Below are 144,179 nucleotides of genomic sequence, written 5' to 3'. Positions count from 1 at the left end.
ATTGCTTCTTTCTTCATGATATTTCTTGTCTCCCTCTCTTTGTATCTCTCTGCCACAACCTTTAATCCAGGACTTTATCATATCACACTGATCTTCTACAATGACCACAATGACTACAATGACCATCCAAGTGTTTTCTCTGTCTCTTTTCTTACAATTCTAGCCCTTCTCCTGGCTTCCTTCAAGATTCAGCTCATATCTGACCACCTATAAGAGGATTTCCTTGGTTCCCTCCCACTTCTACTAATGCTTTCCCTGTGAAATTATCATATATATGTATGTATGTGTGTGTGTGTATATATATATGTATATACATATATATATATATATATTCTCCCAGTTGCACTATATATACAATGAATTCTTCCCCAGAATAATGTTTTTAAATGTGTAAAATAAAACAAATATAATTACAAAGAAAGCCAATTTTGTTAAAATATATTATCGATTTTTTTAAGTTCATGGGTCCAAGATTAAGAATTCTTACCATAGGGTTCCCCTCACAAACCAAAAACAAAAATAAAGATATGATACATTAGAGAGAGGGAAGAGAGAAAGAGAGGAGAAAAGAGGAAGAGAAAGAACAGCAAAAGTGAGACAGAGAAAGAAGAAGGAAGACAGAAAGAGAGAGAGAGGTGGGGGGGGGAAGGAGGGAAGGAAGAATGATGGTGGGAAGGAAAGAGAGAGAGATGAAAGACAGAGAAAAGAAGTTCATCTCCTTTAGAGCAGGAGCCTTGTTTTTGCCTTTCTTTGTATCCTCTGTGTTTAGATTAATGCCTCATATAACACAGCTGATTAATAAATGTTTGTTGATGATAGTATTACACCCCACCCTCAGAGACAAAGAGAAGGAGAGAAATTACAATTGTAGTTCCATTGATTTGGGATATTCCTGAATGAGGATTCTCTTTCTATCAGTACAGATCACTGATTAACCTATAGTCTTGGAAATGTTAAATGATTTAGCCAGAATCACACAACCAGTATGCATCAAAGGATGTGAACCCAAATCATACTGATTCTGATACCAGTTGTCTGTCCTTGTTGTTTCTCACCATCAGATGAACATCCCTAAAACATTCTTTAATAATTTCATTCCTCTTGCCCCCAAACCATCAATAATTCACTATTCATTAAAGTATCTGGCTCCAGTAGTCAAAGTAGCTGATGATCCAGCCTCACCTAATTTTTCCATGATGGATCTAATCAATATGGAATAGCTCCCATCAACTGTACAAATCACTCAACCTTCATGCTTTCTTATTGCGTATGACTTATCCTCCCATAGATCTTTCCTATGTTCAAAGCATGAGGGAATTGGATTTGGGCAGATCTCAGAGTCCATTGAGTATAACTTGAAAAATTCATTAACTTGCAACCAGCATAGTGAAGAATTTATTCACACAATAGCTTAGTCTCATCCTCAGAAAACAGACACATAATTCACTACTATATTTTCCCATCTTGATGGAAAAATAGTAACAAATTGATTTAGAAAGACAAAAAGTCAAGACTCTCAAGTGAAACTAGCAGTACCAGATTTCAGGCTTTACTACAAAGCAGGAATCATAAAAATATTTTGCCACTAGTTAAAAATGAACTAATGAGTTAAATATACAGTATACAGAAGGAAATGAACCAGTAGACTAGTGTTTGAAAAACCCAAAGACTCTAGCTACTGGAGGAAAAACTTGCTATCTGACAAAAACTGCTAGGAAAACTGGAAAGCATTCTGGCAGAAATTGGGTTTAGACCAATACCTCATACCATATACCAAGAGAAGCTCCAAGTGGATAAGTAACAGATATTAAAAGTCATTTCACAAACAAATAAGAGGAGCAGTTGGTAAAACAATACCTACTGACTAAAGAACAGTCTATGTAATAAGATGAGATGTTCATCATAAAAGCCTGGCCAGCTTTTAGTCATGACAAACTATTGATTATAATACTGTTTGCCAAATCTTAAAAGCCCCCACTATTGAATTTAACTTTCAAGTCACATTAAATAAATATATTTAATCATAATGAATCACATAAATTAATAGAAAAATAACTTGGGAGCAAACTTAGGGCATGAGAGGCTAAAAAGGAAGGAACAGAATGGTCGGTTTTGATTTCTTCTGTAAAGGGAGTTCAAACTACCCATCTTCTATGGTCCTTTCCAGCTCTAGATTTATGATCCCGATAATCTATGATGATGGATTTGGGCAACAAAATTAGCATTCTTGTAAGTTTAAAGCGTAGCCCATAACCTTTTCCATCAAAGGCAATATTGGTTTTCGGAGGACACAATTTTCCCAGAAATATATCCAAATCCATGTAACAATAAGTGTTCTAACAGGACTCTGGCTACTTTTAAAGGCAATGAGCTTTTCAAAATCCACCTGAATTTTTACCTCTCTACTAAAAGACTTTGTTCATGGCATATCAAGGGGTGACAATGTCCAGGCATTGGAACGGCCAAGGACACAGTGTGCAAATTTATTAGATAGACCAGTTCTTGTTTATTTCATAATTATACACTTGACATTTGGAAACTCCTGCCTGTTACTAATTGCTTAATTAAGGTAATCCAAAGTTCATAAAAATCATAGATTTAACTGCAACCTAAGAGAACACAGTGTATTTCTCTTTATCTGAAATTCAGTTACATCCCATCTCTCCTCCTATGAGTACATGCTCTGACTCCAGTTATTGGGAATGATAAGAGAAGCTCATTTAAATTATTGAAATCTAAGCACTTGATGACCTCTGGGATTTTGTTTTTCCATCTGTGTGTCCACAAGAAGAAGATGTGAAGCAGATAAATCAATAATGGCAGGGAACTGGAAATTGACTTTACATTCTCCAAATCATTAAATAAAAGTTTCATTAATAGAGACTTCCATAAATAGACTGTTAGGTAGGTGACCTTCATGAAAATTACTGTTAAGACAAAGGCCTTTTCATTCATCTTGAATGATCTTTGACAAATGAATGACTCTCTCCTGCATGTCTTCATTATTAAGCTTCCCTTGAACCTCCATGACTTTATCTGAGCTCTAGATATCATCTTTTAACATAAGGCAACCAAATACCTTTGGTGAATTAGTGCAGTAGCTTACACAAATAAAAACAGCCAATCCTAGGCACAAATTAGAAAACCCTGTTGTTGTTGTTGTTGTTGTTTATCAACACCCTATGTAGTTCACCAAAAAGGAGCTACTTTTAAATAAGAAAGCACGCAGAGAATGGCCAAAGTATACCAAAATATGGTGTGACAAGAGCATTAACTATGGGTCCAAATCCCTCCTCTGATTATTGTGATTTGCCCAAAATTATACAGGTAGTTTGTATTTTTCACTGCGCTAAGTGAGGTGAACACAAATTAAAAAATGAAGATGAAACCCACCCCCCCAAGAACCCTACTCTCTAACAGGAGAGACTATTTATAAGGCAATGATGGGGGAGAGAATTTTGGTTTGAAAAGATGCAGGGATGGTGAATAAGACAGTAGAAGAGTAGATTCATACATCCTTTTGAGCAGTAATGTCAGTTTTTGCTTTGATTATTATTCCAGAAGTTGAAATTCAAGGAAGGAGCTTGGAGAGAGGAATGAAGAAAAAGGAGACTGAAGATATGGCAGCAGGAGATAATGAGGGGATAAAGTCAAATGTTGCTACAGTCTACCTACCTACCTACCTATAGTCCCATGGGGACTATAAATCATAATTAATAATTATGATTGTGATGTTATATTATAATTATAATAATTATGGGGGCACTCACTAATCAAGACAGCAGGATTCAAGGTTAGACATTCTGAAAATGAAAGAATTAAGTCTTTCAAGGTTTGATATGCAATAGATGCCAGATAAAGTTAAAGGAACTAAGGACCATGGCAATTTTGAGGAAGAAGAGGTTACTTCTGAATGGGAAGAATAAAAGACTGAGGATGTGATCTTTTGAAATAAAGGCAGAATTTTCATATATAGGGAGGCTTTCTGGACAAGAGAGAACAAAAACAAAAGCTTGGAAGACACAATGCATGAAAGCTGTTTGAGAGATAGTAAGGAGAATCAGTCATACCACAATTAATTACATGTAGTAAATAAGAGATACTATATAGAATACTAAGCTAAGTCATGATGTTAAAAAGATTTTTAAATGCTGCAATCTCTACCTTTAAAGAGCTTGTATCCTAGCAGATGATTGATATATGCATATATAATCTGAGGTAGAGTGTGATGAGGCAGAGGAGGAATGCAGACCAAGTGACTTGAGGAAATTAGGGAAGAACATGAATTCTTGTTGGCAAAGAAGGAGGTAGGTGGAGAAAAGGAACAAGGAGTTAGAGGGAAGAAGGGAGGGCTTGTACAAATACATAGTAGTAAGTGAAAAAAATCTTCAGTTTGAGAATATACTGTGTGACATATTGAATAAGTAAAGAGTAATGATGGGAAATAATATTGGAAGTCAAAATGGGGAAGACCCTAAACAGCAAGGAGTTTGGCTTTTGTCCTGGTCACCAAAGAGATTCTCCCTGGAGCAAAGGGTTTGTTTTGTGAAGCAATGGAAAATAAACATGGAAGATAGATAAGCTCCTAGAGTTTATATTATATAATGTAAGCTCCTTTGGGATAGGGTCCAGGCTTTATTTTGATTTAACATAATATATAATCTAACACAATATATTATGTTGATGTTATACATTATAACATATTATCAATTGTTTTATATATATATAATTGTTCATTAATTGTTAATACAGTGTGAATACATTATTACTACTATAGAGTAGGCAATAATTATAATAGCAACGATGATGATGATGATAGTATTTATATAGCACTTACTATGTGCCAGGCATTATACTGTTTTATAAATAGTATCTCATTTTTCCCTCACAACAATTCTGGGAGGGAGATGTAGTTATTATCCCATTTTATAGTTGAGGAAACTGAGGCAAAAAGAGATTAAGTAACTTGCTCAGAGTCACACAGAACTAAATGTCTATAGGGGGATTTGAACTCAGGTGTCCCTGGCTCCACTCAGCACTCCATTCAATGTAGTTTTTAGCTACTTAATAAAGTTTGAATGCCACTCATCAATTGGAGAATGGCTAAATGAAATATTCTACATGAATGTGATGGAACATTATTGTATTGAAAGAAATTACGAATAAACAATTCAGAGAATTTTTGGAAGACTTCTGTGAACTAATACAAAATAAAGTTAGCAAAAGCAATATTCATGACTACAATAATGTAAAAGGAAAGAATAAAAAAAGTAATTGAATGATGTGTAATTATAATAACCAAGCTTTTCTCCAAAGAAATGAGAAAATGTAGATCCCTCTCTCCCTTGCAGGAGTTAAGGAATACAGATAGGGAAATTTGTACATACTGGCACATAGGAGTTCAATAAATGCTAATTGACTGATTGCTTGATTGAATGCTGTTAAACTTGGTTGATGTGTTCATTAATTTGGCTAAAATGATTTTTTCTCTTCTTATTCTTTGTAGAAAAGAAAGAAGAACACATTATGAGATACTGCAGAGTATCCCAAAAATCCTCATGCATTTCTAAACTTTAATTATACTAAAACTTTTGAGACACACCCTCCTCCCATATATTAAAGGCATTTTACAAACATGAAAAGCAATATGTAAATACTGCTATTAATGTTTGCAAAATGTCATTAATATATCTGTTATTAATGTTATTATACAAATGAAAAGCAAAAACAAAAGACAACTAATTATATTTTAATGTAAAACGTGGAATGTTGTTTTATGTGCAATGAGGAAATCATCTGATGGTGCCGACCTCCATGAATCAGAGAAGTTTATCTTCATTGCTTCACTTTCTTATCATGAATTTCCATGACTAGAACTTCAGGTACAGTGTTTAGATCACAACAGTCTCTTCTTTGAAATCTTTTTTGTGAGTATGACTCAGGGAGATATAGGACATCTTATCAGAAACATCTGCAAAGTACAAAGAGACTAAGAAATTATAGTTTTGAAATAACAGAGGATAGTGATAAATTTCTACCATCTTCCATAAATCCTTCTTCATGTCAACATAGACCAATAAACTTAAAATATGCCCCCAAGAACTCCCACGTTCATTCAAGGTGGCAACAGTGGATGGGTCATATAGGACTAATGAAATCAATTTTCCCCCTTCAGCTTTTATTGGTTGGGAGAGGTTACCTTCTACCCACAAAGGCCAAACACTATTAAAAATGTATAGGAAATAAAAGCCTTGCATAAAGTACATGAGGATGTGGCAGAAAACAAACTCTTGTATTTGTATTGTAGTAAGGAATAGCAAACATATACTTTTAGTTTTGAAACCCAAGTTCTATTTATCTTAAAATACAGTTTTGCTATTATAAATGGCCTGTAAGTTTGTTATTCCACTCTGGAGAAGTAGGAGTCTGTTAACTGTTTGCTAAGAGGATGGCAAAAGTTGAATTGGGAAATTAAGAGGGATTTTTGGTAACATTCAAAATGGTAAGTACTTTTTGAGCATCATTTTATTATGGCTTGTAGAGGTGGCTCAGTGGACAAAGTGCTAGGCTTGAAATCAGAAAAACCTGAATTCATATTCAGCCTCAGATACTTACTAGCTGTGTGACCTTTGGCAAATCATTTATCCCTGGTCACTATAATTCACTGAAGAAGGAAATGGCACACCACTCCAGGATATTTGCCAAGAAAATTCCATAGATAGTATGGTCTACAGTGGCACAACTGAATAAACACTATTCTAAAAAGTAATTATTTTAATGAGAATTGACATCAGTAGTAGTAGTAGTGTAGCAGTAATAGTAGTAGTAATAGTGGTGGTGGTGATGCTGGAAGTAGTAGTCATAGCAGCTAGTAACAATTATAGCAGTACTAGTAGCAGTAGCGGTAAGAGTAACTTATTACTAGAGTTACTATTAGTAACAATAATAGCAGTAGCATTAGAAGCAGTAATAATAGTAACAGCAATAGTAGCAGTAATAGTAACAATAACAATAGTAGCAGCAGTAGTAGTAATGGAAGTAATAGTAATAACAGTGGCAATAGTGGTAGTGGTAGTAGTAGTAGTAACAGTTGTAGAAATAGTAATGATAGAAGCAGTAGTAGGAGCAACAGCAATAAGATTAATAGTGGTAGTAGTAAAGTAGGAACAATAGTCTTGTTACTGGTAACAGTAATAGTACTATTAGTTGTAGTAGCTGCAGTAGCAATAATGATGTAACATTCCAGTAGATTTATAAGCAATTTGGGGAAAGGAATTGTTTTCTGATCTCTAGCTCCTAGCCTAATGCTGGGCCTAGAGAAGACACTAAATAAATGTCTGTTATGAAATAAATGTATATAGTTCTTTATAATTTACATAACACTTCCCTAACAACAACCTTCTGATCTAGATTGTGCCAGTATCTCTGCTTTATAAATAAGTATAAAAATATATATTTTATACTACTGTTATGTATACTTTAAATATATTTTAATACACATTTTAAAGTATTTATAGATACTTTTATGTATAGAAGTATTTAAATATACTTATATATGTGTGTGTGTATGTGTGTATAAATAAAAATTCACAAATGTAAGTGACATACCCAAGTGTTTTGATTTCACATCTATAATATCTCATAACTAAAAAGAAGTAGTCTTTGATATACTAACAAACAGAAGACGATAAAAATTCAACTAGCATAGTAAGGGAAAGAAAATGCTTTGTATAGCTTAATTAGCTAAAAAATTAACTAGAAATATCTCCTCCACCATTCTTGTTGAAAACATTTCTGCAATAAATTGATAAATTTTCTAATGTTATTTAGAGGAGAACACATAAAAAAGTCTTAGTGTTTCTTTGATCATTTAAGATATTGTAGTACCCCAGATTATCAGTGAAGACATGAAATTTCTTGGAACCATTTCTTTAGACTACAAAAAGTATAACACATCAGACTGAAACATATACTAAATGGTATATATTATATTTATATATATATATATATATATATATATATACCTATTTCTAATAGCAAAATCTCTGTTTACAAAATAGGTGACTAAACAAACATGTTGTATTTGTTGAATGTAATGTTACAGAAATTGTTAGTGTTAAAAAATTGCAAAAATGAAGAATTCAAGAGAAAGGTGGAAGGATTTGGATGAACTAATTCAGACTGAAAAAAGCAAAAGGCAGAAAAGCATTTAACAGATGGCTCACATGAAAGTAAATGTAAATGAAGACTTGCCAAAAAAGGTGATAAAATTCAGGTTCCATTACCCACAGGCTCCCTTCCTTTCTGCTAATAAATAATAAAATATAAAACTAGAAAGTAAGAAGCACTGTCAAGCTCAGTGGATAGTTTTACTTGTGGGGCAGTACTAAGATGTGGGAAAGGAGGTAAGGATTACATGTTTTGGGGGAACTGACTAGTCTGTCAAAAACAAAAAGTATCAATATTTTAAAAGAATAAATTGCCATCAAAAGTTATCAAACTGTGCATATACTTTGATGCAGCAATGTTACTACTGGGGTTATATCCCAAAGAGATCTTAAAAAGAGGAAAGAGACCTGTATGTGCAAAAGTGTTTGTGGTAGCCCTTTTTGTAGTGGTGAGAAACTAGAAAATGAATGGATGCCCATCAATTAGAGAATGGAAGAATAAATTGTGGTATATGAATGTTATGGAATGTTATTGTTCCATAAGAAACGACCAGCAGGATAATACAGAGAGGCTTGGAGGGACTTACATGAGTTGATGCTGAGTGAAATGAGCAGAAGCAGGAGATCATTATACACTTAAACAACAATACTGTATGAGGATGTATTCTGATGGAAGTGGCTATCTTTGACAAAGAGAAGATCCAATTCAGTTCCAATTGATCAATGATGGACAGAATCAGCTACACCCAGAGAAGGAACACTGGGAAATGACTGTAGACTACTTGCATTTTTGTTTTTCTTTCCAGGTTATTTTTACCTTCAGAATCCAATTTTTCTTGTGCAACAAGAGAACTGTACGGATCTGTACACGTATTGTATCTAAGATATACTTTAACATGTTTAACATGTATAAAACTGCCTGCCATCTAGGGGAGGGGATGAAGGGAGGGAAGGGAAAAGTTGGAACAGAAGTGAGTACAAGGGACAATGTTGTAAAGATTACCTATGTATGTTCTATCAATAAAAAGCTATAATTTAAAAAAAAAAAAAGCTTTAATTAAAAAAGAATAAATTGCCATCAAAAAAAGCACAAATGGAAGGATTCTGGGAAGATGGTGAAGTAGGTCAGTAAATTTCAAGCTCTCCAGATTTCTCCCACAAATAGAATAAATTTGTACCTCAGGACAAACATATATTGGGAAAAAGTCAAGAAAGCTTGAGGCAAAACAGGAATCCTTCTGCTATAACTCAAGATGACCCAAAGAAAGATCTCAGGCTGGAGATCAACTAGTGTAAGTGCAAACACCTCCAGGCTAGGTCCACAGAAACTGCCAGTGGGGACTGGCTGGATTTGACAGGAATCTCAGGAATTACAGAAACTCTCAAGTGCTTTGGGCACTTGCAGAAAGGGAATGCTCTTGGTTTGGATTTCAAGTCAGAGGAGAGAGCTGACATGAAGCTGGAATTAACATTCCCCCACCCCACAATTAGAGGTGTTTACATTAATACTTATTATTTCTTAAAAAGTGAACTGACAAAGAAGAAAGAACTCAGGATAGAAACTTACTATAAGAACAGGGAAGGCCAGGGTTCATCTTCAGAGGATGCTGAAGCAAAAGAAGCCTTTTCTACCCCAAAGAGTAGCATTAAATGACTGCCAATCCAGAGAGAATTTATAGAACTCAAAGAATTTAAAAATAGAGAGATACTGAGGAAGAAAAAACAAAAATAAAATTAAATAAAATTAAAAACCATCCAAGAAAAACAATAGATTATGAAAAGAAAATTAACCAAATTAGAAAAGGAAATACAGAAGCTTAAAGATGAAAATTGCTCTTTGAAAAATAAAATTGGGGGAGGGGAAACCAGTGATGTTATTAGAGACAATTAACAAAATAATAAATAAATAACAAAACTAATACAAAGAATGAAAAAATAGAACAGAATTTGAATCATCTTATAAGAAAAATAACAGATGTAGAGAGCAGATCAAGAGAATATATAAGAACATTGGATTGCCTGAAAGCTGAAACCAAAAGAAAAAGAACCTTGACATAACAATGAAAGAAAATTGTCCTGGGGTGATATAACATGAGTGGAAAATAGAAATAGAAAAAATCCACCAATCACCACTTCAAAGAGATCCTTTGTGGAAAACTCAGAGGAATATTATTGCCAAATTTCAAAATCTCCAGATGAATGAGAAAACCTTGCAGTAAAAAAGAAAAAAAAATTCAAATATGTTGCCACTACAATTAAAATTTACAGGGCTTAATCAGTAGCCACAATAAAAGACCACAGGTACTGGAAATATACCAGCAAGCAAAAGAATTAGGTCTGTGGCCAAAAATGTCATAAACAGGAAATTTACCCTTGATATTGAATGAAAAAATGGACATTTAATGAACTTACAGATTTTTTATTGTTGTTTATTTCTTTATTTTAAAGTTTAAAGTTAGAAACTGTATTCAGGCACATGTCAAGCATGACAACAAAACTTTAAAGATTCTGTACTGTAAAGTAATATGCTTGTATTTCAGAAAACCTAGCAGGTTTCCTGATTTCTTAGCAGAATAACTTTTTTTCAAGTAAATCTGTATTTTAGTCTTTTGTGGGTTTTTTTAAATACACCAAAATTCCCCCCAATATGTCTTCTTTTATCTCTAAAAGATCCATCCCCCAAAACTAAATATTTCTTTAAAAAAAAATTAAAGAGAGAGAGAGAGAAAAATCAGCAAAATTGAAAAATATATCCAAAATGTCTGAGAATATGTACAATTTCTGTTACCACATCAGTGAAAAGAAATGGGGTGGTGATCTTTTTAGGATTGTTTTAATGCCACAATGTATTATGGGAAGAGTACTTTTTTCTACCCGTTCAATTAAATTTGGTAACTTTCATGAAACCTTTCAAGCTTTCCAATTGTTCCAAGGTTCATAGTTGGTACAATAGGTGGTTCACAGATGGTATACAGCACACAGGTTTCAAAACCAGGGGAATTGCAGTCAAATTTTACTTCTGGTGTTTACCAATCACTTGACATTGGATGAGTCCCTTAGCATCACCTTAACAGACTCTTTCCTAGGATTCAGAATGCAAAGGAACTTAGAAGTCACCCAGGCTAACAAATATATCCCATTTCAGAGATGAGAAAACTGAGACCCAAAGATAAAGTGACTTACCTAGCATCATAAAAATAGAGCTGGGACTCAAATTCAAGTCATTTAACTCTAAACTCACAATTGTTTCCATGCCGTTTCTAATTCTCTCCATCCTTTTTGATCCTCTTAGTGTAGTGCAGTGGAAAAGCAGGGAGATCTTTAGTCAGAGGATGTGGCTCTGCCACATACAAACCTTGGGTAAGTAAATTTGCCTCTGTGTGCCTCAGTTTCCTTTTCTGAAAAATGGGAGAATTTGACTAGATCCCAGCTTCTTAAACTATGGTTTACAACCCAAAGGTTTTGGGAGTTTTACAAGTGAATGTAGAGGGTCACAAAATTATGATTTATTATCAATAAATGCTTGATTTATATCCCAATTTTTTTATCTTTATACCCAGGATCATATAAAAACTTCTCAAATGAAAAGTGATGATGAGTGGGAAAAGTTTAAGAAGCCCTGGACAAAATGACCTCTGCATTCTCCCCTCCCTGCCCCACTCTGTCAGTGATCCTAAATTATTCCTCTGGTTTCAATTTCCTTCTCTGTAAAATGAAGGGATTATACCAGATGACCTCTTGAGTTTCTTCTGGTTCCAAATCTATGATCCTAAATTTAACCTGTCTAGGTTTCTATTTTCTCTTCTGTAAAACAGGAGAGACTTGGAAAAGATCTCTAAAGTGTCTTTCAGCTCTAAATCTACAATTTCAAATTATTGAACCTCCCTGGGCCTCAGTTTCCATATCTGTAAAAATGAGACTTAGAAAAGATCTCTGAGGTACCTGCCTTTCAGCTCTAATTCTATGATTCTGTCACTAGAACTAGGTGATAAATTTCCAAATCTCATGTTCTACATTTGACAGAACCCAAACAGGGTAGAAGGATGAGTTTGTCTCCTTCCCCTAGCAGAAGCAAAGTCTCAGTAAAGTATAAAATGGATGATGTGGGATTGTTTGCTTGTGTGAATACTGCTCAGGAGACATGGAAATTAAAACGAGCTGCCAAATAGGAAAGCTCAAAAAAGCCTCAAAAAAGAAATAACCTCGTATCGTTCAGGGGCAAGCATGGCTCCTGGCAGCGGGGCCCTCTGTTGGAGACGATATTGAGAGAGAAAATTACACTGACCTTAGAGGCATAGGTCAAACCTTCCGGCACTGCAGGGAAACAGAGGTAGAGTCCCCCTCACTCAACCCCCCCAGCAGAGGTGCCAAAGGTCTCTCAATACCTGGGAAATTACACAGGTGGAATTTTATCTCTGACATTTCATTCCCCCACCCCCAGAAAAACAGGACCCTCCAGTTAAACAATGACAAGCTGAAAGGAAACATGTCCATGGATGACATCCTTTGAACAGCTAAGTCTCTGGGGCAGGCATCACAAATGGCATTTCATAAAGCTCCGGTGCCCGTATATGTTTGGGCTTTATTGGAGGAGTAGGAAGGAGAGGACTGAAAGTTTAAAAAGAAGAAAATCGGGAGGGAGAGGGCCATTATTTTGGCTCTCCTCCTTCCCAAGGGCCATCCATATCCCCTCCATATGTGTCTGAAAATGACAGTTTTACAGCTTGGCTGGAGTCATCCATTTGGTTTGTTGGCCTTTCAGTATAATATTTTAACTGACTGTGGAGGTTGAGACGTTTTATGTGCCGAGGGTGGAGAGAGTAAGCCAGCCGGGCAGCTCTATTGTCAGAGAAACCCAGGGAAAGGTGGGAGGTCTGAAATTAGCCAGGCCAGCTGTATTCTGCCACTGAGGCTCAAAGGTACCAGTCTGGGTCCTGCCGGCTGGCCTATTCTTCCCAACCGAGGAGGTAGGGAAGTGGAATAATCCTATGACTGCAAAGAAATCGAGTGGTTTGCACATTATTCTGTTATCGAGATTGCTGCCAACAGGAGCAGTTTCTATCTGAAAGGAAGGAATAGATTTTTAACTATTTTGACTGCCAACAGAATATGAGATAAGGAAGAAATCTGTAATTCCACTGACATAGAAAACCTTCAGAGAAGGAAACTTCTTTTTATCAACATACCTTCTCTACAAATCAAAAGTCTTAAAATGCCTGGAAGCACTGGAAAGGTATATTGACTGGCCCAGAGTCACACAGACAGTACACAAAACTTGAGCTCAGATCTTCCTGAACCTAAGATCTACTCTCTAACCATTCTTTCATGGTGGTTTTCTTTAAAATGTGACTCTGTTTCATCACAACATAGGGAACTATGAATGTGGAATATTGCAGATTCTATCAGACACAAGTGATGTGTTTATCATTCTTAAATAATCAATGTAAAATGGGTTTTTATTTTCTTTAAATCTTTCATAAAATCATAGGCTTAGATTTGGAAGGAAGACATCTTATAAAAGAGATCTTGATTCATCTAAGGTCACACAGAGAGAGGAATATTCAGAAATGATGGTGCTATCAAAAGCAAAAGACTTAAATAAAAAGAAATTATTTGTGATAGTGGGAGGGGACTGTGGAAAAAATTTCCTCTTCCTATGAAAATGAGCATTCTTCAATTGAATGAGTATCCTTGAGGAATTGAGAAATTTTGAAACTTGACTAAAGTAGTAATGAACTGGCAATGATTAAGCATCTACTATGTGCCAGTCATTGAGCTAAGGGCTGGAGAGTCAAAGAAAGTTATATATAATAATCCCTGTTCTGGAAGAACTGAGAATGAAAAGAGGGAGGGTGTTATAAACTAGGCTGCTGTTATTCAGTTGTTTCAGTTTTGTGACCCCACTTGGAGTTTTCTTGGCAAAGATACTGGAATGGCTTGCCATTTTCTTCTCCAGCTCATTTAACAAATGAGGAAATTGAGGCAAATAGGGCTAAGTTACTTAGGATCACAACATTAGGAATCATCTGAGGCTGGATTTGAACACAGATAAAAATGGGTTTTCCTGACTCTAGACATGGAGCTGTATCTATTTCGCCACCAGAGACAGGAAAACATGAATTCAAATCCAGTCCCATCAGCTTACTAGCAATGTGACTCTAGGTAAGTTGCTTAGCTACTCTCCGCCTTAGTTTCCTCAAATGTAAAATGGAAATTATTCTAATAGTACCTCCCTTGCAGGATTCTTGTAAAGATCAAATGAGGTATTATTTATAAAAGAAGTTGGCACAGGTTTGTTAACTGGCTCATAGCAAATACTTGATAAATGCTTGTTCTCTTCCTCCTCCTCAGAAGCAATATGACCTGATAGATGAAGCAGCTGCCTTGGATATGGATACAGATGGATTCACAACTGACATTTATTAGCTATGTGACCCAAAGCAAATCATACAGAGTCTAGTCCAATCCTTGGAAAACTGAGACTGAGAAAGATGGAATCTTGTCTAGCATCACGAAATTATTAAGTGCTACAGCCAGAATTTGAACCCAAGTCCTTTGATACAGTACACAGAGCATCAGACCTGGAATTGCTTCAGTTTCCTCATCTGTCAAATAAGCCAGAGAAGAAAATGGCAAACTGCTCCAGTATATTTACCAAGAAAGCCCCAAATTGTATAGTGAACAATCAGACATAACTGAAATGACTGAACAACAACCTCTAAATTCAGCATTCTTTCTTCTGCCTCAGTTTCCTCATTTATTAAAAGAGGATAATTAAACCCATAATATGGAGGTTGCTGTGAGGCTCACTTGAGATAATGTCTGCAAAGCACTTTGCAAATCCAGAGCCCTCAGAAAGTCAGCTTTTATTATAGAAGCAACAGTGCCAGAAAGAAGTTCTTTGCATTTTGATCCTGATAACAAACTCGATTTTGTGCAATTCCAGATAACACTGAATGGCCCAGACACTGAACAGCCCATCCGTGACTATTTCAGAAGTGTGATTACCCTGTCCTTTTTGTGATTGCTCCCAGTCACCTGATACAGAGGATCATACATGCTGAGTTTCCCCAGTGGTACTCAGGAACCCAAAACAGGATGATGAATTTGTTTAAGTCTCTTGAGCAATTTTCCAGGGACGCAAATGAAATGCCTCGGCATTTAGTTCACATCTTTTTTAAAAAAGAGAAGGAAAAAAACCTTTTTGTGGAGTACAATGGATCTCATGAGATCTGAAGCATGAATCCTCCATTTGTCTGCTCGCATATTTTTATGACTTTGCTCGATGGAGAATATCTTAACATATTCCAACCCATGCCCTTAACTAAAAAGGAGTCTTCAGCCAAACAAGGCCTCTTTATGAGACAGCCCTTGAGGTCCTAGATAGTTAAATGAGCTGCCTTACTAATGCTCTTGTATGCTGGACATCACATCGTCTTAATTTGAAAGAATGGCACCTATGAAATGGACTGTGGTCCCAACCTCTATCTCAGACTAATATTTTAAAATCTTTATTGCCACATCTGAGAAGTATTTAATGCTTAACTGTAATTTAGACTTTCATTGAATAATTGAAAGGGAAAGGAATATATATATATAGATACAGATAGATATAGATATAGATATAGATATATACATACGCATACATATATATATAACTGCAACTTTAGAAATGATGGAAAGAAACCTAGTAAAGATTTATTAATAATAGTAACATTAATAGCTAGCATTCATATAACACTTGCAGGTTTGCAAAGCATTTTACAAATGTCATTTTAAAGTATCATTTAATTCTCACAACAACCATGTGAGGTAGGAACTATTATTTTCCCCATTTCAGAGATAAAGAAATTGAGACTGACCATCAATTGGGGAATGGCTGAATAAGTTATGGTTTGGATATAACAAACCATTATTGTTCTGTAAGAAATGATGAGAAGCCTGGTTTCAGAAAAGTCTGGAAAGATTTATAAGAATTGATGCTAAGTAAAGTTAGCAGAACCAAGAGAACATTGTACACAGAAACAAGATTATGTGACGATCGACTATGATGGATTTGGCTCTTTTCAACAATGAAGTGATTCCAGGCAATTCCAATAGACTTGTGAGGGAAAGAGCCATCTACATCCAATGAGAGAACTATGGAGACTGAATATGGATCAAAGCATAGTATTTTCACCTTTTTGTTGTTGTTTGTTTGCTTGTTTTTTTTTCTTTATGGTGTTTTTTTCCCTTTTAATGTGGTTTTTCTTGCACAGTAAGATGAATATGAAAAGATGTTTAAAAGAATTGCACATGTAACTTATATTGGATTACTTGCTGTCTAGGGGAGGGGGGAAGGGAGGAAAATCTGGAACACAAGATTTTGCATAAATGAATGTTAAAAGCTATCTTTGCATGTATTTAGAAAAATACTATTTTAAAAAAGAAACTGAGGCTGAGCATATTATCCCCTATTCCTTTTCCTTGTATCCCTCCTAGGAGACGTATTTAAATTCCGTTAGGATAGAAGTTAGGCAAGGCAATTTTCAGTTGTATTTCAAGAACTTTACAAGTCAAGATGTCCCAGAATGGAATGAACTTCTTTTGGAGCAAAGAGAAATTTTCCAGAAATTGCCAATAAGATACTGTATGGCCACATCTCCCTGCTGTTACTCACTCATGGGACTCCATCTCCCATCTCTCTGTGTCTTTGTTTTCCCCCTCTCTAATTTGGAATCACTACCTTTTTTTCTTCAAGACTCAGTTAAATGTTGAATTCTACAGGATGTCTTTTCTGATCCCTTACAACTAGTGAACCCCTTGCACACACCACCTTCCATTAAAAAATTTTTATATTATTTTACATGTCACATTTCTGTTCACTTATCATCTCTGCCTACTGATCTCCCTAATTTATTTTTAGTCCCAACTAAAATCCCAACATCTACAGGAAGGCTTCACCAGACCCTCTTCATTCCAGTGCCTTCTCTCTGCTAATTATTTAATATTTTTCTATATTCTATTTTCTATGTTTGTACATATATTCATTTGCTTGTTATCTTCCCTAATACAATGTGAAGTCTTTGAGAACATGGACTGTGTGTTTCTACCTTTTTTTCATGTGCCTAGTACAAAGTCTGGTATACAGTAGGCATTTAATAATGTAATTAAAATGGCTTCATGATTCATTCAAGGGATGTAGTAGATGCAACAAGAAATTAACTTAAAAGGAAGGTATCAAGTTCCTGCTGTCTGTCAGACACATGGCATATAAAGACCAAAACAAAACAAGTTTCGCCCTCAAGGAGCTTACTTTTTCAGAAGACAATAGGTACACAGAGAAGCAAAAAATAAAATGAATACAGGGCATCCCAAAAGTTTTAGTGTGATTTTTATGCTATTTAAAGCTTAAAATTGTTCTTAAAGCTCACTGGAGGTTTAAAGTGGCTGACCACTTGTTGAGTATGTTGAGTATAGCAGATTCCTTCTAGAGATAAGTTTAACTAGATGACAACTCAGGTTCTTTCCAAGTCTAAAATTTTTGATTCTCTGACCAAAAAGAAAAATGCATAACTTAAAAAACCGGGATTTAACAAATACCAAATGCTTTACCAGCTTTTCTCTTGGCTCTCATTGATGAAGGATTCAATTACAGTTAGCATCAATACTTTTGGGGGGAGGAAATACAATCCCAAGGAGGCTGGTATTTTTACCAGCCTTTGAGAGGTTTAATCAAACTCTCAAGTTCCCCAAGTTTGACTTAAAAAAAAAAAAGTCCTACCTAATCTTTTCAGGCCTTGGGTTCATGGACTGGTACTCATTTACATGGCTAATTTAAGAGAAATTGACTCTGAATCCCTTGTTACATTCAAGGCATCTCTGTATTAATTAGTCCGTTAACTCAGTTGGTTAGAACACAGTGCTAATGAGACTGAAGATATGAATTCAATCCCCATACCATATGGGCCTGTTCTGCAGCCAGGCTGTACCTACCTCAGCCAGGCAACTGATAAGGCACAAGGTCATGAAAGGAAAGGTACTAGGGAGTATAGATGGAGCATTTCCCCAACTCCACTATAGAGGATGAGGCTGTGGGGAGGGAGAAATGCCTATTAAGAGCAATTCAGGATTGTAATTCTCAGTAAGTAAAATCTGAAAAAGCTAGTTCCCCAATTTTTCTCCTTCCTAACATCACCCCAAATCTAAAAGTGGAAAGAACCTTTGACCAACTTGAAGAACCACTTCTCTTTGTGTAACAGCACTATAGGTTTACATGTCTCATCAGATCATAGATTTTTAAAGGGAACATAAAGCCATCAAATCTAATCTTTTATTTTTATAGATGAAGAAAACTGAGGGACAAAGGATTTTTAAGTGACTTGACTAAAATCACAAAAGGATTTGAACTCAGGTCTGCCTGACACTAAACCCAGTTCCCTATTGCCTCCCTCTGGGTCATGTTTATTTAGATGAAATTCCCATGCCATCCATTATGGGCAGTTAGGTGGTACAGTAGAGAGAGCACTGAGTCTGAAGATAAATCACAATTTTGTAACCAACTTATTCAGTTATATAGGATCATGAACCATAGTTTAAGAATATATATACATATATGGCAGATTTTGAACTCAGCACCTCTGCCTCCAGAGTCAGTATTCTTCCCACTGTATCGTGCTAAAGCCACAATGTATTGAATAAAAAGCCAGTTTTTCAGAGTTAGAAAGACTTGGGCTCCAGTCTTTGCATTGGCTATGTAACCCTCTACTTTTCTAGTCATGTAACCCTGGACAAGTCACTTAATCCTGTCTGTCTCAGTTTCCTCATTTGTCAAATGAGCTAGAGAAGGAAATGGCAAGCCCACTCCTGTATCTTTGCCAAGAAAACCCCAAACGGGATCACAAAGAGTCAGACACGACTCAACAACAACATCCATTTTCTTCCTTCTCATCATTAAGTTTTCAAAACTGGAGTTTTTAGGGCTCGGCTTTAATGTCTACCCAACAGATAAATTCCCACAACCCACAGTTAAGCCACAAAAATGTGGCAGGTCTCTTCTACCATTATTACATCTGACAGGCCCCTGAAAAGCATTTAATATTCATTTCAGTCTTCCTTTCAGACAGTCTTAAAAATCAATTTCAAAATTTTTCTTCTTGATCCTGTCATTTAGTCCTGAAATAGCCCCCAACTGATTACTTTGGAGAATTAGCTTCTCTCTCTTTTTCCTGCAGTTTGTCAGTTTCACTCACAAGGCTAGCTTTGTGTCGGATTCAACTTGCCATTCATTTGGAGGCTGTTGTTTTCTTGGCCTCAAAAATTAAAAAAAAAAAAAAAAGGATTTTTTTTTCAGCTACTTGTCATAGAACAACTTTCTATTTGGTTTAAAAAATACAAAAGCGATAGTTAAAATCCAGCAGGGGGTAAGTGACAAATCAGCTCTAAGAGGGGAAAGGGAGGATTTAAAATTACAGTGACTAAGAAAACTGCATGGGGGCCCTTTTAAAGCCTCTGCTTTCTTAATAGGAAATTAGGAGTGTTAAATGCTGTCTTATTTATTAATAAAAAGTGAAAGTTAAAATGGTGAAGTTGGAGTGACAAGCAACTGAAAACTGCTTTCATGCTAATAAGAAGGGAACTGTCTGAAAAGAGAGGAAAAAAAGTAGCAGCATCTTTTTAAAAAAAAATGCTTTGTGTTTGTTGCCATTTCTGGAATGCAGAGATGTATTTCTTTGAATTGCTACTGTTTCTATTCTCACTCTTTTCTCTTTTTTTTCAGATAATCTATACATTTTTTTCTCCCTAGTCATATTGCTAAAGTATCAGAAATCATAAGAAGGGGAAAGGAAAACTTACAGAAACTAAACATAAAATGAGTGGGAAAAACACATATTTACATGTTCCTTTATTTCTCAGTCTTTGGGGGCTAAAGGATATGTACCACATAACAAAGTATCACAGTCAACAAGCATTTGTTAAGTGCTTACTAAAGCATCAGGCACCTATTCTAGATATGAAAGATACAAAGAATCAGGAAAATAATTCCAGCTCTTAAAGATCTCCCATTCTAATTGAAAGGAAATGGAAATCCCAGAATTTATTTGAGAGAAAGAGGGGACTGAGCCCCAGTATTTCATTTGTGTAGGACTTTGGATGAGAAAATCCTAACCATGAAGACTGGCAATTTCTGAAACTTATAGAATCACAGAGATAAATACTAGATAAAGACATAGAGATAAAACTAGAAGAGACCTGAGAGGCCATCTTGTACAACTCCTTCACTTTATAGATAAGGAAAATGTCTCCCCAAGTCATAGAAAAATAATCTAGAGCAAGGCTTCTTAAACTTTTGCCTTTTTGACTAAGAAATTCTTTTAATTTTTTTTCCCTTTTGCAAGGCAATTGGAGTTAAGTGACTTACTTAGAGTCACACAATTAGTAAGTATTAAGTGTTTGAGGTTGGATTTGAACTTAGTTCTTCACATCGTGCTAAATAAAAGTCACAGTGTTGATAAAAATCAACTTTTTTAGAGTTAGAAAAACTTGGGTTCCAGTCTTCTCATTGGCTATGTAACCTTCTGCCTGCATAAATGAACCTTGGGAGTTTGAAACTATATCAACCAACCCTGATTAAGCATATCAATCCCTCAAAAGTCCTTTTCCCCCAGTTTTAGGGGATCAGGGAAGGAGAAGTGGGGAAGTGAGGGGAAGACAAAGTCTTAAAGTTGTCTTGCATATCATCAAAAATGATCCATCTGGTCAAACAGATTTTCAAAGGGCTCAGTAGAAAGCAGAAGCGATAAAAAGGAAATGTTTTCTTCTTGCCAGATGCATGACCTTTGGGTGGGATGTGTGCATGGCACCAGTGACACCAAGTGGTCATTTTAACCCAGCACAGACAAGTGTTTCCTAGTTCCCACTCACTCTCCATCAAGATGTGTCCAAATTCTAGCAACCAAAAAAAATAAAACTTTGGACTGAAAATTTCCTTAGGACCAAGGATTATTTTACCAAAAAAAAAAAAAAAATCAAATTAAAAAAAAAAAAACACCAAAAGGAGAAAAAACAATAATTTGTTTTTTTGTGTGTATAGGGAGATACAAACAGGAGAAGTGATTTTATTACTACCTCATTAGATTAACAAATATATTTTTTTTCAAAATCAACTATACAAATGAGGAGCCAGTTGATTAGGAAAACATGGAAAAAGTAGTATGAAATAATGAATGCTTAAATGAGCAGAGCCAAGAGAACATTATATACAACAACAGTATTATTGTTCAAAGAGTAACTGTGAATGCTAAGCTATTCTGAGCTATATGAATATTCAGATCAACTACAAAGGACCTACAAAGGAAGATACTTTCTACCTCTACAGAAGTATGATCTCATGGTTTCATATCTATATGTGTGTACATATATATGTACATATATGTCTATGTCCTTGTGTATTTATGTGTATGCATGTGTTTCTACATATATAGCCCTGTAATACACATTTCCATATATCAGTTTTTTCTCTGGAGATAGATAGCATGAGGACATACACACACATATAAACTCTATGTCAAATGTTGGCTTCTAGGGGAAGGGAGAGGAAAAGGCAACAGCTTGGAAGTCAAATCTAATAAAAGTAAATATATTTTTTTAAGTAAGTTAACTATACATAACAGAGACTCACAGTTTTATGTACCACCTTTTTATAGTGATGTTTTTATGGAAGACTGTTAAATATATATTGTATTAAAAGGACCACTAAAAAATATAGATATATTCATCTTGATGTCAATACAATGAATAATTAACCTGGTCATACCCAAAGGACTTAGGGAAAGTGATTCTACTATTTGGAGAAATAAACCAAGTATAGAATTGCAGTGCAATTTCAAAAGCTATAGATTTAAAGCAAATAATAAATTTTAAAAATTTAAAACCCTGAAGCCCAATTACTCATAGGATCAAAGTTGGGAGGAGTTTCTGAGATTGTCTAGTATGAGGCCTTCACTATAACTCTGAGGAAATAACCTCCCCAAAGTGCCACAGGCAATAAGTAGAAGAGTTAGTATTTGAACACAAGTCTAGTGACTTCAGAGACAATATAGAATTCAAAAACTTCTGGTTACTGCTTAGAATTCAGTCTTGGCCTTTATTGGTGAGATTCCCATCTAAATGGACATGCACAACTAGGGGAAAGGAAGGACCAGAAAAGGAGATCAAGAAATGATCTGAGATCTCAATCAAATCTGCCCCTTTTATGGTCAATTTCAGAGGATGAAATTTTAATATTTGATTTATAAAAAGTCATATAGTAAGAATCAAGGAGACTTGAACCCTGAACAGTTCTATCTAGAAAAAGTGAGGCAGGCTCTCAATTTTGCATCATTGTTATAAGAAAATTCAGATCAATAAAACCAATAATAAATCAAGGAACAATAAAAAGAAAACTAATTTGGGGACAAAGGACCTATGTTAATGCTTTCATCTTTGCTGCATACTTGCAGAATGGTCTTTAGCATGGTTTTTCTCCTCTCTGTGCCTTAGTTTCCCCAGATTGAAAAAGACTGGTTTGGATTTAAAATCTATAATCCTATAAAGATTATTTACTTTGCAAATGCATTCAAGTAGCCAACTCTTTTTAAGCTCCCTTATGTAGTAAAGCATTTAAAGAAGGATTTCATTTACAAAAATTCTATTTATGTAGTTCTTTAGAAATGCAAAATTGCAAAATTCAACTACTACTATAAATGCTCATACTTCCTACTTTTGCACAAAAATCATTAGGTCCACAAGCAATTTTAAGCAATATTCACTATGGGTCTGCAAACTATAGGTCCATGAGCTTGACTTTGATTCCTGGGAAAATTAAAGTGCATCATTAAAGAGATGGTTGGCAAACATCTCAAAAAGGAAGCAGTGATTACAAAGAACCAGTAAGGCTTCTTCAGCCTTTCCTCTTCTGACAGGATTACTAAACTAACATGAAAAGATTGCTGCAGATATAGTTTGCCAAGATTTTAACAATGCTTCTGATAAAATATCTCAGATTATTCTTATAAAGAAGATGGAGAGATGTGCATTAAGTGATAATACGATCAGATGGATTTATAAATGGATATATGGAAAGACTCAAAGAGGGTTTTTAATGATCCACATCAAGATGGTTAGAGGTCTCCAAGGGTATGCTTGGCCCTGTGCTTTTAATCATTCTTATTAGTGATCTGCATAAAGACATAGATGATATATTCATCAACTCTGCAGATAACACAAAATTGTGAGGGACAGAATAATACATAACATGACAGAATTAAGTTCTAACAGGCTGATTCTACCAAAATTAAATTCAATAGAGATAAAGGTAAAGTCTTGCATTGAAGTATAAGAAATCAAGGGTAGCTAGGTTGCACAAAGCTGAGCACCTCAGAATCAATATTTTCAAATTATGGTACTGGAATAGAGTTTTGAAAATCCTTGAACAGCAAGGAGATCAAGTTAGCCAATATTTAAAGAAATTAATTCAGGCTATTCACTGGAAGGTTAAATAATGAAGTTTAAATACTCTGGCCATATAATGAGAAGATGGGACTCATTGGAAAAGTACCTGATGCCAGGAAAGATTGAAGACAAAAGGGAAATGGAATGGCAGAGGATGAAATGGTTAGATAGCGGCATGAAAATAATGAATATAAATTTGGACAGACTTCAAGGGATAGTGGAGGGCAGAAAGACCTGGTACATTAGTCATGGGATCATGAGGAGTAGGGCATGACTGGAGGAATGAGCAATAGCAAACTAAGAAATCAACTTCACAAGTTTAAAGTTGAAATACATGGATAGAGAGCAGTTGTCCTGGCTCTAAGGTTTTTGTTTTGTTTTGTTTTGATTTTTGTTTGGCTGGGTTTTTTGTTTATTTGTTTTGCTTTTTTGTTGTTTTTTTTTTTTTTTGTTTGTTTGTTTGTTTGTTTTTTAGTGAACCAAAGCTAAACAAAGATCAGAAGTGTGCTGTAGAAGCAAAAGAAGCTATTGCAATCTTGGGATGCAATAAGAGAAGCAAAGCTTTTAGGAATGGAGAGGTGATTGTCCCACAGTATTCTGCTCAGCTCTGCAGTCATCTGGAGTCTGGTGTTCAGTTGTGGGTACCATAGTTTAAGGAGGATAATGATCTGCTGGAGTATGTCTAGAGAAGAGCAATCAAAATGATAAAAAACTTTAACTTCAGGACATAAGAAGATCCTTTGAAGGAACTGGGGATGTTTAACCTAAAGAAGACAAACTTCAAGTATTTAATGGTCTTGTTTGTACTTCATTTTCTAAGAGGACCATGACATCAGAGAGGTGAGACCATGATATGCAAGTGAATTGGATTTAAGTGAGGGAAGGCCGTGCAAGGTGCCTCACTTTACCTTCCAGAGCCATCTGGATCCAGTGATCAGATATAGGTCAGGATGACTAGAGATGGCCCTGGATGAAATGGGAAACCTTCGTCTTGGTAAGCTAAAGTCTTCCACAGTTTTCAGTTTGACACCCATTCATTGATTAAGGATAGGTAGCAATTGAAGCAAAGAATCTCCTCTTTCACCTATCCAAAAAAAAAAAAATCTAAATAAATAAATGAATGAATCTGGGAGGGGAAGTACCTCAGAGTTTCTGGCCAAAGCAGAAATGACTGCTGTTTACAATCTGAGTCAATCAGGCCCCAAACAATGGAAGCATAATTAAACATGTTCTGTTTGATCCCACAGAGTAGAACCAGGAACAATGGACAGAAGTTATAAAGAAACCAGCTGAAACTCATAAAAACTTCCTATTAGTTGTCTATTAGATAATGGACCATCTCAAGAGATATTGGATACTCAAGAGATACTCAAGATATTCTCCTCTCTGGAAATCTGCAATCTTACACACAATGGCCACTTTCTGGATATATTATAGTAGGGATTCCTTTAGTGTCTGGGTTGGCTGATGCAGTCCCTTCCATCTCTCAAAATCTGGAATTCTGTCATCTTGTAAGATTCTTTTAAATCCAAGTAATAATCACAGGATATTACAATTGGAGGAGGATGGAACTTTCAGGTCATTTACTTCAACCTGCCCATCCAGCAAAGAATTCATTTCAATTATATTTGGCAGATCACAGGTGACCAACTACATCTACTTGCATACTTCTAGTCTATAGGAAAATCACTATCTATAAAGTAATGCTGTCTACTTTGGAATGTATCTCATCGTAAACTGGTAATATAAGAAATAAAGATGAACTTATGTAGCTTCAGTACTGACAGAACTCACGTGAATATCTCAAATAAAGAAGAAAGATCCCAACTACATATGCATACATGAATGTATTGCAGAGCCAGGAATTGGGGAGTTCGAGTGGTGGGGTGTGACAGAAGTATATTATTTTACTAACTTTGGCCAGCTGAAGTCCATGGCTAGCAATTCACATATGTATGTTCTGCATTATTTTGAATTCATTTGTGTCCTTCCCTCCATGCTATTTACCTACAAATCATCACTATTTCCTAAAATAACCCAAAACCAAAGCTCTGGATTTATAAAAGGCCAGGTTTGATCTTGTTGACTTCTCACAAAAATGTCTTTATATGTTCACACTCAAAGTTTCCCTGCATTTAGCTCATGGCTTATGTTGCATATCCATGAACAAAGTCTACCCAATAATCTTTTATGCTATATGTGTAACTTGAGCTTTAACTACTACTCCAACAACGAACAACAACAAAAAAAAAAAAAAAAAAAAAAAATTAAGCACTTAACTGAGTGCAACACACACAGTCTTTGGTGCCAGGGACACAAAGATAAACAATACTACAACTTTTAACCATAATGGACCTACATTCTAGCATGGGCAAGGTATGGCATAGACTAATAGGCATGGAATTCTCCCTTTCTTCAACTGCAACTATTTATCTCCCTGATTCCATTAAGTCTCAACTAAAATTTCACCTGCCACAGAAAACCATCCCCAACCCTTTGTGATTCCAATGCTTTTCATTGTTTAACTGCTAACTTTTTATCTAGTACATAGATTATTTTGTATATCTTTGTTTGCTGGTTGTCTTCCCCATTAAATTGAAAGTTCCCTGAGGGCAGAAATCATCTTTTTGCCTGTTTTTTAGTTCCCAGAACCTAGCAATTTATTATTGTTGCTGCTGCTGCTGCAGCAGCAGCTTCTTTGATTCTTCCTACCCCATTTGTGGTTTTCTAGCAAAGACACTGGAGTGGTTTGCCATTTCCTTCTTTAGCTCATTTTACAGATGAGGAAGTAAGACAAATAGGATTAAGACATGTCCAGGATCACACAGCCAGTAAGTTTCTGAGGCCAGATTTGAACTCATGAAGAGAATCACAAACCCTCTGGTCCATCTAACTGTCCTGCTTAGTGTACAGAAGACATTTAACAAACATTAATTAATTCATTATAAGGACAAAGAAGAAATCCAAACAAAATGAAGAAGAACATGGGAGAAGATGTGGAGATATGACATATGGAAAGGCCACATGAATAAAGTAGAACCTGAGATGGACCTTGAAAGAAAAGAAAAATCTAAAAAGGCAGTATGATATAACAGGCAGAATGATAGCAAATAGGGAGAGCTGAATTTGAATCCTGCCTCAGGCACTAGCTTTGGGAGTCTGGGTAAGTCACTTTTCTGGGCCTCTATTTCCTCATCTGTAAAATGAGATTGGATTTGAGCTCCAAGGCCATTTCCAACTCTAACCATAAGGCAGGGGGATGATCTACTCAAAAGCAGACAGGCAGAATAGAGAAATTAGGGCTTTAGTTTTACATAAAGTACATAAGGGCAGCCAAATCCTGATGGCAAGCTAAGGAGCTTGTGATGTTACCTCACAGCCACTAATGAATCACTAGAGTGTTTCTGAGCAGAGACATAATGTGGGTCAGACCTGTTCATTAGGAGGAACACTTTGGCACCTGTGTAAAGGATGATTTATGGGAGAAAAGACAATCAATCCATCAAAAATTATATGAAGTACCTACTGTGTGCCAATCACCCTGGGAGTCTCAGAGGATTCAAACATGAGCCCACTGATTTCAAATCCAGGATTCTCAAAGACACACACATAAATCAAGCTAGTCACATTTGAGATTGCATTTTGGACATCAACTACAGGAAGATCTTGGCCAATTTCATCGTATTTAACATCAGAGAAAATGTTAAAGCTTTTACCATCAGCCAGGTGAGAAGTGATAAAGGTCTGAACCTTATAAGTGGCCATGTGTTTGGAAAGGACAGACAAAAAAAGGGAAACAGCAACAAAGGGCCTACCATTGTGATAGACAATCCTAACGGGGTCATGGGGAGGAGAGGCAAGACCAAGACTGCCCAAAAGGATTTTACAGTCTCTTCAGGGAGACAGGATGAACACAATCAAGGCATAAATCATTAAACTAACATTTAAGCTTCCAGCATTGAAACATAAAGCAGAGGGATAATTTGTAGATTTGCTAATTATCATTCCCCGCTACAGACATTAGTCCAGATTGGCTAATGTGAGGCTTAACCAGACTTCAGGGATACTTCCAAAGGGCCCCTCTTGATTCTGCTGCACATTTTGCAGCTCCTGCTATTTAAACATCCTTCCTCAGGCAACACAGCCTATGTTTTGGTATCAGAAGCACATCCCTGGCACCTTCAAAGAACAAAACAGGAAAAGTTGGACACTTCCAATACCAATCTCAAATTATTTCCAAAAATTTTCAAACAAGATGCCAATATGGAAATAAGCTTCCAGTACATACAAAGCACACTCCCTCTCTTCTCTCTGTATATAGACATATATGCATATACTTACTTGAAACAGTTTTAAATAATTTACAATCCCTTTCACACATTCCCATCACAGTTTCTTTTAAGCTTAATGTTAACTAGTAAAGAATCGGCTTAAGAAAATAGCAGAAAGTTAACAGCAAACAAAAGCTTGAAAGGAAATACATAAAAGAAATCCACAAATGCCCTGCACAGTTCCTTATTTTTTTCTCTCTTTTTCATCCTTCTCCCATTCAACTGCACACTTTAAAACAGCCTCTAAAGCTGAGACAAAGCAGGCAGAATAGATAGCCTAATGTCAGTTTTTAAAAGAAAATAACCCATTCTTCTTGGAGCAAATTCACGTCAACATCTCCCTCCTTTGGAGATGAATAAAGACATTTTAAAATAAAAAGTCACCATAAATTTTGATGCTACTAAAATAAATCCTCCCAAATGTTTTGTACAGCTTCCACAGCAAAAGCTTCTAAAACAATTATCCCAACATAATACTCTATTTTACAATAACAGTCTGAATGCTAATGCTACAGTGGTATTTCGGGTAATATAATTACACAAACGATATTTGGTGTAATTGAACAAGCTCAAACTTCAGACTTTTCAGGGAACCTGGTTCCTTGAATGTAATTTCTCTGCCAAATACAATGTTGAGGATATAGCAAATATGCTATTTAATGAGTTTAGGAAAATCAAAGGGCACAGTTTGAACCCAGCTGGTACTAATGCTTAAACCTGGAGTGTGTTTGCTTTAGAAGGGGATCCAAAATTTCTGACATAGCTCCTTGGTTGTACCCAGCCAAGATGAAAATGTAGACAGTTTGTTTAAAAAAAAAAAAAAGTGCAGTTTCAATGAAATTTGAACTGTTTATAGATTTAGAACCAGAAGGACCCGGAGGTCATATATTTTATCTAGAGATTTGTAACTGGATAGATACATGATAGACAGACAGACGGATAGATAGATGAGATAGATACATAGAAGAGACAGCTATAAATAGAAGAGATAGATGAATAGACATGTAGATAGAGGGATAGAGAGACAGACATAAATAGATGGACAGTTAGAAGAGAGACAGACCGATAGAACTAGACAGAGACAGATAGATAGACAGATGGATAGATAGATAAGCAGGCAGACAGACAGATAAATATACAGATAAGACTGATTGACAAGACTGATAAACAGGTTGATAAACATACAGTTCAATAGAGTGACAAGGTGATAAATAAGTTGATAAAGATAGATGATAGAGAGATAGACTGAGAGATTGATAAATACATTGATAGAGATAGAAAGGAAGAAGATAGTCTGTGAGTGATTGATAGATACATTGATAGAAATACAGACTGATTGACAGAGTGATAGAGAAATAGAAAGAGAAGTGAATTGTAATCTAATCAGATTCCTTTGTAATCCTTCACATTTTATTTGATGCATTTGAAAACACAATTCTGAAAAGAGGTCCATTGATTGCCAGATTGCCAAAGGAGTCCCTAAAAGATTCAGAAACCTTGACGATCCAGTTTTTTTTCCTTTTACAAAGGAGGAAATTAATGCCTTAGAGAAGTTGTGCTTTGCCCAAAATCATATAGGTACTAAATGGCAGTCACCACTTGAACTCAAGTCCCCTCAAATTCCAAAGCTTTGTCATTTTACCACCTGTCTCTTATCTGAAAGACCATTTTCCATCAGCTTCCTGTACTCCACACAGTGCCTGGCATGTAATAGGTGTTTATAAATTCTTCCTAATTGAATGATTGGTTCATTATAATATTTAGAGTATAGGGTTTGGGGGTTTGTTTGGTTTTGTTTTGGTTTTTTTCCTCCAAGACCTCAACTAACAAAACGCTGCTGTTTTCCTGAAAACAAACCGTTGGCAAGGCTGAATGGAATTTTGAAAATCTGGGATGGCTGTGCCCTCTGGAGGTGACATGGGGGAATTGACAAAGCCTGCCATTCCCCAGGAACAATGACTTTTGAAAAGAATTGAAGGTGCACTTGGAAATGCAAAGAAGGCTTAGAAAGGTTTCATTCCTGATACATTCTTTGTGAGAAACTGGTTTTCAATGAATACTAATTCAGCATTTCAATTTGGAAGTGTTCAAATGGACGCAAAACATTTTGGTAGTAGGGATTAAAAGCTTCTGTTCAATATCTGGTCTGCAATGATTAGGGATCACTGCAGAATATTACAAAAACCGAATGAACTGAGGTTCTAAGTCAAATATCCTCCATGCTCCTTAGAGAGAATGTGTGTGAGTGGATGTTCTGCCCTCTTTCAAACGTACTTTCCAAAACTCTGGATAATGTTGTACTCTCTAGGCTAGAAAAATATATTCCTACCCCCCTTTCAGAATCCCCACTTTTCTTTTTCTTTTCTTTTTTTTTATTCCGCAAAGCTCCTTTAAAAATGAAACTCACTTTGCCCCTTTAGAAAACTTGCCATCTTTAGAAAAAAGATGAGGTATAGTGCCTCACACAAAAGTAAGGAAAGAAATGGAATTCTGGGATCTGAGACCTCAGGCAAATCAATTTCAGGACCATAGCTTTGGGGCTGGAAGTAACCTCAAAAGCCAGTTCTCTCATTTTATAGATAAGGAAACTGAGTCTCAGAGAGGGTAAAAGACTTCCCCTAGTTCATACAGCTTAGTGACTATCTAAGATAGGAATTGAATAGTAATCTTCCTAACACTAAGTTTACTGTTCTACTGGGTTGCCTAGATGAACCTGTAAAGTTCAGTTTCTCCTTTTCAGAGAATCCCACCCCAAAGAGAAACAGCTAGATGGTGCAGTGGACAGAGTGTGAGGCCCAGAGTCAGGAAGACTCATTTTTCTGACTTCAAATCTGCCTCAGCCACTCATTAGTTGTGTGACTAAGTAAGGCAAGTCACTTAACCCTGTTGTGCTGTTTCTCCATCTGTAAAAGAATCTGGAGAAGGAAATGGCCAAACACTACAGTATCTTTGCCAAGAAAACCCCAAATAGGATCACAAAAGGCTAGACATGACTTAAAACAAGTGAACAACAAACCCAAAGTGCAAGCTGGACTAGATTTCCCTCTTATGGTTATTTCCAATTCTAAATCTAGAGTTTTAAATATTGAATTGAAATATTGGGGCAAGAAGAATTATTCATATTCTCTACTTGTTGAGAGCCTCAAAAATGGGGGTTAATAAAGATGGAGGTGGGTTCTTTGTATTTCCAACAAGTCCCAGAAGTTCTTTGAAAACTGGAACTGTCCATGACAAATACAGAAATGTGTTTAGAAGAATCACACATTTGTAACCTATATCAGATTGCTTGCTGTCCTGGAGAGGGAAATGGGGGGAGAAAGGAAGAAAAATTTGGAACAGGTTTTGCAAAGGTTATATTGAAAACTATCTTTGCATGTATTTGGAAACGTAAAATATTATTTTTTAAAAGAGGAAGGAAGGAGAGATGGAGCAAGGGAGGGAGGGAAGGAGCAGAGGGAAGGAAAGGAAGGGGGAAGAGAAGGCGAGAGGGAGGGAAAAAGAGAGAGAGGGAAGGAAAAAAAGAGGGAGGAAGGGAAGGGAGGGAAGGAGGGGGGAGAGGGAGAAAGAGGGAGAGACAGACAGACAGACAGAGGAAAGAAAACAGGAACTGTATCCAGTTTTGTCCATAGTAGGTGCTTAAGTTTAACAAATAAGGAATTTAAACCTAGAAGAGATCATTGGAAGGGACCATTAGAAGCCATCTTTCCAAGCTTCTTATTTTACAGACCAGGAACCTGAAAAGTTAAGTGACTTGCCTAAAGTCACACCAGTAGCTTAATAAATTCTTCCTAAATTCACAAATTTGGAGAGCAAAAGAAATGTCAACAGGGATCATTTTGAGCTGGGAAATGTTTCCTTAAGATATCCTTCCACTTTAACAAGAACAAAAGACTCTGCTTCTAAAGAGAAATTCAAGACTTCTTTGCGGTTTCTAATTATTTCCTTAGGTAGAGGTGAACTGTGGCAGTGTCTTTTTTGAAAAGGAGTAGGGATGGGGAGGGAAAGCCAAAAGAAATGAGTAAGTCTGGTCTACAAGGGGAGGCTGTGTAATTAGTATCAGTTGGTGTGTTTGGAGAAATAAGCCCAAATATCAGTGGGATATAATTCTCTTAAGCAAATAGGCTCCCTGCTGCCTGGAGAATGAGCTCACCTTGGTTTTTACAGTGCTCAGGCCTAGAATTTAGTGCTGTCACATTTATTATTTTGAATGAAAGAAAACTCAGGACACATTTCCCCATCCTAGAGGGAGAGATGTTAACTATCTCAGACCCTCTGTCCATCTGAAGAACAACTTGTCAGTTATCTGAGGGAGGGAGGGAAGGAGGGAGGGAGGAAGGAAGGAAGAGAGAAAGAGAGGGAGGGAGGGAGGAAGGAAGGAAGAAAGAGAGGGAGAGAAGGAGGGAGGGAGGAAGAGAAAGGGAGAAAGGGAGGGAGAAAGAAGAAGGGATAGGAGAAAGGGAGGGAAGGAGGAAGGGAAGGAGGGAGGAAGGGAAGGAGGAGGAAGGAAGGAGGAGGTAGAGAAGGAGGAAAGAAGAAAAGGAGGGAGGGAAGAAGGAAGAAAGGGAAGGAAGGAGGAAGAGAGGGGAGGGAGGGAGGAAGGGAAAGAAGAAGGGAGGAAGGAAAAGAGAAAGAGAAGGAGGGAGGAAGGAAAAGAGAGAGGAGGAGAGAGAGGGAGGGAAGAAGGAAGGACGGAAGGAAGGAAGGAAGGAAGGAAGGAAGGAAGGGAGGAGGGAGGAAGGAAGGAAGGAAGGAGGGAGGGAGGGAAGGAAGGAAGAAAAAAGGAAGGAAGAAAAGGAAGGGAGGAAAGGAGGAAGGGAGGAAGGGAGGGAGGAAGAGGGAGGAAGGAAGGGAGGAAGGAAGGGAGGAAGGAAGGGAGGAAGGAAGGAAGGAAGGAAGGAAGGGAGGGAGGGAGGGAGGAAGGAAGGGAGAGAAAGAGGGATGGAGGGAGGAAGGAAGAAAGGAAGGGGAAAAGGGAGAAAGAGAGAGAGAAAGAGAGAGAAAGAAAGATCTTAACATTCTGGTGAATTCTTAATTGGTCAGCTTCGTAGCTGTGACTAGGTTTCAACTTAAGAGACTGATTCAATTTCTGGAAAAGTGCTCCTGCTTCTCGTGGGGTTTTCCCCTCCTCTCCCCTGCCCGGAGCTTCATGTCTGCCCCCAGTTCCTCTGGAGGTTCTGCCAAGAGCTAGGAGATTCAAGAAATATAACGGGAAAAAAGAGTTTAGCTTTGCCTTCTATGCAGCCTCGGGGGTTGCGGGGGAGGGCAGCGAGAGAATCTCGACCTAACTTTTAAGAGCTGCCACTTTGGAAGGAGCAAAGAAAGATTCTTTTAAAAATACGTTTTAAATATCCTTTGCTCGGAGACGCCTGGCTCTCCCGCCCCATCCCTGACACTTTTCCCCCCACAATCCCCTCGGTGTCCCAGATGCAAAGGCAGGGTCTGCGTGCGGGACTCGCCGCCAGTGCCCCTAGCCCGGGACTCCCGGCAGCCCCCGCAGCACAGAGCAAAGCCCCCAAGCTGTCCCGGAGCATGTCCAGGTCAGCCAGGTGCCCCAAAGACGAACCTTCCCGGGAACTTGGTCAGCTGCATTTTGGGGAATGAGGCTCCTAACTCGCTGACAGAGCTCCCCACCCCGCGCACGTCCCAAATCCAGGGAGGGCTGCCCATCTACCCCCACCCCCATCCCCTCCCGCCGCCGGTCCCGCCAGTGCCATGCTCACCCTGACAGGAGAGGGGACACTCGCGCCGCCTCGGCCGCTGTCACCGCCGAGGGACAGTTGTCTCTCCAGAAGCCCGGAGCCGGAGCGGACGCCCCAGCTCTGCCGGATGGAGAGCGGGCCAGGGGGCGCGGCGCAGCGCAGGCAGAAAGAAGGCTCCAGAGGCCGGCTCCGCGAGGCGAGCCAGTGCCGCCTGTCTGCCCGGCTCGGAGCACGCCCTGCCCGGCCCCAAGGTGGCCAAGCGTCGAGCTGCCGAGCTCCTGTGCCCTGGAGGCTGCTCGGGCGCTGGCAAAGTTTGCGGAGTCAACCTGGGCCGAAACCGTGGTCCCCAGCCGGGTCTCGAGCACCTGCCGGCACTTGGGATCTGAGTGCTGGAGAGGGCGGGGGTAGGGGCCAGGTGTGCGTGATCGCAGCCAGGGCCCTGAGCAGTGCAGAGCTGGGGGATCACAGGACCAGGAATCGCACCCCAGCACACAGGCAAGCGTGGGGAAGTCAGCTAACCTCCCTAAACCTCAGTTTGCTCTTCTGTAAAATGAGGAGCTTGCATCAGGTGGTCTCTGGTGCCCCGTGCAGCCGCGGACCATGATCCTTGTTGATCTAGAGAGTAGAGGGCACTGCTCTGCCCCGGCAGTAGACAGGGACTCCAGAATACTCTGTTTTTCTGAAAACAGGATATTCAGCATTTTGAGCAGAGAGGAAAGGGGCATTAGGAAGGAGAAAAGTAGGCTAAATAACTCAGCTTTTGGCAGGAGTAACTGAAGAAGGGTTAAGGTTAGGTGCTGCAGTGGATAAGCACTAAATTGACTGAGTCAGAAAGACCCGCCTCATACACTTTCTAGTTGTAAGGCCCTGGGCAAGTCACTTATCCTGTTTGCCTCAGTTTCCTCATCTGGAAAAAATCAGCTAAAAAAGAAAATGGCAAACTACTCCAGTTATCTTCACCAAGAAAACCCTAAATGGGATCAGGAAGAGTCAGACCAGACTGAAAAACTGAAGGAATGTTCAAATTGAATTTGAAGAAGACCAGTTCTGGCTTTGGCCAGTCATTTTACTTTCTCTGGGTATCAGTTTCCTCCTCAGTCAAAGTAAGGACATTTGACTAGATGACATTTATGGTCCTCTCCATACTAAATCTATTGTCCTATGAAGGTGATCTGTCTCAGCCTCAGTTTCTTCAGGTGTAAATCAGATGGCATGAAAATATGTGCATCACTAGCTTTACTAGTATTATGAAAAAGGGAGATTTTGAAAGCACTATAAAAATAATAATTATCATCATCATTACTAGTTTTCTGGAAAATATATCACAACAAAACACTAAATTTTAAAGGGAACCTAAAAGTTAAGAATACTCACCAGTATTCTTACATACTAAAAAAAAAAAAAAAAAAAAAAGTATAGAAAAGTAATATTCTACAATATCTTTGTGGAAAGTGATCTGTTGGAGAGGTCTTGAAAGATTTACATGAACTGATGCTAAGTGAAAGGAGCAGAACCAGGAGAACATTGTACACTGCAACAAGAAGATGATACGATGATCAATTCTGATGGACGTGGCTCTTCTCAATGATAAGATGATTTAGGCCAGTTTCAATGATTTTATGATGGAGAGAGCCATTTATACCCAGGGAGAGGACTGTGGGAACTGAATGTGAATCACAACATAGTATTTTCACTCTTTTTGTTGTTGTTTGCTTGCATTTTTTTTCTTCCTCATTTTTTTCCTTTTTGATCTGATTTTTCTTGTGCAACATGATATTTGTGGAAATGTGTATAGAAGAATTGCACATGTTTCACATATATTAGATCATTTGCTGTCTAGAAGAAGGCTTGGAGGGAAGGGAAGGAAAAAAATATAAAACACAAAATTTTGTAAGGGTGAATGTTAAAAATTATCCATGTATATATTTTGAAAATAAATAAAAAATAAATAAAAAAAGAAAGTGATATGTTGACATAATAATACTAATATTATTTTACAATCATTACAAAGTACTTTATCTCCACTTATAAGACTTGATCTTGGCAACAAAATCTCAAGGAAGAGACAGCCAGCCCAAAGGGAGCCATGTGAAGCTACCAAGGATTGGGTTCAAATCCAGCTTCTAATAGGCACTCTACTTTCACAATTTAATCAGTGAAGAAATTGGACCTCAGATTGAACCTATTCTCAAATGATATTATCCTTGTTTTCTTTGCCAAGATGAAGAATTTTGGGCTGGAAGAATAAAATAGAAATGGGGAACAAGAAATTGAAATTCCAGACACTTGAAAAGATAAGAAAATACCCAACTGCCCTCCCAAAATTCAATTTCCTTTCTTGTTCTGGAAGAAGCTTGTTCTAGGATAATGAAATATCTTGTGAGTTTCAACTATATTGGATGAGTGATTTTTGAAAAATATGAAAGATGCCATAGGATTGGAGGTGGAGAAAGGTTGTCCCAATTTTTGTTCCTCCTTCTCCCCAAAAGGTAATAAATAAGAAGATACTTCAAATTATAAAAGAATAAACTTGGCCTTTTTCTGGTAAAATTCTAGAATGTGTTATTAAGGGGATGGTTTATGAACTCTGAGAGAAAAAGTGTTTTTTTTTTAATTTTTACCAAACATATGCAATCAAAATTAGAATAGAAGTGATTAACTGGGAAGAAATAGTTTCAGTTTCTCTGATAAAAATCTAATATACAATGTATTTAAGGAAGTTATTCAAATTTACCAAATTAAGAGTCTTATAGATAGTCAAAGGATACAATAGGTAGTTTTCTAAGGAAGAAGTTCCACTTATCAACAGGTATATAAAAAAAAAATGCACCATTCACTAATAAGGAAATGCAAATTAAAGCAATCTTGAGTAGTGAGATACCCATCAAAGTGGCATAGATGACTTCCCCAAAGATATAAATGATGATTATTGGAGAGATTGAGGAAAAAATAGGCACACCAATGCATTGTTGGTGGAACTAAATTGGCACAGTCATTCTGAAAAGCAATTTGAGACTTGCCCCCAGATTACAAATTATATACTTGTCATTTGATACAGTGATGTCACACCTAAGCAAATACCCCAATGAGAAAAAAAGAGAAAAAGGAATCCAAAGTAAGTAAAGAAAAGGAGCTAGTTAAAATAAGTTGCCTTTAATTGGAAAAAGAAATCAATAGAAGGGGAATTCAGGTGAAGACTTCTATCACCTAATACAGAGTAAAGTCAACAGAAATAAAAAAAAAAAAAACCTTCAAATAACTTAAGAACTGTGTTCAATGCGATGATCCAACTGGATTCCAGAAAATCGGTGACAAAATATGCTACTTACCCACCTACTGACAGAGATAAGAGAATCAATTTGTAGAATGAGACTTACATTTTCAGATACCTCTTATGTGAAGAATTTGTTTTTCTTGACTATACATATTTATTCCAAGGTTTATGGTAGGGATTTTTCTGTTAATAGAAGAGAAAGGTAGGAGCAATCAAAAAGAAAAAGAAAAAAAAAGTGACAGAGAAGCTTTTTTTTTAAGTGCACATAAAGAAACCAAAGGTTACAAAGAGCCCTATACTAACAGAAGAGTTTTGAAAGTGACATGTTGAATTGATTATATTTTTTTAAAAAAGTTTCCCTGGTTTAGATAAATGTTCTTGTCTTCAAAACATTTTAATTCTGACTTGGAAAAAAAAAGCCATAGCTGGAGTTCTTAATAAGATTGTAGATAATGAAGTTGCAATGACAAAAATAATGCATTAGATGAAAGAATGAGGATCATAGATAGCTGAAAAGGATACCAGAGATAGTGGGATACAATTACCTCCCAAATGGAGGCCTTCTGTTCCCTCCCACATGGGACTGATTGACTACATAACCAGAAGAGGCAGTCTCTTGAAAAAACAGGCCAGCTTGAACTGAGGTTTCTTTCTTTCTCCTGGGCACTCCTTACTAATGTGTCCAGAGGATAAAAATCACAATCCATGCACAGCGCAGGTGCCACAAAATTAGGATTTGAACCCAGGTCCTCTGTCTCCAGAGCTAATGTTCTCTCCTGTCTACTATAATGCAAAAGAAAAAACCCACCCATCAGTTTATCTATCACTTTATTTCTATATCCATAAACACATACAGATCTCTTCAAAGGTGAAATTTACTTAAAACTGCCTCCATTAGGGCCAATGACAAAACCATTACTACCATCCTATATAATTGTTATTGACATTTTTCTACAGATATTCCACAGATCCATCTAACATACCAATTGGATGTCTTCCCTTTGTTTTGTTTTATTTTATAATATCTCCGAGGTAACAATTTACCACTTGGGTTGTCTATTGTTCCTTAATCTTGCTGTATGACTTGGCCTTTTATTTCCAGTCATATATTTCTTGACCATGTCTTTAATACACATCATGTTGTTACAATCTAGTTTTGCATATCGTGTAGTTTTCCATTTTAAATTGTAACTCTTCTGAGATGTAAGATTATGGTTTGCAATGATATTATATCATGGGAATAACATTAACTGGTACATAGTAGAAATCAGAGGACTTAGAGCTGCAAGTGATTTTTATCACTTAGCAAAATTTGTAAATTAGGAAACTAAAAGTTATTGAGATTAAATGATTTATCCAAGGCTACACAGACAAAAGAAGGAAACTGGATTCAAAACCTGATTCTCTTGACTCTGCAATCAAGAAGTCTTTGCACAGTGCCATCAGTTTGAGATCATTAAAGGCACTATACATTTTCCCAAATATAATCTAATACAGTCTCTTTTTTGTTATTCAATTGAAGCCATTGTTAATTTTCCATCTAAGCATCAGTCCAACTTATGTGTAAGTAAATTTATTCAGCGGAATGTCCAATCAACTAACAACATGATATAGTCTAAAAAAAATTTTTTTTCATCCACTTTGTTTTTGCATGTCAATAAAGAGTTCAGTAGATTGAAAAACCTGGAAAGATTTACATTGGCACTGAGTGAAATGAGAACACTATCACTATACACAGCAACAGCAACATCATATGATCAATTATAATAGACTTCTTAGCAATAGAGTGATCCAAAACAATTCCAAAAAATTTGTGATGGAAAATGCTATCCACAGAAAGAACTATGGAGTCTGAATGCAAATTGAATCATACTACTTTAAATTTTTTATTCTTTTTTTGTGGTTTTTCCCTTTTGTTCTGATTCTTCTTTCATGAGTAATATGGAAATATGTTTAACATAATTGTACATATATAGCCTATACTGGATTTTCTGTCTTGGGGAGAAGGGACAGAAGGAAAGGAGGGAGAAAAATTTGGAACTTAAAATCTTACAAATATAAATGTTGAAAACTATATTCAAATGTAATTGGGAAAAAAGTTAAAATCTGAAAATAAATATATAAATAAATAAATAGACAGATAAAGGTAAACATGAAAAAGAGCACTATAGATTTAGTTTTCTCATGCTTATAGATTCAAAAATGTTTTGTTGTGTTCCAAGGCTGGATGCTATTAGTATGTCAGCAACATGAAATTTATTTGGAAAAAAATAAAAAGTTTTGCACATGTAAACAAAAAAAAAAAATAAAACAAAACTAGAGAAATACAGGTGGATAAATGACAAATACAGTTTATCTCAAAAAGACCTAGGAAATTTAGTGGATCTCTAGTTTAAAATTAATCAGCAATCTGATGTGTCTGTCAAAATATTAAAATGAAGGTAATCTTAAACTGCATTAATAGAGATATATGGTACATTAAAGAATAGCTTTGCTATTTTCGCCCACCATAAATTTATGATATATAGCCTTATGTGTACCTGTGACTTTGGGGATCAGGGAATTCCTCCATCTCTCATTTCTCTGTCTTCCTACTTCCTGCCCTACCTGGCTTGACTGACCTCCAACTCAAAGAATCTCTTTTCTCCAAAAGAATCATCTTCTACACAAAGACTTTCCTGGTCTCCCCATCCTCTTATTTCTCCATCTGGATGTCCTACCCAGCACCTCAAACTCAACATAGTCCAAACTGGGCTTATCATCTCTCCCTCAAAAATCTCCTTTTAAAGGAGTCACTTTTTCTGTGAGAAGTACCATTGTCTTCCCAGGGTTCCATGTTTTAATTCAGGCTACTCTTTCTCTCCTCTTAATAAATTAAGAATCACCATAGTCCTGAAGATTGTCTTTCCAGAAGGTCTCTGGAATTCTTCCCTTCTTCTCTGTTTTTTTATGCCATCACACCCTGATATGATTCCTTATTATTATCCCACTGGATTATTACAAGATTATTACAAGAGTCTTCTGAGAGGTGTTTTCCTTGCCTCATCTCCTAGGATGCAATAGCATGATGTAGTAGAAAGAATAGTCACTGAATTTGGAATCAGAAGATTCCAACTCTACCTCAGTGATCTTGAGTATGGTATGGTATGGTTCTTGAGCCTTCCATATTTTTTATGTAAAATAAGAAAGTTGGACTAGATAGGTTTTGAAGTCCCTTTCTTCTCTATATCTTAAGACCCAATCAATTCCTAAGATAGTGCCAGCTAATCTTTCTGATATGATAGATCATGTCTATTCTCTGTAATAGTTCCCTGTAGCTACTGAAGGAAATTCAAGCTCCTTAAGCCTGGTAATTAAGGTCTCCCATAATAGAGTACCGCTCTACTCTCTCAGCATTAACCTTTCCAAGTACTTCAACCTAAATGTACAAAGTCACCTGACCCAAAATATCCATCTTCATCTTGACGTTCCACTTACATCCTGGGGACAGCCAAGAATTATAGATGCAAATCTAGAAGGAACTTTAGGCCATTTCCCCCATTTTTTATATAGGGAAGCTGAGGCACAATGGTGGTTAATTCATCCAAGATTATACATTTGGTAACAAAAGTGGACTCAAACCCAGATTTCAAAGACAATGCTCTTTCTACTGTACCAAAGTACCTCAATAAGCTTCTTGGAGGAAGTGATATATAACTTCTTCATTAAAACATGATTGATAATGGAATAATTTCATGGCATGGGAGGTTGGACTGAATGATCCCTAAATTTCCTTCTAATTTTGAAAATCAGTGATTTTCCTCACCTCTTCTTTTTTAGTTTCCCTAGCTTCCTTTAAATTTCAGCAAACATCTGACCTTCCTAAAATTCTACCACAAGGAGGCTTCCCATTTTTATTTCTAATTTTAATTTGAATCCCCTTTTCTTTGGTGACCATCTCTCCTGCATTTATCTGATATGTTGTTTCCATATTGTCTTCCCCATTAGAATGCTTTTTGCTGCCTTCTGTAACCTCAATATTCAGTAAATGTTTAATTAATGCTTTTTGACTAAACCTGGAATTCAAGCCCTTCTACCTTCTTGTATCTTGACAGTGGTGGCCTTATCATTTCTGGGTACTTTAAGTTTATGTTGTGAGTGCTTTTATGACTCATTTTCTCCACTTCTCATGGTCTGTGTCTATGTAGTGGGATTAAATGTAGGAGAAAGGGATAATATTTCTCTACATCTAGAATATAAGCTTCTGGAGGGCAGAAATTATTTCTTTTTGGTTTTTGGCTTCCCAACACCTGGCATAAAATAAATACTCTGTAAATGCTTGTTGAATTGACTTATATTATTCTTATATTCACCTGGACCAGTTTCCCCAACCGTAATTTTCCTTTTCTTTTGAAAGCAGTTCAAACATCAATTAGACATCTACTACTTGCATCTAAAGCACAGTGCATTTATTGGATTAAGTGAAAAAAATTTCATCTAGATCCACTTCCTCTTATGGAGTTTAATTAAATAATTAAGAAAAGTTAATTATTCTAAGTCATATTTATGCTCAGGATTGTACATGTAAATGTTTAACAACCAACTCTCTAGAAGAAAAATGTACCTTTAATACACTTTTAAGTTTAATTTGCATTATTAATTTTTTCTCTGCATTTTAAATAATTATAAAAATAATAAATCAATCCTCAATTTGTAGCATTATTGATATCTGAGGTGTAAATATTTATGCTGATAATTTAACAATCAGCTCTAGTCAGAAGTTTTTTTCCTGAGGTATAAATGCTTTTATTCTGATAATTTAACAATCAGCTCTAGTCAGGAGTTATTCCAGCACAGCATTGTATCTTATTTCCAAGTATATTCAGCCAAGAATGGCCCCCTGGGCTGACTTAGTCTGCAGATGATTCAAGGCTTAATCAAGTAAAGTTTTAACAGAAGTGAGTTTGGAGGAACAGCTGTTTTAATCAAAGAAAATGTCACTGTTCTAGATGTCATGAGAGAATAATTGTCCATTAAGTAACCTCTCTAATGTCAGCAATGTGGCACAGAAACATTTTATAGGTTGGAGGGGAGGAGGGGAGACTTACCTACTTAGGCGTAACTGTCCTAATAAAGTGCCAACAACCCTCACCTCAATGGACATTCGCACACGGCCATAATAATTACTTACAGGTGCGTTTCCTGACCACTGTTTTCCCAACAAGCCTATAAATTGACTCGATCCTATATTTTCTGGGCAGTTCAGTGACAGATCCCAATTACCTCACTGTTACCATGGTAACCAATGGACCACCTAGGGAAGGGGGAGGAGGGAAGCATAAAGATGAAAATCAGAGAGAGAAGCACTCCAAATGGTCATTAATGGGTGAGCCTTGGAGTGCAATGAAATACTAATTGACACCTTTGGGAGTAGGTCTAGCTGTATCCCATCCCATAGGAATGGGGATAGGAATAAGGATGGGGATGGAAATATAGGGATGGGAATGGAGGGAGGAGGAGGGGTAGGGCGCCATGTGAACCATCCCAGTCTTCTAGGACAAGTGACAGCTAAAACTTTATAAGCACTTTCTCCTAAGCCTTGCAATGTGTAGCTCTCTCTTATTTGGTTTTTCTGTTATTTTTCATTTTCTCTGCTTCTTTTCCCACCCACCCCCACCCCCCACTTTCTGAACACATTAGTTACTATGGAAACATTGGTGTGAATGTCAGAAGAGACTGCCCAGAAGGAAGAGCTGTCTAAAGTCAATTTATAGAATGGCTTGACACTCGTTTCATGTTTGGGGAATTTGGAGACTTTGAAATATTCATGACCACTATGTGGGTGGGTGGGTGTTATCTGTGGCTTCAAAATATTTTTGATATAAGCAAAGGAATCATGCCAAAGATTCTTTTTTTAGAAGAAAAGGGGGAAAATAAACAGTGGCCTTGTTGGGGATTTGGAATCCAATTGATTATCAGTCAACCTCATGGATAATGCTCACCTTCTAAGTTTTTCATGTGAATTTGAATGGCTATTGAGTGAATTTGAATCTTTCAAGTAGCAATAAATAAACATTTTGAAGAAAATGATACTTAACATTTTTAAAAATAAATTTTATTGCTATTTTGATCTGTATGATTAGATACCTATCGCTTCTAACCCAAAGAGCTGTGCTTTATATTTAAGAATCTAAAAAGCTAAGCCTAAAACATTTCTGCAAAACTAAAATGTCTAAAATGTCTAACATTATTTACAGTATTCCATAGTCATCATCCCCCACATCCCTGCAGATATGAGGTCCCTTTGCCTTTTGCTTCTTTGGGGCTAAGCTTAGTCATTGTATCTTTGCAATCTTCAAGGTTGTTTTCTATTATTCTTTTCCTTTCCTTTGCTATAATCAGTGTTTCTCTTATTTTAACTGATTTTTTCTTCATTTGATTTAAAGATTCAGTGGATTGTGAACTAGATTCGGAGTCAAAAAGACTTCTCTTCCTACATTCAAATTTGGCCTCAGACACTATGTGACTTTGTGCAAGTCATTTAAGCCTCAATTTGCTCATCTGAAAAGTGAGCTAGAGAAGGAAATAGCAAAACACTCCAGTATCTCTGCCAAGAAAATTCCAAATGGAATCACAAAGAGCCAGACACAACTGAAAAATGACTGAAAAAAACTTATTTCAATTTGTATAAATCTTCATGTTTTTTATGTCATCTGAAAATCCACTAAAAATGATAACAAAGGATACTTTTAAGCTCCTTATGGGAAGTCACAACTAACCAATAAGCATTTATTAAATATTTACTATGTGCTGCACACTGTGCTAAATCCTGGGCTTACAAACAAAGGCAAAAACAGGCACCAGAGGCAACAACAAATGTTTGCTGAAGTCATGGATTATAGGACATGGAGAAATTCAAATGTGATTACTATAAAAATTCAAATCTTTCTTTGATGAATTTGTAGCAAGCATGAAAGCTAGCCCCCCTGTATGTGTTGTGAGAGACCAAGAATCTGTGCCCTAGAGAGTCAGTCTTGTGATGAACTCCCGGCGCCCATGGTTAGGGAAGCAGATTGTTAGACAATTGACAATTGATAGCTGGGCCTATGTTAGTAGCATGTTCCCATGATGGCAGGGACTTCTACAGTCTAGAGTCTCCACAACACAATGAGATGTACAGAAGACATACAGAAGAAAAAGAAATCCAAATTGAATTTATTGGATGACGGACTTGGAACCATCAATTTTAAGCAAATAAAGGAACCAGGAGACTTTTAAATGTTCCTTTTTAAAAAGCCTAGTTTGTAAACACCATGAAAAGAAAAGAATGGATGGTTTGATCAAGGGACAACATTCATCTTGAATCTGAGAATAGCTTCAGTTAAAGTAATATCCAGGATTGTAAGAAAAGACTAGGATCAGGACCTATAGTTATCTACACCAAGTATGAGACCAAAGACAGCCTAGGGCAACGTGCTTCACTCAGGTTGACCAGAGCTTGCTGCAGCCCTGTGGAGTTGCAGCTTTCCAATTCTGTTTAATGAGGCAAATCAGGTAGAGTATGGGAGAATGGAAAGACAGACCCTTAGAGGTCACCTAAAATAACCCCCTGCTGGACTCAGGAGTCTGTTCAACAATGTACAAACAATCATAACTCAAATTTATATAGCACTTTAAAGTTTACAGAGCAATTTCCTCCAAAATAATTTCTGTAATTTCATCCATTGGTCTTATATTTCCTCTCTAAATCCAAGCCAAACAAATCTAATTTCTCTTGTACACTGGACAGCACCTTCAAGTGACTAAAAACGGTTAACATGAGTGGATACAGTGGATAGGGTGCCCAATGTGAATTCAGAAAGACCTGAGTTGAAATCCAGATACTTATTAGCTGTGTGATCCTGCACAATTCACTTCACCCTGTGTGCCTCAATTTTCTCATCTGTAAAATGAAAGGAGTTAGAGCAGAAGGTCTTTGGGATTCCTTCTGATCTTTATGACTTTATGACAAAATCAGAACTAGATGATCCCAAAGGTCAGATCCTTTTCATCCCTAACACACCACGTGACTTCTCTTTTGTAGAATAAATGTTATTTTAACAGTCTCACATTATTGGGTTTGGAGTTCGCACATGCACCATTTTGCCATTAAATCCTGTTTGCTCCATGCTGTTAAATGACCATAGCATTGTTTCCTTACAGTGCTCAATTGTTGTTCCACGGTATCTAATCTAACTCCCTTATTTTAAAAATGGGGAAACTGAGTCCCAGGGATGAGGAAAATGACCTGAGCAGGATAACATAAACAGTAAATAGCAAAGCTGAGACTCAAGTACAGGTCCTGGATGCCAAATCCAGCCCTCTTTTCTCTGTAACAAGCTGTATAGTAATATAAAAGCTAGATGACTCTTTTGTGCCTTTTAATACTTGGTAAATCAGCTTAAGATCTGAAAAGAAGAATACAGAGGACCAAAGTCACTGAACTATCAACATCTCCAATATGCCTTTCTTTGATTGCTTAGACCCTATTTTTTTTTTTTGGCATTTGCTGGGAGATTCTGGCTCTTAGCAGTGAACAGGTTGATCTAGGATAAAGGAAAGAGCAGATGTAAGAACACAGCAGATGCACTGATCCAAAAGGCAGCAGGAAATGAACAAGCCAGAGAGCACATTGACTGGGAAATATTCAAAAGGAGATTGAAGTACTACAGACGATCTTTCCCTATTGCCACCAGGTGCTCCTGAAATCTGAGCAATAAAGCAGATTATTGAGAAGTGGGGGAGAGGGAGGAAGGGGAAAAAGGAAAGGAAGGAAGAAGGAAGAAAAGAAGGAAGGTGGGAGGGAGGGAGGAAAGAAAGAGGAAGGGGGGAAAGGAGGAGAAGGGTGGGAGGGAGGAAAGGAAGAGAAGGGAGGAAAGAAAGGAGGGAGGGAGAAGAAGGAAGGAAGGAAGGAAGGAAGGAAGGAAGGAAGGAAGGAAGGAAGGAAGGAAGGAAGGAAGGAAGGAAGGAAGGAAGGAAGGAAGGAAGGAAGGAAGGAAGGAAGGAAAGGGGCAGCTAACTGGAGCAGTGGATAGTACACCAGCTCTGAAGTCTGAAGGATGTGAGTTCAAATCTGGCCTCAGATCTTTAACACTTCCTAGCTGTGATCCTAGGCAAGTCATTTAACCCCATTGTCAATAAAAATAAATAAATAAATGAAACTTTTGAAAAAAGTAAACTACTATGTTGAAGAATGGAAGGGATGAAATTGGCTAGACTGGATGGGGACTCCAAGGTTAGCTGGGTTAGCTGGAGCTGGCTGGCAAGGTCTGACAGAATTTAAGGCAATTAAACCTAAATAAACAGAGCAGCAACTAGTAATTGAAGGGCACTCACAGGTGATGTACTTTAACCATGAAGTAGCAGCAAGCTGAGAGAAGGGAGGGAGCAGACTAGACCCCTATGGAGCATGAGCTGGGCTGGCACAGGTCAGGCAGGTGGTGAAGGGTAGTGTCCTTGTGACCTATAGAGATTTCCTCGGTTCTGGTGCCTGATGTGTGTTAGCTCTGGATGATCAGTATGACCCAGAGCCTAGGTGACAGGATGAGGCAGGACTGGACTTGGAAGTCAGGAAGGGCAAGTCAGTCAATCTTTTTTTTTTTTTTTTTTTGGCTGAGGCAATTGGGGTTAAGTGACTTGCCCAGAGTCACACAGCCAGGAAGTCTTAAGTGTCTGAGGCTAGATTTGAACTCAGGTCCTCCTGGTTTCAGGGCTGGTGTGCTATCCACTGCGCCACCTAGCTGCCCCAAGTTAGTTAATCTTTAAAATGAGAGACATTGGACTTGAAGGCCTTCAAGGTCACTTCCAACACCCATCTAGTCTCAGCTTTCTAGGGCAGGATAGGGCACAAGGACAAAAATTCTCTTTACATCTTCCCCATTCAGTCTCAGGCTTAAAACACTTACCTCTCAAATCTTGTCTTCTCCAGGGTGAACATCCTCATTTCTTCCAACTCATCCTCATACTACATGACCTTTCATTATTCTGAATCCCTTCCTCTGAACAATCTTCTAGCTTATCCTTAACTAAAACACAGAGCCCAGCACTGAGTATAGGGCTCAAGATCAGAGGTTCTTAACCTGGCAACCCCACATACAGCTTTCATAGGGTCTAGATGAGAAAAAAATGGGTTTCCTTGGAATTGTTTGTATTTTATCTTATGGACTTAAAAATAAGATTATGAGAAGGGCTCAGTTAGTTCCACCAGATGAGCCAAAGGGAGTCATGACATGTGAGGTACAGGGGGGACTTATGATCGGCTTCATCCTAGAAACTATGTTCTCCGCCTTCCTAAGATCACTTTAGATTTTTTGGATTCCACATCACATTTTTAAAAATTATCTAGCATCCTTGAGATATTCCATTAGAAGCTTTCTTCTTTTCCATGAAATTAATGTGCAAATGGTTACTCTTTGTATAGGGCAGTAAGGTGGTACAGTGCCAGGCCTGAAATCAGAAAGAACTGAATTCAAATCCAGCCTCAAGACACTGACAAACTGCCTCAGTTTCCTCATCTATAAAATAAGCTGGAGAAGGAAATATCAAACCACTCTAGTATCTTAGCCAAGAATATCCCAAAAGGAATCATGAAGAGTCAGAAATGACTGAACTACAACTCTGTATATCTTTGTCACTGTGCTTGTTCCAAACCCATTGTGTCATGGTCTAATTCACAATATAGATGATCTCTGATGCTCCTCCAGCTCTAGTTTCATCTGCATAAGGAGCTTTTTGATGAAGGAACTACCTTTACCAAATCCATAGTCTTAGATTTGCAGAGATTCTTAACCTAGGATCCAAGAACATTTTAACTCAATAACAATATTTCAATATAATTTGCTTTCTTTGTAATCTTATCAATTTTTCTTATGCAGTTAAAAGCATTATTCTGAGAAGGGGTCAGAGGATTTCAATAGACTACCTATGGGATCCAAAACACAAAAAAGATCAAGAATCCTTTAGAGAGAACTTGGAATATTGGTCTTAGCAGCAAGAGGTTATTTTGCCCACATCAGACAACTAGCATATGTCCGAGGCGGGATTCAAATTCAAATTGGCCTGATACCCAAGTCTCAAGTTGTTCCAGGCTACTTTATAAAATAACAAATATAGAGTATTTTACATATATATAATATGTGTGTGTGTGTGCATATATAGGAGAGCAATATAAGTCACATGGAAGTTAATGAGAGAGCATGATCTTTTGAGACTGGGAGACAACTTCATGGAAGAAGTGACATTTGAGCCGTTTTTTGAAGGATGGATAGATTTCAGCAAGTGAAGATCAAGTTGAAAGAAGGCAAAGGTGTTTAAATTTTATGAGGAGACTACATGGCTTACTGAATGGAGAGCCAGCATCAAAACCGGGATGATCTAAATTCAAGTTTTAGCAGTGATACTGGCTATGTTTATGGTTGCAGGGGCAAATCCCATATCATTTTAGTGCACCACCCCAACCCTAGCATCAGTATGAGCAAAAGCTAGAGGCTGGACAAATGCAGATGAGATAGAGCTAAAAGGGACCTCAGAGTCCAGTCTCTTTACTGGCATAGAGAATTGAAATGACTTCACACAAAGCTAGTAAATGGAAAAGTCAGAATCAGAAGCCAGAACCTCTACAGCCAAATTCAGGGCCTTCTCTATTATACTACCCTGCCTCCCAAAAGAACAAAAATTAGCAAAAAAAAAAAAAAAAAAAAAAAAAAATCATTGTTCAATATTTCAGGGGTATGTGATTTCCTCCCCTTCTGGCCCTGCTCCTTTCTCTTAACAATCATGTTTCCCCCATCAGCCTCTCCCTTCTTCAGGTCTTTTCAGTGTATTGTCTTCCCCACAGTGGGTAGCTATATAGCTAGGATATGGGGTGGGTAGAGCGCTGGACCAGCGGTAAGGAAGACTCATCTAAGTGAATTCGATATGGCTTCAGACACTTACTAGCTGGGTGACCCTGGGCAAGAAACTTAACTCTGTTTGCCTTTACTTTCTCAACTGTAAAATAACCTGCAGAAGGAAATGGCAAAACACTGTATCTCTGTCAAGAAAACTCCAATGGGGATACAGAATCAAACATCTCTCTCTTCTCCATTAGAATGTATGCTCTTTGAAGGCAGGAACTATTCCTTTTTCCTCATATGTGTATCCCTTGCCAATCTGCACCAGTGCCTGATCCAGAGTAAACACTTTCCTTCCTTTTTTCCTCCAACCAGATTGGCAATTCCTCCATGGCACAGAGCCTTTAATTCTCTGTCATTCTTGTCCATATTCTTCTACAAATACTTATGGAAGATTCAACCAATGAGTTTCTTCTTCTTGGGATTTTACATTTTGGGGGTAATAATACAGACCCATGGCTGCCTGTTATTTTTATCCCTCAAACAATGACATTTCCCAATATATTTTTAACTTGCAATTTAAAACAATTTTAACAATTTTAAAACTTATAATTATAATACAATATATATAAATACAAAAATACAATAAACAATTAACTTACAATTTAAAACAATTTAAACAATTTTAAAACTTACAATTTAAAACAATTACAATCTCACATTTTAAGATAAGATAATTGAACCTGAGGCTTCTGACTCCAGGACAATTAGAGCAGGTTGTCATTTCAGACAGGATATAGTTTAATTTGGCTGCAGAGGGAAAGTATGGTGAAAGCAGAAAATAGAAAGACGATGAAGGCTTGTGTGTGTGTGTGTGTAATATTTATTTGGCAATAGAATACCAAACAGAGGATCAATTATAGGAGGATAAGATTACGAGGCCGATGCAATTATGATGATCAAACTCCAAAAGGAAAAAAAGTACCTTTTTCCTTCCTTCCTTGCAAAGGTAGGGTCCTGTTAAAATGAAATATTGCATTACTGTCAAGACTTTGGATGACATGATGGTTAGTTTTACTACATTGCCTTTTATTTTTCTTATTCTATGTTGGAGGGGATAATTGAGAAGGAAAGGGGAAAGTAATACTTTTGGAAATGAAGATGATGTCAAAAAAGATTAGTAATAAAAAAATTTAAAACAATAACCAAGATGTCATTGTAAGGTGAAAGATAATGAGGATCTGCATTAGAGAGCTGGTAGTAGGAATGTAATATATATAATATTTACTGATGATAAAATCATAGTTTCATGACCCCTCCAGTTATACGACCCCATATGGGGTCTCAATCCACAGTTTAAGAAGCTTTGTCTATCAAATGAATCTTCAGGCAAAGAATAATGAAATCAGTTCTATGGGTTTTAAGTTTTAAACTCAGCAAATATCTCTGTGTTGCTTCCATAAACAAGTATACTTTAGTTAAGAGTTATTTACATAGGGAGAAAATAGAATTTAAATAACTTGCTCTTTTCCATTCTTTTTAGCCTAGTTATTTAAAGGAAGCCCAATAGATATAGCAAAACACAGACATCCAACCTTCTCTTTCTTGTTTTGGCAAGTATAAATATAACTCAAGAAATCAATAAATAAAGATGATAAATAAAAATGTCTTCTAGTTCCCCAAAGGTACAAAATATGTAACAGGTGTCTAGTGACAGAATAAGTATTCCAAAAAGGGGGAAAGCATTTCATTCTTTTGAATGAGAAGATAAACTTAATGGATTTTTGACAGTTTAATTTTTTTTTTTTATATAATGGGCTTGATGTCAAATTTCACTTTAACAGAAACTGCACCCTCAGAAAAGCTGCTGTGAGAAAATTGCCATCCTCAACCATTCTGGCAATTTTATTCCTGCACACAAATCCCACCTGTTATGGGAAATTCTAATCAGGTATAGTTGGAGAACATGTGGCTACAGGGAAAAAAACACATCTTCTCTGTCATGCTGTTTGCTACTGGAGACAGTCCAAAAATGCTTTTGGTGAGCCTATAGAAGGTGAATGTACAATTTTAATCAATTTATTTAAGGGAATTATTTTATTCTCCTGTGTAATGGGTCCAAGAACATTAAATATAAAAGAATAATAGCAGGGTAGGGATTTGTTATAGGATTAATTCTGCTAGTCAATAATAATAATGATGATGATAAAGATTTATGTAGTAATTTAAAACTTGCAAAGTACTTTATACACATTATCTTATTAGGATCTCATGATGGTAGTAGATACTACAGATCTCACTGCCTCCATTTTACTAATAACAAGATTAGTTCAGAGAAGCTAATTGACTAACCTTAGTCACAAAGCCAGTACATATCTATCAGAGGTGAGATCTGAACTCAGACTTTATAATTCTAGGTATTGGAGTCGTTTGCATTGGATATTGTCTTGTTGTCTTAAAAGGCCTGTATTCTTCCCAACTGTAATCCTGATTGCTTTTCTGTTGGTTGATGACATCAGAATCCTGAATTTCTAAAGTCTCTCTGGGTGTAACCTCAGCTGCTATCATGCCCCACCTGTCCTTTGATTGATATTTTAGAGCTGGGCCCTGCCTCTCATTCCTCTGGGTCAATATACATTTAGAGGCCCAGTGAAAGCCTCCGTTACATTTTGGACATGGGGTTTTGGGTTTTCTCTCACCCTGTCTTCTCACTCTATCTCCATATCTACAATGAGCTCTCAAATGTCCAATTTTTCCGCACTGAAAACATCGACGAGTTTCTCTAGAATTCCTCTGCCAAGAAGGACCTTGTCTTTCCATGTTCATCATAGTCTGGGCATAATAAGCATTTGTGCCCACTGTGGCACAGCGTCTTGTGATTTCTTCTAAAGGAGCATCTTTGTCTAGCCCCCATATAATTCTTTTGCAAACCTCATTGGCATTTTCCTTAGCCAAATGTTTAGTCATTATTTCTGTTGCTGCATTGTCTCCAATGGTTCTTATTACAGCTGTTTGTAAACGTCCCACAATATCTGCAAAAGGTTCATTGGGACCTTGCTCTATTTTTGTGAAAACATTATTTCCATCTTTCTGTCCAGGGAGAGAATTCCAAGCTTTTATTGCAGCCTTAGAAAAGGAGTGTATCTTCTCCCTTTCTGACCTGAGGAGTTGAGCTATACTACCTCTTAAAATAAGACATTTAACTTCATAAGACCAAATATACCTGAATGTTTCTTGGATTCATCAGCAGTAATTTGGAGTCTTGAGGACCAGGAACTCTGGATTAGGGACTCAAGACAGCTGTCAGAATAAGTAACCCGGACATTTGACTTGGGACCAGGTCGTATGGCCACTCCAGTGAAATTAGTAGAATCTTCAGATGACAGCCCTCAGCAAAGTGCCTGACATGCCATGGTTACTTAATAAAAGCTTATTGAATGAAGCTGAGCTGAATTGAATTTTAGGACCTGTCCTGCCTGAGGTTCATTGTGAACCACAGTTTGCCAATGATATTCAGAATTCCACATTTATAGAACAATTTATTTAAGAAAAGGACTACTAACCCTTCTTGTATTTGGAAAGATGTTCTATTTGGTCAAATCTTGTTAGCTGGAGAAATATATACCAGATTCACGTTTATTTGAGGTAATTATTTATGCATTGATTTTTATAAAGTGCTTTCTAGTATAGAGAAGACCATTAAGTTGGGATTTACATGTGTCAAACATATTTTCTTCCATAACAGGAATGGTAGTCTCATCAACAGCACAGTACTGACATTGTAGCATGTATGAGTTTGTAAAACACCTATTATAATGCCTGACAAATAACAAGCACTACATAATGATTCATTATCATTATTGTTGTTTTGTGATTGTTATTAAGGAATTTTCAATTTGGTCTCCTATCAAGTCAAGTCAATAAGTGCTTACTCTGTTGCCAGGGACTGTGTTAATAGCTAGAAATAGAAATATAAATGAAAAAATAACCCCAAGTATAAGGGTCAAAAAATGGGATGTAACTTTGAGCTATTGGCATTCTGTTTAGCTTTAGTTGGTTGGGATACAGAAGCTCTGTACTGTCAGCCTGACTTTCTGAGGACAGGTTTTAGCCACAGACTAATTTAACAGATAGCACTGCCCTCAATAAGTTGAACTTCTAGTGGGGAAAGACAAGACAGAGAAGAAAATTGAAAAAAAAAAGTCAGGGATAAGGATTCTTACAACAAGGCATGGTGGAGAAACAAAAGACATGGATATTTTTCTTAAGAGAGATCCCAGGAGGAACTGGCTGATGAGAGGAAGGGTCCATGGGGGCAGAGTAAACTTGCAGGGTGAGAAGGATGCTATGGCAAGGAAGGGAAAGACTGGAGAGCCAAAAGGAAAGAAGCTGGTGTGACTGAGTGACAGCCACCATTCACATTTCCATGGCACCTCACCACTTACAAAGTACTCTTCTGGCAATCTTGAGAGGGTCAATGTAAGTTTTATTACTCCTTTATGCAGCTGAAGAAACAGAGATGTGAAGCCCCTTGCCTTGGATCAAACAGCTAAGAAGTATCAGAGCTGGAAATCAAATGCAAGTCTCTGCTGAGTCCCAGTCAATTAAATTCAACCGGCATTTACCAACAGCCACTATCTGCCAAGTACTAACTAAAAATACAAAGGGAGCCTGAGGAAGTGCACTGTTCAAATTAAGGTGGCAAAGTAATCAGACTTCCTTAAAGACAGGAATCTGGGCTAGGTGAGTAGAGAACATTGGCCGGTCGTCCTAGCTCACACTTAACTGTAGCTAAGCCAGAAAGGATTTGATCGTAGGAGGGAAGTGGATGAGGGCATATAAGAATGAGATGAGATAGTTATCTACAAAGGAAGATTTTGATCTCTGAGCCAAGTATAGGGGTCAAAAGTGAGATATAAACTTTGAGCTGTTGGCATTCTGCTTGGCTTTAGTTGGTTGGGATACAGAAGGTCTGTACTGTCAGCTTGACTTTGTGAGGACAGGTTTTAGCCACAGTCCAGCAAAAACGGTATCTCTAGGTATACCCACTGTCCTCAGAGAGGGTATGTCCATCTGTGGGGAAAGTAATGTTTGTTTAATACTCTACTGTGCAAAGCCAACTTCCTGAAGAAACTGAGAAAATAGTAGATTAGCTTTTCTGATTATACCTTTTTTTCCCCCAGAAGAGAAAAGTAAGATGGAAATGCGGTACCTATTCCAAGCCCCTTAGTAATAATTGTGAATGGAGTGTATACCTTGGTTCATGTGTTTAAAGGCCCTATATTTCTGATCAGAATTCACAAATGGGATATCATCAGAGCTCAAGAAACATCGTGGTGTAGAACAGATATGTCAGATACACTGACAGATTAAAATGTAGTTGGGAAATAATTAACAAAATAAATAAAAATACAATATAATGGAGATGTTAATTTGTGGGTTTTCTAAATCAATATGTGCCCCCTTGCTCTTTGAGTTTGATACCACTAGTATAGTGGACTCTAGCAACACAGGACAAATATAGGAAGATTTGGATTACAGTTCTACCACCACCATTTAATACATTGTTAACCTCTCTCAGTCCAAGTTTCCTCCTGTATGAAATAGTATTTAAATATAGTACTTCCCTCATAAAAGTGTTACTGAAATACTAAAATTCTCATGTGGATCTGTATTTGAGATTTAGGGATTCCTTTCAATAATACAGATTGCACACAACTCTGTGTCTTAAATTATCCCTGGCTTCTAAACTCCCTCTCATCTGGCTTCCAATCTCATTTTCCAGAAAGTTACCAGTGACCTCTTAACTGCCAGATTTAATGATCTTTTCTCCAATGTCATCCCCCCCCCTTTTTTTCTGAGACTATTGGGGTTAAGTGATTTGCCCAGAGTTACACAGCCAGGAAATGTTAAGTGTCTGAGATCAAATTTGAACTCAGGTCCTCCTGACTTCAGGGCTAGTGCTCTATCCACTGCACAAAGGTCATCTTTCTTAACCTCACAGTAGCCTCAGAAACTGTTATTTGAAATCTTCCGGATTCCTCCTCTCTAGATTTCCACAACAGTGCTCTCTCCTATTCTCCTTTTGCTTATCAGAACAGACTTCAGTTTCCTTTGCTGTTACATCTTTATCCAGGTCAAGTTCGTTAACCTTGGCATCCACCAAGTTTCTGTACTGGATCTTCTTCTCTGTATATATTCTCTTACTGTGAGCCCATCAGCTCCCCTGGTTCCTATTTATATCACTCTGCAGATGATTCCCAGATTTATCCACCCAGTATTTCTCTCCCTCCTGAGCTCCACTCTTGCATCATTCTTGCCGTTGGAACATCACTATGCCTATAAAAGAACACAGTGCCTTTTCCCCAAAACTCTTCCTTCTTCCCAAATTTCTGATTCTTGTCAAGAATACCGCCATCTTCTCAAACAACTCAAAACCTCCATCTTTTTGACTCCAAGATGGACTCAATATACAATGCGCTGCTGCCTCCCATAGTTTGGTGGGAAATGAGCTAGACTTAAGAGTCAAGAGCGATTTCAGTGAGAATTCTGCCTCTCAGACCTCCTAGCTGTGTGCCTCAAGGCAAGTTATTTAACTTCTGAGTCTCAGTTTTCCCATCTATAAAATGAAGGTGATAGCATCAAACTCACAGGGTTATTGAAGATCAATTGAGATTTTATCCATAAAGATTTTTCTAGACTTTACCCAACTGAAAAGTAAATTTAGACTGTTATTATCACACCACAAGGCCTCCCTTAGAACGATGTATTTTGTCTTTTTGGTCTTATCAAATGGAGATGATCATCCCTCGCCTCCAGGGCTGTTGTGGGATATGATCAGACTCTGCAGACTTTTTTGGGCTACATAGCAATATTCTCATCGAGGGATCATAGATCTATAACTGGAAAAGACCTTTGGGGCCAGGGAATCCAACCCCTATGCACCACAGACAAGGAAATGAACCCAAGATCTGCGCAGTCACACAGATAGCAACTGTGCCAGAACTCACTCGAATCCTCTAGAGAGCTTCAAATCCAGCCATATCTCCATTGTCCAACACTGTTCAACCTGTGGAAGACTACACACCATCCACTGATAGGAACAGTTCCTGTGTTACACCTGGACCACTTGTTGAATGTGTTATAGCAGGAGTCTGTGCTATAGAAAGTCAAATTTGGTGATTCCACGATGTAGCTTTACTTTATCCAGAGATCATTCTAAAACAAAAACTTAAAAAGGTACATTAGGTGTTTTTTTTTTTTTTTAATCACTACACTACAATGAACTTTTAAAAATAGTTTTCAATTAGTTCAGGTTGAAAGTGATTGCAAGAAAAACTAGTATCAACTACAAGATGTATAAATCATTGAGATGGGATCAAGGAATAAATAAACAAGGACAAGAGCTGACTTTCCTCCTACCCCACCCCTACTCCCAGGACTGTTGTACTTGCTTCTGGCAAGGTTAATAGAGTCGCAGCGCTCAGAGCAAACAGCCAGAGGTGGCTCTGGGCAAACCATCTTCTTCCTTCAGACAGGACCCATCCTTGTGTGGACAGTTTGTTCAGAACTTCCAGTTCTGATTCCAGTAATGGTTCCTCAAACATCTCCCTTGTCTGCAGAGTCAGACTTTTCTGGAAAGAGGATGATGTTTTGTTATGGTTTTCTGTATAATTCTTCGCCTTCCAAGGCAAAGAAGCTAAGAGCTGTCCCAGATCAAAGAGGAAACATAAGGGCAGGCTCTGCAGGTAATGAAGCTATGCTGAGATTTCTTGATCCTGTCAAGGGATGAAGAGATGTATGAGGTGGGGTGGGGTGGGGGAAGTCCTTTTGCAGTCACTATTAGAATGACCTTTGAAAGGCCCTCTCTGAGCCTCAGTATCTTCATCTATAAAATGGAGAGGGCTGGACTAAACGGCCTCAGAGATCCCATCCATCTCTAGAACAAAGAACTTGCTACATCCTTAGACTCCAGCTTTCTTATTTATAAAATGAGGGGGCTGGATGAAATGGCCATTACAATAATGACTTCCACTCTCAATCTATGACCTAAATGAAGATTCTGGAGTTTGGGAATATTGGGATCCTAGGCTTCTTCTCAAATGGAACTTAACTTTTTTTTTTAACTCTCACAATTCATTTAATCATTCATTCATTCACTTAATTTTTTATTTATTGCACAGTTAGACAGTACAGTGAAAAGAGTACTAGGCCTGGAGTGAGGAAGATATCTTCCCAATTTCAAATCTAACCTTGACCTTGGGCAAGTCACCCAATCCCATTTGCCTGAGTTTACTCATCTATAAAATGAGCTGAAGAAGGAAATGGCAAACCACTCCAGTATCTTTGCCACACAAATGGAGTCACAGAGACAGACAAAACCAAAATGACTGAACAAGAAGTCTTTATTGTTTCCAGCAATGAAACTAAGAAGGTAAATTTTCCCTTTACAGAAAAGAAACCAATTTTATACTAGCTTATTACAAAACAGAAAAAAAAAAAAAGCCATTATCAAACACAATGCAGCTTAAATTCTGAAATTAGGGAAATACAAATCTACAATTGCACTTGGACTTTGCAAGTGGATAGGAAAAATGAGGCAATGTCCAACATGCTTATAAAAAATACATTTAAATGTCATTGTGACAATGTTCTGTCGGTGGCACATATGGGGGAAAGGAGGATACTAATTGTGAGAACATAGCCTGTGAGATAGCATTAATAAATGTGGAAAATAAAAGCTCATTTTGAAGAAAGGTTTTCCTGAGAAAAACCAGACTGCATTCCAATGTGGTTCAATCTTTAGTATGTTCCAGCTTTGACTCTTTCCATACCATGGATATAAATTAACCTGAGCTTTAGGTCAGCCTCAATTTTTCCTTATTAGAACAAACAAACAAACCAAAAAGAAAAACAAAATAAATTTTAAAATGAAGATCTAAATAGCTATACTCACCCATAAACTCACCATCTTCTTATCACTACAGCAGCTGTTGGAGTTGACAAACCTGAATTAAGGTGTCTTTTCCAGCATGTTGCTACTTAAGCAAAGTAATCGATCACTTCAGTTTTCTGGGAATTCATGAAGGAATTTCAGTTGCCTATTGGCATCTGCTAGAAGTTTAGGAGTGGGCATTGGGGGGAGAGGGGGGTGAAGGAATTACACCTTACAATCCATCAGCAGCTCACAGAGAGAAGGCTAAACTTCCAAAAAAACTGGTGTCTATGTTAAGTTCACATTAATTCAAAGTTTATTTTGTTGTTCACCTCTGAAATCTGAAAGATTGTGGTGAATAAGAGGAGACACACTACATCACAGGACTAGAGAAGGGCCAAAGTCCTTATTTTCAACAGAAAGAAAAGAACAAGCCAGTGAACTTGAACTTCAGTTACTAGAAAATTCTAGCTTGAATGGTTAGTAAACATTTAGAAAAAGGAAACTGATTAAAAAGAACAGAATGATTCCATCAAGAACAGATCCTTGAATTAGAGTCCCAGAATCAGAGGTATGTGATAAAGAGTATTCCTACATTTTGGCAAAGCATGTGATAAAGTTTCATATTCTTATCAAAAAATGGAGGATCATGGCATAATGAGACAGATTATATTTAGGTGAATGATTAGATCGGAAAAGACTTCAAAATGGTTCACTGTCAACTAGGCAAGAGGTCTCCAGTGGAGCGCCTTAGGAATCTGCACTTCGCTCAGTACAATTTTACATATTTATCAAAGACTTGACTAAATGTATCAGATTTGGAACACAAAAGATGGGAAAATCAGCTAATATCCTATATATCCAAAAAGATCTATACAGTAGAGATAAATGGAAAGTCTTATACTTGGTTTCAAAACAGCAACTTTAAAAAAAATAGAGAAAGCATGATTGGGAAGGAGGAAGGGGAAAAAAAAATTTGGAATTCAAAATTAAAAAAAAAGAAAGTTATGATTGATATTACATATAATTGAGGAAAAATTACTAAAATTTCATCTAAAAAAAGAAATGGTAGAAGGAAGGGAGAAGAAGAGGAGAGGAAGGGAGGAAGTGACCATCCAGGACAATGGCCAGGATAGTTAAGGCCATTGAGATCAAAGTATTGGTTAAAGGAACTGAAGATGCTTACAGTAAAGTAGAATTAGGGGACACAATGCTTAACCTCAAGTTCTGGAAGGGCTATCACAACATGAGAAGACCATCGGACTTGTTCTGCTTGGCTTCAGCAGACAAAATAGGGAGCTACAGAAATGCCTGTTTCAGGTCAATGCAACAACACAACCATTTTTCTGGCAGATCTAATTTTTAGAAGGGGGAAGAAGGTGCATTAATAAAGTGCTCACAGTGCACAGAAAAAACCTTAAGCAGGTTCAGAAGGACAGCACAAAACTAGACCAATTGTTCATAAAGAGATCTATCGTTTCATAAAAGATCTCTTTATGAAAATGATTGTGGATTATCAAGTTCAAGATTAAACCAAGCAATAAGATGTACTACTGCCTGCACCTAAGACTTAAAGCCAATGATCCTAATTTACATTCTACAGACTCTATAACCTCTCCTTCTCCACCACCTTTTACCCCCAATTTAACATTTTACACACACTGATCAAAGTTTTATCTTTTTAACTTAGCTGTGCCATTTCTAAAATAATTAAACATGGCTATCTGTCTCTATACCTAGCAACTAACAGCCTTTTCCTGAAGTGCTCTCTTGGCTGCAGTGGGGAAGCTCACATCTAGCTCAAGGCTTTCAACAGTTAATTCAATGACAACAGATGACACTATGAGAAGTTCTCAGAAGAAGACCAAAGGAGAGTCTCACCTTAAGGTAGAAGAGGAAGGTTGGGACTGACTACTTCTACGGCTGCCACTGACATAAGGGGGATTTTGTCCTTTAAAACCTGGCCTGCAGACAAGAGAGATGTTTGAGGAACCATTACTGGAATCAGAACTGGAAGTTCTGAACAAACTGTCCACACAAGGATGGGTCCTGTCTGAAGGAAGAAGATGGTTTGCCCAGAGCCACCTCTGGCTGTTTGCTCTGAGCGCTGCGACTCTATTAACCTTGCCAGAAGCAAGTACAACAGTCCTGGGAGTAGGGGTGGGGTAGGAGGAAAGTCAGCTCTTGTCCTTGTTTATTTATTCCTTGATCCCATCTCAATGATTTATACATCTTGTAGTTGATACTAGTTTTTCTTGCAATCACTTTCAACCTGAACTAATTGAAAACTATTTTTAAAAGTTCATTGTAGTGTAGTGATTAAAAAAAAAAAAAAAACACCTAATGTACCTTTTTAAGTTTTTGTTTTAGAATGATCTCTGGATAAAGTAAAGCTACATCGTGGAATCACCAAATTTGACTTTCTATAGCACAGACTACTGCTATAACACATTCAACAAGTGGTCCAGGTGTAACACAGGAACTGTTCCTATCAGTGGATGGTGTGTAGTATTTTAAAGAATATTTTCAGCTTTTCTTCTAACTACTCTAAAACAAAATATAAAAACTAGAAAAGAAACTTCTCAACCCCCCACACCCACCAATACCTCAACCAACACGTTCATTCTGAAACTAATAAGGAAACCATAGTTATCCTATAGTCTTATTTCATTTTTCTCATTTCATTTTCTTGTTTTTAAGTATCTAATAACAAAGCATAGAAATGTGACAATAATCTCTAAGATCAATACTGTAATACTTCTTAAACTACCTTCATAGCCTAATATTTAGAAGTGAGTGGGAAAGTGCCATCTAAAATATTCTAGTAGTATGGCAGAAACTAGGCATTGATCCACACCTAAATACCCTATAAAGATAAGGTCAAATTTTTTATTTAGACATAGTGATAGTATAAACAAATTAGAAGAACAAAATATAGTTTACCTCTCAGATCTATGGAGAAGGAATGAATTTGTGGCCAAAGAAGAAATGGAAATCATTACTGAACCAAAAAAAGATAATTTTTATTACATTAAATTGAAAACCTCTGAAAAAGGCCCCATTTCTAAAATTAGATATAGAGAATTGATTCAAATTTATAATAATTCAAGCCACTCTCCAACTGATAAATGGTCAAATATGAACAGAACATTTTCAGATGAAGAAATGGAAGCTATTTCTAGTTATATTAAAAGGTTCCCTAAATCACTTTTGATCAAAGAAATGCAAATTAAGATAACTCTGAGGTACTACTACACACCTCTCAGATTGGCTAAGATGCCAGAAAAAGATAATGACGAATGCTGGAGGGAATATGGGAAAACTGGGACACTAATACATTGTTGGTAGAGTTGTGAAGTGATCCAACCATTCTGGAGAACAATTTGGAACTATGCCCAAAGAGTTATCAAACTCTGCATAACCTTTGATCCAGCAGTGTTACTTTTGGGCTTATATCCCAAAAAGACCTTAAAGGAGGGAAAGGGACCCACACGTACAAAAATGTTTGTGGCAGCCCTCTTTGTAGTGACAATAAATTGGAAACTTGATGGCTGCCCATCACTTGGGGAATGGCTGAATAAATTATGGTATATGAATGTTATTGAATATTATTGTTCTATTATGAATGATCAGCAGAAAGATTTCAGAGAGGCCTGGAGAGACTTACATGAATTGATGGTAAGTGAGGTGAGCAGAATCAGGAGATCGTGGTACACAGCAACAGCAAGATTATATGATGATCAATTCTGATGGACGTGGCACTTCTCAACAATGAGACGATTCAGACCAGTTTCAATGACCTTGTGATGAAGAGAGCCATCTACCCAGAGAAAGAGGACTGTGGGAACTGAATGTGGACCACAACACAGCCTTTTCACTTTTTGTTGTTTGCTTGCATTTTATTTTCTTTCTCATTTTTTTCCCTTTTTGATTTGATTTTTCTTGTGCAGCAAGATAATTGTATAAATATATATGCATATATTGGAATAACATATATTTTTACCAAGTTTAACATATACTGGATTACTTGGCTACTTAGAAAAGGGAGGGGGATGGGGGGAAGGAATTGGAACACAAGGCTTTGCAAGAGTTCATGTTGAAAAATTATCCATGCATATCTTTTAAAAATTAAAAAGCTTTAATTAAAAAATATATTCTAATAATTTACAATCATAACAACAATAATGATAACAGCAGCATATATATAGACCACCTACTTATGTGCTAAGCACTCTACAAATAATTATATCATTTGATCCTCACAACAACTCTGGGAAATTGATGTAATTATCATCCCCATTTTCTAGTTGAGGAAACTGAAGCATTTGAAGGCAAAGTGACTGGCCCAAGGTCACACATATCAGAGAACAGATTTGAATTCAGAGCTTTGGGACTCTAGGTCCAATGCTCTTTTGCACTGTGGCGCCCTTTGATGGCCTTCACCATACAGAACACAGTCCAGATGAGGGAAAGAAAAGACACAGACACTACAATAAATAAGGACTGAGTCAACTTAACTTTTCTGGACCTTCTCCCTTATATGTAAATGGGCATCGCCCTTACCAAGAAACAAGGATGTAAGGCTCTAGATAAATGTGCACCAAGTTAACAGCAGGTTTCCAATTAATATCTATGCGCCCACTGGTCATTTAAAACATCATACAGATTTGGAAGACTGTGACTAAAATATTTTTGCAAGGTGTAGTAATACACAATATGCTAATTTTTAAGTTTTCCTTACCTTTCTGAAAGATCACTTTAGTAAAATGATATTGCAGCAGGTAGTAAAACCATTTTTGTGGCTAAAAGTCACTATATTAACATCCTTTTTGTTCTTTAATATTTAAAAACCATGCTGAGAAAAAGAGCAACACTGTATTCCTTAATTTTATTTATAGTTATTAGTACAATTTACATTTATTAAATATTTGTCACTTAAAATTTCATCTGTCATACTGTTAAACTATTGCTCACTAGTTATGTTCATGTTTTTTTTTTTGAGTGCCTTTCATTTTCATCTCACTTTTAGAAAAATCTAAAGGAAAATATCAGATATATAATTTACAATCTTTGGAACAAAGAACTGATGCAATTACAAATCTCATTTATATTGATGATATTGTAGTTTGAACAGCTTAGAAATCCATCTATTCCAACATTAAAAGTATATGCATTTGTTTGGCATTGAACACTACCAAAGATTTCTGCTGCAAAGTCAGTTAAAAAAAAAAAAAAACTACACACACATATAAACTGCTGAAAAATGATACAGAAATAATTTTAAAAATAAACCCTTTTACATTTGGAGTAAAATATAGAAAACTTTACTGCAAATTTGTATATTCATTATATGTATGACTTCATTCTAGTTATTTGAAATTTTCTTATTTAGAAAATTGATATTTTCAATGTTATGATTTTATAATTTGTTCTTATCATTATACTTCAAATGCAATTAATGAAAACTTGAATCATTTGGGCATGAAATCAAATAGTTCTGAGGTACTTCTAAAAGTTATTTGATAGTAATATAAAACTTTTAGCAGCTACCAGACAAGATGAATAATACTGTATTTCTTTTAACTTCCTCCCATGCTGTTTGTCATCACTTAGTTCTTCTGAAATTATTTAATGAAGAGTCATCTTTAAGTGCCTCTGCATGTATGTATATGTGTGCGTGCCCATGAATGCATAAGTGGGGGGGGGGGGGGTGTTTCACCAAAAGGCTGTACATTTGATAGTAGTGGCCACCTGAATGTAATCAAAGAAATAACAAATAAAGAAATGAGAATTCTATATTTTGTTAATTTTTTTCATAGATTTAGTGTTTCCTTAATAAGAAACCCCGTGTCGCCTTTTCTTCAGTCTAACTAAAATTTCATCTTGTACAAAAATATATTGAGAATTTTTCAGTTTGTCTCATCCTTAGAGTAAATTAGATTGTTTCAGTAGAATGTAAACTCCTTGAGGACAGGCAGAAGCTGTTATTTCCACTTGCCTTTTATATCACTTGCAAACTAACACAATACCCAGTACACATTCAGTATTTAATAAAGTCTTGCCTACTGTTGTTGCAAAGACATCTAAGTAGTCACCAATGAAGATTACACTGATTACAGGTCTAATCATGTTCACTGAACCTTCATAAAATAATTAGCACATTAACTCCTGTGATGCCAATAAAGAAAGGAAGATTTATAAAACTCTCAAATAGCTCATTTACCAAAGTAATCTGACCTATAAAAACCAACAGCAGAAGTTAAATGCAATAGTTTTAATATGAAATCCCAAAATTTTAATTTTTCACAACAGAGAGAATAATAAATAATGGTCATGTTCTGCTTTGTCCTAGTAATGAACTAATCACTAATCAACTCGATATTTTATAAACTAATTGCTTAACAATTCCAACTGTCATATTAAAACGACTTTTAGAAAAAGCAGGACATCCCAAATTTCTAAGTTTGAGCAGACAAAAAGTTAGAAGGCAATTTGTTAATCAAAAATAGATCTGTGAGAAACCTACATAAAATATCATTTTCTGCAAATTTCTTTTTCTTATGAAAAGAGGCACTTAGTGTATACAATTGAAGTTTCAGTGGAATAAAAATCCTATGAACTTTCCTATTTTGCAAAAGGCATTTTTTACAGTTTCATCACAAAAATACAATTTTTTTAGAGCAGTCAACTGAGATATAGTGGTGATCGACCATCTACACTTTAAGTAAAAAAAAAAAAAAAAAACTCACAACTCTTCAGAAATCATGAAAACAATACTGAGTCAGAATATTTCTGTGCTGCCAAGGCCATCCCAAATGACAAAACCAACGTTTCCAAGCATAGCTTTTAAAAATTGGTCCGAAGTTTTTTGTTCTCTTCTCGTAGTCTTTCAATTTCAGCTACTAAACTTTCATTGACTGAGTATCTTTCAAGTAAGGAATGCATTTCATTCTAGAGGGGAACAAAATCAATAGTGAAAATTGATTTGATAATCTGCACTTTGAGTTGATAATTTTTCCTATCATGATTCCCTTTCTTTCAAATGGCTAACAAGAGTTCTTCTGTATTCAAGTTATCCTTTGTACATTGCATTAAAAGAAATGCAATTGAAACTGTTGAGTTTCCTATAAATTTAGGAGCTTTTAAGGCATATTCTTCTAAAAGGATGAATGTGTAAAAACAAGAAAAACAAAACAAAACAAACATTTAACTATGTTCGCATATTCATTTCTTTAAACAATTCAAAAATATAATTGGTCAATTAAAAAATCAGTTATTTAATCTGCTCCCATTATTCCTTAGATAATTGAGCAACTAGTACAGTTAAGTAAAAAATAATTGTAGATTCCCTTTTGATAGACTTGTTAACTTTCCAGCTTCTCAGAGTACATTTTTATACAACATTTGCAGTACATACCAATTGCATATGGAACTGTTTAATCATCTCCACTTGCAAATTTACAATGTCACGATGACATGCTTCCCTAGGAAAATAAGAACAACATCATAACACAGGAAAGTCAATTCATTATATCTTAAAAAGTTATCTACCAACTTCTTGTCTTCATGCCATTTTTAATGGTACCCACTTTAGTTCAAAGCCATTTCATTATATTGATTCCTACAGGATTGTCAACAAGTTGCGTCAAAAAAAAACTGTATGATCTCTGGTGTAACTGGGGAGTGGGAGTAATCAGCAGAAGAAAATTTTTTGGAAGTATTCTACAAAGCAGAATTTAGACTTCTCTGTAATGGAGTTAAGTTGTTTGTCTTTTATTCTCAAAGAGGACCAAAATGATAAATTCTACACGTGCCTAACCATAGACCAAGTGGCCCATGTTCAGATAATAAACAGGAGGCTCATCTAATTTGGCCTGTTTATCACTACATTTTAGAGACACATTTCATATGGATTCATTTAACAAATACTTGCAGAGTATCTATTAAATATAAGCAATGTACAGAAGTACTAAGCTAAGTCAATATAAATAAGAGGCTCTAGTCTCTAACTTCAAGAGGCTTGGTTGAAATCATGTGCATGTGCAGATGTATGTATGACTATATATCCATGTGAGAGAGAGGGGAGAGAGGAGAGCGAGAGAAGGAGAGAGGAAGAGAGAGAGATACAGAAAGGAAGGAAGGAGAGAGACAATGTTGGCATAAGAGATTTTAAATATACATTGTACTATAAAGCAATCTACAACAAATGCCATAAGAACATGACATATTGTTACAAGATTCTGAGAAGGAAAAATAATTTCTGCTTGGAATAATCTTAGAGAAGGAGGAATTCAGCTGAAGCAAATAAAGAGACCAGTTTCTAATAAGTTGTTTTCTAATGAGTCAAATTTTATTTATAATTTTTAAACCAGTGGCAGGGTGTGTGTATGTGGAGCGGGGGCAGGGGGACAGAGGGACAAAGAGAGAAAGAGAAAGAGAGAGAGAGAGAGAGAAAGAGAGAGAGAGAGAGATCCCTCTGACTTGCTCATCTGTTTCCTGTCTCTCATCTCAAAAGTCAGGCATGTAGAGAAGAACCTGCCAAGAGTTAGCTGAAAACCACCTCAGTCTCCTTTCTGCTCTCTTACCACTGAGAACCCCAGTACTCATTTACATTCCTCTCAGGGCAAAACCTCAAATTGCAACTTTCCCCTACAGATGCCAGCCTTCCCCACATCCCAAAACTTGCCTCTTCTACCTACAAAAAATTAACACCTAGCTCTAAGAAATGGGAAGAGTAAATTGGTTCAAAAAATATTATGACTGCAGAGATACTTTTGTTGGGTAAAAGTTAATATAATTATTTTCAATTATACTTACTTATATTTAATTTCCATGCAGCATACCAACAATAAATATCATTAAATGTGGGTCAGATTAACTACTTTAAATTATTGAATTTGAACAAGTTGAACTCTTCATAGTTTATTTTTCAAGTAACAGGGCTGCCCATTCACAATCATTAAAAAAGGTGAAAACAGGAAGATAAAAATGAGGAAGGCTCAGGAAAATGGATTTCCATATCAAATGAATTCAGTTAAATTATTTTGTGGGCAGAAGACTAAAAGAAAATGCCATAAACCAAACAACTGAAGACAACAACTATGGTGGAATGAACTAAAAATTGGATATCTGCTAAGTATATTAAAAATATATAATCTACAACTGAGAAGTTGTCAAAGTTCATCCAAGGTAAGTCTCAATTATGTCAAGAGTTTTCAGATGTTCTAACTGCTCAGATACATTCCCATCACCACTGTCCCTGGCACCTCATGATTTTAGAGAACGTCATGACAATCACTTGTCTTAAGAGCATCAGCTTCAGGAAATCCAGGACTAGAGATGACCTCTAAGGGTCCTCCATTATCAATAAAATGTACCCAGTACAAAAATGAATATCACTTTGATCTCTTGCCCGAGGAGGGATGAGTAGCTGAGGGAGGGAAGGGAGAAGAATAAACATTTAGCTATCCATGCAAAGAAAAACATTACTATGAATAAGCTTTTTCTTTATAAAAAAGTAATTAAGACCAACAACTATGAATATTGTTAGCCTCAGAAATTTACATTCAAACAAAAACGAAACTGTTGGCTGACCAATCAATAAATATTTGGTGACATAAAGACAAGAAGTAGTTTTTGTCTCTCAGTATTAAGCGCACACAATGCCAGGCACTCTTCATAAAGTCTTTTTGACTAACGGTAAAATAGTCCCTCTGTCCTCAAAAAGCTTACATTCTATTGAGAGGAAAATGTATATGTGTGTGTGTGTGTGTATGTATAGGAAATACATTCAAAATAAATATAAAGTCACTTTTTTTTAAGGGGGAGGGTGGGGAAAGTCATAGCAGCTAGGAGGAATCAGAAAATATTTCATGTAAAAGGACTCACTTAAGTAGAGCTTTTAAGAAAACAAGAAATCTCCAAGCAGTGATGGCGGTTTCACTGGCCCCAGGGACAAAGATTACAAAATCAAGGTAGCCTTTCCTATTTATTCTAGCTCTCACAAGTTCCTGGCTATTGAAATATCACCTACCCCCTCATCCCCTCTGTGAAAACATTTAAAATCTATAGACTTTTCATCATTTTCTTTTAGGATGCTGACATATCTAGTATAAGCATTTTTATCACGACTCTTAAAACAATACATCTCAACAGAGGACTACTAGTGCTCTACAAATACCTTGCCAATGTTAATCCATCATGAACTTTGAGAGCTGTTAAAAAGCTGTGTAAGACTTAAAAAAAAAAAAAAAAAAAAAAAAGGCAACCAACTCATTAATTAAACAGTTTCAAATGCTAAAGAAAAAACATTGAGAAGGTTGTAGTATCACATTTAACAAATTACTTTCTCAACTTTCCAGTAGTCTGAGAAAAAAATGAAAATTAAATGCTAGGGAAAGAAAAGTTAGGGACCCCACCAAATTACAAGCACATGTGTACTATTCACAGGATGCAGCTCTCATAATTGTTTTTTAAAATGTATTTCTCTACTGTATAATAAATAAATGGTATATTTGAGAGACAATCTATAAGTCTTATATTTAAGGAACCTTGTATTATTTTTCCAATTTTGCCAACTTAATTTTGTTACAAAAACATCTAAACCAACAGCCTGACTGCCAAAATACAGCGGCTAAGTAGTCCACCAGCTGTACTGAATGAATGAGCTTCTTACTGCATGATCATCAGTAAATGCAAAAAAGGCTGAGGTCAATGTGATAAGCTACTCCATGTCTGCTAAAGTCTTACTGAAAAATCACATTCAAATTTTTCACTTCAGAACTCAAAGCAGAAACTTCAAAGTACTAGTCACTGCATTTTAGTTTTAATTTGCTTGTGTAATTAACAAGAAAACAAAGAAGTCAAGCATAGGGAAAAATAATTTTATTAGATAATACCTAAAGTCATCCAGTGTGTCCTGTATCATGTTCTGGATAAAATGGATTTGAACAGATGTCAGCGGTATATTTGATCTGTTGCTTCCAATGGTATCTGCTATTTTTTCTGAAAGTGAATTGGCAACTCCAGAAGTGACAGAGGATGTTATCTTTGGATCTAAAATAGACCAAAAAACAATCAGATATTAAATTATATATATCTGGCAAATACATACTTGAAAAACTAGAGAAAAGAACTAAGTTTTATGACATTTAAGAAGGAAAATGTTTCTAAAATAGATCCCAGGAACTTTCTATTATATTATTTCTAGCAGTCATTTATCTATATTTATAAACTGCCAACTGAATAATGTGATACTACATGACAAGGGGATTCATCTTAAAATTTCTATGAACCATTTATCTATCTTACATCGAACAAACAGAACAAGTTGGTTATAGTTCAGCCACAAGAGAATATATGTGTGTGAAGATAAGTAAGCATAGCTAAGAGAAAAATTGGCTAAAATGCTTTAAAAATTATTAGACCAACACCCAGAAAGAGGATGAATAAAAGTCAAAATACACAAGAATATCATATTTAATCATAGTAAATAGTTTATTTCCTGACATCTTTAAATGTGATTAAGTTATACATTTTTTGGTTCATGGATTTAAATGCCAAAATTTCCCCTTCTCAGAAAACTTTATTAGATAAATATGTGGAATGGTTCTAAGAATCAGTCCATAAATTGTTGTAAAGTCATCTAATCATAAACAACACCTGGTAACTAAAATTCTTATAGCTAAATCCTTCGAAGGATTCAAGTCAGATTCATGTTATACACGACACACACTGTAGCATCTTGGGCTGGAATTGACCTTTGACATGATCTACTTAAACTCTTATCCACACAAGAATCTTCTCTGTGACATTCTTGATCAGCAGTAATAGGTGATTTCATAAAGCAGCTTAATCCATTTTAAACAGTCCTAATTTTTTAGAGAAGTTTTTGGTTTTTGTTTGTTTACTGAGTTCAATTTATCTCCCTAAAACTGCTGGTTCTTGAGCCATAAAAAGTACATTTTACTTTTTAAACAACTAATAAGTCAGTCAATTAGCATTTATCAGCTATTCCTATGTTTTCAGATTATTATTATTGCACTCTAAGTTTTCCCTTTTCTAGACTCAATGTTTCCACGTCAAAAATTCAGACTGTCAGAGATCTGAATGAGAAGTCCATATACAACACCTCCAATGACTAACAAATCAACCCCTACTTGAAAACCTTGAGTGAAGAGAAATCCAATCAATACCTCTTTTTCTGTTTGTTTGGCTAGTGCCAATTGTTAGAAAGTTTAACTCTTATCATCAAAAAAACTCTACAATTCCCATACATTATCAGTTTTGCCTTCTGCCAAACAATAAACAGAATCCCTTTTCCACAGGACAACCCTTTAATTACTTGAAGGCATTTTTCATTTCCTCCCTTAACTTGGAGCACAGAAAGTGTAACATTACCAAACCGTTCTATTGATCCTTTTGTGACATGATTGCTACTTCTCACCATCCTAGAAGCACATCTCTAAACTTAGCAATGTCCTTTCCTAAAATGTGGCACTTAGAATGGTACACAATGCTCCCAATGTGTTCTGACCTTGTAAGAAAAAAGAATTATCCCGCCCTTCATTGTGGCCACCATACCATTTAAGAAGTTGCCAAATCATGTGCTGTCATACATTGAGATTACAATCCAATAAACATCCTAATTTGTTTCTACACAAACTGGTTTATAGCAATACCTCCCACTTGTGCAGGAAATTCTTCAAATCCAAGGGAAATTATCCCTAATAAATTTCATTAATAGAGTACATTGTTAAGTTCTTTTTGGAACCTGAATCTCTCACACATTTTAATGATCCCTCTCCTCCCTGCATTGTGTTATCCACAAATCTGCTATTTCTGACAGCTTTCAGGTTCCCCATAAAAATGCTGACTAGCATAGGGTCAGGAAAGGTCCTGAGAGCATTCTGCTAGAGACCTGCCTGCAGGCTAAAAGCCTAATAATGACCACTATGGGGTTGGTAATTCTATACTGTTGAGAATACTATACTGTTGTTTGGTCCAATTTTTTTCACATTATTCTCAAGGATGGCATTGGAGAATATCAAATGGTTACCTGAAAGATAGGTGTACCCAAGTTACAGCATTTCCCTGATCTATTAGACTAGTAATACTATCAAGAGAGAAAATGACATTATTCTGGTATGGCCTTGATGAAGAATTGTGAGATTTTAGGAATAAAAAAAAAACTTTCCTTTATAAATGTTTCAGTTAAAATAGGGGTGCTTAATCTTTTGTCATAGAGCTCTTTTGGCAGTCCAGTGAAGCTATGGATTCATCAATATAATGTCTTACATGTATAATATGTAATAAAATACAAAGATTACAAAGAAAGTACATATGCACATAATGACATGCATAAATACACACATGCACAAATATATACACACACAGAGGCATTGAAAACAAGTTTAAAGATCTCAAGCTGAGAGAATCTTTAATAATACATTCCAGAATTTTGTCAGGAATCAAACTCCATTCTCTTCCCTTTTTGGAAACCTAAGAAATTTATGAACTATTGGAACACCTTTCTCATTCTCTATTAATAACAGGATGGCAATTCCTGCTCTTTCAGAACTCAAAACTGTAGCGTGTTATACTCATTAAAGATAGCTAATGGTTCTTTAATTTTCCTCTTTGATCTATATTTCATCTCCCTGTCCATCATCTATTATCCTTTCCAATATAAAGTTTGCTCTTTTGGGAAGTAAAATTAGCAAGAGTTGACCAGTTCCATATTCCTAATCTTTCACTATCCTATCCACTGAGGGATGATCCTATCTCTACAATAAAAAGATCTTTTTTTGTTGTTGTTTTTCTTAGTATTCATCTCCAGCACCACTTTCATCCCAAGACTTACACTATCCTATATGAATGTGTAACTTTGTTCTTAATTACCTGCCTTTCCATTTTCTAACTTTTTTAAAATCTGGAGCTTCACAACAAAATTCCCTTTAATCCTTAATCCTCTCTTTAAACAGAAACCTCTTTCATTTCTCAATGGAATAATTCATGCCTATACATTCAAACTTCTGGCTATGTGATATTAATTCCAAGACCAATTATCCTGTGCTTCAATACTTGCTATTTGACAGGTTATTTATGCTTTTTCTATTAGGTACTGACCTATCTGTTACATCCTTTCTACTAATACTTTACCCATATCATACTTGCTATTTTCTTAGTTACCTGGCTTAGTAGCTATCATAAGGATAGGGTTGTTTTTTCCGCTTCTTTCCTCCATTGTCTAGGGTCCTCTTGATTTGATTTTGTAAATTTTCTGGCACTTTAACCGACTTTTTTTGATGAACCCCATTCCCAGCTAAAAGTTCATCACTAGGATTTTATTTAGTTGTGGTCAATAATCAAATCTGTTTTTTAATATCATCTTAATAACTGCTCTCTTCCCAAATCTAGCTTTTCTTTTCTGCTTATATCTTAGGAAGACAAAATACTTCCCACTGTTAAGGTCAGATAATATACAATCACTTTCAGCAACCACTACTATTTGTGTAGGCCTTGAATGGCCTCTTATGAGGGTGCTTGGGGTTTAATGGTTATCAGCTCTTGCAGAAGAAAAATTTGTTCCTGGCTCGGAGAGTTTAGCTCTGGCTCTGTGGAAAGAGGTTCCTGATCTATTCCTTAATGTCCAAGGGCTGGCTGTTGGATTTTTTTCATCCCTTGCTTGCCCATGCTATTCTTCCACCTTCATAGGACCACAGATCAAGAGCTAGAAGGGACCACTTAAAACCCTCAAGTGCAACTCTCTGGTTTTATGACCAACATTCCCAAAGCTCAGCAATGTGAAGTACCTCACTCAAAGTCTCATGGGATTAAGTGTCAAAGTGCGATCTGAATTCAGGTGCTGAAGCCAGACCCCTGTTCTTCCCACAGTCCCACACCATTCCCTCCAACCTCTCACAGCCTTGCATCCCCAGAATCTATTTCTTCTGTCTTCCCTTAAATAATTTCTCCCACTGATGTTACAACAGGTCACTAATATGCCCAAAGATGGCTTTGAGCAAACATTACTTCCCTCTGTAACCTTTGCAAACCACTCATTTAGCAAAAAACCACTAAATAACTTATTTGGGACCAAATGCCTTCCTTGTTTCAACATTCTATTTCTCTGAGATATATGTTAAGCAGTTATGTGCTCCTCTCATCCAGGCAAGCAGGCAGATCAGTAGATAAGGGGACATAGAATCAATTGAAATACTGACAGAAATTGAAATATTGTCTTATCCATTTACTAGGTGACCCTGGGTGAAGTCCCTCAGCCTCGATTTTCTCATGTGTAAAATGGGGATGATAAAAAGTCTGCCTTATAGAATTGTCATGAGAATCGCATGTGATAACTACAGGGCTCCTCAAATGTTGCTCATTCTGACAATGACCGACATCCTGCCTGGCTTGGCCTCTGAGCCCTTCTCCCAGGGTTCTCTTGCTTGTCCCACTTTGTTCTCCTCCTGGAGAAGATAAATGAAAACTGGGGTTGCCCAGCTTTGCCTCTTCTGTCATTTGTTAATATTTAACCATTATTCCCAAAAGGGAACCTCTTCCTTCCTTGATCTGACTACCCTGAAAAAGCCGTTTGGGGGCCTATGTGTCTTTTACAAGTGTTGGATCATTCCAGGCCTTGGCTTTCCCAAGTCTGTCCCTGCAGCCACGTTCCTCATTGCCTCCTATGTCCCTCTAAAATCTGAGCCCACTGGAGAATCCCCCATGCAGCCATGTCTCTTTGGAGTCTTGTCTTTTCTTACCTATTAGTCCCCTATTGGAATTTGATATTTTGATTGCATGGAATTTTTAATAATTTGATCATTAGCTATTTTTGATAATATTTCAACTTGAAATCGTCCATCCTTTTTCCTTTTGCAGTCACTGGTGGTGGTGTGATACCAATCACTTTTGCTGCTTTCCTACAATCTAAGATACAGGTCTCATGATGGCCAACATTCCCTTCCATTCACGATTATAAACTCCAAGATTACAAGAGTTACATAGTCAAGCTACATCTGAATCACATCTAGAAAAAGACTCAAGTACATTGGAATCACCTTACAGAAGCTGATTGCTGGAAAATGGAATGAAATAATAGTCATATTTCCTGATTCATCAATAATAATTTCTTTTCATATTCTTCCAAAAACTGAAAACAAAGTCCTCTTTGACTTGTGTACTAAACCTAAATACATACTTGTGAAATATTTAAATAAATGTTTATTTTTTAAAAGAAAGAATATGAAAACGCCTAACTACTATATATCCTACACCTCTTTTCCACACTCAGTGATCTTTATTTATTTAAACTTTTAAAGTTAAATTTCTAAAACTTTTGAATCCATGTATACATAAAAAAGACATCAATAAGCAGCTTTATGCACTTACTAGCTATGGTAGTTCCATTGATTGGGAATTCATGTGTCAAATGGCCTTGAATTTCTCTTTCTGGCCTTTCTATTTTCTCAGGGCTTCTTGTTGCATTGGGTGCTGGGGAGGTATTCAGATTTCCAGATTCAGCACCAGAGGAGATGAACTTGGCAAGCTTCAAATTTACAATAAAAACCAATTTTAGCAATATTATTTGTAGCATCCAATTTTTAAAAAACACATACTAACTTTTTAAAATTTATATTATTTTAACCTATATTAACAGATTTTTGTCTACTCTGGGGAAGTGTGAGAGAAGTAAAAAAAAAAAAAGTCAAAAGAAAAGTAGTATTTGGGCCAATTATCAAGATAAATCTTAATAGAATGTTAGAATACAGACTTTCTCAACAAATACAAAGACAGACTGTTTTTGACAGCCTAATAAAGAAAAATTCAGTCATCCTGAACATTTATTACTAAATATCACTTTCAATAGAAATACGATCTGACAAAATAGGATTCCTTGTAAGAATAAAGGTATACATTTGACTAGTCTCATAAATATCTGTTAAAGCAATTCAAGTGGCATTTTCATTCTTCTTGAACAACTCATATATTGACTGCTTCCCTCCTTCCAGGAGAGAAGTGGTAGAATATAGGTATAGAATGTTACATATTCTATCCATGGAAGTCCCTAAAAGTAAAAAGGAAGTATTACTCCAAGTTCTCAATAATCAACCGAACTAGCGTATAACGGGTATATTTGTTAGTTTTATTACTGTTAAACTTCTTATTATTGTTAGAAGGAATTTATTATGGTGGGTCTTATTGAAATCACTATTGGAAAATAGGGTATAAAAAGTTATATATATATATATATATAATATATATTATATTAATAAAATATCTCAATAATAGTTTGAGACTATCAAGGTGCTTTTTATATGAATAAAAAAATCATATTCTACTGTGTGACTATTTATTTAACTATAACTCATTGGCTTTTCCATATAATGTTTACTAGTTCCACCTCTGATGAAGAAGCAAATTCTTGTAGAAAAATAAAATGGTTTTTAAAGTCAAGTAAGATAGAATCTAATTTTAGTGCCACTGATAATAACTTAGGCTAAATTATTTAAGTGAATTGGTATTTCATGTTTCAGTGGGGAATGTGGATGAAGAGTTATCTGATATTCAATTATAAAGCACCTTGTTTTTAAAGGAATAAAAAAAAATTTAGTCAATCTTAAAGTTGTAAGGTGGTACCTTCAGAGTTGTTTTAATTTGCACTTCTCTAATCAATAATGATTGAGCATTTTTTTTCACATGAATACCTTTGAGTTCTCTGAAAACTTTTCATATCCTTTGACCATTTATCAATTGCGGAATGACCTGTATTCTTATAATTTTTACTCAGTTCTCTATATATTTTATAAATGAAGCCTTTGTTTATATAAAACCTTTGTAATTTAATGTAATCAAAATTATCCATTTTGAATTTCATAATGTTCTCTATATCTTGTTTGATCCTAAATTCTTCCCTTAGCCATAGTTTTGACAGATAAACTATTCCATGTTCTCCTAATGTGCTTATGCTATAATCCTTTATGTGTAAATCATGTACCCATTTCGACCTTATCTTGATATATGGTGTGAGATGATGGTCAATACCTAGTTTTTGCCATATTGTTTTCCAGTTTTCCTAGCAGTTTTTGTCAAATAATGAGTTTTTATACCAAAAGTTATGTAGTGAAGGCAACTCTGAATTTCTTAACACTCTATTGCATAAGTTCTGTCAGATTTTGACAAAGCACAAGAAACCTGGAGATGGACTCAAAGATAGACTATATGCTTTCTAGCTGAGAGTTAGCCTTGCTAATTCAGCACCAGAGATGGACCAGGAGGTGGTGAATCTCTTTGGTCAAAGAAATTCATGAAGACTAAAGATGCAAAAAAAGTCTTAACCTGCATCAAAGGACCATTAGCCAAAACTATAAAATAGATATGGTTAAGTACTGAAATGCATTATGCTTACTCTCTATGAAAAGAGACCCCTTCCTGCCCCCCCAAAACAAATACAAAAACAAAAACACCAACCTGATGGAAATTCTCCTGCAAAGATACCTGTTTTAAAGGTTCCTTTGATTCCTGTTTTCCTAGTTGCATCTTCTTACTCTCAGTTGTGGCATCTTGGCTTTCATTCTCTTCGGTAAGTGGGAATTCCATAGAGACATGAAGAGAGCTAACATGTGATACTGGTGTGTTTGTACTTGATGGTTGTTTTCTTGCTGGAAACATTGCATTTAATTGTGGGAGAAAGTCTAGGCCTGAAAAGAAGGGAAAAAGAGTTCTTTTGTACATGATAGTTATGTACTATAATCTATACTCCATTTCATAAAAGACTGGTTAAGAAACAAATTATTATAAACAACAAAGAAAATTATTGACTTCACATGTCTTAATCTTTAACATAAATCTCTCATAAAAGTCCCCACTATTGAGGTGGGAAAAAAGTATTGCAAAAGTTCCTACCATCTCCTCGGGCAATTGAGTCCTCACTTGACTTGTGGACAGCAGCATCTATAAAAATTATACAGTAAAGAAAAAAAAAATGAAAATAAAATCAAAATTTCATTCCCCATCCATTCATCAGGAAGCCTCTTAAGGGGAACAAAAAAGAAAATTAACAGAAGACAAGGAAAGGATTAATATTGACATTTTCCCTCTTCAATTCTTCAAGCAGTAGCTACAAGATAATATCCAAAAAGAAATCCCAAATCCAAACAAAACTTGACCATGCCTACTTACTTTCTTCCACAATCAATAATTTATTTTATCATAGATCAGACTCATTTATCAAACTCTCTTTGGAACAAAGAACATTTAAGTAAAAGTGAACCTATTATGCAACTTTGTCAGTATATGAATTATTCCCTACTTTTCTTAATGTACATTTCCTCTTTTCTACATGAAGGTTCATTTAAATAGAGCAAGTAAGAGCATATTTAAAAGATGGATCTTAAAGGTCAGGAGAAATGTGTTCTAATCTTGACTCATTACACACCCATGAGTAACCTGGGAAAGTCATGGCTTCTTTACACCTCAGTTTCACCCTCCCCATAAAATGGGAATAATGATACTTAGACTGCCTATTTCAAATAGTTATGGGGAAGTCCAAGAAAGATAATCTATGAGTGGAAATATTTCACAATTCATTTAAAAAAATTATATAAGCACAAATTTTTTTTTATTTTTTAATTAAATTTCATTTTATTTCCAAACAAAGATCTGCCTTTTCTCATCCTCTTACCTCTGAAACAAAAACCACTATTTATAAACATGTATAGTCAAACTAAACAAATTCCTTTATTGTTCAGATCCAAAAATATGTTTCTCAATCTGCATTTCAGGCTACTACCTAAGCAACACATTTTGCTCGGACTGTAAATTATTATTTTAAATAATATGATGTTCACTGTGGGTCCCTACCCCGCCTGGTCTCTTTCTTTGAGTTAAAGAAACTTTCTGTCTTTTTCTTCTCTCTTCCCCAAACTCAATGACTTCTCTTTAACATGTACTGTGTAGGATGTAAACAGTCTCCCGTCTCCCATCTGCCAAACTATCTCCCTTCTCCATAGTCAAAACCCAATTCAAACAAATTGGATGGATGAGTTGAAACATAGGGACTATGAAGAAACAAGTGAAATACGACTGCAAAGGAGTACAGTTAGTTTATAGAAAAATTTTAAAGTCACAATACTGGTTTTCTTTGGTAGGCAATGGGTAGCCATTGAAGGTTAACAGGGAGATAATATCATGAGTTCTATGAAATTATGAACATCAATTTGGTAGCAAGTGAGTACATCCACTAATCTAGTAATCCTTTCATCCAATTCTAATTGAATCATGGTGTATTAAACTTCTTTTCTCCTCAAGTCATCACATTTACCACCATGGTGGTCTCTCTTAAAAGAAAATCTATTTTACTGAAAAGACTGAAGCCATGCACTTTAAACTCACTAATCTTCAATCACCAAAACGTGCAAAGTTTCTTGTTAAGTCCTCATCCATTATCTCCTATAGATGAGGCAGCCCCTCCCTATTTGAGGAAGCTAACCCTTCAAATCCTTGTATCCTTGACCTGGCCCCCTCCCAATACCTGCAGCACCAACATTCCCTCTCTAATTTTCAGTGTCTCCTTCTCTAATCTATATCTTGTAAATATGGTCAAGTCTTATCATCTCATAAGCTAGCATTCTATATATTCTCTCTTCCTATTAATGGGTAAACTTCCAGGAAGAGTAGGCTAACACTCAATACCTTGTCTTTCTCACCACCTCGATCTTATGCAAATCTGACTTCCATTCAAAGAACTCAGCAAGTTCATCATTGACATGGTATCTGCCAAACAGAGCATACTTTTCTCAGACCAAATCTTTCTGATCTTTTCTACAGCGCCCAATACTCCCAAACATCCCAGCCTTCTCTCTTTCCCCAGCTTCCAGAACAGTTTTCATAGTTCTTGATCTCTTCACTGCTTCATCACACCATTCTCTCCCTCACTTGTAGTGTGGGTTGTTCTCATGGCTCTGTCCTCAAGTCATCTTTTCTCAATATTCTGATAGCTTTAAATATACCATCTGTAGATAGCTATATCATATCTATTTATCCTTTTTTTTTTTTTGGCTGAGGCAATTGGGGTGAAGTGACTTGCCCAAGGTCACACAGCCAGGAAGTGTTAAAGTGTCTGAGACCAGATTTGAACTCAAGTCTTTCTGACTTCAGAGCTGGTGCTCTATGCATCTAGCTGCCTTTATTTATCCATTTTTCATCTCTTTCCTGAATTATGGTACATACCCAAATGCTTAGATAGCCAAAAAAAAAACCCTTTTTTTCTTCCCAACTTCTGAATTTCCACTACTGGTGATTTCCAAATTATCCAGGCTTAAAATCTCACCTTAAAACCTTAATTCTTCCTTTTTTCTTCTGACCCACATCCAATAAATCTTAATTGACTCTACTTGTTTTTGTTGTTGCTGTTATTCTCAGGACTAATTTAAGTGAGCTATAAAACTGTCAAATAACTTTTGAGACTCAAGACCCAACTACAGAACAATCCTTGTTAACAAAGCCCTTGGCCACTACTGAGAGAGAAGACATGGCATTTCTAACTCAGCTGCTGGGTTGCTTGAGAACCACATTACATTGTCTTGGCCCAGACTACAAATGAAAGTCTTGGTGTTTAAGGGCACCGTCAAAGAAGTGAGCAGCATTTGTTTGTTCTTCTATACAGCAAGACAAGTTAAGTCAGTTTCCCCAGAGAGCCTGGCACAGAACAGCTCCCTTCTGCTTAGAGAAATAGCCTTTACTCCTCTAGATATGCAGCTTAGAGCTGAGCTTGTCTACAAGCTGAAAGGCTTGTATTCATCTCAACATCTCATTCACAAAGAGGTATTCAGGAAGGTGATCTGCAAAGGGTCCCCTTCCCATCAGTGATGAAAAGACTTCTGAGTGAAATATATTTCACTTTGTAGCTAAAAAGATTGAAGTCTTTAAACTGCTCATCTGACATAACAACAGTAGCTTTGAAGTCTGGGACTGGCATTTCATGCTGATGGCATGTGCATAAAATTCAGACTCTAACCCTAACTCCACCACCTGGAAGGGGAGCAAATAGAGCCTCTAATGCTACTTCTGAAATCATTCTCACACCCGCCCTCTCCTCTCACTTCTTCTCTGTCACCCACTTGCCTACTTCAGGCCTTTATCATTTAATGTTGAACTATGTAACAGGTCTCCACCTATGATCTCTTACCCTTCCATATCACAAAACTGCCCAAAGAAATTTTCTGAAAAGTGAAAATCTTAGTAGGACATTCCCCTAAGAAGGAACCTTCTGTGAGCTCCTTCTTCCAAAGGTAAACCCTCTTCAGGTTGGCTTTTAGGTCCTTTGCTAAATAGCTCCAATCTTCTTTTCCAACAACTTGACAACTTTCTCCCCTCCTTACATACTCCACATTCCAGAAATACTGAGTACTCATGGTTCTTTCAGGTTCTTTTACTCTTATGTCTTTGTGCAAATGACTCTCATGTCTGGAACACACTGGCCATCCTTTTAGTTTTTTTTTTTTAATAACTTCCAAATTGTTCTCCACTTCTCAACTCTCTCTATATTCCATATGCTACAACACACAGTTGCCAGTGGCCTTTCTTAGTGTGGCCCTGACTGTATTCATCCTCCTCTATAATCAAATATAATTCTACCTAGTCTTTCAAACCCTTACAATCTAGTCTTGCCACACCCCTCTTTGGGCAATCAATGATCCAGTCACACTGAGTTCCTTGTCTTTCCTCACACTTCATACTTCTACAATGGCTGGCTCATGTCCTAAATGCACTCCCTCATCTCCTCAAAGAATCTTTTTGTTCCTTCAAGATGTAGTTCAAACAATAGGTCTTGACCTGGAATATGTGAATTTATGTTTTAAAAAATATTTTGATAACCATTTCAATATAATTTATTTCCCTTGTAATCCTATTTATTTTCTGTTCTACATTTTAAAACAATTTTCTGAGAAGAGTTCCAAAAGCTAGACCATGAGCTAAAAGAGATTGAATCCCTTTTCTATATGAAATCTTTCCTGAGCCCTTAAACTGCTTCTCCTTCTCTCTCTAAACTACCTTCTCTTTATATATTTATTCTTTATATGCATATACTGTCTTCCCCTTAATAAAATATAAGGTCCTTGAAGTACAGATAATTTTATTTTTTGTATTTCTATCCCTTGTGCCCACAGTACTGGGCGCATACTAGGTACTATATAATAGCATATGGTAAGCACAGTGATTGGCACATAGTAAATGCTATATCAATGATACACAGTGGTCAAAATGCTGGTAAAATATGTGCTATATAAATGGAATATTGTGTTCATGGTGTCTGCAGAGAGTAGGCACAGTAACTAGCACAGGTAGGTAATATACAAATGCATCTTTCTTCCCTTCAATGCAAGCTGACTGACAAGTGATCACTCTTTTCCCTGCTTTCACAGGTACTCACAGCTTGTGTATTTGTGTGCATGTCATTTACATCAACAGGACAGGTCTCAACATCATCTGTAATTGAGGATTTCTCTTTTCAGAATTTTGGCAGTATCTGTAAGTCAGCGGTAGGAAACGTATGGCCCATAGGCTGCATAAGGCCCACAAAATCATTTGCTAAGGCAACCACAGGTACAATAAGCTTCCACTGCTGGGGTTCTGTAAGTTGATAATTTTGTATGGCCTGTAAATGATGTTATAAATATCCAAATGGCCTTAACAGAAAAAAAGGTTTTCTCTTTTTCCCCCCATGCTCCCCACTTTAAGTGAAGAGAGAGGTGGGATGGTTGTTGGCTCAAGAGAATAACAAAATTGAGGAAAGGCACTTTCAGAATGACTTTTTATATATTCCAGAAATCAACAAACTAGAAAAACAGGAAATTAAAAATAGAAAAAAATCAAAAATAAATTTCTCCCCACAAAATTAAAATGTGAACAATTTTTATAAGATTTTTAAGTAAGTTGAACATTATGTGTGTGTTCTCTACTACCTAATAATCATAATCTCTTACAAATCAAGCATTGTGTAAATCTAGGTGTAATTAGATCACTGTGGTCAGTACACTATGTGGCCTCAAAAAATAATACTGCAAGTCAAATTTTACCCTGTCAAGAATTACAAATCAGAAGAACTAGCTCAATTTTGTTATAAAACACAACAGCTGACATTAGCTTCTAAGCTAATATTTACAGTCTTGTATTGGATATATAATCTGTCCATTTGTACCTCAGTTTCCACATCTAGCTTATCTATTAAGATACTGAATTATCTAATGCACCTAGAGTAAAATTTAAAACCTCAGAGCTGGAAGGAGCCTTACAGATTACATAATCCAACCTATTTCCTAAGTAATAAATTACTTCTATAACATCACTGACTTGAATGATTCCAGTGATGAGCATTTCCTGAAGTGGATCACAAAATCCGCCTCTCCATAAGCTTTTATTTACTGGTGCTAGTTCTTCCTTTTATAGCCAAGTAGATTAAGATGCAACCTTCTTTTATGTGAAAATATTTTAAATTTTGAAAGGCAAAAGAAATCATGTCCCATATCCAACCCTGCAAAGGTTTTCTTCTCTAAGATAAAACATCCTTTTAGCTGGTTCTTCAAAACAATGTCATATGAATCAACATACTATCATAAACTCTGAGAGAGAGAAGCACCCAGACCACTATTATGGGTTATAGTCCAAAACCATCACCTAGGGAAGCCCCTCCTAAAGACACAGAGCCAGCCACTTCAACCATTTGCCAAATATATGTCACTCACATTAGCAGACAGGTCAGGATACTGAAAGCAAAGAGAAACTCTAAGGGAGAGCATGTGCCAGGAAGCTTCAATCCCTATCACTACCACCAACCATACTGACAATCATTTTCCTTCATACCAAGAGCCTCAGGGACACCAATGCCCCCCCAAATCATGAGAGCTACTTTTAGCCTATCCTCTATAGCCATCATTGTAGGAAGAAATCCTTGTAGAAAAAGAGTTCACTTTACTCGTCCACACCAAAAACTACTACTGACCCACTGCCATTAATAAGCAGATTAACATGATATTCCTGAAAGCAGCATCACTACCCCCATCCCACCCATTCCCCTCTGCCACCAGACCTCAAAGCTACCAAATGAGGAAGTCACTCTGGAGAAGAGGCCGGCCACCCTTACCAAATGACAACCAACTGTAACACACAGTGCAGAAAAGGCAGCCTAGATGAAGCAGCAAGGCACCCTGAGGCAGAGACTACTATTACTCCTAAAACTACCACCCTACCACCTTGACCAGCACTCTCTTCTCAAGTATTCTCTTCTCAAACTCTCATGAAGAAAACCTGGAACCCTGAACCCAAGAGTTTGGAAACAGCAATGCTTCTAGCCCGGTGCTCAGTCATCATGCAGAGAAGAAATCCCTGTGCAAAGGCAGCGGGACTGCTCCTGTAGAGACTCCAGTCACAGCTGCTAAAGACCAATGAGAGAAATTCAAGTTGCCAAAACCCCAAGCATGATCAGAATATTTAACATCAGAAAGTGATGATTTTCTCAGTGGAAAGAACATTACAGAAGAGGTATGGCCGTCTCTTTGGAGCTATACCTTAAAGACTATCTGACCTGCATCTGAAACCTTCTTGAGCTGGGATCCTCTATTCTATTTAAATCCCCAATGCTTTGCTTGAACAGTATTTTGCATACTACAAATGCTTAATAAAATGTTCCATTCACTTATTCTTCATAGCTACCTTCTTCTGGACAACACACTCTAAGACAGGGGTCCTCAAACTTTTTAAATAGGGGGCCAGTTCACTGTCCCTCAGATTATTGGAGAGCCAGACTATAGTAAAAACAAAAACTTTGTTTTGTGAGCCTTTAAATAAAGAAATTTCATAGCCCTAGATGAGGGGGATAAATGTCCTCAGCTGCTGCATCTGGCTTGCGGCCGTAGTTTGAGGACCCCTGCGCTAAGATGTGGTATCTAAAACTAACCAAAGTATTCCCAAAGCGGTCTAGTAAGGACAGGACAGAAAAAGGACTGTCATCTCCTTCATTCTACCTCTAGAGTTCTGTTAATGGAGCCAAGAAATTTCACTTATTTTTACTTTATGGTTGAGGGTACAGAAGACTTGGGTTCCTCAGGGCAAATCAACTGTGCACCTCATAAGATTCAAATGCTATAATATATGCAAGAAGCCTTGGAAAAGTTAATGCACTTTAGAAATACCAGTTATGATTATGATTCAACCAGATTAAGCTTGTAATTCACTATATCCCAAAGGTCTTTTTGATAATAATTGCTGTATGGGTAGGGCAGCTAGGTGGCACAATGGAAAGAACACATGGCTTGGAAAAATCTGAGCTCAAATCTAGATTCAGACACTTACTAGCTGTGTGATCTAACCCCATTTACCTCCATTTCCTCATCTGTAAAATAAGCTGGAAAATGAAATGACAATCACTCCAGTATCTTTGCCAAGATAACCCCAAATGGGGTCACAAAGAGTCAGACATGACTGAAAAATTGAACAATAATGACAACAACCTGTAAAGATAGATTTTCCTCCAAACCACAACTTGTATGATCTTCTAAAGCCATATGAGGGACTTTATATTTATTTCTAGGTTGCATTTTATTAGATTTGGTAGATAATGCACCCCCATCCAGATATTTTATAATTTAATAAGGTTATTTTATTTCAACCTTACTGTTGTTCTGAGAATCAAATGACAACATATGTGAAGTAGTTAAACACATATATACCTGAGTACCATCTATGTTTATATCACTTCACCATTTACAAAGTATTTATAAAAACTCTTTTGAAGAGTTGTGAAAAGGGATCTAACATCATTAACAGTATTTTACAAACAAAGAAATAGAATTAGAAGTGATCTGTTCAAGGTTATACATTACTAACTAGTAAAGTCAGTAGTTTACCCCAATTCTGAGCCCCCAAACACAGCATCATTTTTTCTTGACAGATAATATGAAACAGTGACTTGGCTAGCTTTAAGAACTGGGAAGAAAGCTTCACTCTGGCTTTTATCATGTGACCCTAGTAAAGTCCTTTCATTTCTCTGAGCCGGTTTTCCTTCTCTGGAAGGTGGAGATGATCCTTGAATTATTCCTGAAACCAAAATAAGGAAAGGGCTCTAGTCAAGTGAGCCATTGTGGTTTGATTTTCTTGCCTAGTACAAGACAGTCAGGGATGACTGGCTGTGCTACTTGTGACTTCTGTGATCTGGATCAAATCACCTCCCTTGTCTTGATCAGTTTCCTCCTCTGTATAATGAAAGAGTTGATCTAGATGGCCTCTGAGACTTCTCCAATCCTAGACCTATAATCCCAGGACTATGTCAGTAACTGTATAAAAACATTCTATTAATATTTTGTTCCAGCAAATATAACATACCAGAAAGAAAATCATTTGAGGAACTCGTGTGAAAAAATAATTCCAAGTGTTTCTTTGCCTCAATCCTTATTACCAATCAGTCTTTTGCCAATGTTCCAAAGATGTGAAGAAGGAATAATCAAAGTTGCAGTGCAACTTTATCTACTATTTTTACCCAGAAAGTTTTCTGATTACAATTAATAAAAAAGAGCTCCAAAATGTGAACAAAAGACTTACCATCTCTCACAGGTGAGAAGAGGTCCCCTAAACTACTTCTCCCTCCAGAATCATCAAAGCTGGAGAGATCTGAATTCTTCCCATATTCTGGGTCTTTAGATGGAATAACATCTGGATTTGTGCTGCGAGGCAAACCTTAAGAAAAAAAGATAATATAAAATCGGGTTTTCTATTACATGGAATTAGAAGCTAGATCTGAATTCAAAAAGTGACCAATTTTACCTGTGTTCTGGCAATGGCATTTAGAAATGGCATGGCTTCACCAAGAACATCAACACAAACATTAGTACAAGGAAGCACAGAGAGTAAGGTCCCATTTCTCCAGCATCTTTTGAGTTCTATAAAGTTGAGATTTTAAGAGAATGGAAGCTTACTCTTTCAAGGACCATGATTCTGTTTATCCTAACCATTTCTGGTGAAAATCTTGGCCAGAAAATATAATTCCCTTCTCTTGTTTGGAATACTGAGTGCTATTTAACCTTTCCTTGAAAATTTGTCATCACATTATTATCCTGGACAGGAAACACAGGTAATTTGGATATCTAGCAACAAATGGATTCTGAAGGGAGCTTAGGGCCCCCACTATCATAGAAAAAAGACTAATTTAAGGCAGGTGCTCAGGCACCTGTTTTGGACTTTTAGTGCCCCTCTGCTTTTTTCTATTTTAAAAAAACTTTCCTATTTTATGTATCTGTAACTATGTTCCAGAAAGTCAAAGTTGTTAAAAGACTCAGTTAATAGTAGTGGTTGACTCTAGGAAAGGAAGAGGTTTTAGTACATTGTTAGAGGAGAAATACAGAAGATGCTGAAAAATGATCACAGTTGCTCTGATGTTTCCAAATCCTGTTGGTAGATCACTTGTTTTTTAATATTATCTGATAAGAAACTATGGAACCCAATTATTTACAAAATTAGTGCTAGCCAGAGACCTCCAGGAAAACCAGGAATCAAAAGCCATGATCCACAAGTTTGGCCAAAATAAGATGCCTTAAGTAGGAGTAATTCAACAACCTGTCAAGCTTTCAGCAATCTGGTTTTTCTAAAACTATTAGTGACCGAACATTCAACAAACATTTTTGCAAAAAAGTCCATTTCTAGATGTAAGACAAAAATCTGTGCAACTAGCTAACTGTCATAGTAGTCATAACTGTTGCAGATACACACCACATAGATTCCAGAATAAAAGGAGACAGCTCTTTAGAAAAGGTACCTTTTAAAGAAGTTTAAAAGATGTTAGAGAAAAGTTTGAACCACCCAAACTTAAAGGAAGAATTTCTAGTAGGCATTTAATAAAATCTCTTTTTTTTCACTAACAAAAACTATATTGTTTATCCTTTAGAATAAAAGCAATTTTCGTAAAAATTTCTAAGATTGCAAGGTGTTTGCACATAGATACAATATCTTATTGCTGAGTAAAAGAAAAAAAAAATTTGTGGAGAAGGGGGAGCAGGCAGAAAAATCTCAAAAAAATATTAAACTGATATAAGTTTCTGTTATTCATCAAAAAGCATCAAAGAAATACAGACTCTCCAAATTAGGACAGAACCTCAATCAACATTTAGTCTACCCCATTTGAAGCATGAATTCCCCAAATATTAATTTCATCCAAAAATGGTAATTTGGTTTCTGTTTAAATACCTACAGTAATAAGGAACTTACTACCTGCAGACAGCAACTGTCACATGGAAATATTTCTTTACTTAGCCAAAATCTATCTACTTTTGGCCCAGTAACCTCAGCTTTTCTTCCCTCAAGAGTCAAGCAGTATAAATGTGATCTTTCTTTACACAACAGTCATTCAAATATACGAAGATACCTTTAAGGTTCTCTCCCTCTCCTGAAGGATTCTTTTTTCTAAGATAAACATCCTAAGTACCCAACTGTTTGTTTTCATGACAGGGAGTGATCCTGTCAAGTATCATTAATAGCAAAAGAATACCCATGCTAAGTAACAGTAATGATAATAATAATTATAATAATAATAATAAAAAGAACAGTAGTTGTTATAGCAGCAGCACTTTCCCACTTCAAGGTCTGTCACTCAATTTAGATGTTACTTCATTTAATCCAAATTTCTATCATGAAGCCTACTAAGGGACCTTCATGAGTACACAAAGGATTCTTATAAATCTCAAGAACTATGCATAATTTCAAGATTTACCACTTAACCTTTTTAAAGTTTACTCAAAACACACAGTAATAACATAATGGTTTAAACAATAAATATTTTTTCTAAAAAGTTACATGTGAATTCATTCTTAGTATAATGAATTTGTTTAAATGGCGTATGGTCTCTGTTTCTTCACACAAGTTCTAAGATTATTCACATGACGAAGATTATTAACTAACATGATGAGAAATGTGGCTGTGAAACACTTGTCCTCTCATTTTTGCTCCTCTGTTTAAAAATAAAAAATCTTCTGGAAAGAAGTAACTAATGGAACATGGTCATTTTTGGTTCTGGACTTTTCATTCTTTTGATCACGTTGCTGAACCTTTGTGGGGGAATTAACCATCAAAATCCTTCTCAGCCCTAAAATCCACTAAATCCTGGCTCTTCATCTCCCAATTTATAAATATAAGATTTTTCTCAGAGTTTTGCAAACATGGGTTTTCAAAAGCATATATTAGGATAGGTATTTTAATCTGGATTATAGTAATGAGGGTCAATGACACTTGGGATCAAGGAGTAAACTCTCTATTTCACCTACAGGCTAAGTATCTAATGGATATCATTAAGCAATGCACTTATACAGACTGAGAGGGTAGCTAGATGGTGCAATGAATAGAGCACTGGGCTTAGAATCAGGAAGAACTAAGTACAAATTTGACCTCAGACACTTACTAGCTGTTTGACTCTGGGCAAGTTACTTAGCCCTGTTTGCTTCAGTTTTCTCATCTGCAACATGAGGGGGAGAAGGAAATGACACTCCAGTATCTTTGCCAAAAAAGCCCCAAATGAGGTCACAAAAAGCTCGACATGGCCAAAACAAATGAACAATTAGACTGTATTTTTTTTACTTCCTCAGGAGTGTTGTCATTATTAAACAATTTTTTAAAAAGCACTAATTCAACAGCACTAATTTATAATTCTTAAAAATAACTATAATAAATAAATTAATTTCAAATCCTAGCAAAAATCATTTAATACTATATTGGGGGGAAAAACACAATTTTTTCTTAAGTGAGCTGAAATGGTATTTCATTGGATTTTTTAATGATTAGTAATTTCCCCTGTAACAATCAGGATTTATGGGGATAATACAGACATCCAGAGCCAAAATAAAATGACTACTTAGTAATTTCTAAAAGTACCCATCACCTCAAACAATGAGCAACAAAGGCTGATCATATGAGAGCAAAAATGTGGTGAATGGGCTGAATACTCCACTATCACCCCACAATGTCAAAGAGGAAGTCCATACACATGGGACAGAACCCCCAGACATAGTTACAGGAGGGAATGAATAAAGTTCTCAGTATAAAATGAGATCCTCCTCATAGGAAGGAATGTTTAAAGGGATGAGATCACAGATTTACATATTTTAGAGACCGAATACCTATTAATATCCAAGTCAACAAATATACCATCTATTTTTACAATCATGAAGGAAAGCATATTCACAAACTATGCAATCCATGAAAGAAAATATCTTTGCTAAGCCTCTTATACTTTAAAATTAAAACAGACACATACAAATACTTCTTTACCAGAAAGTAATTACTATTCTGGAAATGGCCTTGAGCACTGAAGGCATCAATAAATACCTGTTGAATAAGTGAAAAATGGCACCTCCATATGCTCATTTCCATACCAGCATACACTTAGAGTTTTTTTTTCCTTTTACTTAGCTCTTGGTAGTTGCTGATGTGATATATTTCTTAGTAGATACTAAAAAGGCCTTCCTTCCTTTCAACAATTTAAGAAAGCTGTACCACTGTACTCTATTATAGGCAAAAGCAAACAAAATAGTTGGTCAATGCAGAATGAAGCAAAGTAATATCATGGAAAAAAAAAAATGTATCCCAAAGATCTACCTCCTCTATGTAGTTAAAAAAAAATCTGTCAGTGATTTTCATTTTAGTTTAAAATGTAGCTTTTCTTTCTTAGCATTTGGAAATGACAATCAGAAATAAAGTATAAAATAAAGAATGATTTACTTAACTTGGGAAGGTTAAATCCATGTTGGGGGAGAATGTTCCATCTTATCTCAATCTCATAAATCTGAAGGCTCTTTGGTCATGCTACTCTATGTAATGTTGTAAAAGCCTAGGCACCAAGAATTTCTATAACCAGCATCATTCTGTCAGTTTGTAGGTCGCCATTTTACTGTGTACACTATTTTTATTTTTAACATCTTTTATTTAAAAAAAAAAACTCTAAAACTTTTACTTAAAATAAATACAAAAAGAAAAATAAATTTAAACAAAAATGAAATAAAATAAAACAGTTCACAGTTTCAGGGAAAATTCTGGCTAAATAAATAAATACTAAAAATATTAAAATACTAAAAGAGGTTTACCTGATTTGTCTGGAACAGCCACTGATCCTTTCCCTTCAACTGAGGTCATGAGCTGAGATAAAACAGCAGTACCTGATAGAGAAGTTGGTTCTCTGACAATTCCAGGATTCTGGACTGGTGTGCTGCTCACTTTACCTGTTCTTTTGTTCAATGTAGATTTATTTGAAGAGCCTTTATTTAAACTTGACTAAAATATAAGGAGGAATAATTTTAAAAGTTTTGATTACTGGTACTCCAAACTACTGGGCAGTAACAAGCCACAAATGTCCTGAGCTTTTTTATTTTTCTTTTTTGCTAGGGAGATCAGAGTTCTCCCATATCAATTTCAGCATTTTTAAAGGCATCTGTACATTTTTTTTAACTGCAAAGTATTTTTAAAATAGAGATTTAAAAAGGAAGAGAGAATATCTGAGAATGTACAAATGAAGACAGGCATCTTAAAGATAATATTTACCACACAGATATTAAAAAAACAAGATTATCATTTAAAATTTATCATTTAAAATTTAATACAAAATAACATTATTCAAAGCATGTTTAAAGTCTTGAACTTAATTAAGATCAATCTTTCAAGATTACTGCCATGATTTTATTTAGCAAAAGCTAAAATGATAAAAGAGAATTTCTCACCTTAGGAAGGACAGAAGAGCACTGAAATGTTATACACTGCACAGATGTTTTATGAGCATGGACAGTCTTTACTGGAGAATTCAACATCCTTAAGTCATATTGATATATTTTCCCACGGGAAGATCCAATTGCCAATGTGGCACCATCAGGCATGAAGTCTACTGCAGTTAGAGGAGCCTCAGCCACTAAAGTTCTTAGTTGTCTTCATAAAAGAAAGAAGACATAGGTCTGTCTACATATAAGCGTATGCTAATACAGCCTTTAAATATCTCCTATATCTAGAATGTCATAAGAATTTAACTCTGCAAATACGATAGTCTAAACAAAGCAGGATTTCAGAATTGGCCTAAAATATCTTCAATATGTAGCCTACATAATACTTATAAAGGACATTTCTTAGCCTATTTTCCTCCTAACTTTTATGAGTGTTTCCAAAAAGCATGTTCCTCACATCACTGCCCAAGTTTTTGTTGGGTTGGTATGTTAAACTAGTAGCAGAAGGAACCAAATGAAGGCACCTAAACCACACTGGCACATATTGTCATCCACCTTCCCACTTGTTCTCTGCTCCCTCCCAATTCCTTTGGTCCCTGGGTTGAAGATTCTTAAGCATCATCCTTTCTCCACACTCCCATTATTGCTCTACCTACATATTCACAGCAACAAGAGCTAGGATGCTTTCTTAAGAAAAGGGCTTTTTTCCCTAGCTGCTCTTAGCTGCTCATCTCTTAGATCTGGAAGCAACTGAGAGGAGAACAGAAACAATTTTCCCCAAAGTTAAGAAGTTACATAGTACTTGGGCTGAAAGCAACAAACTATAACCTAAGGCTTCTAACCTAAGGCTAGGCCAAATAGGAAGGAAGGAGGAAAGGGTCTGAAATGACAAAAGATTTATTCTAACAAACCCCATTATTTAACCAGATTACATTAATATGAATACTGAGGAACTGAACTGAGTGGAAAAAAGGCCATTATAATTTGTAGAGTCCCATCAAATTTGAGTAGTCAAGGACTTCTTTACAGTAAGATGGGTTATAATAATGAATATTCAGAAAACTTTAAAAGTAATAGAAATGAACAACTTAACATTGGGGCAGGTGTCAACTGGGACATTCTCTCCCATTACTTACAACATTATCTTTTCCCACATGAATCACATAGTTAGGGACTGTAGTCTTTCTATAACATCCTGGTAGCTATAATTATGAAAGACCAACATTAGGTCACCTTAGAACTCAGACAAGATGGTACATAATAGAGAATTTGCCAGATATTGTTACTATTCTAACAGCAACATTTTTGGTAATTAATTTTTCCTAGGGTATTAAAACAAAATAAATCCTGTTTTAAATTTCACATTCTCTGTTGCTTTATTGTGAAGGCCATCCAATTTTTGAGATAAAAATTAAATAAATATGCTTAAAATAAGCAACTATATTTCAGAGAATTTCTTTTTAAACACTGTATCATTGTAATAAAAATGCTATCTATTCCTGGAAAAACTTTCTAGCTCTTGGAATATCCTGTGTAAAAAAAGAAAATAAAAATACTATCTTGTTTCAAACCATCTGCTTAACATCTCTGGTGCTGCTAAAAAATTTTCTAGATGTTGTGCAAACCATGAATGTACAGTCTAGTTAATATGGAGTAATATTTACTCACTACTAAATTAAGAAAGGTGAACCACTTACATCTTACTTGCCGTGTCATAGAGAATGATTCTTTTATCCAGGCCTATGGTTACAAGCAGCATGTCATTGACGGGAGAAAAAGATATTCCTGAGGCTGGAGCTTTGTGGCTACATTCAAAGTTATGGTATGGACTTTGACTATTTACATCCCAGAGAGTTACTACTCCATTATCAGACACACTGCCCAAGAGAGATTTCTTAAACAGGGAGTACTTCAATTGACGAATGGACTATTAAAAACAAAGCAGAAAACATTTACAGCATTTTATGAATGCAGATAAATATATACATGTACATACACAGATATTGATTAGTAACAGGCAGACACTGGGTACCCATGAGGTAGGTACCTTACGGACAGTATTCTAATTTCTACAACCAGAACTTCCAAGCATTCCCAATAAGTAGCATATTTAATGGTTAAGTTCCAGCCTCTGCCCTCAAGGAGCTCTTAAGCTAATGGGAGAAAAGAGGAGAGGAATACTCTGCTACTAATCACATAAAATGGAAGGTACTGCTATAAAAGGGATATACAAGAAGTATGATAAGAATATATAAAACCCAGAATCTTGGAGTTGGAAAAGGACTCTGAAATCACTTAATATAATCACTCTGGGATTCCCACTGCATGGTACATCACATTCAAACGCACGGCTCTCCACTACACAGCCCCACTTTGTCTCTGTAACTTCTCCTTGGGTTACTCTCCTCATGAAATTTATGCCCTATCCCTTCTTAATTGAGGGCCTTTTGGGATCCTTTTCACCGAATCATATTTCCTCTAGTTATTTAACTGTTAACATCCTACTCATTCTTTAAATCCAAATACAATGATGTCTTTTTTTTCTCAATAGTATTTTATTTCTCCAAAGACATGTAAACATAATTTTCATTTTTATAAAACATTGTGTTCCAAATTTTTCTTTTTTCCTCATCTCCCTCCTCCCTAAGTAATCTGATGTAGGTTAAACATGTACTATCCTTTTAAACATATTTCCATATTTGGATGACATCTTTCAATAGCTCAAATTGTAAGGCAGAGAGCTCCTCCACAAAGCTTTCCTTTTCCTCAGATCAATAATGACCACTCTCCCCTCAGAGTTCAGAAAGCATGTTCTTCAAACTTTACTATAGAACAAGACAGGGAAACAGTATGGGATAAAAGCACACATTTGGAATCAGAAAGACTTGGGTTCAAATTCTTCTGTTATCACTTATTAGAGTCCTTTGATCAAGGGCAAATCACTCCATTTCTTTAAGCCTCAAGAGTTCTTACCCGTAAAATGAGGATACTCATACTGTGTCTACTTTATTACAGCTGATCATTCCACCTAAGCTCCTGAATTTCACTCACTTACTGCTGTCCTGTGACATGGGCTCTGTCCTTTTAACAGAGACTGAACAAAATCATCTCTGCTTGAATATCTCCTGAAATGGAGATCTCATTATCAAACAAGTTATGTGATGCCATTTTTAACGCAGACTCTGAGGTAGTGAATTCAAAGTTTGCCTGCCTCTAACTTCTGCCCTATTTGTACCTTTGGGGGCCAGACAAAATAAAACTCTCAAATGAGTGAATGTCATGATTGCCATTCTCACCCTGGCCTAGCCTCTCCTCTTTTCCACAACAAAGCTCTTTGGATCCTTCTGTGGGCCCTCACCAGGCTGGACAAGCTCCTGCTTAACCAGGGGGCTTGTACAAAAGGTAACAGCTGGAACTGAAGCCAGCTCCCCAGACGGTCCAACCAGTGTGCTGGCAGGCACAACTCAGATACAACCTTAGGCATCTGCCTTTATGGATGCTATGATGTCACTGTTACTCACAAGAGACTTGCAGTTTTTAAAAGGAAAAAAAAAGGGTCTTTCTTTGGAGCTGCTGCTCTCTAGCCACATGAGTCCTTCTACTGTACAATGGATTTTTCCCTCATCTTGAGTGCATCATTTTAATAACACTACTAAACTATTAAAGCCTCTCATTAGGTATAGAGCATTATTAAAGCTTGCTGAGATCTTTTCAGATTCTAATCCCATCATCCACCACTATCACCAAGTCCTCCCAGCTTCCCAACACCCACAAATAAATTAAACATGTCCTCCAAAGAAACAGAACAACACTTAGGACCTAGGACCTAAGACAGCGCCCTACCGTGAGAAGCAAACTGCCCCTGATGGCAAGGGTACATTCTCAAAGTCAGAAGAAACTAGGGTCAAAACCCATCTCTGGCTTTGGGTCACTCAATTAACTTCACTAAGTCTCAGTTTCTTTCTCTGTAAAAACAAGGATCCTAATACTTGCTGCAATTACTTCACATGGCTTTAGCAAAGTTTAACGAGGATAAATATATGTCAAAGACTTTGCAAATATTTAAATGTCAGATAAATGTCAGCTCTTATCACTCCAGATTTTATCAAAGATATCTAAATTTTATTACCCTCTAGCCTATATATCTCTATCTTGTCCACAAGGATATCATAAGGATAAATGCTTTTAAAAAATTTATTTATTAACCACTTATTAATGTCTATTAAAAGCAAAACACTGCTAAACATTGGAGAGAAACAGAAAGAGAAATGAGATACAGTCCCTGTACTCATGGAGTCTAAAAATCTCATAGTAACACGTGAAATTTATGCCAACTCCCTGATGAATGATGGCTCAGTGTAATCACCCAATTCCTTTTCAGAGCTAACAAACCAGCCCTTTAATAATCCTCTAAGAATTTTGCCAGCTTCCCAGCCTATAGAGCTAATCCTTTTTCTGACAATTTAGGGAACTTAAAAGTTCCATGGCAGTGTTCCTGTTCTTCATAATTCTCCATAGGTTGTCAAATGAGACTCAATAATCATGTTGGCAAGTTTTATTCCACCGGGATAGAATTACCTGGGTCAGCTAAACTGACTGTTCTGAACAAGAGGTCCTCTTGCATTAACTCATTTGTGTCTGGTTTCAGCTGCCTCTTACCCATTTTTGCTCTATCCTTTTTAAATCTAAAGATCATTTTTCTTGATATAGAAAACAGAAACAAGGCAAGAGTTCAATAGTTTGGCTTTCCCTTTCATTCACTAAAATGTTCACACATACTTCAGTGAACAATCAACTTGCAACTCCTTATCCCTTTTTTTTTTTTAAATCTTCCTCTTTCAGGCCTCTATAATACAGGTAAGGAAATACTATTGGTTATCCTAAGATATATGAAAGGCTTAGACCCAATGGGATTTAACCTTCCTAATGCCTATTTACTAATCATGTCCCCTGCCCACTTGACGTAGCTTCCAAAATTAGATTTGTCTTTTTAAAACTTGAGTACATAATTTATTGCACAAGCCCCAGAGGTTATACATTGACCTTTTCCTCTTCATTAGGATTATATATAATCATACTATAAACATACTGCTGTATTCCAGTACCCTTTCACGGTGTTTTTCTTTTAGTCTCCAACTATGAGATTATACCCAAACTATTTTTCAAAATTTTGAAATCTCTTTTCTAAATTCGAAAGTACAGACAACAAGATTCATTCAACCATTATGACATACATAGTAAATATGCACTCATATGCAAAAATGTTTGTAACTCAAATGTCCAATTCCACTGAATGATCCTTCTTTTTTGTTTTTTTTTTTTCCTATCATAAGTGATACAGCCTCTATTTACCAAAGTTCCTGTCATTCCTACAATTCCAACCACCTCCCTATTTGATTAGAATTAAATCCAGGAGTAATTTTGTTCCTTGGTTCTTCTATTTTTCAAAAGCTGAATGAATTACCAAGAGAAGCAGTTTTCTACTATGTCTGGTCTTTGGCTATACTGTCTAGACTTACTATTACACAATGTTGCTTCCTATTATTCTTGGAGAAAAAGAGTCTAATACAATACAGTGGTCCTCAAAGTGTAGTCCAAAGAACTGTTGGGGTCAAAATCATTTTTTATTTCTAATATAGTAAATAGCTATAAATATAACCCATGTGAACAAAAACTCTTTGAACAGATCCTCGATAGTTTTTTAACAACATGAAGATACTGAGAACAAAAGTTTGAGAACCATTGGTCTAATACATCCTTTTGAAGACTTGATAAGATAGGTATTGTGACTTTTAATGAAGCTATTTAATGAGATAAGCTTCATATATTTAAAGAGTAACCCATAGATTATTTCAACTATTTCTCATATTTGTTTTCAAAAGGTACCAGAATTAACTGATTTCAGTTTTACTTTTACTTTTTATCTTCCCTTTTCTCCCAGCCAGAGGTATAAACATGATCTAAACTAGATACCCAAAGGGAGACAGACAAGAGAAAGGACAAAACAAATGGACCCATCAAAATGAGATCAGATTTGTCTTACCAGACATATAGACACCATGTTAAAGAAATGTTACATTATTGATAGCCTAATAACATAATCCTAAAGAAAATTTTCATTATTATAAATATAATTCCAGATATCAACTATCAGATAAATATGAATTCCCTCATTCTTGTTCCATGTAGCACCACCAGTCACAACAATTTCAAGTAGAAATGAACTGAGATTCATGTTACCAAACTCCTCACCCCATTTCTCTGTCGTTCTGGTTCCTAGGTACTCTTAGGTGGAGAGAAGACTACAACACACTAATTTCACAGTGACAAAAATATTTGATTCATAGTCAGAAAGCCTAAGTAATTTGCTATCTGCGAGACCCTAAGTAAATCATTTAACCTCTACCAGCCATACTTCATTCAAACACTTTAAAAAAAAAAAATACAGAGAGAAGACTACATTAGCTCAGGAATCTTAATCTTTTAATATATATTGATAACAAAATTCTAATCTATAATTGATTCCTATTATAATCTTACATAACCTGTTAAGCATTTAAAACTATTACTCCAAAAGGAGATTACAGGCTTTACCAGATTGCCAAATGGGTCCATAAAACAAAAAAGAGTTAAGAAACTCCTGACTAGATAATTCCCAGGACCTAAGTCCTATGATTCTTTGATTCTAAGGACAGACAATGGTAGAAGAATAAGCTTCTTAGGCAAAACTATGTCTTTCACCTTCTTTTTAAGCATAGCCTGAAGTTTTCTCTGATTTACCTGAATCAGCACTGATCCCTCCTCTCAGGTACAATTCCTTGTCATCTAAGGATTCAGTTTATGTCACATTTTGGTTTTTGGTGTGGGTGGGTATGTGTATTATTTCACTAACCAATCTAGACCTTTTTGGGAAAGAAATCATGATTTTATCATTATTGTCTCCCTCTGTCCCTCCTTTAATGTGCTCTGCATGCTAAAATCACTAATACATCACTAACAATCAAAATAACAAGTTAGAAAACCCATACAAATTCTTTTTAAAAAGGGCTAAAAAAGCTTGTCACCAAGCAACATTATCATATCACCATATGCTCCTTTTACCTCTTAGACAAATCAATACTCTGGCCACAGAGGAAATGCAAAAGGCTATTCTCAGTGAAATGAAGGCTGAAAGGACAATGCTTGTGGCATACCAAACTATTAACTGTATAATAACATTTTACTGAAAACTACTGAAAAAGAAAGTACAACAACTAAATAAATGGGTCTTCATATAAATGTTATGGAACTCCAGACAAAGACAAACAGATGCACACTTTGTGCAAGTACACTTACAGTAGTATTAAATACATATGGATGAGAACTTTAGGAAAATTCTTGCTCTAGATTTAAAATCTTTTAACAAATCAAAAAGGGGAATTTTCTTAGGAAGCAAGCCTTAAAAAAAAATATCAAGCAAATTGAAGCCAAAGTGGTTTAAAACATTTTATGTGGTATTAACAATTATTTCCATTTAAGTCAGTCTATTACAGTATAAGCATCTGTCCTAATAATCACCTAAGTTGTATTTTCAAATGTCAAAAATTCTTTCCAAAAAATGAAATATAATTTGCAAAGAGTTTTCTACATATAGCAACATCTTAAAAATCTTAATGATACTTAAAATGATCATACTAAAACTGTTACATTTAAAGTCTATTTTGAATGTAAAGGGTCAAATATAATAAAATGTTTAATTTCCAAACTCCATTTCAAGAAATAGATCTCAGGGTTGACTAATCACTAATCTGTATGCTCAACTAGCTACAGGCAATTGAAATCCAAGTTGTCAGCCATGGCATTTTTGCAAACACTGCAAGACTTTTTCCTTTAGAAACGTATTTGTAATCTATAGAAAGCTCAATACATTTAGAATACCTTAAGTTCAGATACTTGAAAGTAAATTTCTTAATATATGCAGATCTATTTCCAACAGAAAATTGAGTTTCTTTGATATTACTCCATAGTATTGTCAATTTCACTTAAAAAAAAAAAAAAAACAACTAATTTCCTAATTTTCACAGGCTTCAGATTCTTGGTTTTTTAAAAGAGTCCATGGAATCAATAATATAGACTATGTTAATGTACTTGTTGAATATACCCTTTTAAGAAAAAGTAATCAACATAAAAAAGAGTAATAAAACTAAGTGTTTTTCAATTCTTAAAAGTATTTATCTTAATAGAAAGAAACTGAATTGGTCTTCATGGCTATACATGAAATCTTATTTTTAAGAAATGAGTGCTGTTATTATAGTTCTCTGTCTCCCCCAACCCCCTACTCTGAAGCTGGGTACTGACAGCAACCCAGTGACGCCATATGGCTCTGAATCATGGAACACAAGGTCCTGAATAATTAACATGACAAATAACTCAAAAGGTAATGGAAAAGACAGATGGTGGATATAACTGCTTACAGTCAGCAGGCTGTAGCAGCCTACCAACAATGCCTTGCATGAAGGAAATGACATAAAAGGCATTATGGAGGAGGACACATATAACTGGGAAAGGAGACGAGCTGGTTGTGTTAGCAGGAAAGAGTCAACAGAGAAGTCTGAGGGGTGCCCTGGAACCCTGAGAACAAGAAGGAGGTTTTCAATGTGTCCAATAGTTTCCCTAGGGAAGGAATCACACAAGATAAGAGAGGGATTACACAATCCATATCAGTGATGGAAGCATTTTTACCAATGAAATTATTAACCTGTCAAAATATGGGGGATAATGCCAAGATAAACTTCCATCTCACTTCTGGGGAGGGGGAAAGTTCCCCTCAGAAATAATGCTCCCCTCAAGAAGGGAAAAAACTGAGGCAATGAAGACATAAATCTATAGGCATAATCTGCCTATGACTTCTCATTTGGGAGTGAGACAAATGCCTCCTCACCTACACATTAGGAAACAACACTAAGCTCAGTTACATTTTCTGGGTAATATCAGTTAGTTTGAAGCTGGGGATGGGGGAGGATGAGAGAAAATAGAACTAAGAAATTATTTAAGTATATATAAATAGGAAGGAAAAACTAGTTTGAAAGTCAAAGTTTAAGTCCAGTCAGCTCTCTATAAAGCAGATTATATGGTTATAGAAGCCAATTTTTATATTCACTGAATATTAAGAAAAAAAATCTAAATGTTTTAAAATTTATTGGTAAAACAAAAATAGCTTAAAAGCAACTTTAACTGATTGGAATCATTATTTTAATAAACCTGATATATCTAAAAATGCTAATGCTGCCCTGCAGCACAACCTTTCAGACTTCTCATGTGTATAACTATGTCAAAGATCACACAGCCCCAGTAGTTTGGCCAAATACAAGTGATAGAAGAGAAATCTCTTGAGCTCTGACTTATTTTTGACCTTACGCAAGAAACAAGCTCTCAGCATTATAATCTCCTTATCTACAACCTAGGGAGGATAATAACTGGGCTCTAACAGTTCCGCAGTAAAGAAAAGGGAAGTCAATGACCATACAAATGTCTAAAAATTATAAGGGCAATAGTCATTCAGTTATCTAAAAATGTGAAGGAGCTCATGTGGCTTTCTTTTTGTAAAATATCCAATTTAAAAATACTTTAAGAGGAGCTGGTATGTGAGAGAAATGATTACTAATAACCAATGATTTGGGCAGGTCCAGAATTCCCTCCTTTTTTTAAAGACCTCACTTCAAAACTCAGTCTAAGAAGGCTGAATTAACTTTCTTTTCAAAATAGTCAGAGCCCAGAAACCTTACAAAAAGAATCTAATCTAAGGAGGGGAAACCCATTGTGTTCCATACAGATTTCAGGGGGAGGAGTTGGGGATACAAATACTTTGAATAGATTGCCAAGGCTATACAATTTAGAATAAAGGACATGATCAGAGCTCATTACAAGTTCAGCCTTTTATTCTAATAATATTCATTCTCTCTTATTACTTGTTAACCAATCAGAGTTGGATTGCTACCCTCTGTAATATCCATTTTTCAAAGCTAGGAGCCCTCCACCATGGGGTTTTTTAGAATGTGAGAATGCCATTTTTTTTTTTATCAAAATGATGACATTATTAATAAAATTACTAATTACCCAGAAATTATCTCAAACTTTGTAAAAGTTACATGTGTAAGCCTTTGGAAAGGATGGAAGGGTAAGTAACTACTTTACTCTTATATTTTTCCCACAATTAGTAAGGTAAGGTAGCAAGGAAAAGAAAAACTGAATCCTTGGCAGCTAAGAATTCCAAAGCATACAGGTGTTATAAGCCCTTGATTTGCTATCTACTACATTTGCCTCTGTGCCCCTGAATTAAGAGTAGATGTGAGTCCAAAAAAAAGTGAATGAAACCACTCCAAAAGGCAAATGACTGGAAAAGGTGTTTTTTTCAAATTCTTAGGGCACATGTTAAAAAGTCCTACTCATATCAACAATACCTAGCAAATATTTTGGCCTTACAAGTAATTCAACTCCTCTTTGGGTGACAGTCAGTCCTGACTATCCATAGGAGTAAGGATGACAGCTTACTTTCTTGCTACTCTGCTGGATTTGTAAACTCATCTATTTTTTTTTGTATTATTTTTGTCCAAGTCTATATAGATCTCCCTCTAGGTCAAGAGTTTCTAAACTTTTTGTATGTCAGCGATCCCTCTGACAATCTATTGAAACAGATCTCTTTAGAAAATAATGTGGTTTTTTTTAATCCACAAAATGAAACACAAGATCACAAAGGAAATTAATTATAGTAAAATACAGTTATCAAAATATTGGGAGTAAAGAAAACCTAAGTTCAAGGACTCCAAATTAAGAATCCTAGCTCTAGGTCTTTTAAAAGTACCAATACTGAATTTAGGAAGACCCTCATTCTACAAAAACAACATAAACAAAAAAGTGATTTAAAAATTTATTCAGGAGACTCAATTCTTCTCATATACTTGACAACTATCTTTTTCTTTGCTTCATTTCTAATAAATACAAATGAACAAACATCAAAAGAAAAGGAAAAGCCCTCAATGATAGAGAAACCAAATAATCAATTCTCAAGTATTCAAAAGCTAACTAATATGATTTCCAATTAGGAATTTAAATAATAATTTGTCCTGTTTTGACAAAGAATCATTTGATATATCTTAAGTAAGGGCGGGCGAGACAGGCTCTAAATAAATAGGCAATACCTTTTTTATAAGAAAAAAGTTTTGATAACTATAATAAAAATGAGGAAGTGAGGAACAGTTAGTATAGCATTTCTCATATAAAAGACATTAAATCTATTAAATACTATGGTAAGTACAGGTTTCTCATGTCCACATCTGCTATTTACATGATAATACTGCAAATGGCACACTGGGGTAATAGCAATTAAATGCATACCCCTCACATGAGTCATATACACAAAAGCCACTTATAGATTATTATTCACTAAATGGCTTTTGAAGAATTAAATGGCTACTGAGATCATTCTTTATATTAAGAAAATCCAAAGGCAATGTTAGAGAGCTAAAATAAATAAAGGCAGTATTGAAAGCTGACAACTTTTCAGACAGCATTTAAAAGCAATTTCAAATCACTTCTAAGTTTTAGAAGTTTCTCAGACACATTTTATTAAATACTTACAGAGACTCAGGTTTTCCATTAATCAACTTATAGTTAAATTAGGAGTATAATAAAATGTATAAGTAAGCCTAAAATTACAAGGAATAGCATTTAGAAAAAAACTATTACACATGAGAATAAATTATCCACGTATGTACATATAAGAGTATCTGATACATACCCATAGAAATATACACATATATATTAAAACAGTCAATGTAAACTTACAAAAAAAGAACAGCAAAAAGGAAGAAAGAGAAATGAAAAATATTCAAGATATGGCTTTGTAAGAAATATATATTTTAGGATTATTTTTTCCTTCTTAAGAATCTTAGCTTCATTTTCTCACCATGTCAGGAACAAAATGGGAAGATCACATATGTCTTGATGCCCACCTCCCCATATAGGACCGACTAGAGAACATAAAAAGCTTACAGGATAAGGGAGCATGAATGCACTACAATTTGTTGTTGGGGACAGATCATCAATCTATCAAAGTAATGAAGATAAGAAACACCAATAAAGCAAAACTATAGATAAATGTGTGTTTATATTTATTTTTTAAGAATTGGGCTAATTTCTTTTCTATACATATGTCCACATTTATCATGCTGCACAAGAAAAATCAGATCAAAAAGGAAAGAAAATGAGAAAAAAAACAAGCAAACAATAAAAAAAAATTTTTTTAAGGTGAAAATGCCATGTTGTGATCCACATTCTGTTCCCATGGTCCTCTTTTTGAGTGCAGATGGCTCTATCACATTGGATATTGGAATTATTAGTCTATTGGAATTAGTCTGAATCATCTCATTGTTGAAAAATCTCATTATTGAAAAGCGCCATGTCCATCAGAGTTGATCATCATCATATAATCTTGTTGTTGCTGTGTACAGTGTTTTCTTGGTTCTATTCACTTCGCTTAGCATCAGTTCATGTAAGTAAGTCTCTCTAAGCCTTTCTGAAATCATTCCACTGATTATTTCTTATAGAACAATATTTCATAACATTCATATACCATAACTTATTCAGCCAGTCCCCAACTGATGGGCATTCAATTCACTCACTTTCCAGTTCCTTGCCATTACAAAAGGCTGCTACAAACATTTTTGCACATGTCGGTCCTTTTTTCTAATTTATGATCTCTATAGGATATAGGTCCAGTAGAGACACTGCTGGATCAAAGGGCATACACTGTTTGATAGCCTTTTGGGCAGAGTTCTGTATTTGAGCTAATATTTAATACACATATAATTAAGCTAGGAACCTAACCCAATTTCCAAGAGAAGTTTTCTTTTTATCATTTCCTAGTCTGTTTTAAAGGAAAATTACCAAACAATATACAGGTGATCATAAAATATATAATGGAAAATGTTGATTACAAAAAAAGTGAAAAACTTTTGTACCCATAAAATAAATGAAGTTAAAAAAATTAGAAGGGAAACAGCTAGGGAAGAAAATTTTTACAACAAATTTCTCAGGGAAAGGTTTAATATCTTATATAAGGAACTCCCATAAATATCTAAAAATCAGTAAATAAGGAATATGAATAGGTAGCTTTCAAAAGAAGAAATGCAAGCTATCAAAAACCATATGAAAAATATTCCTAATCACTAATAAAAAGAGAAATACACATTTAAAAACATTGAGGTTATAACCCCATACCAACCAGATTAGCAAACATGATAAAAAAGAAAAATGACATCTGTTGAATGGCCTGTAGCAGAATAGATACACTGCTGAGAGAGTTGTGAACTGATCCAACCATTTTGGAAAATCTTTGGAATATTAATTATACTTTTAGTATCCTCTGACCTAATTATTCCACTACTAAGCATATACATCCAAAAGGTCCTACATGTACAAAAATATTTATAGTAGTTCTTTTTGTTGAAGCAAAGAGCTGGAAAATAAAATAGATGCTCATCAATCAGGCATGGCTGAACAAATTATGGAATATAAGCATAAGGGAACATTACTGTGCCTTAATAAATGATAAAGGACCTTTTTTTGTGTTATTGTTTTGTTTGCATGGGTTTTTTCCTCTTTTTTTTCCCTTTGGGTATGATTTTTTTTTTTGCTCAGCATGACAAATATGGAAATATGTTTAGAAGAATTGAACATGTTTAACTTATATTGGCTTGCTTGCAGTCTTGGGGAAAGGGAAGAAGGAGAAAAATTTGGAACACAAAGTTCTGCAAGGCTTGATGTTGAAAACTATCTTTGCATACATTTATAAAAATAAAATACCATTAAAAATAAAAATTTAAAAAAAATGATAAAGGAGATTGAATTCAGAAGAATTGGGAAAGAACTGCATGAACTAATGTAAAATGAACAGAACCAGAAGAACTAACTATACAACAATAATAATATAATGGAAAACTACTATGGAGAATTCTTCATAAATAATCAACAAAATAAAGAAAAACTATTATGGAGAACTCTTCATAAATAATCAACAAAATAGCTAATCATGATTCCAGAAGGCTGGTAATGAATCACAATGCACATTTCTTATCAAGGATGTGATAAAAGAATATTGCTATAGAATGAGACAATTTTCAGGGTAGGCCAATGTGGGAATTAAGGAGCTGAGGAGAACAGTGGTGAGGAGAATGAATGAGGAGTGAATTAGTAATGGTAAAAAGATTTTTTAAAAAGCAAGAACAGGAAAAAAGTCCATAAAACAAAACACAAATTTTATATATACACATATACACACACACATATACATATATATGTGTCTGCATGTACACACACACACACACACGTGTATGTGAGGGTATATGTGTATAAAAGAGCAAAAGGAAATTCACAGGCTGAGAGAAAAAATGAGGACAGTTTGGTTATTCACATAGTCTTAAAATATATGTTTTTTTAAAAAACAATACACAATATATAATACTGTTTCTGCTCTTTTTTGTATATTGATATGTTCATTTTGTTAATATTTGTTAATTTAATAAAAAAGGAACAAAGGAACATTTGTGTTAATAATTATTTAATTTTAAAACAAATATTGAACAATTTGTTCTATGTTCACTTAAGATATTCCAAAAGTTTATTTTAAGATTCAATGACTTCATTATGGAAGAGAGGAAAGTCCTTTTTTCCCCCTAAAGAGTATGTGTAATTTAGCCAGAATATTTTCATCTGAGATGGACATTCCTTGGTCATGCCTTAAGAGGGCAATATGCTGCTCACATATGTCCTTTGCTCTCACATTTGGGATTGTTGACACATACCATGATGTAGGGAAAAGCCTCCCATTTCCAAGCTTCACTTCACCTCCACCACCCACAGGGATAGATAGATGTCAGTTCTCATCACAGCCTATGCTCTGTGCTCACTCCATGACACAGAATTCTGAGAATTCTCTTGGATCATCACCTTGTTTCCCTTAAACCTATTTTTATCTTCACAATGAGCTCTCATCCCTCTAGCCTCCCTGTTCTCTCAATCAAACACCACTGCTTTGGTCTCCCTTTCCAGTCAATAGCCTTTTCAGGTACTCTATCTTTTTATCTGCTGCAACTTTGTCCCATTTGCCACTGATATCTTGCCAAAGCCTAAATTGGTACTACTCCCAAACACTTGTCTTCTTTACTTCTACCTAAGTACCTTTGAATCCCAATAGGAAAAGTTTCATAAAGGCACTGAGTATATCCACTAAAATTCTGTGATACCCAGTCTTGACTTGACCCTCACTGCTTCAATCCTTTTGCTATTTTAGCTAATTACTTCCTCTTCATATTCCCTTCAGTGCTATTTCAAACCTCTTCTATCCTCAAAGCCCCCCTTCATTACTCTAACTCTCCTTCCTAACAAAAGATCTTAGTTCCTACATTATAGAGAAAATTAAGGTCATTTTAAATGAATCAAATTCCCTTCCTTACTTTACTTAGTTCCATAACATATCCTATTCTCTCATTTGCTCCAGCTTCTGAGAAGTAGGTGGCCTTATTTCTTGTCTCTACATTTGTTGTTGACTCCATCTGCTGTAACCTCTAGGAGCTCGTCCTCACAACTATGTCTTCTCATCTTCAACTCTTCTTTATCTATAAGCATTTAATAAACCCCTATTATGTGCCAGGTACTATGTTAGGCACTTAACAAATACTGTATGTAGTCTTACAACAACGCTATAAGGCAGGTGCTATTACTACTATCCCTATTTTAACTTGAGGAAACTGAGTCAACGAGAAGTTAAGCAATTTGCTCACAGCAAAAAGTTAATAAATAACTGAGGCTGGATTCGAACTCAGGCCTTCCTGAGCCCAGCACTCTAACCATTGCTTCATCCAGCTGCCTCATAGTTATTAGCACCTTTCCTCCTGCTGACTGATACAGCCAAGTCTTTAAACCCTTCTCAAACCTTCTACTTCAACTTGCTGCCCCCTCATGCAATCCTTCTATCATGTCCTCCCTCTCACAACCAAAATCCTACAAAAAACAGTTTGTACTCATTCCCACTTTCCCATCTCCTGCTCACACCTCATGCCTTTGCCCCAAACCCCACGACTCACAGGAGATGGCTCTCCTCATGTTCATCAATGATTTCTTGACTTCTATAGCAAACCTTCTCGATCTCCTACATGAACTTTCTGTGGTTGTTCACACCACGTGTTTCCTCCTGCTGCACACTCTCCTCCAATAGCTTCCAAGATGCTGCTTTCTTGGTTCTCCCCACTCATCCATGCCAGACTATTCCCTCTCATCTCCTCTGCTGGATTAGCATCATATTCTTTGTCCTAAAACAGGGTATCCCCCCCCCCCAAGCCGCCTTCTTGAACTCTTATTCTTTCCCTTCTCTAGTATTCTCTCCTTCAGGGATGTCATCAACAACCAAGGAGTCTTTTTGCAAATGGATCCCAAACTTACATGTTCACCTCCAATATGTCTCAACCCTAGTCAGATGGCAACCACTGCCTGCTACACTGCCCCATGAGACGCCGAACTATTAAGTCAACAAATTCAAAACAGAATTCATAACTTCACCTATAAGTTTAACCTTTCTACAAACTTCCTTTTTTTCTCTTGAGAGAACCTAAGTCCCCTACACTCACAACACGAAATACAAAATGTACACATTCCCCATATTGAATAAGTTGCCAACGCTAATCAAATTGGCACAATTTCCTGCATGTCTGTTCCTTTGTCTCTACTCTCAGCCCCTTATTTTAGATTCTCATTTCTGAATTATTATAACAGGCTTCTAATTGGGCCTCCCACTTCCAGTTTCCCGCCTTTCCAATCCATCCTTCCCACAGCTGCCAATTCAACTTTCAGACAGATCAAAGTAGGTAACTTTTCTGCTCGAAATTCTTCAGTAGCTCCCTTCTACCTCTGGAATAAGACAGAAACTTCTTAGCGTGGCATTCAAGGCCTTTTGCAATTTGGCCCTCACCTCCCTTTCCATATTTAATGAACTCTCACTTCTTATAACATGCTCTGCATGCCAGCAAACTTGGCTTACTAACTTTTTCATATACTTTGATCTCCCACCTATGGCTACATTCCTTTAGAGTTCTCCATCAGAATCCCAGGAACCTTATCATCCTGGGATACTAAATGGCCTCAGCACCCACCGCTCAACAGCACCCTTTGGTCAGAGGGCTGAGCCAAGGAGGTCCTTCCCAAACCTCCATGAAAGGCCTTTTCCAGCCCACACCTTTAGTTTCCCTTTGGATGTGGTCTTCTTCCCCTGTTAGACTATATGCTTCTTGAGAGAGACCAGCATTCTTTTTCACATCTGTATCCTTAGTACTGAGCACATTACCCAACACATAGTAAGTACTTAATAAATGTTACCATTATACCTTTGCATAGGCTTCCCCGCCTTTCACTGCAAATAGCTGAAGTCTCTTCTCATCTCCCTAGATATCCTCAAGTTAACTGAATAGGTCTAGAAGGCTGCCTCTGATTCTTCTACCACACCAATGTGCCAGGCTTATTTTTTTAATATCTACACTCCTAGTTATCATTCTTCTGATCAAAATTTTCTCTACCTCTAGAGAATGAAAAGCACTTAATAAATCCTTATGTGAAAAACACTGAGCTAAGCACTGAGAACACAAAGAAATAGGAAGACAATCCTTACTCTCATCTCAAGCACCTCACAACTTAACCATCCAAAGTGCAAACTTATTTCTCTCTAAAGGAGGAATGTAAGACTGCACAGCCTGAAATCCCTGTATGTTTCCATCATTCCTCCATGCAAATCTGCCTCTCCAAGCTAGCCAAACATACCATTCAGTCCCCATCTATGACCTGTGACTTGGAGTTCAGACTTCCCTATGCCTGAATTTCCAGGTGCTCCTATCACCTTCAAGCCACTAGAGCACGTCAAGCCTTAAGGCCCCATGTCAGGAGGACACCAGGGGAGGAAAAAATGTTCTCCTTTCATTGCTAATGTTCTATGCTAAAAAACTTATCACTGGAAACTAAAAATCTACCTTATCTAACAGAATTACATGGCCTTGGCCCAGTCATTTATCTTCTCTTAGCCTTAGGATTTAACTAGGTTTAGGATTCTAAGATGGCTTCTGACATTTTGTGATTCTATGACAGATGAATCCTTCCCAATACTAGGATAGTGCTGTTCAGTCTAAGTGCACATCACATGCCATACTGTCCACATAAGGAACTAAGTGCAAAACAAACAACCCCACAACATTTTAATACAATATGTGAAGGTTGCAAAGCACCATTTAAAGAACAGTAGCCACCATTCATCACAAAACATAAATCAATTTCTATGGAGAACTTGGTGAAATCCTTTTTTTAATACTCTGGGTTCTCTATCAAGTAAAAAAAGAAATCACATTATCTGAAAAAAGTGTTTAGCACTGAAACAAACTTTTATATAAAAATAGCTTGATAATCCAACATTAGCCTGATTTAGCTTTGCTAATTGTTATCTTGTCATTTGTAAAGAAACATAAGAGTACAAATCTTTATTATCTATTAAGAACCTGTATTAAAACATTAGTAAACATGAATATCTGCCTTTCCCTGCACATGAAGTATAGCAAGTGCTTTTTAAATTATCATAGAAATCCTTTATAAAATCTTGAAATCAAGGGACAGGATATATAGGACCTTTGCCAGCTGCTGATGCCCAGGACATTTATCTGCTTATACTCACACAGAATAGCCCAGTTGTAACTGCATATTTTGGCAGCTGGGTTCTCAGTGTAGAGAGTGCTGGGCCTGAAGTCAGGAAAAATCATCTTCCTGAGCTGTGTGACCCTGGGCAAGTCACTTCACCCTGTTTGCCTCAGGTTCCTCATCTGTAAAATGAACTGGAGAAGAAAATGGCAAACAACTCCAGTATTTTTACCAAAAAATCCCCAAATAGGATCAGACATAATGGAAAAATGACTAAACAAAATAAATAAATAAATAACATATTTATATGGATTATCCATAGGATTAGTTATTTGAAAATTATGAAATACTACTGTAGCTTTTAAAATAATATAAAATGTTTTAAAACAACTCAAAAAAAAAATCATTTCAATCAACAAACTCTGGCTTGATTTCATTATTTAAAGTACTATCCAAAGTTGAAATTAAAAATTTTTTTCAATATTTTAAGAATTTTAATGGAGTGCTTTCTAAAAACAAATTCACAACTTGTTTTCATTTAATTGTTACTTGGAAAGAAAAGTAAGATATCTTGGAATTTCTGAATATATGAGATAGGAAAAAGCATGTCATTCTTAGTGAGTTCATTGATAGCTTTTTTTTTTTTAACAGAAACTTAATAATGTTTATGCTCTTATTGTAATAGCAAATTGAAATATGTGCAGAATTTTTTCAGTCTTACTTTATTCTGAATTCAAGAAATAAAACAAGCATTTCAAAACATAATAAAAAAAAATGACTATCTAAAACTCAAATTTATTATGCAGAACCTGCTATTTCTCTTAAATTTATAATAAAGTTATCAGGTAACTTTTCCCCTCATTCTTTCTTCCCTTTCCTGCTCTCCTCTAGAGATGGCTATACAATTATGTGTATGTACACACACACATACATGTAGTAACTCAATAGTTAATCTGTATGTTTGTTTACAATAATCAAAATGACTCAGTCACACAAAGTTATTCTTAAAAAATAATGCTATTACTATCTACAATGTTCTTTGGTTCTTCTCATTGCACTCTTCATTACTTCATGCAAATTCTATCCCTTGTTTTTCTATCAACTTATATTTCTTATAGCACACAATCACATACTACATGAAATTAAAAACGTAATCAATGCCCATACTATACCTGGCCATTACCATGACCAAAAGGAGTACTGGATAAATTGGTAGTTATGCTGTGCAAAATAATTTCACCACTTATAGATCCAGAAGCAATGTAGCAATCATTCCAATTAAATGTTACACAAGTTACTTCATCTTTATGATCCTGAAAGATAAAATAAAATAGAACAATGCCTAGAATTTGTATTTGTCTATTTTTTTGCTGCTTGCATGTCCTCCTATCTAAAAATTATATAAAGGCTAGTGGAATATCTATACAACAGTGAATTTTCTTTGAATGGGGGTTAAGCAGAGGCAGGGGTGGGAGAAAGGGAACAGTTAAAAATACATTATGGGGAGTGTTGTACATTTCCTTCATTTCAAGAAAAAGTTCAGAGCTAGAGAGATATGGGAGCAAATTGGCACCAGAAATTATTCATGATACAAAAGCAACTCACTATCATACAGCTAGGACTAGATTAATATTAATATGAAAAACAAAAGCCATTACTCCATTTTTCTATAACACTAATTAAAAAGCATTTTTAATCATTATATACTAGGAATAGTACTAACTGCTGTAGACACAAAGATGAAAATGAAACAGTCCCTTCCCTCATGGAGTTTGTGTTTTACTGAGGCACATGTATACAGACAAGTAAATGGAGTGGGAAGAGTAGGCCTAGCAGCTAGGAAGATGAAGGAAGTTAGGGTTCATGAACCTATCACATCTAATTCATAAAGGTTTTCTGAGCATCTTGTAAGGCTCACTACTTATGTTATATGGCTTGCAGGAAAAAAGGGGCATATAAGTAACAGAATTGAAAATATAATCCTAATTTCTCTTCAATTCAAGTAATACTCTCCCATTCTCTCTCCCTCTCTACAATAAATGTATATATCTAAACAGGGTTTTATTTTATCACTTCCAATTTAAAAACAATCTATATCACACTTCTAGAAAGAGCTTGTTAACTTTCCATCATAGAATGATGTGTATAAAAAGTTGATGACATCCCAATCTCAGCTAAAGAGAAAGCCATTCTTTTTTTTTGGAATATTCATTTTCCTAACTATAGTGAACTGACTTGATGACATCATTGTTATCTATCTCATTTCCAAGACAAAATGACCACTATAAAAATTTACCCATTGGTATTCACATAGATTTTAGTCAATTTTAGAAAGTTAAAAACAACAATAACAACAAATACATTCCAAGTGTGTGTTTGTTTTTTAAATGTAAAAAATAAATAACAAAAACCCAGCAGTAGAAGAATATCTTAGAGGATCTGAGTCAAATTTCTAATTCTGATGAGGTATTTGAAGGGTCCAACAACAACTGGCATTACTATTCCCTCTCTCATTTATTCAAAGGCTCTTTCTTTTCTTCTTTATTAACTTGGTGGTGACAGCAAATAATGCTTTAATAAGCAATGATGGGATGATTCATTTTATTCAAAACAAGAAATTTTTATTGTAGAGTTAAAATAGGCATACAAAAGAAAAGGCTTAAATGTGACAATAATTAATAACTTTCAAAAAACAGTATGAGAAAAGTGAACAGGAGGGTTTGTGTCTAGAGAATTTTATTAATATCTACTTCTTTACTGAGTCTCACAAAACTAAGAAAAATCTTAGTTTCAGATCAAATGCTAAAAGTTCTTAAAAAGCAAAACTTGGTTACTAAAGCAAAAAGAGAAAAACCCATGATTTCTCTGAGAAGTCTATAGTTGACAAACTAAGATAAAAATAATTTCTTACCTTAAGAGATCGATGAAGTCTCTTCGATTTTAAATCCCAAATATTAACAGTGTTGTCAAGGCCTCCGCTTACCAGATACATAGATGTGGAGTTTAAGTTTATACATGTCTGCTTTTGCTACAAACAAACAAAACTCAAAATGAGCACACACATAAATTCAAACTACTATGCAATTAAATAACAATGTTCATTGTAAATTAACCCAATTTCAAGTTCTTTTTGATTGGGGGGAGAAGGGAGAAATTTTTTCAGTAAATCAAGACCACCAACTCCAAGATTTTTGCTATTAGATCCCAAACATATACTGTATCACACATACAGCAATGACCTCTGACCTTCTGAGGACTTGTCTACTCAACTAGTTAGCATGTATTAGGCTCCAACTCCATTTTCCTGGCTCTACTTTATAGCAAGAACACACATCGGGCAGTACAGGAGGTTTCAACAGCCCATCGCGTGTTTTGCCAAACTGACACGCTATCAAAAATATAATTTCAATGGATAACTGAGCATTAGATGTATCACATATTAAAGATCCAGAAGATCTCAGAGATTTTTTATCTATTTTTATCTATGCCTTCTACTTAGGCCATTCTGACATTTCAATGCCCTATAGGCCAGAGTCAAGCCAGAGAACCAGGAACAGCTTCCCACTGAATTACAAGGTAAACATATTATGTTTTTTAAAATCTTGTCATCAGAGAGGTTTCTTTTACTTATGATATAATAAAAATAGGAACTCTCTTTTTAGTCAATAGATCATTTTTGTTAATCCAGGGTATTATAGCTTATTATATTCAGAATCTTTCTCCCCTCAAGCAACAGAAGCTTCCCATGACTTAGGTAAACTCCTAAACTCACTTTCTGCCCTGCCCTATCCTCTCATGCTCTCTGCCTTACTACCAGAGGTGTCAAAGTCAGGTCTCCCTACTGCAGAATTTCTCGTATTATTAAACTATACAAAAATTGCACAGCATTCCACTCTGCTGGCCTCAGGGCTCAAGACTCTTACACACTTATCTCAAAAGGTTTTTTGTGAGTTAGCCTGGGAACCTGATCATCATTTACATTAACGGGCCAAAAGGAAATAGAGTTACAACCAACCGACTTACTAGTGAACCTTTGGAATACAATTCATTTCTACAATGGACAGCATCTTAAGAGAAATGAGTTGCTTTGTTTGCTTGTTTTAGGAAACCAACAAGTTCTTAAGCCTGGTTATGGAATGTCAATATATCTGTGAACATACTTTTAAGTGCCTTTGACTATAATAATCAAACCCTGATGAGCCTATGAAGATTTTTATAAGAAATCTTATAAAATGAATAAAAAGCCTTGAAGATTAACTGAAATCACTCCATTGGATAGGAAAGGGCTTCCACCAAAAAGTTCATCTTTGATAGTCTATTGGAATGTACAAGAGAGATACTCAAATATCAAGTTATTTACAGTTAAAGGATTCTCAGATAAACATCTTCTAATCTAGATGCAATAGCAGAATTTTATAGATGCCAAAAGGGAAACATAAAGGAAAGCACACAGAAATTCTACTCATATAAAATGGAAATAATTGTGGTATGCAGAAGAACTATTTTGAAATGTGTGGCCAGGAAGCCTCACATTCAGAAGTCTTATTTGATCTTTATCAATAATTTTTGCCATCAGGGTCATTAGCCTGGTTCAATTCATCAGTTTATTATGTGAAGCAAAAAGATAAGATGGAAAGAACATGCCATGGTATCACAAGACCCGAGTTCAAAATCCACAACTAGGTGCCTCCCAAGGCTCAAATAAAAAATTATACCAAAAGCCCTTTCTCAACTATAAAATGATCCAGAGACATCAAGTATTAACTACTCTGTTATTCTTCCACTCAGACCCTCCTCCAATTCTTCCTCATGTAACAAAAATGGCTCTGGGTCCTCAACTGTTGTGCCAGAGGAACACAAACAGACTCCACTAAACCAGAAGGCCTCTGAGTAGGGGCCAAGTGAAAAAGGAGCTGCCCAGGAACCCATCTAGTTTAAGATCAGAGAAACTCAAAATGTTGTCTACAAAGTGATGGGGTTTGGGGCCTCTGTAATTCTTGAATCCAAATTGCTAAGGAAAGGCTACAATGTTAGATGGGGTAAAAAAATATCCACAGCAACGAAACTATGGATTCTTAAAGCATTCATCTTGTTAAATTCTTGAACTATTAGAGCAAGCAAAAACTGTACTAACTAATCATGGATGTTCTTCGTTTGATGGGCTCAAGAAAAGCTCTCTTTTTACTTTACAAATACAATTAACCAACTTTCCATGACTAGGACTTTGATCTTCATGGCATAAATTTTCTTTCTTTGTCATGATTCTGTATTCTCTGCAAATTAGAACTACAATAAGATTTTCTGGAGGTCAGACAGCTTAACTTCGGAGGAAATTCAATAGGTTGGTCAGCTCCTGTTTAAATGTATATGAAATAAGTCAGTGTGTATACAGGCTTGTACATAAAGCCATAAAATATACATTTTACTATCATTCCAATTCAACAACATGTGCGAGGTTCCAGAGATAAAAAGACAAAAACAGTCCCTGTTAGTAGTAACTTACTAAAGAAATAGAATATATACATGGAAGGACAAGATAATTTTAGGAAAAAGCAAACAGTAGAAACTGAGGGAAAAGACAAGAGGGAAAGATCAGTAGAGTTTCATGGCAGAAATGGTACTAAGCTGCTGATGTTGCTAAACTTAGCTAAGATGCTAAGTTGAAGGATGTTAAGAATAGGACAGGCAGAAGAGAGAGATGTAGTCATGGAGAATGGCCAAAGTGTGGTGGCATACAGCAAAACAGTTTGGATTATAATGAAGAGAAAGTAAAAGGAGTAACACATGGTTGAAAAGGTAGCAAGAAGTCAGATTGTAGAAAACCTCAAAAAATAAGATGGGACGTTTGATTTTGAGTCACTGAAGCTTTTGAGAAAGCAAGTAACATGAAACTTATGTTTTAAAAGATTGTTTTGGCCATAATATGGAGGACTGCCTGAGAGAGACGAGATTAAAAGGAAGAAGATTAATTAGGATGCACTACATTATTCAGAAAAGAAGTGAAGAAAGTCTGCTCAAGAGTGGCTGTTTAAAAGTTTGTAAAAGTAAGGTCAGAGATGAGAGATGTTGAGGGGGTAAAAGCAATGGCATGGCAACTGATTATTTATGAGAAGAAGGGAAGAAGAGGGATAAAAGAAGAAAAAGAAAATTCTTAAGGTTACAAACCCAAATACCTGGAAGAATGCTGGTATCTTCATCAGAAGGAGGAAAATTTAGAAATGGGTTTAAGGAGTAGCAAACACAAGAACAAGCATTGATTAGACACTATCATGGGATAGACATTATACAAGACAGCAGGGACACAGAGACAAAAATGAAATTGTCCTTCCTGAAGGAGCTTATGTATCATCATGGTATATGTGAAGTATGTGAAGTACAAATTAAACTATGAGGTATGTTTGTGGGAGACAATGAGTCTGAGGTTCAGGTGAGACTTCTAGGAGGAAAAAATCCAAGAATCACTAGTAATAAGGAATTGGAGGTTGGGTAAGAGATGTGGACCAGATATAAAGGATTCAGAGCCATTTGCAGAGAGATGATTATTGAGCCCTTTGGGTAAAATCCTATGTGAGCAGCAAGAGAAAGTTTACAAAGAAAGGAGGCTGTGGGACATGGCTGTATGGGACACCCACTCTAAGGGACCATACAACAAATGATGTCCCAGCAAAGGGAACAGAAAAAAAAAAATCATTAAACAGATAGAATCAGAAAACAAAGGCGCATTAAAAAGGGAGGAGGGAATATGCACAGGAAGATAGAAAGGGTAGAGAAGGGTAAAAGTTGCAGAGAGGTCAAGGAAAATCTCCTTGTCTATTATATTAAGAACCTGGCTACTGAAGGTAAGCCCTAATCAGGATGCTACTAGGGATGAAAAAGACATCTTTTCCACATGGCCATTCAGAGGCCATTCTTTTCATCTAAAACTATTCCAACATCCAGGTATTAACTATAGAGATGTTTTAGTTTTATGTACAAAATAGACACTGCTAGATGCATCTTGACAAGTTAGCTTATCCTAAGGAACAGAGAAGAATTGTTTGTCGGGTGAGGCTTTATTAATGTGATTAAGAATTACAATTACTAGATTTTTAAGAAGTGGGATCTTGTACCTCCCCCCAAGATTTTTCTAGCAATGAACATAATTTCTGATGCAAAAATAAGATAGCTGGTTAAATAAATACATGTTGTTTCAAGTATGATATTTAACAGAACATGTAAAAAATATTTAATATTTTCAGTTTAGTTTATATTTTAAAAGATAATGTCTTTAAATATTTGCATAAGTTTAAGGCTTCAATTGATTCAAAGTTTTCAAACATTTGCCCATGTGGATAAGGGAGAGTTAACTGGCTATAAATGAACAATCTGCCTCAGAATTCTCATTCCAATATTTATCTGGCACCTGCTCAATGTTATGCACTGTGCTAGGCAACAAGAAAGCTGAAAGATAAATATAAAGACCCTGCCCTCAAGCCATTTATAATCTATGAGGTATCTTTTACACCTACATGAACAAATAATACAAATGAGAATATATATGCATAAGAGGGTCCAGGCTATAATATAAATGAGAGGAAATCATTATCAATTGTGATAAACCAAATAAGGCTTCATAGAACAAGTGGTTCTTTAAAGTGTCTTTGGAGAATAATTCTGATTTCAAAAAAATGGAGAAGGACATTTCAGGCCCTTTTCCAAGAGTTAAAAGAGACAGGAAAACATAAAATATCCAATATTTAGTTGTAACAGAGTTCACTAAGAGAAACAGGCCAGGTGTTTTCAACTTTATCAAGAAGGCAATGGAAAGCCATTCTAGATAATGGAAATGTGATCAGATGTCCATTAAGAATGTAAGATAGTCTACTTTCTTAGGACAGATTGAAGTCCAGGGTCATTTGAAACAAGAGACTACAACAGTAATCTAGCCCAGTGGCAATAAGAGCTTAAATATGGTGCTGGTCAAGAAATACAAAGAAGGTAGAACATAATGGCAATAATAATGTGATGACAATGACGATGACAATGATAGCTAACATTCATAGAGCCTTTACTATCTGCCAAGTAATTTTATTGGGAAGTAGGTATGATCATTATCCCATTTTATAGATGAAGAAAATGAAACAAATAGATAGAAAGTGATTTGCTCACACTCACACAGCTAGTAAATGTCTGAGGCCACATTTGAATTTAGGTCTTCCTGACTCAAGGTCCAGAATTCCACTGTTGCCACGTAGCTTTTCACTAAGAGGACTAATGGGAGCTTATTTGTGCCTCTCAGGAGTATTTCATTCTATTTTATTCCATATACCAGTCATCTCCCATGCTTCATAATATCCTTGATGGCAAAGTGCTTCCTAAGTTGGTATTCAACCTTATGAAAATACCTGAAGGACATCAAAGTGACTGGGCCCAGGATCATCAAGCTTTTAAGTATCAGAGTCAGGATGTAAAAACATAAGTCTTTCTAAATCCAAGTTCAGCTTCTTCCCAATGCCAAGCCACATTTGCTTTTACTGGCACTCAATTAATGGTTGATTAATGGATTATGGGGATCCAATGGTACAAAAATGGCAGAGAGATACCATATAATGAAGCATATTCACTGATTATGGCCCCCAAAAAAGTTCTTTGCAAAAAAGTAATGATATACTTTATAGGTACCTACCAGCTTCTAGTTATCTCTGCTTTTATAAGAGATATTTCTCCCACCTTCAATCAACTTTTTTGGCATAGGTGGCCAAGAATACAGATTTATGTTTTCTCTATCCATGAGTCTAACTAGCCTATTGTTTACCACAAAAGTCAGCAGAAAAATGTTGACTGACCTTTAAGCCAAACTGGGTTATACAGAATGGCATTTAGGCTTCTGAAATGTATTAAACTGTTTATTCCACTGCCTAGAGATTATGGTAATTCCAAAGACTTAAAAACAGATATAACAATATTCTAAAAACAGTAACAATAAAACTAAGCAAGGCAGTATTATCTTAAAAGCCTATTCTATAATCCAAACAAAATCAGGAAGAAACAAGAAACCTCAACTAACAAATCCCTTTGGAATATTGTTCTTTTTAACAAAGCTGCACTGAACATAAAAGGCAGGTCCAATCTTCCTAGCACTACATTAAAGGTGATGTAGAAATAGAAAAAGCAGGATTAATTGAGATAAGGCCTCTTGGAGGTGAACCAGAGCCAAAAGAAAGGCTGAATTTCCAGAGTTAGGACTGCTTGATCTTTTGAGAGCCAAAAAGATACCCCAAGCATGTTCAGTCTCCTAAAACAGTCACTGGGTACAAAAAATCAGAGGGCCTCAGTGTTTCTCAACTGGAGGGAGAAAGAAAGCAGCTTGACTGGACAAAGGGAATATAAGCTCTAGAATATGTCACTGAACCTTTTTTAGTGATTCTTCCTTCTTATAGGAAGCTAAAAAAGGAAGCTTATTATTATGGAATATTCTTTTAACTAAGAAGTTTTACATTGTAGTATATTCATTGTTCCTAATGAATAATAAACTACTTGATAAACAATCTTTGCAATTAAGTGCAAATATCATATACCATAAGGAAATAAAGCAAAGGAAAAACCAAAGAATAAAAGTCAGGAATACTTACCCCTTCTGCCAGTTCTAATAGTGGAACTGGTTTACATTTGCAACTGGAAATGACTATTTTATCACCACTGGCAGATGCAGTCACCAAAAAATTATCTAAATGAACAGTTATGGAATATTGAACAATACATGAAATTCTACTCAAAGTTCATTTCTAAAATACTTTTAGAGCAGAACCAAAATCTGGAAAGAGAAAGAGCTTTTTAAAATTAAATTTGGAAGAATGTTAAAAGAAATATCTTAAGAACCAGTAGGCTGGTGCTTTTTAAAGTTGTTCTAGTAAACATTATCATTTCTGGTTTTACTAGCACTTGAAAGCATTTATAAATCAACTTCTCTGACACCTCCCCCTCCCTTTTTTTTTAAAGGCAAGTCAGCATTTCAAATTTTCTCTCTAAAATATCACAATAAACTCAAAAGACATAACAACTAATATTAACAATACATCTCATCTTTGAATTTGGGCTCAAAACAAATTCTAATCCCCTTGGCTGTCCCATAAACAAAAAATTCCACCTCTGGATATTCTCTCTGGCTGTCCCTTCTAGATCTGGAAGACTTTCCCTATTCCACTCTGGCTACTGACTTCCCTGGCTTCCTTTAAATCCCAACTAAAACTCCAGCTTCTACAGGAAGCCTTCCCCAACCCCTCTTACTTCCAGGGCCTTCTCTCTACTAATTATTCCCTATTGACTCTATATATTGCCTGCTTTATATACATTTGTTTGCAAGTTGTCTTCCCCAATAGACTGTAAGCTCCTTGAGGGCAGGGGCTATCTTTTGCCTTTTTTCGTATTACATTCCAGCATTTAGCACAGTGCCTGGGCACATAGCAAGCAGTTAATAAATGTATATTGATTGTCACATGACAATAAACAGAATAAAGCATTCTAAACTATATTGTCCTATTTTCCCCCATCAGAAAGATAAAATAAATTTAAACCATTTCTGAGTTCTCTTCTAAGAACTGAGACTAAATAACCTGGTAGAGAATACAGAAAAGATGCTAATCACCGTAAACATTAAAACAACTTAATTTTAAGATGAGAAAGAATCACTACATCTTTCTTCGTTTTTTGAGTGGGAAGGGCAGCAGCAGAAGGCAATAGGGGATTAAATGACTTGCCTAGGGTCACATAGCTAGTAAGTGTCTGAGACAGGATTTGAATTCAGGTCTTCACGCTGGTTGCTCTCTCTATGCATTGTGCCATCCTACTAAATCTTTCTTACCAAAATGGAATAAGAAATGAATAAACACAAAAAACAATTTGGTTAAGCATTTTTAAAATCACAAGTAACAAAAATTATAAGATATAAACTATAAAGAAAAATGAGAATTTTATTTTGCTTGCAAGCAATAAATGAAAGTCTCATAAGCTTAGAAACACTTTTTTTTTTTCCTTTTTTGGGAACATTCAAAGACTATGTCTAAATAAAATTAAGAGGGAGAAAAGGATTTTTTTTTTTTGTACTCTAGAAATTCAGTTATATTGCTGGGAGATTATGTGTATTCTTTCACATAATAATGTGTACAAAATAATTAAGATTCTGCCATTGCTTTGCGATTTATTTATGCAGTTAGTTAGACTAAAAAAAAAAATATTCCTTCTTAAATGAATGGATAGTATTTTCATTTGGGGCTAAATATTAAATTACTGGAAAAATTTTCCTCTTCTTACTTTCTATTTCTTTTTTTATCCCAAACTTTCCCATAAGGAAAAGGATTAACTGCATGTATATAAAGACATATGCATGTATACATATATGTGTATGTACAAGTATATGTACATCTCTGCACACACATACATATATATATATATATAAATCCCTTTCTTATTTTCATAAGTCAATAAAAACATTATGATTGGAATGACAAAGCTTTAGATAGGAATCTCGGGCATTAATTGTGTTGACAAGCCATTTAACTGGTCTTCATTTCATCTAGAAAACAATGAGCTTAAACCATTGGTTTCTAAAGTACCATTCAGTTCCAAATTTATGGTCCAATTAACAAGAAAAATAATTTCTAACCCACCTGGCAACATCAGTCTAGCATATGTTCACAGAATAATGAATTTATTTTATATTTGAGATCTTTTGGCACTATATGTAGAAACACTGTAGTATGGATTTTTTTTTTTTTGGGGGGGGGGTTTAACTTGGATTTCTTAGAAAATTAGTTTAACAAACTAATAACCAATGCTTAGAAATTCTTGGAATCATGAAAATACTAGTATTAACTGGAAGATGAAAAAGAGTTCAAAAGGCTCATAAAATGAATAAAATTTTCTTAATCCAATAATTGTTACTGAAGTAATATCTTAATCCAATATTATAGTTAAGATTCTATTTCTTTAACATAGTATCTTGAGAAAGTCCTAGGAATTTTTTTTTTTAATATTTAAAAACTCAGGTTATCTATAACAGAAACTGCTTGTAGCAGTATTTTAAAAAGTATATTAAAGGTTAGGATAACTATGTCACAGAAAACTAAATAATGTATTCTTATTTCAACCTTCAGGACAAATAACAAATGGGTACAGTAGACAAGAAGATACATAGTGTCTGACGGCTAAGAAAATTGAAATCCAAGCAAAATTCATGATGTAGGAAATAACAGGTTACTTCCATTATCCTTATGATCAAAGATATTAAAGTTAAAAGATACCAAAAGGATTTTATAAAGCTTGGCATAAGTACCTTAAACATTTTAATATACTTTTGATAATGGAATTTTGCTATAGGAAAACCAACTGTTGAATTTCAGCTTCTCCATGAGAAATTGCATTTTCAAATTCCTTGTTGTCATAATTAAACAAAGAAAGGAATGAAATCATTTATTCAAAAAGCCCCCTTTTTCCTTTTATCTATTTTCTCCCTTTTACCTTTCCATACATAAAAGTGCTATAGCAGAAAGTATACTCAATTAGGAAACAAACAGAGTTTCCAATCTAATCCCTATACTAAGTCTTTTCTGAATCTCACTTTGCTCATCTGTAAAATGAAGTCTTACAAACTGGGGAATGGCTAACCAAACTGTGACTCATGGATAAAAAGAAATGTGATATTGTACCACAAGAAAAAGTGAATATGAAGATTTCAGTGATGCATGGGAAGGATTATATGGACTAATAATGCAGAGTGAAGTCAGCAGAACCAAAAAAAGATTGCAATAGTATAAATTGGAAAGGACAAAAAAAAAAAAAAAGCAAACCCAGAATGTTATGTGACTTAAATGATCGAACTTAGTTATAGAGGAAAAAAATGAAATGCACATGTGCATACACACACAAACACAAACATACATATATACCTTTCTCTCTGTTTTGCAATGGTAGAGGACTATGGATATGTAACATGATATATGCTGTTAACTTTGGTGATGTGTTAAGTTTAATTTTTCTTTTTTTCTTTTTAAATTCATTATTAAAAGGGATGACTATCTTGATAGAGAAAAATATATTCAGAAATGAAGGAGATTTAAGAAAAAAGAAGTTATCAATAAAACTTCAAAGAAAAATAAAGGAATTAGAACATAATGATCTTTAGCTCCTTCTATTGCTAAACATTCTCATATTCTGATTCTAATTATTTCTCCTAAGACAAAGGAGATAATCATGTGAATTTAGAATCCTAACAGACTAGTTTAGACTGCAACTTTGTACCAGTTTAAGAGAGACATAACTTACCTCCAGTCAAAACAGAAAAGAAAGGAAAAGTTCTAAACAGAGCAATTGGATGAAACAATTAGACAACTTTCCACCTCTTCTAGAGTCAAATCTTTATATGTCTTCATTATTTTGTTTAAAATGCTGCCAATTTCCAGACAGAAAAATCTCAGTTTCAAGGGGTTTGAGATCATCTAGTTAAATGTATAATTCTCCTTTCCAAAATCCTTTTCAAGTATTTTTGGGAGGCAGTTCTATCTATAGTTCTTCTTTAATGTAAATCAAAACTTGCCTTCATAAAACTTATGTCCATTGGTCCCTTATCCCTTCCAGTGTCAAGCAGGGTGAGACTAACCTCTTCCACAGTAGGACCCTTCAAATATATAGAGAACTACCATATTCTCCTTCTAAATAAGAGGCTTAAATGGGGGGAAATTACATCTTTATTTTCACTAACCTCTAACTGAAGGAAAACATCTCTTTTAATTGTGAATGGAAACAACAAGTATTATTCCAAGGAAGCCTTCACTTGCTAAAGGGAATCATGACACATGTAAAAGATTAAGGAACCATATTTTAAATTCTCTTCTCTAGGCTAACCTATCCTTAGTGCTTTAAGCTGATCTCATTTATCCTCAACCCTCCTCTCCATTCCCTCAGAATAGATGAATTGTTTTAACAAATATCTGATTATATTTTGAATTATTTTACTTCTGAAAAAAAAAAAAACCCTCAAATATACAATGTTCTTATGAAGTAAAGGATACTATTGCTACTCCAACACAAAGAGCTGATTCCAAGTGATGATGAATGAGGATTGAACTGCTCCACCACAGTCATAGAGGATGACTCCCATATTTTAATATCATCCCCCGATGAGGCAAATCTGATGCTTTCTTGCATGACTGCACCTACAAAAATGTGAAACAATGTACAAAAAAGCATACTGAAATGAAGTTGATGTGAACCAAATAACTGTTTCCCCTCCATAAAAGAATAACAATCGGATCTCATTATCCCAAAATCTCAATCACATGGAATATAGCAGAATACCAGGAATCCATATCATTATTATACAGCTTAACATTTACTTAAGAGTTTTACAATTTGCTGAGTGCTATCACATACATTATCTTATCTGAGTCTTTAAAAAGCAATGAGAATTATATATCCTAATGTCATGAAATTGAAGGTCTGAAAGGTAATTACTCAGTGACACAGAGAAAGCACAGAAGGAACATATCTTAGGGTTTAGAGCTCAGGCCATCATCTGACTCAAGGCCAGTGCTCTTTCCACTACACTACACTGCCATCTCAGTGAGCCTCTAATGAACTCACACAAAATAACTTTACTATTCTTTACCATACACACTTTATATGTCTCAGACCTGGGATTCAATACTAAAAGTGGACCTCAGAGGCTATGTCCTATACAGTGTGAGCTTCTTGAAGTCCAGGACTGATACATTTTCTCTTTGTACATAAAAAGCCTTTCCCCAAGTGAAAGTCAAAGTAAACCTGTAACTAAGTAGGAATCACCTCTAAAATCATGGTAGTTAGCCCACCTCTATCTGTGAATCAAACATAGGCTTCTGAAGCACATTCCACCAGGAACAGCCTAATGTAAAGGTTGTTACTTGCATGATCTTGTCAACATCTATTCTCTGTACTTGCTTCTTAATTTCTAAAATGGACTAAATTATTTCTAAGGTTTCTTATATCTCTGACACCCGTGATACCAGGTCTCCCTGAGGACAAAGAGCACATCCTTTTAGCACAGTTCCTGATACATGTTAAGAATTACTGAATTGAACATCTGTTGGGGGTCACCTCCAGTAAACAGGGGTTGCTTCCCCGTTTAGAAGCAATCCTGAGTTCTTTAATTCAATAAAGACTTCTCAAATGTCCATTCTTTGAAAGGAATTGCAAACACCAAGGGGAAATAAAAACAAAGATGAAACAAATCTTTTCCTTAAGGAGTTAACTTTTACTGGAGTAGGGATGATATCAGGGGTGAACTGGAGCCAGCTCAAACCAGCTAGCCGTTGTTAAATTTTCATTGTGAACATCTGCACATTGAAAATTAACAAATAGCGTTGAATTTATTTTCATTTGTTTCATAATGTTTCATTAATTGTCTGGACTTAAGTGACAGTGAAAACAGTAATGCAGATTAAATTTTAAAGATTGTTACAAGTACATCAAAGAGGGAAAGCTTGTTAAACATTTACCAGCACATCACTGAATGACACAGAAATAAAATATTACAAATACAAAACAAAGTTTTACAAAGTAATTTTGAGAGAGAAAAAATGGGGAAAGGGGAAGGATGCTGGAAAGGACTTCTTACAAGTGGCATCAGGGCTGTAAAAGCTTGGCGACTAACCACCACTAGTAAGACAGGGAGGCAGCGAATGGAAGTTTGTGAAAAGGAGTCATATGAAGGTTGCTGCTATGAAGCACAAGAGCTGGGTGAGTTCCACCAAGTGCAAAAGGCATCCTTTGATGCCCTATTTCTGAAGATCATTAAGTTATACAAAGCAAATATGCAAATTTGAATAAGAAAGCCCCCAGTGTCTCTCATGTGCTGGGCACCAGAGAATATGGAGACAAAATCATCCCAGTCCTAAAGGAACTTCCCTTCTACCAGATGACTCTTCCTCAGGGAAGTACCCACCCAGACAATGAAAACACCTTTCTGAAATATTCAAAATCCAATTTCCTGCAGAGGAAGTGCTGAGTAGTCAGTCATAAAGAGGCAGCCTATGATATGGGAAGACCTACCTGCCTCTGAGCTCGCTTATTGGCTGTAAGACTAGGGATACACCAATGAGCCTTTCAATGCCCCCCAAGTAACTCTCTAAAGAAGTAACCTGTTCTGTAAGGTGCTAGCAAGGAGATGTAGAGAGCTCCTACAGAGCAAATCATAGGATTAAGATCTGGAGTGGTGTGGGACCTTAGAGACCCTCAAGCACAATCCTCTCATTTTAAAAATGAGGAAACTAGGGTCCAGAGAGGTAGCACTGGGCTTGGAGTCAGGAAGACCCAAGTTAGAATCCAGCCTTTGACAATTATTCCCTGTTCAGCCTTAGGAACCCATTAACCTCTCTGGAACTTCCCTCATTTATAGAATGAGGGGACTGGACTAGACCAGGTTCTAGATCTCTGAACCTATGAATCTGGCAAATCATTTCACTTCCAAGGTCCAAGTTAAATCTCATCTGTCAGATGAGGAAGACCCATGTCTAGAACTTCTCCCTTCTCATCTTCCCTGGCCCCCTTCTAGTTCCCACTTTCTACAGGAAGCCTTTCCTAATCCCCTCCCCCTTAATACTGGTACCTTCCCTCTGGGAGGACCTAAAGCCTAACCAGTCTACATTTGTCTGGACAGAGCTGTTCACTCATTAGATTGTGGGCTTCTTGTGAACAGGAACTGTCTTGGGTCTTAATCTGCAGCCGGGCACTCAGTACAGTACCTGGCACATAGTAGGTGCTCAATAAATGTTACCCATCATTACCATCCTCAGGACTTAGCCTGTGCTTGGCACATAGTAGGCTATTAATAAATGCTACCTACCATTATTATTTCCCCACACATGATAGGTCATTAATACTACCTATCATTATTTCTAGCACTGGGCCCAGTACCTTACACATAATAAGCTATTAATAAATGCTATGCATCATTATTTCTGGCACTGGCCCAATGCCCGGCACATAGTAGGTTATCAATAAATGCTATGCATCATTATTTCTGGCACTGGCCCAATGCCCGGCACATAGTAGGTTATCAATAAATGCTATGCATCATTATTTCTGGCACTGGCCAATGCCCGGCACATAGTAGGTTATCAATAAATGCTATGCATCATTATTTCTGGCACTGGCCCAATGCCGGCACATAGTAGGTTATCAATAAATGCTATGCATCATTATTTCTGGCACTGGCCCAATGCCCGGCACATAGTAGGTTATCAATAAATGCTACATATTATTTCTAGCACTCAGCCCAATGTCATGCACATAGTAAGCTATTAATAAATGCTATCTATGCTAGCCCAGTGCCCGGCACATAGTAGGGTTATTAATAAATGCTATGCATCATTATTTCTGGCACTGGCCCAATGCCCGGCACATAGTAGGTTATCAATAAATGCTATGCATCATTATTTCTGGCACTGGCCAATGCCTGGCACATAGTAGGTTATCAATAAATGCTATGCATCATTATTTCTGGCACTGGCCCAATGCCCGGCACATAGTAGGTTATCAATAAATGCTATGCATCATTATTTCTGGCACTGGCCCAATGCCAGCACATAGTAGGTTATCAGTAAATGCTATGCATCATTATTTCTGGCACTGGCCCAATGCCCGGCACATAGTAGGTTATCAATAAATGCTACATATTATTTCTAGCACTCAGCCCAATGTCATGCACATAGTAAGCTATTAATAAATGCTATCTATGCTAGCCCAGTGCCCGGCACATAGTAGGGTTATTAATAAATGCTATGCATCATTATTTCTGGCACTGGCCCAATGCCCGGCACATAGTAGGTTATCAATAAATGCTATGCATCATTATTTCTGGCACTGGCCCAATGCCTGGCACATAGTAGGTTATCAATAAATGCTATGCATCATTATTTCTGGCACTGGCCCAATGCCCGGCACATAGTAGGTTATCAATAAATGCTATGCATCATTATTTCTGGCACTGGCCCAATGCCCAGCACATAGTAGGTTATCAGTAAATGCTATGCATCATTATTTCTGGCACTGGCCCAATGCCCGGCACATAGTAGGTTATCAATAAATGCTACATATTATTTCTAGCACTCAGCCCAATGTCATGCACATAGTAAGCTATTAATAAATGCTATCTATGCTAGCCCAGTGCCCGGCACATAGTAGGGTTATTAATAAATGCTTCCTACCATTTTTATTTGCACTGCTTGGCCCAGTGCCCGGCACAGTGTTAGTTTTATTATTATCATCCTCTTTGCTTAGTCCAGTGCTGGGCACATAGTTGGCACTTAATGTTAATTTTTACGATTATCCCCAGTGCTTCACCCCACACGGAGTGGGTGGTCAATAAATGGTCCCTCCCAGCTCTAAAGAGTCCCACGCTGGCCGAGACAGGAGGGAGAGTGGTCACTGGCCCAGCCCTCGGAGACTCCTCTAGACCCCCTCTATCTCGACACTGGGCTGGCCCCTAAGCCACCAAGGAGGCGCTTTTATTTTCCCACACTTGGCACAGTCCCTCGGGGCACTTCGAGACCAGGTAGTTTCAGCTTTCGAGGCTTCAGGAGTACATCACAGAAGGTTAGGGGGAAGCTGCCGGCAGGACCCGCTCTGACCCTCCCCGCCCCCACACGCACTACCGCGGGGGGAGGAGAGAGGGCACTCGGGGACGAGAACGCGGCTGCGCCCGGCAGGAAAGAGGCTGCACCGCCCCCAGCCCCGCGCCGGGACGTCCAAGCCCCGGAACCTCAGCAGCCCGGACAGGGGAGGAGAGAGTCACGGGATGGGCGAGCCGGCGGGCAAGAGCCCACGTCCCTGCCCGGGCCTCACCTTTCCGTCGCCGGGGCTGAGAATTAGGAAGCCGGCGACGGAGTCCGCAGTCCAGGACCCCGCTCCAGAGCGCGACTTCCGGCTCCCGCGCGAACCGATTAAAAACTTCAGGGATCGGAAGTCCCGCCTCCCTCTCGAGCCCGCGGCCTCGGTTCCGAAGTGGCGCGTGCGCGCTCCGGGCTGGGGCGTGGCGGCGCGCGCGCGGCGTTGGCGTAGTAGCGGGGCTGGCTGGTCAGTCACAGGCGCTGCAGGGCGGACGTATTTTCCGAGGGCGCGGGTCTCCCCAGGTGACCTAACCCGGTCACTTGTCCCACCTGGGTCTCAGTGTCCCCATCTGTATAACGAGGAAACGGGGCTGAATAGCCCAAGAATATCTCAAACTCCGCAAATTTAAAATGGAAATCATTAACTCCCTTTCCCCCAAAAGAATCAGTCAACAGATCAATCAGTTAGTTAAACACCTACTGTGTGCCGGGGGCTAGACGTAGCAGAGAAGGAAATAATGGACAAAATGGAAATAAGATTTCTTCCAAACTCACTCATTTTTCAGTCGAGGGCACTCTAGCCCATCACCCACTACTCCTTTCTCAGGCTTAATCACTACCTTTTTCCTATGTCAGACTACACTTCCTCACACCCATCTCCCCCTTCGCTTTTGGTTGATTGCAAAAGCCAGCCTCCCCGCTTTCGCTTCTCTCTCAAACCCACCTATTGATACAGCTAAGAAATACTTAGAATAATGGTGCGACCATATCCCTCCGGGGTTCAAGAATACTCCCTGGTTTTTGCCACTTCTCATTTGAACTATTTTAATTTTCCCCAATTGCTTCTACTTTTTTTTTTTTTTTTTGCATTCTCTATATAGCTGCCAAAATAATCTTCCTAAAGCTTTATTTCTGATCGTGTTAATTCCACTCTCAAGACTTTTCAGGGAGCCCTAATTGCCTCCAGGATAAAATAAACAGCTCAAAAAGGCGTTTTAAAAAAGCCATTCACAATCAGTTATTTTCAGACTGACTTCACACTATTTCTCTTCAAGTCCTCTGTGTTCCAGCCAAAGGGACCCTGCTTACTCTTACCTAAACTTGACATTCCCATCTTATGCCTTCACACCTTCCTTTGCAAAAGCTATCTCTATACCTCCTGGGCCTGAAATGCACCAAATTCTCACCTCGGCCTCTTAGAATTTTTAATTTCCTTCAGTGCCTCATCTCAGGTGTCACTTCTTATGGGAAACCTTTCATGATTCCTTTAGTTGTGAATTCCTCTCTCCTTGAATAACCTTACATTGATTTGTCTGTATTTTGTATCTCTAGCATCTATCACTGTATCTTTCACATAATGTGAACTTAAAGTTTTGCATTGAATTGAGACAGTATGGGAGATCAAGAAAGAGAACCAAGATTAGGAGTCAGGGCACAAATCTTCCTTCCTGGAAATTTCCAGTCTCCTAGCCAATCCCTGCCAGCTCTTGCCTGTGATGTCAGAGACAAAAAGACAATCAGACACACCTGTTAGCACCCCACCCTTTAGTGTAAAGCCTCTGCCCTCCTTTGGCCATTAAGCTGGCCTATTGTATGATAAGAGACCTAAGTGAGCTTGCACTGAACTCAGATGAATGTGATATAACTTGAGTATCAGGTAAAGAGGGTTCTACCCTTTTTATAGTGGCAAGAAACTAGAAGTTGAGGAGATGCCCATCAGTCAGGGAATGGCTGAATAAGTTATGGTATGTGTATATAATGCAGTATTATTATTCTGTAGGAAATGATGAGCAGGCTGATTTCAGAAAAGCCTGGAAACATTTACATGAACTGATGCTGAATGAAGTGAGCAGAACCAAGAGAACATTGTATACAGAAACAGCAAGATTATATGGTGATCAGCTTGATAGACTTGGCCCTTCTCAACAATGTGGTAATTCAAAGCAATTCTAATAGACTGGGATGAAAAATACCAATCACATTCAGGATAAACTTCTGGCATTTAAACACCTTCACAGTCTGAACTCAGCCTATCTTTCCAGACTAATTTTACATTATTCCCTCTTAACAGGAATGTGAAATTGTGTTCCCTTTAATCTGTAAAATTAATACTTTAAAATGTGTACCTTTTGATGTATAAAGAAGGGAGATTCAAGTCTCAGGCTCTCCTGGGAAGCATATCTCCCCAGACAAATTAAGTGGTATCATCTAACTGGACCATTTCTAGGGCAAGCTGGATCTCTATTCAAATTCAAGCTGAAAAAGCCTTCAAAGCAATTGCATTTGGGAGATCTTGGTCTGATCAGCTCACATTGCCCCAGCCCTCCCTCCCTCCCAGCCAAGATCTGCTCATATAATAGGTTTCTGTTTACTCATTTCTTTGCAGAATATCCAAAGCAGGACTATGCCTTGTCCCTTGGTATAGCTGTCAGGACCCTGCCCGCTGAGAAGACTTTCTCTTCTCAGTGCCAGCCTCCATTTCCCTAATAGGACTTTGCCACTAAAGAAGTCAGTCTCTTAGCAAAGCTGAGTTCTCATCCAACAATAAACTTTCTTTTTGCCAGTCTAACTTTTCAGGTTCATGAATTTTTTCACTTTGAACCTCTGTGCCGACCAGAAGGGGTTTCCTCAACACTCTCTGTACTGCCATTTACCTCATCAAGATCTTATGTCTTTCTTGTATGTGTGAAAAATTTACATAAATAAAGTTATATTTTAGCATTGGTGACTAGTGTGCTTCAACTCTGGAAATCTCAAAGTTCTACAACAAGCTAGAATGGAAGGAAGCTGAGCTACTGTACTGTACACCTTAGGGTATACTTCATATCCTAAAACGAGCATGTCTGATTTTTTTCTGGAGCTACATGCAATTTGTAGTTCCTTAGTGTTTCTGTGGTCTTTTGTAGACATGTAGACATGTTAGAAGCATGTGCTCTTCAGGTGCACACCCCATGTAATGTAAAAACATTACTTGGAAATGCTTTTCTTACTGGAGTAAGAGCAGCAGCACACATTTGACACATAGTAGGGCTATTTTTCATTGCCTGTGGCAAAACTGTCCATATCTTTTATAAGGCTCAACTAAGTTAACGCTGGGCAAATCTTTTCATGTTCTCCTTAACTAGAGGGATAGAATAGAAACAATTCTTAATGTCTATAACCCAAAGAAGCCATTATCTAGTCAATTGAGTAGGAGATGGAAGCCCAGGCTGAAGAGTTCCCATAGTTTCCATCTGTTCATTTACCTTTCTTAAATCAGTCAACATCCTCCATTTTCCAAATTTCTTTATTACAACAAATACAGAGGAATTCCAAGGATTTAGAGAAGGTTATAAGTGTCCTTGGTCGGGGACTTCCGTTTAAGATGGTGGAGAGGAGGCTCACTGCTGCATAAGCTCCACGCTTTCTCTCACTATCCACTTCATTACAAGCCTCTGAATCAATGCTTGACTGAAAAAAACCCACATATAGTTACCAAGAGAAGCCATCCTTGAGATCCGCCAAGAAAGGTCTGTCTTTACTGGAGGGCTGGGGCAGTTTTAGATCGGGCGCAGGCTGAGGGCAGCGGCAGTGAGAGCACGGGAGCAGACTGGAGAGGGGCTGGGGAGTGATCGCAGCCATCTCTGCGGGGAGAGCTTCGCTACAGGTTTGGATACTTTGCTCCGGCAGCAAGTCAGCAGCCCAGCAGAGAAGCTAAAAACACCGGGGGTGAAGAACACAACCCCAAACAGCTGGAGTCTCTCGGGACCTGGCCGCCCCCCCCCCTTCTCCCCCCCCACAGTGACTCAGCACGCTCTGGGATCTCAGAGCGCAGGCGCAGCACAGTCCTGCTAGTGCCTCACTGCTGCCCCCTGCAGTCTGTAGAGGAAGCTCGATAACATACCCAACCCCTCCCCCAAAGAAAGACTCCAGTTTTTTCTGTTTTCCTTTGCTAGTTTGTCTCTGATTAATAGACAGAATGAGCAAGAATCTGAAGAGGACTTTAACCCTTGACAGCTTCTACACAGATAGAGAGCAGACTCTAAATCCTGAGGAGACTAAAAACAGGCAGTCCCCAGGTGAATCCCCAAAGGGGGAGATCATCTGTTCCTCAGCACAGATGAACCTCATAGAAGTGATTAAAAAGGCTCTCACAAGGGAGCTAGAAGAAAAATGGGGAAAGCAGAGTGAGGCTTGGCAAAAGGAGAGGGAAGCTTGGGAAAAGGAGAGGGGGGCTTGGCAAAAGAGCCTGGAGAAAGTTAAAGAGAGAGTGGATAAAGAAGTAAAATCCTTGAAAAATAGGATTGGTGAACTGGAAAACAAAATTGGCGAAATGGAAAAAAATTCCACAGAACAAAAGAACTCAATTGGACAATTAGAAAAAGATTTTTAAAAAGTGAGTGAAGAGAACACTTCACTGAAAATCAGACTTGAACAAGTGGAATTGAATGACTCGAGGAGACAAGAAGAATCAGTCAAGCAAATCCAAAAAAATCAAACAATGGAGAAAAATGTGAAATACCTTCTGGGGAAGACAACAGACCTGGAAAACAGATCCAGGAGAGACAATCTGAGAATCATTGGACTCCCAGAAAAACATGATGAAAAAAAGAGCCTGGACACTATTTTCCAGGAAATTATCAAAGAGAACTGCCCAGAAGTCATAGGAACAGAGGAAAAAATAAACATTGAAAGGATTCATCGATCACCCACTGAAAGGGATCCTAAAATCAAAACACCAAGGAATATAGTGGCCAAATGCCAGAACCCTCAGATGAAGGAAAAAATATTGCAAGCGGCTAGAAAAACCCAATTCAAGTATCAAGGAGCCACAATAAGGATCACCCAGGATCTGGCAGCATCCACATTAAAAGATCGAAGGGCCTGGAATATGATATTCCGAAAGGCTAAGGAACTTGGTATGCAACCAAAAATAACTTACCCAGCGAGAATGAGCATCTTTTTCCAGGGAAGAAGATGGACATTCAACGAAGTAAGCGAATTTCATCTATTTCTGATGAAAAAAGCAGAACTTAACAAAAAGTTTGATCTACAAATATAGAACTCAAGAGAAATCTAAAAAGGTAAAGATTAATCTTGGGAACTATATTTTGACTATATAGATGTATAAAGAATACATGTATACCTTGTTCTAGAAATTGATGTGGAAAGGACATTGTATCAGAAAAAGGGTAAAGTGGGGGTAGTACATTTCATGAAGAGGCATAGGAAACCTATTATATCTGAGAGAAAGAATGGAGGGGGATGAATATAGTGGGTATCTTACTGCCTTCAGAATTGGCTTTAAGTGAAAAATCTTAAGACATATTCAATCTATGGTAAAACTTCTCCCACCTCATTGAAAAGTGAGAAGGGAAAAGTGAAAAGGGAAGGAATAAGCTAAGTGGAAGGGAATACGGGAACTGGGAGGGAAAGGGGTAAGATAGGGGGAGGAACTCTAAGGCGGGGGGAGGGATACTAAAAAGGGAGGGCTGTGAGAAGCAAGTGGTGCTCACAAGCTTAATACTGGGAAGGGGGGAAAGGGGAAAGAAGGGAGAAAAGCATAAACCGGGGTTAACAAGATGGCAAGTAATACAGAATTGGTCATTCTAACCATAAATGTGAATGGGGTAAACTCCCCATAAAGAGGAAGCGGTTAGCAGAATGGATTAAAAGCCAGAATCCTACAATATGTTGTTTACAGGAAACACACCTGAAGCGGGGAGATACATGCAGGTTAAAGGTAAAAGGTTGGAGCAAAATCTACTATGCTTCAGGTGAAGTCAAAAAAGCAGGGGTAGCCATCCTGATCTCAGATCAAGCTAAAGCAAAAATTGACCTAATTAAAAGAGATAAGGAAGGACACTATATCTTGCTAAAGGGTAGCATGGATAATGAAGCACTATCTATATTAAACATATATGCACCAAGTGGGGTAGCATCTAAATTCTTAAAAGAGAAACTAAGAGAGCTGCAAGAAGAAATAGACAGTAAAACTATAATAGTGGGAGATCTCAACCTTGCACTCTCAGAATTAGATAAATCAAACCACAAAATAAATAAGAAAGAAGTCAAAGAGGTAAATAGAATACTAGAAAAGTTAGATATGATAGATCTCTGGAGAAAATGTAATGGAGACAGAAAGGAATACACTTTCTTTTCAGCAGTTCATGGAACCTATACAAAAATTGACCATATATTAGGACATAAAAACCTCAAACTCAAATGCAGTAAGGCAGAAATAGTAAATGCATCCTTTTCAGACCACGATGCAATGAAAATTACATTCAACAAAAAACCAGGGGGAAGTAGACCAAAAAATAATTGGAAACTAAATAATCTCATACTAAAGAATGATTGGGTGAAACAGCAAATCATAGACATAATTAATAACTTCACCCAAGAAAACGATAATAATGAGACATCATACCAAAATGTATGGGATGCAGCCAAAGCGGTAATAAGGGGAAATCTCATATCTCTAGAGGCCTATTTGTATAAAATAGAGAAAGAGAAGGTCAATGAATTGGGTTTGCAATTAAAAATGCTAGAAAAGGAACAAATTAAAAACCCCCAGTCAAACACTAAACTTGAAATTCTAAAAATAAAAGGTGAGATCAATAAAATTGAAAGTAAAAAAACTATTGAATTGATTAATAAAACTAAGAGTTGGTTCTATGAAAAAACCAACAAAATAGACAAACCCTTAGTAAATCTGATTAAAAAAAGGAAAGAGGAAAATCAAATTGTTAGTCTTAAAAATGAAAAGGGAGAACTCGCCACTAACGAAGAGGAAATTAGAGCAATAATTAGGAGTTACTTTGCCCAACTTTATGCCAATAAATTCGACAACTTAAATGAAATAGAAAAATACCTCCAAAAATATAGCTTGCCCAAACTAACAGAGGAAGAAGTAAATATCCTAAACAGTCCCATCTCAGAAAAAGAAATAGAACAAACTATCAATCAACTCCCTAAGAAAAAATCCCCAGGACCAGATGGATTTACATGTGAATTCTACCAAACATTTAAAGAACAATTAACTCCAATGTTATATAAACTATTTGAAAAAATAGGGATTGAAGGAGTCCTACCAAACTCCTTTTATGACACAGACATGGTACTGATACCTAAACCAGGTAGGCTGAAAACAGAGAAAGAAAATTATAGACCAATCTCCCTAATGAATATTGATGCTAAAATCTTAAATAAAATATTAGCAAAAAGATTACAGAAAATCATCACCAGGATAATACACTATGACCAAGTAGGATTTATACCAGGAATGCAGGGCTGGTTCAATAATAGGAAAACTATTAGCATAATTGACTATATCAATAACCAAACAAACAAAAATCATATGATCATCTCAATAGATGCAGAAAAAGCATTTGATAAAATCCAACATCCATTCCTAATAAAAACACTTGAGAGCATAGGAATAAATGGACTTTTCCTTAAAATAGTCAGGAGCATATATTTAAAACCATCAGTAAGCATCATATGCAATGGGGAAAAACTGGAACCTTTCCCAGTAAGATCTGGAGTGAAGCAAGGTTGCCCACTATCACCATTATTATTTAATATCGTATTAGAAACACTAGCCTCGGCAATAAGAGTCGAGAAAGAAATTAAAGGAATTAGAGTAGGCAATGAGGAAACCAAACTATCACTCTTTGCAGATGATATGATGGTATACCTAGAGAACCCCAGAGATTCTACTAAAAAGCTATTGGAAATAATTCATAATTTTAGCAAAGTAGCTGGCTACAAAATAAATCCCCATAAATCCTCAGCATTTTTATACATCACCAACAAAACCCAACAGCAAGAGATACAAAGAGAAATTCCATTCAGAATAACTGTTGATACCATAAAATATTTGGGAATCTATCTACCAAAGGAAAGTCAGGAATTATATGAGCAAAATTATAAAAAAGTCTCCACACAAATAAAGTCAGACTTAAATAATTGGAAAAATATTAAGTGCTCTTGGATCGGCCGAGCGAACATAATAAAGATGACAATACTCCCTAAACTAATCTATTTATTTAGTGCTATACCAATCAGACTTCCAAGAAAATATTTTATTGATCTAGAAAAAATAACAACAAAATTCATATGGAACAATAAAAAGTCGAGAATCTCAAGGGAATTAATGAAAAAAAAAATCAAATGAAGGTGGCCTAGCTGTACCTGATCTAAAATTATATTATAAAGCAGCAGTCACCAAAACCATTTGGTATTGGCTAAGAAATAGATTAGTGGATCAGTGGAAAAGGCTAGGTTCACAAGACAGAATAGTCAATTATAGCAATCTAGTGTTTGACAAACCCAAAGCCCCTAACTTCTGGGAAAAGAATTCATTATTTGATAAAAACTGCTGGGATAATTGGAAATTAGTATGGCAGAAATTAGGCATGGACCCACACTTAACACCATATACCAAGATAAGATCAAAATGGGTCTATGACCTAGGCATAAAGAACGAGATTATAAATAAATTAGAGGAACATAGAATAGTTTATCTCTCAGACTTGTGGAGGAGAAAGAAATTTGTGACCAAAGATGAACTAGAGACCATTACTGATCACAAAATAGAAAATTTCGATTACATCAAATTAAAAAGCCTTTGTACAAATAAAACTAATGCAAACAAGATTAGAAGGGAAGCAACAAACTGGGAAAACATTTTCACAGTTAAAGGTTCTGATAAAGGCCTCATTTCCAAAATATATAGAGAACTGACTCAAATTTATAAGAAATCAAACCATTCTCCAATTGATAAATGGTCAAAGGATATGAACAGACAATTTTCAGAGGATGAAATTGAAACTATTACCACTCATATGAAAGAGTGTTCCAAATCATTATTGATCAGAGAAATGCAAATTAAGACAACTCTGAGATACCACTACACACCTGTCAGATTGGCTAAGATGACAGGAAAAAATAATGATGAATGTTGGAGAGGATGCGGGAAAACTGGGACACTATTGCATTGTTGGTGGAGTTGTGAACGAATCCAATCATTCTGGAGAGCAATCTGGAATTATGCCCAAAAAATTATCAAATTGTGCATACCCTTTGATCCAGCAGTGTTTCTATTGGGCTTATATCCCAAAGAAATACTAAAGAAGGGAAAGGGACCTGTATGTGCCAAAATGTTTGTAGCAGCCCTGTTTGTAGTGGCTAGAAACTGGAAAATGAATGGATGCCCATCAATTGGAGAATGGCTGGGTAAATTATGGTATATGAATGTTATGGAATATTATTGTTCTGTAAGAAAGGACCAGCAGGATGAATACAGAGAGGACTGGCGAGACTTACATGAACTGATGCTAAGTGAAATGAGCAGAACCAGGAGATCATTATACACTTCGACAACGATATTGTATGAGGACATATTTTGATGGAAGGGGATTTCTTTGACAAAGAGACCTGAGTTTCAATTGATAAATGACGGACAAAAGCAGCTACACCCAAAGAAAGAACACTGGGAAATGAATGTGAACTATCTGCATTTTTGTTTTTTTTCCTTGGTTATTTATACCTTCTGAATCCAATTCTCCCTATGCAACAAGAGAACTGTTCGGTTCTGCAAACATATATTGTATCTAGGATATACTGCAACATATCCAACATATAAAGGACTGCTTGCCATCTAGGGGAGGGGGTGGAGGGAGGGAGGGAAAAAAAATTGGAACAGAAACAAGTGTCAATATAAAGTAATTATTAAATAAAAATTAAAAAAAAAATAAAAAATAAAAAATAAGTGTCCTTGGTCAAGTTGCTCCTGTACTATATCTAATAAGGCCTGAATTTTATCGCTAGCTAAGGGCCACTGTTCCATCCATACTGATGTATCGGTTTTCCGTTGGATAGGAACAGGTGAAAGTGTTGGCAGGCCTTCAACAGCAGCCCTGCCTAAAAAACTAAAATACTCATTTGTAATCCTAATTGTTATAAAATGCCTCTTCCCCACAGATTGATGGGAATTTTTTCAACTATAAAAGGAGTGAAAACTCCTGTTTCACCTTCAGATGTCCATCTCAAAGGGGTAGCACTAACTTCAGCTGATATTGATCCTCCTACGCCAGAAATGTGGGTGTCTGCCTTAATCTTTGGCCAGTGACTGGTCCAGTTGGCACCTCTAATGACTGTACGATCTGCACTAGTGTCTACCAATCCTTCTAATGGCATGCCATTTATATAGATAGTGAGCATAGGTCGGTCAGCTGTCACAGCTGCTGTTTAGTATATTCCTGAATTTTGTTGCTTGGAGTCAGAATCTGGGGGGACTATCACCAGGTTGCTTAATAGGATTCTGTATGAGTAAACCTGATGCTACTACTTCTCCTGGTTGATAAGTCACATATTGTCTACCTGTATTAGTGACTGGGATATTATCTACACATTCTCCAGTTTCCCACATCAGTATATGGATGAGCACTGTTTTGTAAGTGCTCTCAAGAGGTGAAATGGTCAAACCTACTGTACCTGGAGGCAAGTGATCCATAGGCTAGAGAAGAACAGATTTCACCTCTCCAGGGGGTATCTCAGTTGTCCCAGCTGCATACAGCTCTATTCTCCCCAATTGTAATCCCTTTCTCCCATCAGATTGGTTCTTGACTGATTGGTCATCTCTGAGTACTGAACTTCTAAAGGCTCTCTGGGTGTAACATCAGCTGCCATCATGCCCCAAGTATTTTTTTTGTTTTGGGCCCTGGGGCTGGGCCTCCCATCCCATTTCCCTGAATATATTCTGATGCCCAATGGAAGCCTCTGTTGCATTTTGGATATGAGGTATTGGATCTTGTTCTCCCACCCTGTTTTCTCACTCTGTCTCTGTGCCAACATTGAACTTTCAGATGCCCTATTTTACCACATTGAAAGCACTGATGAGCCTCTCTGGAAGTCCCTTGCCAAAAGGGACTCTGTCTTCCCATGTTCGGATCCTGGGAAGTCTGCATCATAGCTTTGTGTAGTCCTAGTATAATTCTTCTACAAACTTCATTAGCATTTTCTTTAGCAAGTTGCCTTATCATAATTTCTGTTGCTGCATTTGCATCAATAGTTCATATGACAACTGTCTGCAGACATCTCACAACATCATCAAAGGGTTCATTTGGCTCTTGTGCTATTTTTGTGAAGAACTCTCCTCTGTCCTGTTTACCTGGGATAAAGCCCCATGCTTTGATAGCAGCAGAAGCATTTGCTCGTATGCTGCTATGGGGTAATTGCTGAAGAGTCTGCTTAAGAACCTACACCTGTTAGCTGGTCACAGGTGATTGGTGTATTAACTCTGGTTTCCCTATTTTGTTGGGCTTGTATCCTACAGACTTCACTATATTCAGAGAGCCACACAAGTTTTGTCCAGGTTCTAAGAATGTCCTTGCTATAAATTTCCAGTCACTAGGGATTAAAATTTCATAAGCCAAATTCTGTAATAACATCTTAACATAAGATGATATAGCCCCATAAAGAGTGCAAGCCTTTTTCAGGTCTTTGATGATTTCTAGATTAAAAGGAGTATATCTTCTCTTTTCTTGACCTGAAGAGTTAAGCTGTTCACTCACAGTATACATTTCTATTCTCAAATCAGCTGTATTCTGCCCTTCTTCCATGGCTTTAAGTAGTGCCTTTTGCAATCTAGTCATAGGAGGGGGTGATTGCTGGGAGGGAGGTGCTGGTGATATCACTGCTCTTCCCACTCCTCCTCCTCCCTCCACCCAGGAAGGTGAAGATAATATGGGAGGGTCAAGAGCCTGCTCAGGTGGAGATGGAGGTGAAGCTGGGCTGTCAGAGAGAGAATCATCATACCCTTCAAGTTCACTTAACGCCTTATGACCTCCAGCAATATTTCTATTATCCTCTCCAGTCTCTTCCTCTTTCTCCTCACACTTTCTCATCTGGCTGTTCTTAAAATTTTTTCTTTTTTCTAGAACTTGCAGGATTCTTTAAGGCCAATTGTATTATGTTGTATATACATTTCCTTAGAAATCGAATCAGGACCTTTATCATTGTAATATTCACTTAGTTGATCTACTAGTTTCCAATTATCAGCCTCTGTTTCTTCTTCCTTGAAGAACCAAGGGGACATGCATTTTAATGTATCCAAGAGTACACCAATCTGCTGCCACGTTACAAGCAAACCTTGCCTCTTTATCAACCTAAGTATGCTTTCTATAGAGCTCCCTCGGGGTGGGTGTAGAGGAGAATCTTTTCCTAATATCTGCCCCATTTCAGCTAGAAAACAAGAGTTACTAGCTTAGCCCTTAACAAAGTAAGTTCCCTGTTTGTCTATTAAAATAGTCACCTTATTTCCTGGTCACAGGGACTTCTTCAGTGAAATTAGGGTCCTTGGTCCACATTGGGCACCAATTGTGAAGTACAGGCTAGCTCTCTGGAGGGCTTCAGGGTCAGCCAGAGTCAGGATGAATTAAAGTACCTGGTCTTTAGGGGGAGAAGTGAAGGAGGCAGGCAAGCTGCTACGAGGCTTGCCAAAGATGTCTCCTGGATTCTGGAGTCCAGCATCTCCAGTCTCTCTGCCACCAAAAGACTCTGGCCTCTCTCACCATGCCCTCAAATCCTTGCCTACGATTATCTTAGCACCAAACACTCAGCAAGCACCAACTGTGAGAAGAGCCATTTATTCAAATAAATGCTAATAGAGGCATTGTCTCACATGGAATAGGTAATTAGCCTTAAATGCTCGGTTGTCTGATTCAAGCACACCTTTTTGGAATTTCAGCTCTCTACACTTGGTTGTATGACCGTGCACAAGTCATTTCTCTGTGCTTCACTATACTCACAGACACTTCACAACTTACTTGTATCACAGACAGACCTCATTCAGGCCTCTGTGTGCTTTTACCTGAACTATTTCAATTGCTTTCTATTTGATCTCTCACTGAAGTTTCTGTCCTATTCAATCTTCATCCTCCATAGCACTGCCAAGTGAATTTCCTAAAATCCAGGGCTATGACCATCTGTACCCCCATCTTACTCAGCTACTTACAGGAACCTCTCTGGAATCAAATAAAAGCCCTTCTGTTTAATGTTTAAATTTCTTCACATCCTGACCCAGAATGAAGATATTGTCTGGTCCATCTTTCTTGTCTTTACACATTACCTGGGAAAGGCTTTGATTTAGAAAGTCCAAAGTAATTCATGCATCCTGGGCCACTGCCAGTTGTCTTGACCTTTGTCTCACCACTGAACTCCAATGACTGGAGGAGAATTAGCTGGATGACTTTGCATGGCTCTGCCTCATGCACATTCAGTTCAATAGTAAGTCAAGACATCACACTCATGTTATCAGTCCTCTTATAGAGCAAAGAATGAGCCATTGCAACACATTACTCCCCTCCTTGAATTATATTTATAGACCAGCTTTACTGCCCTATTCACTGTTTCATATCCATCTTTCATTTCTGTGCCTTTGACTGGAATTAGCATCCCTATCCCTGAGCTGTTTTGCCTCCTATCCTCTGAGCTTTGATGCTCCCCTATGCTTTGAATACATTCATGATAAAGAAGGAAAGTACACAAAATGTATTCAAGGCAAATGTTCTTCCTCCTTAACTCCACTTTTTGTTCTCTCTGGTTCCATTTGAAACAATGGCCACATGAAAACTTTACTGTCTCCCAACCATCAGAACATTCTGTCCCCAAACTACCTATATTCATGTTCTCTCTCCTGTTAGAACATAAGTGTCTTTGAGCGTAGGTGCTTGTCACACTTTTGTCTTTCCCCAGTTTCTTAGCCAAATTGCATGGTATAAAATAAAGATGAACAAATTTGTGTTCTTGCCTTCCTTGTTGCCCTTCTGAAAGAACTTTTCAGATCATTTGCTAATTCTGATTCTGATAAAACTTTTGATTTCCATTTTTTTCCCTAAATAGGAACAGCCCGACAGTGTTATCTACAAGTTTTTTTTTCTTGTTATTTTGTTTTTTTCCAAATGATGAAAGAATAGCCTCTTCTCTGCCATTCAATGTTTGTTGAAATACTATTTTATAAAGCAAAAGTATTTTATAAGCAAATGCAATTGACTAAGCCATGGCGTTTTCTGAAGGATGGCTTTGATATTTCAAATTTTTAGACAAAGCATTAGAAAACTAGATTAGCTAGTAGGAAGCAATCAATCAATAAACCACAAAACTAAAATGTATTTGGAGTGAACAAAAAACCCATTGTTATAGAAAAAAGAAATAGTACTTTTACTGCTTGAAGTTCAGAAGACAATATAAGACAAAGGAAAAAGATTTTAGTGAAATGGACAAAAGCAATGCAAAAAAAAAAAAAAAAAAAAAACCTCAGCCCATGATAATTAAATTTGCAGATAGTCAGCTATATTTTATATAGTTGGGAAGATAGATGTTTGAATATTTCATTTTGATAAAAGACAAAAGATAAGCAAATAAACAAACAATTTTTGTTTGTTTTTTAAAGCAACTTAACACGAAATGTCATCAACATAGTCTTCCTACACATTTATATTACTATTGTATACAATGGTAATTGATGAGAATGTTAAGTTTAGGTCACTGAAATAATGTCATTCTTCTGTCATATGCAAGTAATTATACTGCAACTGTATGAACAGTGGTAATCTTAAAATCATAGATAGATCTAGAGCTAGAAAAAGACCCCAAGGTCAAATCCTCTCCTTATATATAGAGGAGGAAGCTGAGACAAAGAGATATTAAAGGTCACACAAGTAATAAAAGTCAGAAATGGGATTTGAAACCCCATCTTTTCACTCCAGAACTAGTGCTAAAGTCTTCTTAAAACAAAACAAGGATATGACAAGATGTCATAGATAGATAGAATATAGATAGGTAGATAGACAGACAGATTTATATCTATTTTTTTAGGAAGAATTAGTAAGGAAACCAATTATGGGAATAATAGCAAAATAGTTGTTTGGCTACTCTATTATTTTTTTTAACCCATTGTTATATGAACATATAAAAAGCAATGATTATTTACACAAATGATGTAATGAAATGTGCCTATGTTTTTTGAAACAATACATAGAGACAATTACAACATGACAAGGAAAACCAGATTTAGGTCACTCTGACCTCAGAGAATGAAGAGAGTTGATGATTGAGATAGATCTTAGTAGCAATATAGTAAAGTAGTTGATATCAAGAAGGGGCAAAAGTACACATCATGGCCTGACCTGAGGTTCAAAGGCCCTCTTTTAATTCTTGGAAAGATCCTCATCATTCTCACCATCAAAATTTATAGTTCTCATTTGCATATCACTTTAAGGTTTAAAAAGCTCATTCTTTATAGGTCTGTGAAGTAAAGTAGTGCAAGTATGATTATTCCCATTTTAAATATGAGAAAACCAAGTGATGTGCTCAGATTACAATGCAAATAAAAGCTGGGATCTAAATCTAGATTTCCTGACATGAATTCTATCACTCTTCATTACATCTTATATTAGAAAGGACAAAGTAGAATCCTCCTTATGGGAGAAATAGGGGTAATGGTTAAGGAATAAAAGCAGAGATTCAGATATAAAGGTTGGGACTTAGTAGAAGTAGAAGAGATTTAAGAGATATTAAGATAAATCACTATTGATTAGAGAAAGCAAATTAAGACAACTCTAAGGTTCCACTTTATACCTCTCAGATTGTCTAAGAAAACAGGAAAAGATAATGGTAACTGCTGGAGGAAATATGGGAAGATTGAGACCAAAGAGCAAACTTCATATCTTTTGATACAGTATATCACTACGGGCTCTGTAACACAAAGAGATCATAAAAAAGGGGAAAAGATCCACATGTGCAAAAACTATTTGTAGCAGCCCTTTAGGAATTGGAAACTAAGTGGATGCCCATCAGTTGAAGAATGGCTGAATAAATTATACTTTATGATTGTAGTGGAAACATTATTGTTTTATAAGACATAATCAGCAGGATGATTTCAGAGAAGCCTGGAGACTTAAATGAACTGATGCTAAGTGAAGTGAGTAGAACCAAGAGATATAGCAACAAAATTATGTGATGATCAACTGCAATGGACATGGTCCTTTTCAACAATGATGCAATTCAGACCAATTCCAATAGACTTGTGATGGAGCCATTGGCATCCAGAGAGAGAATTATGGGAATTGAATGTAGATCACAACATAGTTATTTTCACATTTGTTGTTGTTTGCTTGC

General features: G+C 36.4%; 1 protein-coding gene across 2 annotated transcripts; it reads right to left on the bottom strand.

The window, feature by feature from the left end:
* Positions 1 to 61,846: 61,846 nt before the first annotated feature.
* NEDD1 (NEDD1 gamma-tubulin ring complex targeting factor) lies at positions 61,847 to 128,152 on the bottom strand. 2 transcript variants are annotated; one of them, XM_052001301.1, is made up of 15 exons: positions 128,032 to 128,152; positions 123,222 to 123,365; positions 118,788 to 118,882; positions 112,088 to 112,204; positions 110,349 to 110,489; positions 92,169 to 92,398; positions 90,478 to 90,679; positions 89,848 to 90,034; positions 85,325 to 85,459; positions 76,634 to 76,681; positions 76,226 to 76,428; positions 74,120 to 74,276; positions 68,626 to 68,782; positions 65,145 to 65,211; positions 61,847 to 64,678 (listed from the first exon to the last, which is right to left on the bottom strand). In XM_052001301.1, exons 2-15 carry the CDS (start codon positions 123,355 to 123,357, stop codon positions 64,574 to 64,576), a joined length of 1,980 nt encoding a protein of 659 aa, XP_051857261.1. In that variant the 5' UTR covers positions 123,358 to 123,365; positions 128,032 to 128,152; the 3' UTR covers positions 61,847 to 64,573. The 2 variants fall into 2 exon arrangements, with proteins under 2 accessions (XP_051857261.1, XP_051857260.1); XM_052001300.1 differs by having other exon boundaries at positions 76,199 to 76,428; positions 128,032 to 128,143.
* Positions 128,153 to 144,179: the final 16,027 nt, after the last annotated feature.

This window comes from Antechinus flavipes, chromosome 5 (genome assembly GCF_016432865.1).
Source record: "Antechinus flavipes isolate AdamAnt ecotype Samford, QLD, Australia chromosome 5, AdamAnt_v2, whole genome shotgun sequence".
Lineage (NCBI taxonomy): Eukaryota > Metazoa > Chordata > Mammalia > Dasyuromorphia > Dasyuridae > Antechinus > Antechinus flavipes.
Note: the sequence above shows the minus strand (reverse complement) of the source record. Positions and strands in the feature narration are given on the sequence as shown.

What these genes read in the sequence shown, in the direction of transcription:
- NEDD1 (XM_052001300.1), bottom strand. Translation starts at nt 123,357, where the DNA reads ATGCAAGAAAGCATCAGATTTGCCTCATCGGGGGATGATATTAAAATA. An exon ending in GCTCTTCTGTCCTTCCTAAG is followed by an intron (nt 90,035 to 90,477) that starts GTGAGAAATTCT and finishes CTTATATTTTAG; the next exon opens with TCAAGTTTAAATAAAGGCTC. An exon ending in CTTCTCACCTGTGAGAGATG is followed by an intron (nt 76,682 to 85,324) that starts GTAAGTCTTTTG and finishes TAATTTTTATAG; the next exon opens with ATGCTGCTGTCCACAAGTCA.